The sequence below is a fragment of the Anguilla anguilla genome, chromosome 2 (genome assembly GCF_013347855.1).
Source record: "Anguilla anguilla isolate fAngAng1 chromosome 2, fAngAng1.pri, whole genome shotgun sequence".
In the NCBI taxonomy this organism is placed as follows: Eukaryota; Metazoa; Chordata; class Actinopteri; order Anguilliformes; family Anguillidae; genus Anguilla; species Anguilla anguilla.
Window position 1 is genome coordinate 57,621,502 of NC_049202.1, and position 138,299 is coordinate 57,759,800.

At 43.4% G+C, this 138,299-nt stretch overlaps 11 protein-coding genes across 25 annotated transcripts in view; 5 read left to right on the forward strand and 6 right to left on the reverse strand.

Moving 5' to 3' along the window:
- Positions 1 to 7,873: 7,873 nt before the first annotated feature.
- fdxr (ferredoxin reductase) lies at positions 7,874 to 24,403 on the forward strand. 4 transcript variants are annotated; one of them, XM_035405007.1, is made up of 16 exons: positions 7,874 to 8,084; positions 9,601 to 9,954; positions 10,525 to 10,652; positions 10,904 to 12,009; positions 13,135 to 13,224; positions 13,909 to 14,006; positions 14,686 to 14,781; positions 15,428 to 15,550; positions 15,743 to 15,856; positions 15,995 to 16,096; positions 17,745 to 17,852; positions 18,401 to 18,485; positions 22,059 to 22,243; positions 22,590 to 22,761; positions 23,067 to 23,240; positions 23,503 to 24,403. In XM_035405007.1, the coding sequence occupies exons 4-16, from the start codon at positions 11,961 to 11,963 to the stop codon at positions 23,631 to 23,633; spliced, it is 1,527 nt and encodes a 508-aa protein (XP_035260898.1). In that variant the 5' UTR covers positions 7,874 to 8,084; positions 9,601 to 9,954; positions 10,525 to 10,652; positions 10,904 to 11,960; the 3' UTR covers positions 23,634 to 24,403. The 4 variants fall into 4 exon arrangements, with proteins under 4 accessions (XP_035260898.1, XP_035260900.1, XP_035260899.1 ...); XM_035405009.1 differs by lacking the exons at positions 7,874 to 8,084; positions 9,601 to 9,954; positions 10,525 to 10,652; positions 10,904 to 12,009 and adding an exon at positions 12,076 to 12,377; XM_035405008.1 differs by lacking the exons at positions 7,874 to 8,084; positions 9,601 to 9,954; positions 10,525 to 10,652; positions 10,904 to 12,009 and adding an exon at positions 12,547 to 12,721.
- Positions 24,404 to 25,609: 1,206 nt separating this feature from the next.
- mrpl38 (mitochondrial ribosomal protein L38) lies at positions 25,610 to 34,058 on the reverse strand. The gene is made up of 9 exons (XM_035405012.1): positions 33,937 to 34,058; positions 31,914 to 32,102; positions 31,338 to 31,469; positions 30,336 to 30,538; positions 30,171 to 30,243; positions 28,599 to 28,644; positions 26,880 to 27,038; positions 26,399 to 26,535; positions 25,610 to 25,836 (listed from the first exon to the last, which is right to left on the reverse strand). The coding sequence occupies exons 1-9, from the start codon at positions 34,019 to 34,021 to the stop codon at positions 25,700 to 25,702; spliced, it is 1,161 nt and encodes a 386-aa protein (XP_035260903.1). The 5' UTR covers positions 34,022 to 34,058; the 3' UTR covers positions 25,610 to 25,699.
- Positions 34,059 to 34,084: 26 nt separating this feature from the next.
- trim65 (tripartite motif containing 65) lies at positions 34,085 to 38,682 on the forward strand. 4 transcript variants are annotated; one of them, XM_035405006.1, is made up of 7 exons: positions 34,085 to 34,122; positions 34,801 to 35,259; positions 35,415 to 35,510; positions 36,038 to 36,268; positions 36,361 to 36,529; positions 36,671 to 36,760; positions 37,439 to 38,682. In XM_035405006.1, exons 2-7 carry the CDS (start codon positions 34,834 to 34,836, stop codon positions 37,963 to 37,965), a joined length of 1,539 nt encoding a protein of 512 aa, XP_035260897.1. In that variant the 5' UTR covers positions 34,085 to 34,122; positions 34,801 to 34,833; the 3' UTR covers positions 37,966 to 38,682. The 4 variants fall into 4 exon arrangements, with proteins under 4 accessions (XP_035260897.1, XP_035260896.1, XP_035260895.1 ...); XM_035405005.1 differs by having other exon boundaries at positions 34,096 to 34,199; XM_035405004.1 differs by having other exon boundaries at positions 34,102 to 34,365.
- Positions 38,566 to 46,603, reverse strand: wbp2 (WW domain binding protein 2). Of its 2 annotated transcripts, none has more exons than XM_035405013.1 (8): positions 46,286 to 46,603; positions 44,402 to 44,510; positions 43,755 to 43,890; positions 43,352 to 43,444; positions 42,279 to 42,425; positions 40,991 to 41,113; positions 40,826 to 40,902; positions 38,566 to 39,907 (listed from the first exon to the last, which is right to left on the reverse strand). In XM_035405013.1, the coding sequence occupies exons 1-8, from the start codon at positions 46,342 to 46,344 to the stop codon at positions 39,860 to 39,862; spliced, it is 792 nt and encodes a 263-aa protein (XP_035260904.1). In that variant the 5' UTR covers positions 46,345 to 46,603; the 3' UTR covers positions 38,566 to 39,859. The 2 variants fall into 2 exon arrangements, with proteins under 2 accessions (XP_035260904.1, XP_035260905.1); XM_035405014.1 differs by having other exon boundaries at positions 40,991 to 41,110; positions 46,286 to 46,598.
- Positions 46,604 to 48,161: 1,558 nt separating this feature from the next.
- unc13d (unc-13 homolog D (C. elegans)) lies at positions 48,162 to 61,484 on the forward strand. The gene is made up of 34 exons (XM_035405000.1): positions 48,162 to 48,359; positions 49,007 to 49,051; positions 49,169 to 49,228; positions 49,407 to 49,463; positions 49,571 to 49,678; positions 49,852 to 49,911; positions 50,097 to 50,163; positions 50,271 to 50,451; positions 50,842 to 50,886; positions 51,240 to 51,311; positions 51,485 to 51,554; positions 52,170 to 52,274; positions 52,759 to 52,851; positions 53,015 to 53,118; positions 53,349 to 53,466; positions 54,512 to 54,633; positions 54,973 to 55,063; positions 55,285 to 55,341; positions 55,468 to 55,565; positions 55,670 to 55,721; positions 55,866 to 55,996; positions 56,212 to 56,332; positions 56,463 to 56,615; positions 56,749 to 56,844; positions 57,058 to 57,264; positions 57,485 to 57,559; positions 57,887 to 57,966; positions 58,102 to 58,207; positions 58,573 to 58,644; positions 59,222 to 59,305; positions 59,402 to 59,522; positions 59,830 to 59,953; positions 60,181 to 60,392; positions 60,644 to 61,484. Exons 1-34 carry the CDS (start codon positions 48,294 to 48,296, stop codon positions 60,745 to 60,747), a joined length of 3,357 nt encoding a protein of 1,118 aa, XP_035260891.1. The 5' UTR covers positions 48,162 to 48,293; the 3' UTR covers positions 60,748 to 61,484.
- Positions 61,485 to 61,600: 116 nt separating this feature from the next.
- unk (unk zinc finger) lies at positions 61,601 to 70,511 on the reverse strand. Its single transcript, XM_035405002.1, has 15 exons — positions 70,086 to 70,511; positions 68,708 to 68,917; positions 67,380 to 67,556; positions 67,141 to 67,271; positions 66,821 to 66,956; positions 66,335 to 66,452; positions 66,030 to 66,114; positions 65,514 to 65,794; positions 65,339 to 65,404; positions 64,999 to 65,167; positions 64,692 to 64,793; positions 64,383 to 64,568; positions 63,545 to 63,726; positions 63,150 to 63,410; positions 61,601 to 62,591 (listed from the first exon to the last, which is right to left on the reverse strand). Exons 1-15 carry the CDS (start codon positions 70,232 to 70,234, stop codon positions 62,433 to 62,435), a joined length of 2,412 nt encoding a protein of 803 aa, XP_035260893.1. The 5' UTR covers positions 70,235 to 70,511; the 3' UTR covers positions 61,601 to 62,432.
- A 1,903-nt stretch (positions 70,512 to 72,414) lies between these two features.
- On the forward strand, positions 72,415 to 75,269 carry LOC118219452 (histone H3.3A). The gene is made up of 4 exons (XM_035402618.1): positions 72,415 to 72,565; positions 73,696 to 73,830; positions 74,040 to 74,193; positions 74,366 to 75,269. The coding sequence occupies exons 2-4, from the start codon at positions 73,703 to 73,705 to the stop codon at positions 74,492 to 74,494; spliced, it is 411 nt and encodes a 136-aa protein (XP_035258509.1). The 5' UTR covers positions 72,415 to 72,565; positions 73,696 to 73,702; the 3' UTR covers positions 74,495 to 75,269.
- Positions 74,748 to 82,395, reverse strand: si:ch211-250n8.1. 4 transcript variants are annotated; one of them, XM_035402614.1, is made up of 17 exons: positions 82,302 to 82,395; positions 81,744 to 81,889; positions 81,021 to 81,128; positions 80,483 to 80,558; positions 80,160 to 80,316; positions 80,020 to 80,065; positions 79,823 to 79,881; positions 79,176 to 79,211; positions 78,987 to 79,039; positions 78,756 to 78,888; positions 78,376 to 78,593; positions 78,132 to 78,177; positions 77,648 to 77,713; positions 77,073 to 77,132; positions 76,814 to 76,899; positions 76,269 to 76,363; positions 74,748 to 76,082 (listed from the first exon to the last, which is right to left on the reverse strand). In XM_035402614.1, the coding sequence occupies exons 2-17, from the start codon at positions 81,778 to 81,780 to the stop codon at positions 76,048 to 76,050; spliced, it is 1,311 nt and encodes a 436-aa protein (XP_035258505.1). In that variant the 5' UTR covers positions 81,781 to 81,889; positions 82,302 to 82,395; the 3' UTR covers positions 74,748 to 76,047. The 4 variants fall into 4 exon arrangements, with proteins under 4 accessions (XP_035258505.1, XP_035258504.1, XP_035258503.1 ...); XM_035402613.1 differs by having other exon boundaries at positions 82,258 to 82,350; XM_035402612.1 differs by having other exon boundaries at positions 82,076 to 82,317.
- Positions 81,061 to 88,329, forward strand: LOC118219451 (butyrophilin subfamily 3 member A1-like). 3 transcript variants are annotated; one of them, XM_035402615.1, is made up of 10 exons: positions 81,061 to 81,224; positions 84,932 to 85,004; positions 85,544 to 85,642; positions 85,789 to 85,890; positions 86,151 to 86,300; positions 86,592 to 86,729; positions 86,890 to 86,941; positions 87,183 to 87,209; positions 87,331 to 87,357; positions 87,469 to 88,329. In XM_035402615.1, exons 1-10 carry the CDS (start codon positions 81,208 to 81,210, stop codon positions 88,026 to 88,028), a joined length of 1,245 nt encoding a protein of 414 aa, XP_035258506.1. In that variant the 5' UTR covers positions 81,061 to 81,207; the 3' UTR covers positions 88,029 to 88,329. The 3 variants fall into 3 exon arrangements, with proteins under 3 accessions (XP_035258506.1, XP_035258507.1, XP_035258508.1); XM_035402616.1 differs by lacking the exon at positions 81,061 to 81,224 and adding an exon at positions 82,413 to 82,533; XM_035402617.1 differs by lacking the exon at positions 81,061 to 81,224 and adding an exon at positions 82,877 to 83,075.
- A 118-nt stretch (positions 88,330 to 88,447) lies between these two features.
- On the reverse strand, positions 88,448 to 116,861 carry itgb4 (integrin, beta 4). Of its 3 annotated transcripts, none has more exons than XM_035402608.1 (42): positions 116,643 to 116,861; positions 110,201 to 110,286; positions 109,762 to 109,844; positions 109,426 to 109,521; positions 109,073 to 109,277; positions 108,834 to 108,930; positions 108,508 to 108,679; positions 108,026 to 108,289; positions 106,978 to 107,067; positions 106,692 to 106,814; positions 106,387 to 106,554; positions 106,068 to 106,144; positions 105,356 to 105,555; positions 105,096 to 105,199; positions 104,624 to 104,719; positions 104,328 to 104,457; positions 104,079 to 104,201; positions 103,770 to 103,876; positions 103,333 to 103,366; positions 102,999 to 103,193; positions 102,460 to 102,563; positions 102,305 to 102,363; positions 102,047 to 102,070; positions 101,326 to 101,474; positions 101,027 to 101,206; positions 100,551 to 100,699; positions 100,174 to 100,381; positions 99,547 to 99,864; positions 99,191 to 99,348; positions 98,831 to 99,011; positions 98,425 to 98,562; positions 98,097 to 98,279; positions 97,074 to 97,202; positions 95,195 to 95,380; positions 93,848 to 94,006; positions 92,940 to 93,056; positions 92,129 to 92,278; positions 91,452 to 91,640; positions 91,168 to 91,323; positions 90,623 to 90,787; positions 90,297 to 90,416; positions 88,448 to 90,149 (listed from the first exon to the last, which is right to left on the reverse strand). In XM_035402608.1, the coding sequence occupies exons 2-42, from the start codon at positions 110,277 to 110,279 to the stop codon at positions 90,013 to 90,015; spliced, it is 5,802 nt and encodes a 1,933-aa protein (XP_035258499.1). In that variant the 5' UTR covers positions 110,280 to 110,286; positions 116,643 to 116,861; the 3' UTR covers positions 88,448 to 90,012. The 3 variants fall into 3 exon arrangements, with proteins under 3 accessions (XP_035258499.1, XP_035258498.1, XP_035258501.1); XM_035402607.1 differs by lacking the exon at positions 116,643 to 116,861 and adding an exon at positions 113,437 to 113,820; XM_035402610.1 differs by lacking the exons at positions 92,940 to 93,056; positions 116,643 to 116,861 and adding an exon at positions 113,437 to 113,820.
- A 3,544-nt stretch (positions 116,862 to 120,405) lies between these two features.
- Positions 120,406 to 138,299, reverse strand: part of sap30bp (SAP30 binding protein) — a 21,822-nt gene continuing 3,928 nt past the window's right edge. The window contains exons 3-11 of the mRNA XM_035406078.1: positions 136,995 to 137,042; positions 131,280 to 131,322; positions 127,096 to 127,184; positions 124,103 to 124,194; positions 123,570 to 123,630; positions 122,713 to 122,764; positions 122,550 to 122,608; positions 121,689 to 121,773; positions 120,406 to 121,443 (exon numbers count right to left, since the gene is read on the reverse strand). Coding sequence (XP_035261969.1) covers positions 121,265 to 121,443; positions 121,689 to 121,773; positions 122,550 to 122,608; positions 122,713 to 122,764; positions 123,570 to 123,630; positions 124,103 to 124,194; positions 127,096 to 127,184; positions 131,280 to 131,322; positions 136,995 to 137,042 — 708 coding nt within the window. The 3' untranslated portion in view covers positions 120,406 to 121,264. The remainder of the gene's footprint in view (positions 121,444 to 121,688; positions 121,774 to 122,549; positions 122,609 to 122,712; positions 122,765 to 123,569; positions 123,631 to 124,102; positions 124,195 to 127,095; positions 127,185 to 131,279; positions 131,323 to 136,994; positions 137,043 to 138,299) is intronic.

Genomic DNA, 138,299 nt, shown 5'->3' on the forward strand with positions numbered 1-138,299 from the left:
AAACTGCAAAACCCGGAGTAAAACAAACGATTATCTGCTTAAATTTAAGGCAATTGGACTCGACAGTGATCCTGCACCCACGCGGCGATAAAGGAGTCAGTCTTAATGTAACGCATCGCAAATGTAACACAGTCAATAACTTAATGTACACTGCTGCTACAGTAGCCATGCCAGAAGAACAAATGAATTAATTTCAGATTGTCTTTATTTCATCTTATCACTGTCCTGTCTCTTTTACCTGTTTACAGTTGCAATGTTGCATCACAATTCATCTGTTCAGTTGCAATGGCTGCACCATCTGTGTATGAATGGGCACTCCTCCAACACAGTGAAGGGGCAGGTCAGGCGATGGCTTGCAGTGACTAGCAGTATGCGTTCTAGGAGAGAGCACACTTGCACTCTCCTGGATTATTGGGGGATGCTACAATGACTAGAGAGGCATATGAATACCAATGGATATTCCAACATGGATAAATAATAACACTGCATGTTGTTTACTTCTGTTACTGCTTCTAGGGATTCTCAGCTGAACAGAAACATTTTCTGAAGAGATGGTATCATCACTGTGCCTGTGTGTGGTTGTCTTGAGCCTCAGTGTACTGTCAGTAACTTCGTCTGGTGAGTCTCACAATCTTAAGCATTGAAATTAACACATTTTTCTGAAAATACTTTGGAAGGTATTTTGAGTGTAAAACCTCAATCTGTAACGCTGACTTGTTTTAAGCTTTGCTAACATAACCTTGTTGGTATACTCCCCATAAATTTCACACTTTTACACACAGTTTTCATCAGCATATCACAGAGTAGATATTACTGATTTAAAAATAAAAAGAATACATTTTTGTGAGCAAATATAAATGCAAGTTTACAGTGTAGAAGTTTGTTTTTCTGTTATCAGTTTGGATGGGAACACATGCAGAGATTATTACAAGGAATTCTTGAATGGCATTTTCATGCTATGTCTACTAATATCTTCATGCATTTTGTTTTTCAGGTGGAATTCTTCAGATGAGCTGTGATAACACTAGTGCAGAAGCAGGGAGCAGTGCAATGTTGAACTGTAGCATATTGCTCAATAAAAACTGTACATTTCTGAATTTTCAGTGGATCGAATTCAAAATAGAAGATTATCTTCCCTGTGGTGAAAATAATGCCTCTACTCATCAAAGGCGCTTCACATGTATCGAACAGGAAAAGAACAGCACTTTTCTGAAATTCTCTCTTTTGATAAAGAACACGCAGAAGCAGGATGAAAAGCAGTACCGCTGTTTTGTACGGGCTACATGTGGGATAATATATAAACACGCCAGCCTGTCCATCACAAGTGAAGAAATACAGGAGGAGAGAAGTTTTCACACTACATACAGTGCAGTCCGTAAGTGTTTGGATAGTCACACAATTTTTGTTGTTGTGGCTCTGTACTCCATCACAATGGATTCAAAATGAAACAGTGAATATGAGGTTAAAGTGCAGACTGTCAGCTTTAATTTGAGGGTATGGACATCAATACCGGGTGATCCATGTAGAATTATTACTGTTTTATTCTTGTTTTTTGCTGAAGGCCTGTAGGAGTTGGAACACTCTAGACTGTAAGATATTTGTTTCTGGCTCACACAGTTACTCATCCCCTTTCATAGAGGAGCTACAAGCAATGCTGAATTTTTTTTTTAAAAACTCATAATTTTATATAACCTGAAAAAATAAATATCAGAATAATAAGGATAACAACGTTAACCTTTCAACCCTCAAAATAAAGATGACAGTCTGCACTTCAGCCTGATACACTTTCTTCCATTTCAAATTCAATATGCTGGAGACTACAGAGCCAAAACCACAAAAATTTTGTCACAGTATACAAAATACTTACGGACCAAACTATGAGTCTCACTCATTGCTTTTCTTATTCAAAATAATAAAACATTTCAAAGATTGATTAAAAAATGGCTAAACATTTTGGTATATATTGAACACAAATAGCTGAGAAGTATCTTTAGTGCTAGAAGAGTCAAACTGTGTTCTTATACATATTAAATGTTATTGAAATAAATGACAAATGTCTGGTTATTCTGGAAAAAATATTGGTTGCATATAAACTAATTTTACCATGTTACATCATTGCTATATACATTTCATAACTTTTCAGCTGATTTCTTCCCTTTTTTTTCGTAGATTTCGAAGAAAGCACCCAAGGTTCAAAATCTGCAATCCTGAAAATGATAATCCTGAAAGTGAGCCTGCCACTGATAGTGGTCGCTGCTGTCATTGTGTTTGTTGCTATAAACAGAAAGAGACTAAAAGAGTGGTTCAGTCATTTTGCTCACCTGATCTCCAGAAGTGGCCACACAGACCAGGAGCCAATCGCATACACAGCTGGGAATCAAGTACCGGAGACTGTGTAGCAGATAATGACTGGATATAACACCACTACCAGCAGTTTTGCGATATGTTCTCAGGACTATTCAGTAATATTTACGGTGTTTCATAAGAATGGAGCGTCCGGGCTCATTCAAACATATTTTGCCCTTCCTTGTTTCCTTTCCTTGTCTCCTTTCCTAGCACGGAAGGCCAAATGGGTCAAACATATGAGAAATTGATGTCTGCAATCACGCATGCATTCCAGTCGCTTATTTTTATTTTCTTAGACAGCGAATTTCAGTTTATGATTCATAATTTCATTATTTAATGAAATGTAGATTCCTAAAAACCATACCTTTGTTTGTGGTTTTTGAGAAAGAATTATCATTGTACTTTCAATCATTGATGATATGAAAAATAAGCAAGCAGAAAGATTAAAATGTCTATTAGTCCTCTAAAATTTACCTCTTGCCTATTGAAAATTGTTGGTTAACTTCCGGGACCTATGTGTGATATCTGTTTGTTATTTACTTAAGCTATTGTTTAATGTTTTGTTTCTTCTTATATGTACTTTGCTTGGCTCTATATATGTACATGTTTGATATTTGATTATGCAAAATGCTTATTTTTGTATATATTTTTGAAAGAAAAAACTTTACCTCCTTGCTTCCTTTCCTTGTGTCCTTACTGATCAGCAAATCCCAATTATCCCCAAATTATGCCTTTGCCTGGGTGAAATGATGCTTTACAACAAAAAAGAAGAAAAACAGAGCAAATCGTGAGCGATACCTTTCTTCCTATGGGCGGTGGTCATAGCGGATGTGACACTCAGGATGGATTGCCACCTGACCTCCATCACTAAACCATTCACACACATTCTGATTAGTCTGACCAGCTCCAGCCCCAACAGATCCCATTCATACAACTAGCCTGAAAGTGGACTGTGGGTAGTGCTCAGAACCATTTATTTCCTCTAGTTGTAATGAATTTAGACCCATTCTATGCACCTGGAGCAGTCTGTCATAGTGAGGTACTGATGAGCTTTAGTTCCAACATCTCCAGTGGGTTTGGCTACCATGCTTCAACCAATTCAGTGTCAAATCAGTATGTTTCTTCACAGTAACCAAGATTTCTTTTTATTTTCTGCATTCTGGACTCCTACAGTAAATGAGGAAATTTGTCAAAAGAAAACACATGGGCTGCAATGGCTTGTTGTCACAGAATCGACAGTTTACTTTTTAGTTTGCTGTGCAATGGCTGACCTTCTGCACACATTAAACTGAAGTTAGAAAAGTGTTTGGATAACTCCTCTGGTACTGTGCAGCTGTGACTAAAGATGAACTTTAAGTCCGTTGCTGTAGTCCAAGCAGGCACAAATAATTAATCTCATTAATGACGCCACAACCTCTCCTTCTCTCAAAGCTCTGCAGACATATGAGAGTGATGTTCTGAAATTCTGCAGAGGACTGGAATTACTTAGAGAACATTTCAAACTTACGCCAAAACCTGCTCCCACTGTGCTCCATAAAAATGTTTCTTTTCTGCCTCGTTATTGGTAAGATAAAGCCAAATTTAATTAACAGCAGTTATGTGCATCTCATGGGCTAAACAACTAAACTTCAAATTAATCAAAAATAAGTTTTATTGGATGGATAAGTACGGGACAAAAGACCAACACAGAATACAGTTCTAGATATAGGCGACCACCACCCCACTTCACCCCACCTCGGCCTGCGATTACAAAATGAAGGACAGCTAAAGCACGTGTGATTATCAGACTGTTGAGCTGGCCTTGAGTTTCTTTGCAAATACCTTCAACTTGTAAAGTAAACAAAAAATTGAGAATTAAGGATAGATCCACGCGTATAGATGCATAGCACTTAATAGCTCTTAAAAGGAATGAAAAGAGGTCATTTGATTGCCTAGGAGCCCCCAAATAAATTGTCTGTCGCCGGTAATGATGGGAGAATCAAATAAACAACATTTTGTAGGAAAATATTGAAGAGGCCCATATATAAGCACTCATTCTCATCCCCATACTTACTGACAAAAAGAGTGGTCTTATAAGGACGAAAGCAGGAAACTCAGTTAAGTGAGTGTGTGAGTACAGAGTAAAGAAGTGAATTCATTAGGAGATTCATATTGCCTGTGTACATACGTCCCTGCCGCTTTTGTACTACGTATACCCATGGCAGAAAGTTGGTCAGATTCATCAGGTTCTGGTCTACAGCCAGAGACAAGCAATTAAATAACACCCGAATATTAGAGTCTATGGTGAAGGAGAGGTGTGTGGGCTAAGCATAAATATGATTGCGGGCTGACACAGGACAAGTCTGTTGTTGTTGGCCTTGGCATGCACCACTTATCAAACCACAGCCTTGGGGGCTGTGAAAGAGAGTGCAACAACTGGAGGAGTAGGGGGGCGGTGAAACACTTGCCTCCTGCACCAACTCACCTATTTGACCAGTTCCAGAGCTGAATGGGTCATGGAGATTAACTACTGACTACACAGCTTTAAATAAGGTGGTCAAGAAAATCCATTCAATCGTAGCAAGCCCGCACTATGGTGCAGGCTTGGCCGAGACCAGAGTATGTAGTGTTTTCCGAGCTAGATATGAGTAATGGGTTTTGGACAATACGTGTGAAGGAATAGAGTCAGAATGCCCAACAGCACATCTGGACAGGGCAGGGATTCCATTAGTCCCCTACCATCAATTTCTAGGGCTGTGAGTGATCTAGAACTGACGCTGTACAACTTGGACCTGGGACATGTGATCCAGCAAGGTCATAAAGAAATAAGTCAAAATCAGACAGCTACAACTGCTGATATGCCTAGGCCTACAAATGTGAGGGGGTTTGGCAGCTGCTGAGGCTGATGAATTACTGTTGAAACCTTGTTGCAGACTTCTCTTGCTTATCTGGCCTTACCGTAACTTAGGTGAATAAAGGGGTCTCTCCTTACAGATGGTCGAGTGGGGAGCACAGCAGGAGGAGGCTTTCATTCGGGTGAAGGCTGCACAGGGCAGGGCACCCACCTTGGGAATTCCAGACAGTGGAAAAAAAGACATTTCATGTACACAGCAACATCCAGTCAGGGACACTCACAGCTGCATGGGGGGAAAATGAAGTCTGTGGCCTATTTGTCAACACGGCAGGATTTTGTAGTTGTACTTCTGCCATGCTGCTTTCAGGCTCTTGACTACACGTACTGAGCAGTAGAGGCCACAGAAACCACAGTGCTGAGGGAAGAGATTGTGTATGACACAAAACACACTCTAGTAGAACTGCTAAACACTGGAAGGTTGTCTTCTGTTACAGGACAAAGGTGAGTTAAGTGAGAGGCTAACCACCAGGCTCCATGCGTGAAGCAGAGCAGAAAGAAGATACCAGGATCAACCCAGCGAAGATACTCAGTACAGCAGAAGAACCACATCATTTCGGATGAGATGCCCAGATCTTCTAGGCGGAGCCATTGGTGGACCCAGACCTCAACATTTTTGTTGACGGGTCTCGCATGTACATTAACAAGAATCCATTTACTGCCTTGGCTATGGTAATCAAAGATTCTGTGTACAGTTTCTGTCCACTTTCTGTTGATCACAAACCAGCATCAGAATTTAGCATCACTGACCTTCTTGAATTTAGCATCACTGACCACATTACATTACATTACATTACAGGCATTTAGCAGACGCTCTTATCCAGAGCGACTTACACAACTTTTTACATAGCACTTTACATTGTATCCATTTATACAGCTGGATATATACTGAAGCAATGCAGGTTAAGTACCTTGCTCAAGGGTACAACGGTAGTGTCCTTACCCGGGAATCGAACCTGCGACCTTTCGGTTACAAGCGCAGTTCCTTACCCACTGTGCCACACTCCGTCCTTACACTCCGTACCCACATAGATGGTAATAGTAATTAGGCAGTGTTATAACGATCATGCACCCCTTAGTGCATGGAAATATAGTACGGTAGCCAATCTATAGTGTCGGTGCAACTATTTTGTGCAACGCTTTTATCCAAAGTGCTTTACAATTGATGCCTCTCATTCACCCATTCACAAACACTAACACACCAATGGTGAAGGGCTGTCATGCAAGGTACCAATCAGCTTTTTGGGAGCAATTGGGGGTTAGGTGTCTTGCTCAGGGACATTTCGACACGCCCAGGGCGGAGGATCGAACGGACAACCCTCCGACTGCCGGACAAATGCTCTTACTTGCATTTAGCTGTTCTAGGCCCTGTTTTACGAAGCAGGGTTACTGAGTTAGCTGGATAACTGCACTGAGTAAAACTATATAATTTAGAATAGGGATATAAACACGGAATCGCAAGTGAAATAAGAAACATTAGCAGGCCATAGGCGTTGTTAGTGAAGTTAGTTACACGTAACATTAGCTAGATAGCATGCATGCTGTATCAAATTAATTTCCCCCGATTGCAATAAATGCAGGTAAATTACCAAGCTAGCTAAGTTGTAACTATAAGCAGTAACAGCAATTCCCATAGGGGGGAAGACATCTTGATGGAAGAACAGAACTCGATACAAAAGCTACCCAGCCTCAGGCATCTAGCTGCCTCCGATAGACTCACTAGTTAAAAGTAACGTTACTTAATAGGTCTAACAGAAAACAGGCCAATCCCTGTTGCTTTTCATCCCCTTGGTGAACCGAAGAAAAGTAATTCCAGGGTTGACTCTAGTTTTTGAACAAGCCCTGTCGGCTTGACTTTTTGCTTTGCTGTATCTAGGCTTCTTCATGTCTGTCTTTGTCAGCAGCTGACTAGCAACACTTTATTGGAATATGATTCCAAACCACCAGTTCTGTAGCCACGTCCACCCCTCCCCACACAGAAAAGAGCGCCACGCCCAGAAACGTCACAAACACATTTCAGAATAACAAATACAGGTAAAAGGAGCACAAATTTGCCTAAAGTGTGTAAAGACTGAGATTGCCAATGCATCATAGATATGCCTGAGCATAGTTTTTTTAAAATAATATTTTCAGATCCTGCATAGTATACCTTTAATGTGAGTGTAATATATTTTTTTTTTTTTGGTGGGTGACATAGTTATTGGTGGGTGACATAATTATTGGACTATAATTCTGGCAGAATGAAATGTTGTTTAGGAAAATTTTACTTTTTGCTTAGTGTTCATGCATGTGTGCTCTCAAACACATAATTACCTTTCCCTTTCCTACAGACACACATGCCCAAAAAAATTCATTGTTGGTATATGTTTTGGTTTGATCTTGAACTCTTCCTTGACTGTCAAGGATTTTATGCTGTTAGATTCCTGTTAATACAAGTCTTGTTTGACATACATTGTTATTAATAATCCTTCCTTTTTGAATTACAGTTATGATAAATGGAAGTCTTTATTTTCCTCTAAAATTTTCTCTTGGATATGACTCATTTGGAAAAAGTCTTGACTAAACACACACTGATGTAAACACTAAGCCTATAAGAACACTGAAAACAGGGCAGAGTAGAAAACAGAACAGAAACCACATTTCCTGGGTGCAGCACACATCGAGGAAATGACTATTTATTATTCGCTACCATTTCATCTTGCCAGTAGCCAGTGATGTGAGATAAACATGAGACAGTAAGATTTGTAGCTCTCGACCAGGCACACTTTGACAGGTAACAGAATGGAGGTTCTACGGTGGACTTGTGTGCTGGGACTCCTCTTCACTCTAGCCGGGGCTGCAAGGGCAGGTAAGAGTGGAGTCCAGTGTATCTGTCCCTGTGAGAAATCATGTGTGCAAGCAATTACATTTGCTTTTGCAGAGGCAGCTATATAATATCATTTAAAATTATATTATTAAGTCATTTACCTTGATATATGACAAGATGTGTCACTACTTGCCTTGTGATTTCAACTGGACATCACTGAACAAAAAGCCTGCTTAATCTAATGGTTGAAAACTACAATTTATTATGCAAATTTCTACAACTGCTGTAAGATCATTTGTAATCCGGGTAAGAAAAAGACTTAGTTGGGTGGTCAAGGGTTCAGGTCTCTAAGGTACTTCAGTGAGTGAAGTGGGGGCACTTCAGAGGAAATGAGATGCAAAAAAAAGTTGTGTCTTGCCAAGTGTTTCAGTCATGTAATGAGACTCAAGTAGAAAATATTAACTTAGTTTTGAGTTACTTTCTGCTTGACAAGTGAAATTGTCTTACCCCGTTGACAAATCTTGAACTGAGTAACTGCACCTCCTTGGCATTGGCTCATCTTATTTAGCAAAGAAAGTAATATTTAAAAAAAATTCAATCAAAATATAAGATTAAAATACTTGTTAAGATGGACTATTTTTTGGGTTTTGCAGTGTTATATTCCATTATGCCTATTTGTTCATTAGCACAGCAACATCACACATTCAAAGAGATGCAGAGAAGCAAAGGCTCATATGGGCTCATCATCTGGACACACTGAATTGTCAAAAGATGAACAATCAAACGTGTCTCTCTGTGATGAAAAATAGCATAACTCTGAGGGAAAGTTGACACTATAACATGCTTTTGGCACTGTTAAACGTATAGCAGTTATCACACCGCAGCAGGCGAGCCAGCCCAGCAATTGAATCATAAGCTATGTAGAAACAGTCCTTTGTTTAAAGCGACATCTCTGCATTAAGACAGGGGTATTTTGTCAGACATTGTCATTCATAGTGGAAGCTTTAACAATTGAACCAAGATGGAGTAATGTCCAAAGAAGTCAAGCTCAATGCAGAACTTCTGACTTAAAAGTATATAATCCACAAGAGAGAACTGCATGAAGACGAATGACCACAGATCATGCCAAATATACATTTCTCTCGCATACAAGTATAAATGTGCAAAGTGACAAACTAGAGTGAGAGGAAGTTTGTTTGAAGTCTGTGTCTGACAGAGACAGATCTGAAAATGCATGCCCCGTCGGTGATGACCAAAAACATACATTTTAGGAGTCTTGAAACTATTCCTCTTTAAAATGAACACATTCCACAATACTTAACTTGTTGAGGCAAGTACACTAAAGCCTTTATGTCCTACTTCATAAGGACTACATTTTAATATTTCGATATTTAGAAATTATTTCAAGCAATTCTCTGTCTTAGATATGCAGATAGTTAAGTCAATGCAAAATTAGAAGCGCAAAAGATAATTCTCCAGAGAACACTAAAAGATCTTGAATTTTGTAGATCCAACATATGTATACATGTTTCGTCATCCTCTTCTCTCTTCTCTCCAGAATCCCCTGTGGTTTTCCAAAGCCCAAAAGCCATTTCGCTCATGAAGGTGAACTCAACAGCCAAAATACAATGTAGAACCACTTTGATCAATCCAACGGGGCTCTATTTGAAAAGACGCTTCTCTAAGGAACTGGAGGTGCTGTACTTTTCAGTGGGTACCTCAAAGCGCACTGTAAACCAAGAGTACAAGCACAGGCTGTCCATGATCGGTGAATGCTGTGACTACACATTACAGCTGTCCCTGCTGGGAGTGAAAGACTCAGATGGGTACTACTGCATTTGGAGCAAACTAGACGAACAATCTGGGGGGGTGCAGAGATACGAGAGTACGGACACAATCATCATCATCCGAGGTACACAGGGACAAGCACTTTTACAAGAATGTAGAGAGTTGACCAGTGTTGATTATGATAGTTGAGTTTTAAGCGACTAGGAACTCCTCAAAACCTCTGCTGCATTACAACAGTTGCTCACTCAACAGTTTTGTAGCATGTACACTATCTGTGTGTTTAGCAAGTGCTACAAAACCTTGTCAGTTCTGAACCTGCTTTTCAAATGTGAGGAGGCAGCAGTTAAGGAGTGACCACATCCACAAATCTGTGGTATGGGGCTCTTGAGCTCAGGTTTCGGCTCATTAAATTAGTGTGTTATCCGAGCACTGCGCAAACACACTTTGTCTCACAAGCAGGAATTTCAGAGGGAGAGTCTGGTAAAGTGCAGATGTAGATAATAAGGCAAGGCATGGTGTCACAGTGCAGAGTGTATGATTACACAGGCCTGATCAATATCTGAATTTTCAGCACTGTGACCAAAAAAAGACAATGCACAGCATGCCTTGAAAGTACTGTAATCAGAACCACAAATTAATTACTAAAACTGGGTGCCTTTTGTCAAAGTAATGTTTTGTTTCTTTTCCTGTTTAGAGAGGGACCCAAAAGAGGACTGTAACAGAATTCATAACCTGCAACAAATCTTGTTCCTTCTGAGTGTGACAGCAGGCGCAGTTGTGGTCTGTGTCTTCCTCGGTGTACTGATGTGGCGGTGCACAAGGGTGAGTCAAATGATGTGTTGCCGCTTTTTCTTTTTTTTTTTTTACATGCACTCTTCAGTCCATTCTACTGAAGGAATTACTATTAAATTTATTTTATTTTATTTTTTACTAATAGCATCAATTTAATCATGATCACTGAACATCCCAGCTTTTTAAAATTTTTTGTTGTCTTTCTATCTTGGTCTTTTATATACCCTTTTCATTACGGAGTAGAGGCAGAATTAATCTTTCTGTTTCCTGTCTCCTCACAGACCAAAGAAAGCTACAGGCCTGTTGTGACAAACCAGAGACATCACCAACTCTGTCCCCAACACAGTGACATGCAGTACATTTATCACAATAATTGAGTAACTAGACGGAACTAGAGGACAGCTTTGCGTGTTTCTTTCTCAAAGTGTGGACAAACTGATGTCTTTGTGTGCTCTGATAATCATTCATTATTGATATAATTTTTAGTAACTGTTTATGTAGTGTATGTTTGTTATTATCCCTACAGAGGTCCATTAAGTACCTCATTTAATAGTGTATGTGTTGGGGAGGTCATTATACTTTATTTTTGCGTGTGCATGAGTCACCTCAAATGTGCGACATTCATCAGAATGTAAATGTCAGCACAAGTCTGTCATTTCTAAAAAAAAAAAAACTTACACCACATCCTGGTCCTTCATGTCTGCTTAGTCGCTGATCTGTAGGAAAATACACTTTGGCAAATAACAGGTTAGAACAAACAGGTTAGTATCATGTGATAAGCTACAATAATAGCCGATACGACACAGCGTAATTGGAAAAGGGAGACGATGCATTTGATTCCCCACTGATGCAGTCAATAAAAGTGAAAATGTTTTGCTCAAAAAGTAGTCAAACCATGATCATCCAAACCTCTATTATTTATTTTGAATGTCTACACTCATGCTCAGTTTAATAATCAAGTAAGCAAGCTGAAACATTTTCTTGTGCAAATAAAATGTTACATTTTCCTTAATAAGTTGACGCTTGTGCTATTGACTATTTATTTGACAAATGTGGAAACTTAGTTGCAATTTGTATTTGTGCCATAATGTAAATATTATAAAGTTGATGATAAAAATAAACATCTTATCAACACGTTAGCAAAATCTATAGAAGATAAATACACAAGAAAGCCTGCAGCTAATTTCCGCTGTGATCCTAAATGGATTATTACATTACATTACAGGCATTTAGCAGACGCTCTTATCCACAGCGACGTACAAGTGCATCAGTTCAATTCAAATGCAGAAATAGCAAGACAGGCATGGCTACCATTTCTCTTGTGAGAAAAGGGGGAATATGTGGCTTTGGCAGAGCAGAACGTTGCCATGCCACAATCTAAGGGAAGGTGAGTACTACAAAACAAAATGACGATTATTTATTACTGTTTTAAATATGATATAGATGGAATTGTTTAACAACATAATCGTGGTTAGCATGACTCTAAGAGGAGACCTGGAGGACTTTAAAAGAGTCGTGCTGGTTAGTGCATACAGTATTTGGCAGAAGATTCAGTAACCGAGAAGGCTGAACTTGCTTGTTTTTCAATCGATGTCAAAGGTAACGTGACCATACAACTCGACTTCGACTCCCTTAGTTGAAATCATCGGCAGTGATAGAACAGGTGGAAGCATCTTTTCTACGACAGTGCTGTCACGGCATTAATTTAACTACAAGGCAAAACAGACGAGCAGCTGCAGATCAACTCGATCTTGGGTACAGCAGTTACGATATAAAGGAATTTTTTTCAAAGGTGCACCCAAATTGCTGTGATGATTTTCGAGGAAAAGGTTTAATAACCAGCGATACAAACCTGAACAGGACAAACTATTTCAAGGGGCACTGACTACTACGTAGCAACTACAATAGCACATCACATGTCCTTGATCAGGCAGACATGGTGTTAACTACACTGGTGTTATCTCCGCTGTCAGTCCTGTGGACTAGCCTGGTGTCAGCGTGCAGAGGACAGCACAAAGTCTAACTAAAATTACAAATAAAAGCGGAACTATCATTTTAGCTGCTTGTTTCTGCAGGACTGGGCGCTGCTGCGCGGGACGGTAAAACAATCTAGCTAAAACTTAATAGCTAGCTAATCTGAACGGTTTTATTTTGAGAAATTATCGGACAAGTCTTTAATAAGATAAGACATATCTTAAGGGCTAGTACAGAACATACTCATGTGGTGTTAGGTATCTACTTACATACAATTGTGAACCGTTAATTTGAAATATTACAATGATTTAAAAACATAGTGCTAGCTAGCGGGCTTGTCACACCGAAAGTAGAATTTTTCGCGGTAGGTGGACTACGGTCAGTGTATAGGAATATCTAAATGGCTAGTCGTTCCAGAAGACAAGTCTTGAACTGAAGCATTATATCTGTCTAGAAAAAGGACCTCAAGTGCGTGCAATCGGGTTGGTTATTTGAAGTGAATGCTTAAAAAAATTGAATTTTCTGTCCATTTCATAAGAACACGTCGAGATGAACACGTCCAGAATGTTCGTCTTCAAGCCGATGAAATCACTACTAACAAAGTGTGCCAGGGCTACTGTAACCAGTGGTGAGTACACGAGTACCGATGTGTCACATGACGGATGTGGGTAGCTGTTGAACAGGAAGTTGAATTTACGCAAGGCAATACGTTTCTGATTTACCTGTATGGTATGTGGCTTTCCCCCATTTAACCGGAGTAAACATATTGACAGAGTTGTCTTTTTCTGTGAAAGCAATTCATTATTGAAAATAATTTTACGAGTGATAAGATTAGAACCATGTACATACTGGAGTTCCCAGGTTCATTTCAAAATCCTAAACCAATTATTTGTGATATTGAAGTAAAGAGCTGCCTGGATTGTTAACCTAGGTGGGGTCCTCTAGACAAAGCATAATCATTTCCTCACACATCAAATTTTAAGTGGTGCGTAAATGCAGTGTGGCGACCACTCTACAACAGAGGATGCGTGTTTGCTTTGTCACAACAAGTGGTCTATTTTCCCTTCAAGAAAGCCATCTGTCCATCATTTGATATTGTTTAAGTTTAAGTTTAGGTAGATCAGCTTTGACAAGTTCTTACTCAGCTTTCCACTTTTAGTCTGCCTAGATTCGCTCACCTTGGATACTTGTGTGCTTGGAGTTTGATGGAGACAGTGATGTCATACCTGTCTCTTTGCATGGTCAGCAGGATTCACTGGTTGACCTGTGTCAGGACCTGAATGTATGATTGATTATGCTCTGTTTTGCACAGGATTGCGTAGGCTGGCATGTACACCTAGCTCCTGTCCCAGGGTTTGTATTGTGGGTGGAGGACCAGCAGGCTTCTACACCGCTCAACACCTACTCAAAGTGAGAATTCCTGATATAGCCTCAGTTGGGGCCAAGCACTTCTAATGCATAGTTCTTCTTCACAAGGACAGAGAATAATCTGAGGTACCAGACAATGCTATTAAAGTTACTCAGACCATTTCAACGCTTTAGACACTATTTTAGTTAAAACCTTCAAACTTTACATGGATGGTGCCAGACACCGATCAATCTTCAAGATTTCTGGAAAAAAACAGGAAACCTGATTCAGTCCTTTAATCAGTGGAAAGAGAGAGAGAAAGAAAAGCCATTCATCAGTTAGTTTTGTTGTTTGTTCAGGCTTTGTTTCCTGTTTCCTGTCACAAGTTTGATTGCTCCAGAAGCCAGACCTATCCTGTTCTGGCCCTATTGCTTTTGGTTTTTTAGCTAACTAGCTAGCAGCTGTGATGTTCCATATTTATGTGCAAAATTGTTATAGTGTAACTTTCAATTATATATATTGTACTGGATATTTTATTTTTCAGTACTACACTCATTCTAAAAGTCATGAGGGAAGGTTTTCCAGTACACCCTTTAACATTTATTATGCCGATTTAAACACAAGTCCTAAATGACAATTAGATTAAATGTTCAAAGAATAGAATCAAAGAGATCTCAGTTCACCAACAGCCATTTTCCACGATAAACATACTGATATTTGTGTCCCTTTGCCTTTTTGCAGGCTCATCCGGCCATCCAGGTAGACATATATGAGCGGCTGCCCATACCCTTCGGGCTTGTGCGATTTGGGGTGGCACCTGACCATCCAGAAGTCAAGGTAAAAGCCCTTTGTTCCTCTTTGGAATCCATAATGTTAGTTTAAAGGAAAGGTGAAGTTCACCTGCAACAAATGTTGACAGTGTCACTACTATATGTCCTGTATGTCATTGCAGAGCTGATGCTCGGTTTGGTTTTTTAGTAACTCTAGTAGAGTATACATTTAATCAGTGAAGCTGAAGGCTAATTAAGCCCCGCTCCGCTCACCAGGTCATACTCAGGTGTGCTCTCACTCACACGGCTCATTGCTCTGAGTGCTATTCAACAATCTGAGCTCTGTATACATCTGTGACATACACGGATTCCGCACACGCCCTTATTTACTTTGAGCATTAATGGTACTGCCTTGTGTTTTGCCCTGAGTGTGCTGTCTTGCTTCAGTTAGTGACAGCTTTTATAACGAAAGAAAACCGCATGGAAAAAGGACAACTTTTAAAAAAGACAGAGGTTACATACGGAAGTTACAACCTATTCTTGAGGCTTGGAAACCTCAGCTGTGGACAACAGACAAAGTCTAGATCTGTACTGAACATATACGAGCATACTTATGCTCACCAATAAAGTATTACCCTGGAGTCAAAGGTAACTGTGGACCAACTGTGGTGCTCTTGTTTCTGTCCCCCTGTGTCACATTGTGTTCTCTATAGAATGTCATCAACACTTTTACCCAGACTGCCCAGCATGAACGCTGCAGCTTCCATGGCAACGTGACTGTGGGAAAGGACGTGAGTGTGGAAGAACTGCAACAGGCTTATCATGCTGTCGTGCTGGTGAGTATTCCTTTTGTCACCGTATAAATGAGCTCAAAGGCTTAAACTCTCTCTCCTTTTCATTGTGTCCTTGGAAAGCATTGAGTCTGAGGTTGCACTTGTGCTGTCTTCACAAAGCATTAATACAACAAACAAACCTGCTTTAAGTTCTGGTAGTGTGTCTGTCTGTGTAACATGTTTGCATGTTTGTAGAGCTATGGAGCTGAGGGAAACCGCACTTTGGGAGTTCCGGGGGAAAATCTCTCAGGAGTTTACTCCGCTAAAGACTTTGTGGGATGGTACAATGGGCTCCCCAGCAACAAAGGCGTGAGTTTTCCCCAACTCTCATATCCACACTATTTTAGTGGAATACAGGCCTGTTTTGATATTAAACTTATAGCAGATGTTGAGATTCACATGCTTATGCCGGTGTGTAATGATGTGTTTTTGGGTTTCTGTGTCCAGTTGAATCCCGATCTGAGCAGTGAAACGGCAGTTATTTTGGGCCAGGGGAACGTGGCTCTAGATGTGGCCAGAATATTGCTTTCTCCCCTTGACGTTTTAACGGTGAGAGCTGGAACTTGTACAGTACATTTGTGTGAAGGTCTACAGATGTGATGAAGAAGACTCACCTTTCCTCCCCTTTTCTCTCCTCCCTTATTACAATAGAATGGAAATAAGACCAAATAATAATACACTAGCAATTGAAAGTGAATATCACATTTTGTGATATTTTTCATAGAACATATTTTTCATAATTATTGAATTAAGTTGGTCCAGTGTTTGTCCAATGTTGCCTGATGTATAATTTTTAGCTATCTCCCTCATGGCAGTCAATCATATAGTTTATACTCTAAATGCCCTGTTGATTTAGTTTACTGAGATTTACAGTTACTCAGAGCTAACCGCCACCACAATGGCCTTATACAGGGCGGGACCCTAGTGATATGGATCATTTTGTATCGGTGTAATATGAGCCATGATTATAGAAATTTTTGAATCTTTTAATGAAGCATGTATTTAATTGTTTGTGATGTACTATATGCTGTCATCTGGCAACCTAATATTTTGATCAATTGCTGGATTTAATAACACTGCAATCAGCAGACTGAGGCTTATATTCAATTAACATTGTATCATTTTGTCTGATAAGAAATTTTAAGTGATGTGAAATCACAATTGTAGCATTCAAATCTCAGAATTTCAAAATAAATGTCTAGCATTGTGTGGGAGTAGTTTTCCTGTTTGACAACAACAATTATCTAAAACACGTCCTACAGTAGTCCTCGAAGTGTAGCTGTTCTTCTTTTAAACCCACTTGTTCCGGTTTTTTTTAAACTTAAAAAAAACCGAAAGGGCTGCTTGTAAAACTGAAAGGGCTGCTTGTCATCACAAATCACTTCATGTTATTGTTCAGCAATGTTAAATCACGTAATTGTTGTCTTGGAAACAGGAATCTCCCTGGAGGGGCAGGAATGAGATAATACAAGGCGTAAACGTTTTCTTTTACTCAGCCAGTTTTCTTTTGTAAGAAAAACAAAAACGAAACACATCTGACATCCAGTCAAATTTCAGTGCTGTTATGTTAGGATTCAAAGTACCGCAACTTATTTTATTTTTATTATTTGTCCGTTAATGTTTCCATGCATGGAACATTTCCTCCAAACTGTTTTATTAACCATCTAGCACAGGAGTGTCCAGGCTTACCTGACATGGGTCGGTATGGGTGCAGGTTTTGTTTTAGCCCAGCGCTAAGACACCTGATGATGCACCCACACCGGCCCTTTTCAGATTAGATTGGACCCCCCTGCTGCAGCACATTTGTCCTGCACTCTTGAACAAGCAGGTAATCATTGGTATCGTTCTAGTTTGCAGGACCTTTTTGGTAAGTTACTTGCTCATCAAAAAAAAGAAAAAAATCTTTATACAATCTTTGTATGCCAGCTCTGAGAATTGAGAATTGCAACTTCATCTTGGCCATGATGATGAGTCAACCACAAATGATATTTTATGCATTTGTTGGCTTGTCTGTCTGTTTGAGAGTTTACTAATATTCTTTCATATTAAAAACTGTCATTCTGGCTCTGTTGCAAGTCAAATGAGTAATGAGTGGCAGTTATAAGATACATCCCTGGAAGTGGCAGAATGGCAGTCGTTTGTTGTGCTATAAGAGAGTTGACTCCTTCGTTCTTCGCTGTGCCAATCCGCTTTGCAGAAGACAGACATCACACAGCCCTCCCTGCAGGCCCTGGCTGCCAGCAGGGTGCGCCGGGTTCTGATTGTGGGCCGGCGGGGGCCCCTTCAGGTGGCCTGCACCATCAAGGTAAGCCTGCCTACTGCCAGATGACTGACAACACACTTCAGCCCCAAAACATTGCTGAAGCTGGTACCTGAAGATGGCCAGCTCAGCACCAATATGGTTGATCATAGGCTTTTCAGTGGTTTATATCTGCATCATATGGTTGTCTTTATGAAGACAGACATTTCAGGATAATTTCAGAGTCATTTGCCAGACTCTTAGCCTAAGTGACTTCCAAAAGTGCATTTGACTCTAGAGATCGGCTTCCATCCTTTGTGCTTCGACCACAGGAAACCTTTTTCAATCCAAGCAGCTTGGAAAATCGGATTTTCTCACTCCCTACTCTACAGCTTGCTCTGCCCAAAAATGCTACATGCACTCGTTGTCACAGAAGACATATTTCATATATTGTCATCTGCTCATCAACTAATGGAGGGTGGATTGATAAATTATGTACTAAACTAAAAAGGTCATGCCAGGTTCATCACTCTTAATAAGCTTTCATTTTCACTTTTCTGGGTGATCTTTTGAGTGCTGCTAATAATTGCATATTCATTGCAACCCCCTCCCAGGAGCTCAGAGAGATGGTGAACCTGCCTGGTAACAGACCTGACATGTTGTCTGCAGACTTTCAAGGCATTGCAGAAGTACTGAAAGGTAAGAAGGCAAAGGTGAGGAGCAAGATTAGAGAGACAAGAGGCTGAAAAAATAGATACAGGGAGGCCGTGAGCCATGTGCAGTGTATCTGGTCCCAGAGCCTAGATTCAAATCCTGACTGTGCCAGGGATGGCTGTGCCTGGGTATACAATCAAGTGACACACAGCAGGCAAAGATCAATTTTAAGGGCTGCTTCCCCATTGCAAGCAAAAAACAAAAAAACGAAAAATTCCTTTTATGAAAAGTATAACATTACTTTAACTATACTGCATAAAACATTCCATTCAAGTATGTAATTGTTTTTTTTTTACAACATGCACACTTGCTCTAGATTTACAAAGATAATAGACTGATACATTTAAATAAAATAATAATCACCGTATGTGTGTACTACACAATAACCTTCCCTGAAGCCTGGCATTGATCCTCTGACTCTGACAGCCTTGATTTTATCAGTGTTCCATTCCACTTGCTGATAATGAACAAGGTTTGCGTGCTAGAAAAACACGTTCTTTAAACAGTAAGATCATGCTCACATTCTTCATAATCAGATCTCCATAATTGCAGAACCAAATTGTTTTGACATTTCCCCATGTTGGGCATGCAGTGTGCAGTTGGATATAGAGATAAAAACTGAAGCTAGAAACCAGAAAGTAAACAACCCTGTCTGAGTATGGAGGTACCTGGTGGCTTTGAGATTGTAGGGTAGATTTGTAACCTTAGGTTATACAGGGTTTAGCAGTTGTCATTTAATGACTTGTGACTTTTCTTTTCTTTGGAGAATTATCATTTTTTTTAATCAGCAGTTTTAAAAAGTAAAAAAGTGAAAGTTCTTATTTTATAAACAAATGAACTTGGATGCATTGCAATGCATGTGTGTTTTCTATGTTAAAGTTATTCTAGAGTCAAAACATCTGAAAATGTTTATATTGTCATCTTTATTCAGTGCTGTAGTGAAAACATTGTGACTGGAAAGTTGTTCATCAAGGCATCTGACCTCGTTTTGCCTGCGGCTCCCTTGTCGACAAAAACATTTTATTTATGGTATTAAGGAGGTCTGTATGTGGCATCACTGTGTGCCTGTATTTCCAGTGTCTCTGGTAGGAAAGAGATGATGTAACATAATTGTACCTAGTGCTCTGATTACTCAAGGACTAGATAGTATCGAACACCGTATCAAGCCTGGTCTTGGAAATCCCTGGAGTTTCTGCGTCTACTACGTGTCCTGGCAGGTTATTCCACATCAACTACTCTGACTGAAAAAAAACTTTCTAATATCTGTTTGGAATTGACTTTTTGCTAACATATACATGAGAAGTAGTGAATAACAGCGATAACAGAGATACGGATGTGTCTTGCAGAAAGAGAAAGTAAGAAGGTGAAAGAGTGGTTGGTATTTGCACAGCATGAAGCGACAGTGCACTTTTCATAAGGTGAAATAAGCGTGATGCTGAAGGTCATGTGGAATATTAGTCTGTGCTTCATTCACTGTGACATGTAGGCCAGTTTGCAGCAAACACGATCTCCAAGTGCCTTTATGTCAGTCTGGTAATGCCACAGCTATTGGTTATACATTGGTTACCCAGTCTGCACAAACTCCTCTGTGGTACACTAGAAACTCATGTAGGTACACCATAGGTACAGTAAACCCTTGTCTTTCGCAGTCAGGACACGACTTGTAATTCTGAATCTGCTTTGCAGACACTTGCTTCTGAACAGTCCATATCTAGGACGGAGTAGGACGGAGTGTAGCACAGTGGGTAAGGAACTAGACTTGTAACCGAAAGGTCGCGGGTTCGATTCCCGGGTAAGGACACGGCCGTTGTACCCTTGAGCAAGGTACTTAACCTGCATTGCTTCAGCATATATCCAGCTGTATAAATGGATACAATGTAAAAAATGCTTTGTAAAAAGTTGTGTAAGTCGCTCTGGATAAGAGCGTCTGCTAAATGCCTATAATGTAATGTAATGTAATATCTGACATCTGCCGTATCTGTCTCACGGAAATGTAGTCCTAGACTTGACTTGTAAACATTGTGTTTTTTTAAAATGTTTTGTTGATTAGATCTTTGTTATGCAATTTTAGTCAAAACATCATAAACTTAAAAGGCAGCTGGTCTATTGTTGTCATTCCTGCTCTTTCCAGACCTGCCAACCTTAGGAAAATATTTTGAGTACCACAATAGTCCAATATGTATAATTTGACCTGATTCTAAAATATCACTTGCACTGCACTGAGCTATATTATGATATACTTGCAAGTCAGAAGTTTGAGTACACCTGCTTAAAACAATTTATTTCATGATTAATATTTCATTATATGATATGTGTGCTTCTACAATCAGATAACCATAAAATAATTGCATTCAATTATTTAATAAAAATGGAAATAATTTATTCTGTATATTGTAACATATGTTTTCATTTTCAAGTATTTACAGAAGCTTACGTTGTAATGTAAAAAAAGAAAAACTTATGTTGCGATGTAAAACACTGTCAATTATGAATAAAACCAAGTTTCTGTTCATGATTTCCATTTTTATTTAATAATTAAATACTTGAATTAGCTTATATAGGCACACATCATATAGGCCTAATGAAAAAAAAAGTATTCAATTGAAAAATTATCTAGGAATGTAGGCCTTTGTAACTAGAGGTTTAGCTAAATTATTACCTGAAGCTCCTTGGTGGCTAATGTCAAAATCATAATTGCACAATGTGCAAAATGCATGGTGCGGAAGTTTTGAGGGTCAGAGGCACGGCCATTGCTCCTGATATATTGGGAGGAACATCTGGGGGGCATGGACTCGCTTCTTTTTAGTAGGTCTGCTGCTCTCTCTCTTATGCCATATTATGGAAGGCTCTCCTTGTTAGTATCCTTGTCATCTGACGTCATGATTATTTTCTAACTGCAAGGCTGGTCGGGTGACTGGCTGCAATAATAGGAATTATTTGCTACGTTAGCAGTCTGTAGTCAAACACTTTTGCAATGGTCACTTTGCTCCAACAGAGCGTGAGCGTTCAAAGTTTGAACAGTGAATCTCCGTAGCGTTTGAGTTACTGCACCTAAATTACTCCATCAGTTATTCACACCGTAGCCGTCTCGTAACGAGGCTAAATCGTATGCGAGCTACTACTACGGCTAACTATATACACAAATGTATCTCATTAGGATATACCCCTTGAAATGCATCATCTCATAAAGTTACCAAACATGTTTTAACGTTTTAGATGTTAAGCTGAAGCTATAAAACAGCAGTCTCACTGTGATACTCGACTGCTGGAACAGTGGATTTAAAACTGATTTTTTTTTTCACCTACCATTTTTAACCACCAGTTACACAAACATTTTGATCACAGGTCACAAAGGTGATTGCATGGTAAAATCAAAGGGGCTCATTTCATATTTGTACCTTTAAGACATGGCAAAGTTCTATTTTTACATGCATACAGAAGGTTGAAAGATTAATATCAAATGGCAGAGATGAACCTATTTGGCTAATAATACCTGTAATACGCATGTTGAGTAGGATTGTGCTTTGTGACCTTGTGCGGGTATGCACGTGTACTCAGACCTCCCCAGGCCGAGGAAGAGGCTGACTGAGCTGATGATGAAGGCAGTGCAGGAAAGGCCCGCGGGTGCACCGCTGACCTCCCGCCAGTGGGGGTTCCGCTTCCTGCGCAGCCCGGTGGAGGTTCTGCCCTCCCCGGATCTGACCCAGACCGCCGGGATCCGGCTGGGCATCAACCGGCTGGAGGTACGGAGGGCCGAGCCATCCGAACCGGACACATGCCGATTTATACAGTATTTATACGTTTAAAAAATGCACACAACTCTTAACCAGTCATTTTGGTTTAGTTCCTAGCTTAAACAGACAGATTGCCCTCTTGGCATCGTTTAAAATAAAAATACCAGTAGCACTGTAGCAGAGGGTCACCAATGACATGCAGTACAGTCAGTAACACCACCGCCTGGCTGTGTTTTGTGTATGCATTCAGTGTTTCAGCATCTACCCTGATCTGCATGTGCACGTTTTGTCTGCGTTTGAAGTGCCTTTCCTGTTGCTGATCACCCAGGTATGTTTCTGTATCCGTCGTGCCTAGGGCTCAGGGGAAGGTGCCCGGGCGGTGCCGACTGGTGAAACGGAAGACGTAGAGTGCGGAATGGTTATAAGCAGCATCGGGTACCAGAGCCTGCCAATTGACCCTGCTGTGCCCTTTGACCATCACAAGGCCATCATCCCAAATGCAATGGGCAGAGTCCAGCAAGCCTCAGGTAAGGCTGTTATCGCAGTGGAAAAATTTTCATCCAGCATACCTTATTTGGTTATGGAACTAGGTGGTGTAGAACAAGCTTGTTGACATTGCAGTGTAGTTGATTCTAAAGCAATCAACTGTTAATTTGTTTTCAAAAGGAAATTTTGAAATTTTATTATCTTCTCAGTGGAGGGAATTTCGAGTTAAAATCCTAGGATCAGGCAATGTGGCACGAGAGCACCGGTTGTATGTATAAGTGGATTGATTGGTCTGATATTGACTCATTTAATTTAGCGTTTCTGTGATTTGTCTCAACCCATCGAGGCTTGTACTGCAGTGGATGGGTCAAACGTGGCCCCACAGGCGTGATCGCCACCACCATGAACGACAGCTTTGACACTGCCCGGGTGCTTATCAAGGACATGGAGACGGGCGTCCTGGATGTTTCCACTGTCAAGCCAGGATCACACACTGTCACTCCCCTCCTTCAAAAGCGAGGTACTGCAGTCAGGTTCACTGTACTACAGAAAAATGCATTAGACCGGCACCAAACTGTTCTATGCTCTGCTAATTCAGCAGCCACACACGGCCTGGTGTCTGTTTTTACAAAAGGGAAAGCAAATCGGTTAACTCAAGGATTTGTGCCCCAGTTGTATATAACCTTTCCTCCCTGTACTTGTTCATTCGGTGTTGATGATCCACTTGGTCATGGGAGTGGAGTTTTGGACACACCAACCAAGTCTTTTTTTCGTTTTTGCAGGTGTGAATCCAGTGTCATTCTCAGACTGGGAGAAGATCGATGCAGAGGAGATGAAGAGAGGGACGGCAGTGGGAAAGCCAAGGGAAAAGCTGTTAGATGTGACTGAGATGCTGAAGACAGCCCACTCCTAAGAGCCAGGGACACGCTACAAACACATGCACAGACACAATCATGTGACTAAGCTAACTACTGTAACTGTGTGCCAGTTGCAGAGTATTAATGATTCTTTTTATGAACCGATTCATATTTTTTCAATTTCCTTTCATCACCGCTGGCAGACATTAGTGGTATTACTGGTATTATTAACAAACATGCTCCACTTATATTACTTGTGATTGTGAAGTACATAATTCCACTCATTTGATAATGCTGCTGTTAGAGCATCAGGAAAACTTCCAGGACTTGAACTTTAAGAAAAACTGACCATTTGGAGAGTTCCTTTGAGATGCTCTTGCCTGACTGATATTCCCATTCCCACACAAGGCCGTACACATCTGTATTTGGAAACTGCCTGAAAGCAGTAAACAATTAGGCAGACATTGCCAGTGCTGTCATCAACCAAATGACAGCCAACAGGAACACACGCAGGAATGAAGTACACAGCGTGAACATTCCTGAATACTGACTCCGAAAGTATGGTAGCGGTAGTCCAAAATTTGTTATTTCAGCTGTGTACTTCAGGCACGTGGACGTGAGATCAAAGGATGAATAAGTAGTACATTCAGCTTTTATTTCATTGTATTTACATGCGCATGTGTTTCATTTTACAGAAGCGGCTGTCTTTGTCTCGAGTTCCTTCATTATCAGCTGTGCAAAAGCAAGTTAATGGATGACTGACAGATGCTGCTCAAGTGTTTCTTTTGCATAGATTGTGCTCACATAAAAGAGCAGTGCGTGTCTAGACTTGGTTTTAGCCTTTGTTTTCATCTGCAATAGATTGCATTTGGAGGCATACACCATCATGAAGACCAGAGAGCTAACTGTGGCTGAAAAGCCAACTAATCTGTAAGCTGAGAGACAGAATTCAGAAGGATAGCACAGAAGCTGAGTATATCAAGCACAGCATTTTGCAAAGACAACAACAAACAACTGGTGGGCTCAGAAACAAGGTACAGGTCAGCCAAGACAACTGCAGGGTGGGACCACGCAAATCCCCTAAGTATATAGCAAAAATTTATTTCACTCTACCACTACTTACTACTTTTGGAGGGCAGTGTGAAATATGGCAGTCATATTTCTGTTATGAATGACCTTTACTTAGGCCGATATAAAACCTTACATATGACAAGCATATTGCTTGGCTCCAGTTGGATGCTTCTTGCATTTTAAAATGGTCTGCTCTTGTTGGGGTGAAAGTTAGTAATTAGTAAGTTTATTCCACATTTGCCCCTGAAGTCTGGTACTGGAATGCTATCTCAAAAGGAAGTCCTCGAAAATCACCCAGACAATAGAAATCATTTGATTTTGTGATTTCTCTTCTCAGTGTTTATCTTTTAGGCATGCGTATCATGGACAGTTATTCAGATGCCATTGACTCGGAAGGTAACAATTTCACATTCTGAAGAGGCCTTCATGCATAGAAGAAATTTATAAATAAATGCCATTTTTGATCTAAATTGAATGTGAGCAATAGGGCAGCTCCCAATAGTGCAGTCGAAGCATTGAGCCTGCAGCAGGGAAATTCATAGGTGTGTTTATCGGTTAAAATTTTTCCTATAGCAGGGGAAATTTATAGACGTGTTTATTGGCTGAAATATTATTGAGACTCAGCTCGGAGGGACATGGAAGAACAAAACTGGTTTTAAAACCTGTCAGATGAGAATAAAGCACATAAACATGTGTGGGTGTGCATTTCAGAAGTTATTGGAAAATTGAAACGTATGACTGGAAAAATTAATTTGTCATAAAAAAAATCTAAATATAGGTTATGAGAAAGAAATTTGGCAAGAAACCACTGCTCCAAAGACAAGCTTGACAGCTTTTTAAGAGTCTTAAAATTCACAATAATAATTTAAATAGTGCTCTTGTGAACCTGTGGTGAATCTACTTGCAACTTGATGGCAGAATCAGTAAAATCACCATGTGTGTTTAAAAAAGGTAGAATGAGTCCCTTATATGTTGGTATTTATTTGAAATAAAGCACATGTAAATACTGTACAACACTGCTTGGCGTACAACAAGCTCACGTAAGTGAGGGTCAGTAGATGCCATAGGTGGGCTTGTGCCCATCTCGGTACCGGTCCAGGTATCGCAGGGGCTGTCCGTGGGGGTACTTCTTCTGAGGAGGGTGGTAGACAGGGGGCCATTCAAATTCAAACACCGGCTCTTTCATGTCTGTATGAGCAGAATGGGGGGGGGGGGTGAGACAATAGTTTGTCATTTCCAGATACTGGTCTACCTCTACAGACAGTAACTGCTGTCACAGGTTGTGATGCTCTGTAAGCATTTCAATGTGTCTCACAGCTTTTCATTTTCAGTTTAACTTTATCTGAAGCTTTCCCATCCATTCATCCTACAAGCTATTCTGAAGTTAACAACTCAAATTTTCATTTAAGAGTTTAATATCCATGCTTCCATTTGATTTGCAGGACCCACAAACACTACCGTTTTGATAATGTTCCTTCAGATCAAAGGTAGCTATGTTTCTACCCTACAAAAAGTTGTACTTCAGTAAGTGTCTTATGAATCGATATGGAAACATTCTCAATTAACAATCAGACATAAGACATAAGTTGGCAGTTCATCAGTAACAGTCCATCGAGAGGCTCATAGAGGGATACTATGGTTGGCATTTCCTTTATTCCGGCAGTTATCTGAAATGGCTCCCGTGTTCTTCTCCCAAGCCTTTAACCACTGCCCTGCTGGTGTTAGCCTTATGCTGTGGCGGGAACCTTACTGAGCAGCGTGTGAAAAGTGTTGGTGACGGTGTCGTCCCACTGGCTCTGAAAGAAGGCCAAGCCCGCAGGAGTGATCACGTCCTGATGCCTCCTGTAGAACTCAACGGTCTTGAATGTCCGCTGCTTCAGACTGTGGCTGAATACATGAATCAAAAGGCAGCACATTATGTTAATATGCCTTACAGACAGACCGACATACGGACAGACAGACAGGCACATGCTGTGGGCAGACCAGTTTGCCCCAAGAGGCCTCATTGATAAAAATACACATGTACACTTTCCTCAGAGCTTCTGGCTTGGTTTTACTGACAGCCTACCTAAGACTTCAGAATGAACTCTGCCTCACCCCCAAATTCAGAAGGAGAAAGAGAAGGAAGGAAACCCTCCTCTGGATGTGCAATGTTTCCAAAGTTTTGTAAAATCTAATAGTACTTTATGGTTCAGTGACAGGCAGTCTGATGAGGTCATTTCTAGACTAACCAGGGTGAGGGCCGGCAGTCGTGCTCAAAGTCAACAGGGGCGTCCTGCTTGAAGAGGAGGAACACAAATCTGTGAAACCCAGTGCCCTTGGCTGGGAATGGTGGGAAGTAGTGGCACACCTCCTCTCCTGATTCCACTGCATTGCCTGGAATATTCCCTCTGGAACCAGGGTACATGAATGAGTTAGACAAATGAAAGAAAAATTTAAAAAACAAATGAATGAATGGCTTAACACTAGTGAATAACTGTGAGCATTGTAGTTATAGAAATGATGGGTTTAAACCCCGCAAAGACAGAGCCTCTGACATATTTCCATTTGTTCACTGATATTGAGACTAAGTAAACTGCATTGACTACATGACGACTGCATGAAATGTAATTGATTTGTGTGCAGTCCCTGCTCACACAAAACACCAAAGCTGAGTGTTTTTGTGTAATTGATGAGGAAGAGGATAGACACAGTGCATGTGAAAAAGCACACTCCAAATAGCAAGAGAAGAGAGTTGAATTTGTGATGACTGCGGAAATGACTTGCACTTTCTTTGACTACCTTTTCAATTTTTTGTTTGGTTTCGTTTTGCACAATTTAGCGATTTTGTCAGTGTGCCTGTAATATGCCTTGTGGCATTCGGTCCACCGGACAGCCGGATTGGTCTCGGCAGCGCCGGCTGGTGGAGAACGCACACACACCTGGGTTGCATAGGCTAATCAGCCCAGGTGCTTAAAGGCGTGCTGCTCTCCACAGTTTCGGGCCGAGACCGGGAGCTCACACCGAGAGCGCATTTATTTATTTATTTATTTATTTATTTGTTTGTTTGATTTAAGTTTTGTTTCTTTTAACAAGATGGAGAAAAGTAATCCACCACTGACAAGTGGGAGGAGCTGGTCAGGTGAAAACCTGGCCAACAACATGCGGAGAACTGAAAGGTTGCCGCTCTTTTTTACTTTCTTTTGTCTTTGTTATTTTAGATTGTTGTTTCAGTTAATTGTTTTTGCTTGGAACCTGTGAGAGAGAAGGGTGAGGATGGTGATTATTTTATTTTGTGTGGGTGCGCTCTCTCGCTCTCCATGCGGCAACCAGCAGTGATCCCCGGCATTGCCGCATCTCCCTCCCAGGGGTGTTGTGCTGGCGTGTGCCATGCCTAAATAACGTTTTCCCCTCAGCCTGTAGCCTATAGCAAAACTGCTGTAATTTAGAAATACGAACGCTGGAATTGATTTAAATGTGTCCATTATTTCAAGAAAATAGTTTTGCAATATATGGTGTCGTAATCTTTATGAAAGGAGGTCGCTGTGGGTACAGAAACCGATGCTGTAATGCTGGATCAGCCTGATACCCTAGGAATGCAGCCTTTCTAGTGTTAATCAAACACTGAGTATTATATAACATGTCTTATGGACACATTACATTTTGGTAAATCATAAAAGCAATATCCCAAATCCATTTTTCACCAAGTGGCTGAAATAAGACTTGCATGCTCCCATGAACTCTGCTCTTGTCTCACATGCAACATATTCACAGCAAAGAAGGAGAACAAATACTGTGAGCCCCATGGGTGAAATAGAGCACCAAAATAGGATCTGAATTATGACGCTTTAAGTATCCATCCACAGCAATAACCAGATATTTAATACCAGAGCAATTAAGGGTTTCCAAGACCAATAGTGACCATTGGTCAATAATAAAGCATGTTACTTCCCATCCATCCAAATACTCACACCAGCCAATGTACATACTCTCCTTCACTGTCCAGAAGATGCTCATCTGTCACAAACAATACAAGTACAGAAAGTATTTATAAACATTTTGGAAAAACCACATTAGACACAAAAATAGAAAATTGCATTTATATATGACCAAAGGGGCTATACAAAAGAGTTTTGCCAAGTTTCAGCCATATACTGCAGTTACTTGCTATGGAGGGCCTAAATGTCAAAATTCAATCTATACTTCACAAAATCGTTATATGTAATTGAATAAATGTGGAGCAACTCAGGAGCTATTAAGGTCAGGTTTAGCCAGACAAACTTGAGCATCAAACAATTTCCACCTCTGTCGTTACACTCAGCTATGATGTCAACATGGGTTTAACTAAATCATAACAAACGAATGTGGCAAAACCTGGTTGCAACTGGTCTACCAACTATTAAATTGCCTAGTAGGTGCATTTGTCCCATCCAGTTGACATCCAAATTTTATTGTTTTCAGTTTGCTATGTTAGGGTTTGTTGAATTCATCCCATAATGTATGCATTATGGAGTGTAGCACAGTGGGTAAGGAACTGGACTTGTAACCGGGGAAGGACACTGCCGTTGTACCCTTGAGCAAGGTACCTAACCGAAATTGCTTCAGTATATATCCAGCTGTATAAATGGATACAATGTAAAATGCTATGTAAAAGTTGTGTAAGTCGCTCTGGATAAGAGCGTCTGCTAAATGCCTGTAATGTAATGTAATGCATTACATTACATTTCATATGCTTTAGACCACATGCACAGTGTTGCTTGTACATTCACACTGGATATAAAAATGGATGCCTTTACAGCTTTTCTTTTTTACTTGAAATAGTTAAACCAAGACTAAACAGAAATTATTAATTAGATTAAGACTAATATATTTCACTTGTACACTGTAAACTATGATTAAAGAGAGTTTACTTTTTTTTTTTTATCCTGCCATCGGTGTAATGTGATTGTGTGTGTGTGGGGGGGGGGGGGGGTATGGTGGGGGATTTCCTTTTTCATCCACACAATTATATTTCCAGACCTGCCAACCTTAGGAAAATATTTAGAGTACCACAATAGTCATTGTTACACTTAGTTCACATGCTTTCGCACGTACCACTTCGCTTTGCACGCACATTCAAATTCATTTAAATACCGAATAAATGTACGGTATTGTTTTGTATTAATTGATTGTTTTCCGTAATTCAATTACAATATTTTATTTTATTTTTCCGTAGTTTCAGCTGGCATTTCGTACCTGCGTATTTTAACCAAGAATTGCGTGGTTGGTACACAAAATGCGTGCAGGTTGGCAGGTCTGTATTTCCGTCACATTGACATTTTCCGGTTCCAATATACATTCATTCTGTGTTGCCTGGTTTTTGGTGCGAATACTAAGTGGAGTATTTGACAGCACAAAACCAGTATTTCAAATTTTTGGAAACACAGCGTCCTCTTGTGGAGAGTTATAGGACATGTGCTATGTCAAACCTAAATGACCAAAGACCAAAGAGGACAAAGGATAACTTTCAGTACAAAAAATGTAATGAAAAAGGAGACCATTACCTGGGCTGGTAAGCAGAAGGGTCCAGAGTGAATCTTCCTCTGCTTCAAAGCTCACATGAGGAGCAGCCACAGCCTGAGGACCAGCAGATTAACATAAAATAACCCTCTACATAATCAAAGGGCATCTAAACAAATAGACAGGACTTTTGGCTCTTTTAACCTCACCTGTGCAGGGTTTACATGGTTCCCATAATGCACCTGTGCACTAGCCTCCTCGCCGTATGTGATGCGTAGCATGACCTTTGGAGTGAAGTGGGCTCCGGGGAAGAGATCCCGGTAGACGCCATAGTGATTGGCCAGCCTGTGCAGGTGATAAGGCCCGCAGGTGCGTTCCCACTCAGCCTTCACTCGCTCTAGAGGAATGCGAACTACAAGGTAGAGAACAGCTCCCAATAAGAACACAGAGCTACCACAGCAATGCACAAGGGCTCTGAGACCTATGGGAACATGGCATACTGTGCGTAAAATGGATAAAGGTGCATCTGGAAATTAATAATTATAATAATAACAACAAAATTTTCATTGCAACAGATTGTAACACACTTCAACAAAGCAATTCAAAGTCAAAAAGAGAAACAAACTTCAGCTACTAGCAATTTCTAGCACCCACCTTAGTGATGCCTAGCAACCATTTTCCATCAGAATGCTTCAGCTCAGGTGGAGAGAGAGCAAATCAATGACCCAGTTAAACTGGGCAAATGATTAAAGGTCCAGGAAACTAAAATCAGTGAAATCTTTTCTGACGTGTTGTTTTAATACATTTTCACATTCACAAATGGTTCCGAAATATGTAAACATGATTCTTGCAACGACAAAAAACGAGCACAGGATACACACCCACCCTGTCCTCGTCTGCTGAACAGGTCATGATAATCTAATCATGTTTATTAAAACAGAATACATTGATCAATCAATTGTCACTTCTGGGGAATATAACCACAATATGAATCCAGTTTCCAGGACCTTTAAGTGGTCAGATTGTGTAAGCCACTTATCTCACTGATGCATTGACCAAGCCCACACCTGGCCAGCTTCCACCATTTGGCAAGAGCAGGATATAGGCTATATGATGGTATGGCTGCCAAGGAAATTCAAGTTCACGACTAAAAAATGGCCAACTTTTGTTTCGAAAATGCACTCTTTTTAAATAATTGGCAGGGGACTTACAAGTTTGGTGACGCATGGTCTTCTCCAGCTCGGAGTTGCTTTGATTCTGTTTCATCAGTCTCTTCCTCTCCTTTACCTGTCTGATGCGAGAGGGGCGGCAGTGGGGCAGCCCAATGTCAACCAGCTCAAGATCTTCACCCCAGGGAGAGAGGAAGGACCATAAAGGTTAATTAGTCATTGCAAGCCTGAGACAAACTTACAGTACGCAGTGTAGAATGACAAGGCAGTATTGAATGATGTCACAGTATAGAATGACACCAGAGCAATCTGGGGCCCTAAGGCAAGGGGAAACAGCACTTTCCACCAAGGTAAAAGACAAGCTGAATAAGCAGATCACAGGTATGCTGCCCATGATGATTGTACGACAGTCCTTTATACCCCATTTTATAACTTGATTATGTAAATAAACACACACCTGTTTTGGCTTCATGAACCAGATAATATTCTGCCATACTACCATGGTTAAGGCAGTTGTATGTAAATATTTAAATTAGCCATTTACTCTTTGATTTAGTCTGCCTTATCAAAGCGCACACAGTATTGCGTTATTCACTGCACATTGAATTGGACTGTTACCATTGTCACCCTTTTCTTCCTTGAGGTACTGTCTGTATGTTCTCCACCAGACCGTCTTCTTTTCAGCTTCTTCAGCTGTCTTCAGGTAGCGTCGATAACTGCGATATTTCTCCAGTGATTCCAAATCCTTGTAATGAATGTCTTCATTTGGCAGAGGACCCAACGGAGCAGCCCGGCGGCACAAAGCACCTACAATTTTAAACAGAACCATAGATATGCATATACCATACAGCAAGCCGTCAACCAGGTTGCAAATGATATACAATTCATGAAATTTAAAGGTAGCCTTGTGACTTGAAATATGGTAGCATACACCAAGTGTACTACCAGTAGTGGTTAAGTGTAGAATGATTAATTTATATTGAAATGCTTTTTAATTCAAATCAAACTGACACAGTGAAGTTTTTGATTGAATTTCAATTCCAGTAGTGCTAGCAACTGAAGTTCTACACAATATGGATCAAACACTTCTGAAATCCCATAATGTATTCAGACTACGCAGTGTACTGGAAGCCAACAGGGGTCAATTATTAGTTAACCTGAAATACATATTCAACACTACATTTCCAAAAGTATGTGCACACCATTTCTAATTAGTGGTTTTGACTATTTCAGCCACAGCCATTGCTAACAGATGCATTAAATCAAGTATACAGCAAAGCAATCTCCATTGACAAACACTGGCAGTAGATCGGGTCGTACTGAAGAGCTCAATGACTTTCAACGTGGCACTGTCAAAGGATGCCACCTTTCCAACAAGTCAGTTCATCAGATTTCTGCCCTGCTAGAGCTGCCCCATCCAACTGTAAGTGCTGTTATACTGAAGTGGAAACATATAAGAGCAACAACAGCTCAGCCGTGAAGCAGCCACACAGAATGGGACCACTGAGTTTTGAAGCATGTAGCGTGTAGAAATCATCTGTCCTCGGTTGCAACACTCACTACACAGTTCCAAACTACCTCTGGAAACAATGTCAGCACAAGAACGGTTTATAAAGAGCTTCATGAAATGGGTTTCCAAGGCCGAGCAGCCATACACCAGCCTAAGATCACCATGAGCAATGCCAAGAGTCGGCTGGAGTGGTGTAAAGCACACCGCCATTGGACTCCGGAGCAGTGTAAACACATTCTCTGGAGTAATGAATCACACTTCACTATCTGGCAGTCTGACGGATGAATCTGGATTTGGCAGAATGCTAACTGTAAAGTTTGGTGGAGGAGGAATCTCCTGGGGGGGAAGGGTCTGGGGCTGTTTTTCATGGTTTGGGCTAGGCCCCTTAGTTCCAATGAAGGGAAATCTCCAGCATGCAATGACATTCTAGAGAATTGTTGGTTTTTAACTTTGTGACAACAGTTTGGGGTAGGCCCTTTCCCTTTTCAGCATAACAATGCCCCTGTGCACAAAGCAAGGTCCATAAATAAATGGTTTGCTGAGTTTGGTCTGGAAGAACTTCACTGGTCTGCACAGAGCCCTGACATCTATCCAAATAAACACCTTTGGGATTAATTTTAATGCAGACAGCAATCCAGGCCTTGCACCGAACATCAGTGCCAAGCCTCATTAATGCTCTTGTGGCTGAATGGAAGCAAATCCCCACAGTCATGTTCCAAAATCTACCAGAAAGCCTTCCGAGAAGAGTGGAGGTTGTAACAGCAGCAAAGGGGGTCCAACTTCATATTAACGCCCATGGTTTTGTAATGATCATAGCTTGGAAAATATAGGTACCACATGATGACTATCACGGCATACAGCCTTTTCTACTAATGCATTCAAATTCGCAGCCTGACAGAGAGCCGTGAATATGCTGAGACGCGGCAATATTGATCATTCCAGGCAACGTATTAAAATAGATCGAAATGATAGGTAGCTAGGTACACATTTGTCTTGGAGTTAATTTAGAGCTTGCACAGCTAGCCAGCTAACATTGTTTTCAGTTTGAATTCCCCTTCGTGTAAATACGAAAGGCTTATGAAATGTTAACTATAGCCACATTTCATGCGTAACGACAAAAAAGGTGCAAACCTGCGGTTCCGAATCCTCTGGTCTGACTGACCCCTAAATCCAAACCTGCCCGTAGCACAGCTTCCCACACCATGCGGCACGCCATTTTGAATACGTCTGTGACGAAAAGCGCAGAGCTACCGCTCAATTAATGGGCATTACGTAATACATTTGGGTGCAGTCCGTCATTTCAAACGAGATACTACAGTAGGTACCCTGTCAATATTCGGTTCCGGGGAAGAATAATTCATAAGTCTCATATGGTTCACAACAGATCTCTGTAGGTACAGTGGTGTGCACTATCACTATTAGTTTGATACCCGTTTGAATGTTGGACAATTTGTGACGATTTGTACCAGTCAGGCATGGAGAGACATCTCTTAGTAGTATTGTAAGGTTAGCTAACTAGCTAGATAGCTATCGATGTCGTTTCCGAATGCAAGTTCTAAGGTCAGTTGCTTTAAACGAAATGAATTAAACGCGAGCTGTTCTTGGCGTTTTGTTGCTAACACGATATCTTATTTCTTGCTGAACCTGTAGCCGGAATCTAAATTGAATGAAATACTGGAAGATAAATTAACTAGCTAGCTAGCGAACTAGGTTACTTTTGTCATTCTGATCGATTGGAGAGACGATAAACCATTCATTATTAATGTGCACTAGTCTAATAGACGTGACATCTATCTCGCTATATACACAAAATCTTAATATTTATATTGGAACGCCGAAGGCCTTGTGTAGGCTATTTTGTTCAGGGAAGATCGTTTCCAATACAGGTGTCCCTTGAAAATACCTGTCTCTATTAATTATTGTCATTGTTGTGTTTAGATGTATGTTTAACGTTGCTGTAGTTAACTGAAAATTGTGTCGGTTTTTGTCGTTTAGGTCAGGGAAACGTGTAACAAGTTAGACTGAGGTATGGAATCTTCAAACCTCAGCTGTGTCATCTGCTTTGAACGATTCAATGTCCCAGTCACCATCCCTTGCGGTCACACTTTCTGCCTGAACTGCATCACTGTTCACTGGGACACAAAGGCTGAAGGTGGCCTTGACATACAGTGTCCAATATGCAATGAGACGTTCAACCCGAGGCCAATCTTAAAACGAAACGTGTCACTGTCTCTTCTGACGGAGACAGCAGCACATTGTGTTGAGACCAGAGGCGCCATCCCGGTGTCTAGGCAGAGCAACACAGTCCCACCAGAAGCGGTTTGTGACCGACACACGAAGCCCCTTGTTATCTACTGCACAAACGACAACAAGTGTGTGTGCTATGAATGCGCAATCAGGGAGTGCGACAAGCACGATAAAGTTCTGGTGGAGGTTGAAAGGGAAAAACGAGAGGCAAGTACCTCATTGCTATTCACTGTTTTGTAATTTGCGCTGTATTGTTGATCTTTGAAGCAGTGTGATACACTAAGAAATGCAGACAGTAGTAAAGAGGTAAATGCAATCTGATTAAACGTGACTGATCACAGTTGTGATCTGTTGTTTGGCAGGAAGGTCTAAGGAGAAAGAGTGGAGAGGTGGAGAAGCACATGGAGGACACAGAGAAAAGCATCACAGAGCTGACAGAGAACATTGCCAAATCTAAGGTAAACAGGCTATTTCACCTCATCCACCGCTCATCACAGTTGCTTAAGAAAATAATGAGAACCGAGCCTTCGTGCATAGCTTGGAGTCTTGAATGTAGAGTAGAAAACCATGACTGGAAGCCAACTCCACATGCACAATCATACTGCAAGCTGACTGACCAGGGTGAGGGCTCCACATAGCTGCCTTGTAACATTCAAGAGTGCAGAGTGATTTGGAAGGCCTACACGTAGGTATTCTGCCTGCCTGCCTGCCATTTTAACCTTCTGTTTTAATGTGTTGTGTGCAAACATTTAAAAAAATGTTAAGATACTCTACTGGTTGTGTCTGCCCTGGGCCTCTGCCCTTTCCGTCCATCAATGTTCCAGCAAGAAAGAACAACAGTATAATGACAGGGAGATGGAAAGTGTGAAGCATGAAGGAAAGTATCAGGAAGAGAGTGTTCACTGCAGAAGAAAGCAGTCTACCTCCGATTACCCATGACCCTCTGACGTGACGTGCCTCTCCTTCATTTCGTCACTCCCACCAGGTGTCCCTGCAGCAGACCTCCCTGTGGATGAACGCAAAATTCGCACAACTTGTGAAGGTGCTAGCAGAGAAACAGGAGTGTATGATGAACTTCATTGAGCAGGAGAGACAGACTGCTCTCACCCAAGCAGAGGCCCAGCTTGCCACACTAGAGGACAGGGCTCAGCGACTGAGGGAGACCCAGGGGCAAATAGCTGCCCTGAATGCCATGCCTGACATCCAATTTATTCAGGTTAGCAGAGATGATGGAGAAAGAAAATATCCTGAGAAGCAGAGATGGAGATGTACCAGAACGGTGTCATAATGTCTCTTCCATCTATGCAGGAATCGAGGTTTGTTGAGGTCCCACAGATGAAAGAAACCTCTGTGAATGTCAACACGAACCTGCAGGACAAACTCAGTGCAGTCACAGAGGTGCTGTCTCGAATTTCCAAGCTGGTGTTGGAGGACTTGGAGAAAGCAATAAATGCAACTGTTGGGCAGGACAAACAAGGTTGGGTGAATGGATTGTGTCGTGGTGTGTTACATGCTTCTGTAGATCTGCGATTTGTGCATTGGATAACTATCTCTCTGTGCCCAGTTTTCCACTCTAATTGTTTGTTTCTGCCACTCTCATTCGGGCTCGCTGTCCTAGGTTCTCCCCAGGACAAGCGTCCTGTGTTGGCAGTAGTCCCAAGCCCTGCCACCCCTTGTTACCCAGCTGCCAAAGAGGGCCTCAGTGCATGTAGGTGTTATTTTACTACTATTGCAGATCATGGGTTTGGTGCATTGCAGTATAACACATTGGTTGGGAAGTATTATCGACTGCATAATCATTCCTTCCGTATTCATTTTCTAAAATGTGGTAAATGCATTTAACAAACTGGTGAATTTTATCCAAAATGCTTTAGAACAAAGTGCATAACCTCATGTGAAGGGGTAAACCTCACTTACTGTTCTCACTACTGACGATTCACTACAGCGTTATTTTTGTTCATCCATGACTTATTTGTTACAATGATATGGCCATTTTTAAGCACTTCTAAATCAGGCATTTTTAATTGTATGATGTGAAAAATGGAGGACATTAATATGTGGGGAACACTATTTAGGTCACTTAAGCCATGGTAAGGGGCCAACCACATTGCAAAAGGTTAATTCTGGTTCCAAACACCCAGCTGGCATCAGTTGGCATCAATTGTAAAGCGCTTTGGATAAAAGCGCTATATAAATGCAGTCCATTTACCATTTACCAGCTCACAAGTGCATGGTCTGTGTTTTTGGGAAGGAAGATTTGCAAAAACATAAGCCTTCCTTGGGTCCACCACTAAGGAAAATTAGCATTTCTGCAACAGGCACCAGCTATGCTCAGAATGTTAATTTAATGTCATCATTGAAAACAATGCGTCCTCTCTTTTTACAGTTCACTGTGCGCTGACCTTTGACCCTCGCACAGCCAACGCTAACCTGCAGCTGTCTCAGGGAAACCGGCGAGCAGAGCACCTCACCTCGGCCCCCCGCCCTGTCCACGCCCACGAGGCAAGGTTCGACACCACCTGGCAGGTGCTGTGCTTCCAGGGCTTCACCCACGGGCAACACTACTGGGAGGTGGAGGTGTCCAAGCCTTGGGCCTACCTGGGGGTGACCTACCAGGGCATCCCCCGCAAAGAGAAGGGCAAGCGCTGCATGGTGGGCATGAACGAGCTGTCCTGGAGCCTGCAGCTGGATGAGAGGCAGCTGAGCGCCTGGCACAACGGCAGGAAGGAGGCGGTGGCCGGGCAGCCCCAGCAGCACCGCATCGGCATGCTGCTGGACTACGAGGCCGGGACGCTCACCTACTACGGCGACGGCCAGGCCCGCCTGCACGCCTTCCACTGCGCCTTCTCCCAGGAGCTCTTCCCTGCCTGCTGGATCGGAGAGGGAGTAAGCGTGACCCTCTGCCCTCCGTGACAAAACCCAGAGCAGCCGGCCTCAGCACCCGCGTTTGAAATTCTCCCCCGTGGTCTTCTCTCCCTTTCTTATAGCGTGAAGGTTGTGGCATAAATAGAACTCGGTACATACCTAAGAGAAACTTATCCTTCTTAAGTATAAAAGAACCAGTGGTGCAAAGATGTCACTGCTCTTTAGTGCCGAAGGCATACCTTCCATGTTAGAGACCCCTCCTTTCTTGTCTGTAGTGCCGAGATCGTTGGATTTTCACAACTTAAGGTACAGATATCAGCATGGTCATCTTGCATGATGCTTTGACTGAGCCAAGAGGAAATGTAAAAGCACACTATGGACCCTGTGGAAACTGCTGACTGGACCTGGGACAGGAGCGTTTTGGACATTGTACATGAATTTGCACAAGCCCTTCTTCAGCATGAGCTGCAGACCATTCAACTTGCTAGAACTGTTCTGATGAACCACATCATTGAGGCGATTTACTTGACAATATCCTGTTCAAATCCAATCTGATTAGGTCGTCTGATTGAAGCAATCAGACTAACTATTGGAATATTCTGGGATAATATTGCCAGGGCTGGAGAGAGAAATAAATAAGTACATGAAAACAATGCACACAAATTCAGTTTATTAAAATCCAATTATATGCACAGTACAAGTTTCACAATTTAAACCATGCTTCTCATCTCGTCATTTTCCGTTTAAGTTAAAGCATAAATTAGTGAAATTTAAATAAATAGCATACTTTTTTTACACACAGTTAAGAAAAGACAAGAAGGGAATGGTGCATAGCAATTTTGAAAGTGCAGGACTAGCCAACTGCAAGGAACAGCCAACTGCTTTTTGCCAGTTAGAGGGGAAACAGGCTACAGACTCAATAAGGTGCTCAGCTGAGAAGATATACAAAGTGCCTTCAAACAAGTCAGTTCACACTGCAGTAAAAGAAAAGTTAGTGGCAGGCAAAGGGGACTGACTGGCGAGTGTGCGAGCAGGGATGCGTTTAACACACTTATGTAGTGAAATGGATGAAGTCTAGGGTGGGGGAAACAAAAAATGGGGAGTGATTATGTGGGTTTGATCTACGTAGTCATCACAAAGGCGATACATTCACACACATACACATTCCTAAAAGTGTGCCATTCATTTCAATTCAGTTCCCATCTGGGAGAGCATCTGAGGACAGAGGAGGTGATCCCTTGAGATGTCTATTCATCTCTGGTCCCTTTCCAAACCTAAGGTACCAACATACTGCCCAACTGGTCCCTTTCCATACCTGATGCACCAACATACTGCCTTTACAGCTTACACTCTCTCCCTTTCCTGACCCCTTTTCCTTTTTTTTCAAGATGAGAAGAGCTAATCTTTCCAAACAATAAAACAGTCTCAAAATGCCCTGAACACTGCAAAAAAAGTAAGGGAAAATAATTATTTTTAATACATCCATTTAAGTCAGGGATCATCATAAAGCCTAGCAGTCTCATGCATCCATAAACTGCAGTATCCGTCCAGGAAATGCATCCCTGCACAATACTTTTATATACAAATTCAGACCTTGCCAGAAATGGCAGGATCGTTCCCAGGTTCTACCTACCGTCTCTCACACCAAACCACCCACATCAAATCCAAAATCCAAAACACAAATGATTTTCTCTAACGAGACGCTGAAAAGTAACACTGTCAACTCAAACCTATGCTGATCAGTATCCTATACCTCCTGTGCCAGCTGTGGCCAGTAGATGAGAGAGGTGAATGTAGCAATAATGCGACCCAAGATGAGGAGGGATGGTACGAGACTGCTGAGGACAGGGGACGGTACAGAACACCCGACAGCCAAGTTAAAGGAGGAGAAAAAGACCGTGAGGTACAGGCCGTGGCAGGTGAAAGCTGCAATCCAGAACCTCTACTGGGTCTTCTTGTCATCCGGGGGGGAATAGGGAGGCGGTTTGTCCTACAGATAAATAAACATAAACATCCACTTTATTGTCTTTGGCAAAACATTTATTTGCACCTGCAATCTATGAAATAGTGCTGCATATTCAGTGCTGAATATTCAGTTACTGTATTCAGAGTAGGAACACTACTATAGGCATTAGCAACATATATAATTAGTTATATTGGTAAGGTGCAATTCATAATGAAAAGGAGTAGCATTCATTTCATTCCAAATACAGCCACTACAGCTACTGAGATAGTACCAGTACATATTCTGTATTACTTCTAACATTTGGCTTTCAAAAGGCAAATATCAGTAAAAGCACCGGTACAAGACTTCTTACTGAAAGTCTTTTAGTTCTCATCCTAAACTCAAGTAGTCTCCTTGAACATTTCCTGGAAAGCACATTTTGCTTCAGGCCATCAAATGCAAAGTAATTGTATACTTGAGTAATTTTATGTCTTAGAGATATGATGCACCTGAGCTGAGTACTGTCTCCATATGGAGCTGGATTGCACCTGCACAGTTATGGCCTACGGAGTTCGGCCTGGCCCTGTCTCACAGTCTGAGCTGTGCTCACTGTCACTGCCTGTACTGACCACCTCTGGTCCTGCCACTTCTCGCTGCTACCAAACAACAAAGCAAACTCAGTACAAACACAGTGAGGAACACATATATGCTCCTAAAGAATCCACACATGCAGTAACTCAAAGCTATGAATAGCCACTAAGTCAATAATTTTATTTTTATTTATTTATTGTAAAGCAAAAAGGATGGATGAACCTGAGAATCCCATCAGTTTACAAGGCAGTTGTGGTCTAGTGTACTTTTCAAAGAGAAAGACTGGAAGTAACAGGTTCATTAGAACAGAGACTGGGAGTACAGTGCATAGGAGTGAGAAGTGGTTTATTGGGCTTTGGGCAGAATGCTCACCTGTGGCAGATACACATGAGTGGGAGGGGCTGCAGCACAGCTTGCACTGGCTGCTGCCTCAGCAGCTTTTGCCTCCGCTGGGAGAGAGAGAAAGAGAGTTCAGCACAGGCAAAAACCACAAAACCTTCTCACAGGTTTGCATCAATACGTCTTCGTTTCCCATACCTGCAGCAGACCTAGGCAGGTCAGGGTCCTGGGGGGCCTGCCCCAGTGGTGCAGAGTAGGGTGGTGGGGGCATGTAGGCCGCTGGGCTGTCAAAGGTGGGAGGGGCAGGGTAGAACCCATCTGCTGATGACAGGTAGCATTCCATTAACAAGTGAAATGGGTGGCAGAAGTGGTTCTTAACAGAGTAGTACACAAAGACATCCAAACATTACATTTTACTCTGAAAATTACACATGATGTCACGAGCAGATAAACAGGACATACATGTACAATATAGTGCCAAGCAAGTCAAACTTTTATATAAATAAACCAGGGTTGAAAACGAAATCTTTTTCTACCCGTTCACTCCAAGCAGAATTTGAATTTTAATGTTTCTGTTCTTTTGTTCCTCCTGCAACATAACATTTCTGAACTGGTAAGAATATTGAATGTTGCTTTGATATTGGGAAATGAATGGGGAAATCCCATTGGAGGAGACGAAAATCTCAAATCACTCACAGCTGCACAAGCAAATAATCTAATCAACTCCAGACATTAAAAAGGTGTAGGGTAGCAACAGCTACAAGGGTCACTGAAATACAGGGTTTATAGCATCCAACAATTGACTTGAACATAAGTGAACGGTAACATCAACATTATCCATGTTGAGAGATAATAATCAACATCATTTGCACTAATAATTCCACTGAGATAACTTACACAGTAGCACAACATTAAAAATGAAATGATACCACTCAGCTGGTGCCTGAACGTGTTGCAGTAACATGCACTGACTGGCCTACTCAGTAAGAAAACAAAAGGCACAGAAAACGCATAATTTTAGGCTACGCAAAATACCACCACAGTATAAATAAAATGAGTCAGCCTCAAACATCTTCCTCGACTTCCACCTACCAAAAGCAGTCACAATAGGCTGTCCCAGAATCCCAGCTTCCAGACAAGGTCCTACTCGGCCATCAATAAACTAAAAGCGCTGCTGTCCCACTGTGGCGTGAGTAGCCAACTAGCTGGCAAGCTACTAGCAGAATTGGTGTCACGGGTAGTATCATCAGCAGTCAGCAGCAATAACAAAAAATAAATAAAAACAGCTGATGCAGGTTTTTGTTTTCAAGCCCTGATATAAACTGATGAAAACCAGAAATGTATACATATTTGTCTACCACATTCTGCTGGGCTTTTAACCAGATATTTGGATATCTGAGCAAAAAATGTTAATCATGTAAGTACTATACGTGGGATCCATTCCTCAATGATGTCATGCCACACTCAAATTGAATAACAAGCAGACCTGTAGGTTGAGGTGCAGGGTAGGAATACCCAGGTGGAGGTCCAGCAGGGTACATGCCATTAGCAGGGGGTGGAGGGGGGTAAGCATACGCTCCATTGGCCATGTAGGGGCAACCAAAACCTGCAGTCACCGGCTGCCCTCTGGAAGCTACAGAGGAGGAGACATTGAAAGAATATCAGCACATTAAACACACCATCAATACATATCCAACTGATAATAAAATCCTTCAGCACAACACACCATGGCTACATCAACACTAAACACAAATTCTGAAACAAAACAAACTGAAACATCAGCTCTACTCTCCCAACACAAACCCAGACAAACACACCACCCATCAAATAGCCAACATACTGTACCATCTAAAGATCACCACAGCATACGACTGATGCATCATTACTTCAATATTTAACCACACCATCAAAACAATATGTACTAACATAGCACCAACAAATTCATACAGTGTGAATTATTGATATTCTTTCACAATTCTGAAGAGACAATGAACCCAAAGAAGTGCTTTTCCTAACAACTCTGAACTTTGAGTTTTGACTTCATTAGAAATAAAAATGCATTTTACATACTGGCACAAGGTGACACCATGGGTGCTCAAATTAGCAACTGTGTTATCTGAGATATAGCGCAATGACAATATTGACACAGAACATGTATAAATTATTCATATAGACTAAGACTGCAGCTGTGACATTTTATTCAAGCCTAGCAGCCAGAAGCAAAGATCCTTTTATCCTGAAATTTGTAGCAGAATTTTTGACACTCTTTGTTTTATGGCAAAGGAGCAACTAAATATAACACTAGCTGCAGCTACATTTTGCTTGAAAAAGGAACATAAAAAAGAAGCTACTGGATAACGAACTTGAAAAAGGAACTACCGACTGCAGAAACATGCATAGCTATTAATGGCAGAACCACTACAAGGTGTTGTCTGCTATGGGGATCATTCATTCACTGCCCCTGAGGAAGACAGGGAGGTGTGAACACATCCATATTAACAATAGTGTCAAGGTCTCTTATCTTCAGATGCCCACAAGACACTGCCCTAGAGTTCCTACCTTGAGCAGCAACCTGCAGCATGCACTGACCAAACTCAATGGCACCCCCAGATATGAAGACCAACTTGAAGGCAGCAGAGCCCTCCCAGCCACCTGAGAAAGATAACAACCATGAATATAATAACAGTAGCTTGTGACAAACATAAGACATGAGCACAAGAGAGAAAAATTCCTCGTAGATTAGGAATGTTTTGGAGCCTTTTTCTGGGTGTATGTGTGGGGAAACAGGGAAAGGGAGGCATCCAACATCCATCTCTGCCCCACATTCCCTCGCACCAGGTCACTTCCCTCATAAGATGACTGAGCTGCAGCTCAAAACTGATTTTGATTAAGTTTTCACATTAAATTGTGCCACTTATTGTGTGTGTTAATTAAGTCTACCCCTCTATAATGCACAACATACCCCCAGGCTCCGCGCTCACTGTGCCCTTGATGTAGTTGGCTCCCAGCACTGGCTGCTTCACCTCACAATTCTTCATCAAATAGAAAGGCATCATGAAGGACTGCAGTGGTTCCCGTCCCTTGGCCAGAAAGATAAGCTGCAGAAACATGATATCACGTTGGCTCAGAGCAGGGCCCACAGCAGCCCCAGTTTCACGGCAGCGCACAGCTTGCCAGTCTCGTGCGTTGCTGAGGCTGCCGTAGTTTAAAAACATAAGATATCAGCCGTATAAGTGTGTATGAAGTTTCATAATTTACCGGGAGGGGAAATTACATCAGACCAAGTAAGAATAAAAAACATGAGCAACCCAATAAACTGTAATACAAGGAAAAACTTAGATGAGAACACATCATACATGTTGCGTTAAAAAGTACAGATATATCTACACAAGGCCCCTGACTTTACCTGGTATGACTCGTGTAGAAAAGCATTAATAGACCAAACTTGGAGCGTGAAGAGGACGGCTATTTTCCCAGTTATCTTCTCTTAATGGAAATCTCTAAGCCACAGCCATAAAACAGTGGAACCTTCTTACTTCACAAACCACACTTATTTTGTACCATGTCTGTTCATATACACAGCACGATCCCCTCATCCCTGCTCCTTACCCGGTATGGGGTCAGGTAGACACTTCCCTTCTTACTCTTTCTGAATGTCTCTGGAAGGCCATCTGCCTCACAGAAGACTAGCTCCACATTTTCATATGTCATCAGCACACTGAGGGAACAGATACATGGGTCATTAGGAAGGCTGTGGACTACACTTGTAAGCTAATGATAAACTGAAAGGCACTGCTAATATTTCTCAACAAAAAAAACATCATTAAGCAGGAAACAAGGCAATTATAATGATATCCATATAAGGTGGAAGCAAGGTCAGCAGAGCATTAGATTACGCAATATTCTGAAGCAGTGAATGGACTTGCAAATCAGTAAGTATTACTAAATCTAAGGTACAAACATGCAGTCTAAAGCATTGCTTTAAACTTTATGACATGAGTGTTTGTTAATAAACTGACCGTATCACCTATAAATTCAGTAATTCCACCATAGTAATACTATAATATTTATTCAAATTTATTAAGTAACTATAATTGTTCAAACATTAGACTACTTACATTAACCAGCACTCTAGACTACTGAAAATCCCTGTTTAAACCAGCCTAAAATGGTCAAGCTGGTTTAAGATGTGTTTTTGACACTTCTAGCTGGTGTTAGTTGGTCCAGAACCTGTAACATTTACTTAAATTTATCAAGTAACTGTAATTGTTCCAGCATTAGACGATATATATTAACCAGTACTATAGTCAAGCTGGTGTAAGCTGTGTTTTCCACACTTCAAGCTAGTTTAGCTGGTCGACCACCTGTTCAGCTAGTCCACCAATTTCGCAACCAGCTTACTCTACCAGCTCAACCAGATCTGACCAGCCACAGGCCAGCTAAAACCAGCCTGGAATCCCAGCTAGTCATAGCTGGAATTTTGACCAGAGTTGATCAGCCTACATCACTCAATACATATGGCCTTGTGTTCGTGTGGTCAGCTAAAAGATGTCACTTTAGCTATGATAGCTTACTTTTGTTCTCTCTCCTTTTGCTCGACTAGTACCAACAATTCAGGTGGAATCTATACTTCTGTTCTGAGAAATAAACAAACCGCTCCGGTCACTTCCAATATTTATTTTGCACACCAGACACAGTGTTTGCTTAACATAGTTAGATTAGCGAGTTAGCAAGTAACCCTGTGTATAACCTGCCTAAAAAGACAGCTAATGCTGGCTTCGTGCTTCTGTTGCGTCTTTTAGCTAACGACATTGGGTTCATGGGAAACGGATTTGAAAAGAACTAATCCACCTCAACACCAGAATGTTCGGGAAAGTTACAAAACCTGCAAAGCATACAGCGCCTAGTATACAATTCATTATATACTGCGGAGGCCCACTTTCTGATGAAATTTACAACGTTAGCTACTACTAGTCGTTGTCAAAAGGGATTCTCGCTGGCTTGTTAGCCAACATTTGATGCTACACACAACACACCTGGTGCACAATTACAACGCCTGGCTTGCTAACGTTGGCTACGACGAGCTAATTAGGCCGAATATGCTCTACGTAAAGCTAAGCAAAAAGCGACGTAACTAGTTTTTTTTTACGTTGCTGCAGATCCCAAGCATCTAGCAATATTTAGTAACCTAGCTAGTCAGCGTTACCAAGGTTTGTAGCTAGACAAACGTTAACGTAACGGCATCAGTAGTCTGCAGCATGTTCATGAACGTAACTTTGCAGTGAGAATGGGCACACTGCCGTGATGTGATACATACAACTATATATTTATCAAATATATCAGTCAGTCCAAGTTAACATTAGATAGACAAGATATTTACTGGTTGAATATGCAAGGAATCTACTTTCATCCGATGCATGTGAATACCAGTACATTCTCACCTATGATAGCTAACGCGTTAGCTAGCACCAGCTAGGTAGCGAACTAACTTACCTTTCGCTATTGTTAATGATGACCCCTCCCGATGGTGTATTATTCTTGTTGAGCGCCATGGCGGCTTGCGCTTAGATATTATAGACACAATAACTCTCAATATTTCAGATGCCACTGATCTCCGAGTCTGGTTTCACAACTTGTCACTCTCCCTGTTGCTAAATGCACCTGCGCTTCCCGGATGACGCGTCACCATTCCTGACGTCAGTTTGGACCAAATCGAATTTTCTCACAAGAACCTACTTGATTGTTATTAGACAGTCATCGTTTTCACCTTATTATTTATGTAACGTTAGTCGTTTGCTTTAACACATACGCACTTGTTATTATAGTAATGAGAATTGTTATGTTTGTACCTATCGTTTTGGAGGCCCAATACACAGGGTGGCGCCAGATGCCTAACTTTACAAATAACAATTGGTAACCAATGGAGTGAGCTGAGGATAGGCACAATGTGAACGTACTTTGGCCATGACAAGAAGGGGGCCGATCAGGGCCAATAGTACATGCAGGGACCAGCCAGCATCCAAGGAGTTGTAGTCATGGACATATATACGCGTATTGCACAGAAATAACCAACAGCTCCAGGTAACTTGCCATGTTTCCATTGAAGACAACTATTATTAACCAGAACTATACCTGGACTCTGGTCAGGTATGTGTATTCTAATGCCAACTGATCGGTGTTATTGTAAGCCAAAATGACAAGGAATCGCACATGTATCCATGATGCAGGTACTTGCTCAAGTGCCTTGACTGGCGTTCAAGCCCCTGGAGACTCTGTAAAGGCAAGCAAAGATAAGAAAGTCACTGTTAATTAAACTTTTGAGAATGGCTGAATCACTGTTAATTAAACCTTTATATGAAGATGAAATATTAGGAAATAGCATTCCATTTGAACGATCACTGGCACAAGGGTGTCACACACCCTTGTTTGGCTGCTATGTAAGTCTATAAAGTGAATATTACCACACAGTGATCATGTGTCATGTTCCTCAATTTTATATTGAGTCATATTTTCTGTACTCACATTTAGCCTGTTTATTAAGGAAAACGTGAGTAACTGTACTAAATAACATTTTCTCTAGACTGTAGCAATAATATCAGCAAATATGTGTATTTTCATGTGACTATATTTTGATTGAAATCAGTGAGAAACAATAAGGATTTGAAGCTGAATTTCTTATGAAACCACTGCTAAGTATTTCTCCTTGTTCACAAGAACAATGAATGTTATTGGCATTGTTTAAATAACAATCAGGAATAAAGGCAATTAGACAAGTGAATGGAAAGCCTTTTATTTTTAAAGTTTGCAGTAGTGAAATTCTCTCTCAGTCTGAGCATTCTGGTGAATGAACTTGATTTTCTCACAAATGTATACGGAGGTGAACACTAGTACGCAAGAGTAATTCGACAGATTCCAATTCTTACCAGATTAATGATTTTCCTGGATCTCTTCAACCCTGCAACCTCTGATTCTGTTTACCCTAGCTACACTTCTTTCTCTCATATTTACCACAATGGTAATATGCACACTCACAGTATGGTCCAGTTTCCCTGTTAAAATACTGCAGAGTTAACAAGATAAAGGATACATGGTGCTTTGTGGTGCTGAAACAATTCAGTGATTAATCTGAAAGCACAGGGGACTGAGAATAAAATATTTTGACACAGCAGACAGGCAAGGAAGGCCGATGATTAAAGGTGACCGAGAAAGAAATGGCACGAGTAAGGTGCATTGAATTTGGATGGAAATATAGTAATACTGAGGCCTGAGACAAGCATAAACATGAGAGACGGATTGACCAAGAAGGTTGACGCTATGAGCAAATGAGAGAGTTGGGCTGTTGGTAGAAACCGTCACAGTTACTGCCTCTCTGTAACAGGAAACTGTTACTTCCTGCTCCTGCTCAATAGTGCTAAGTATCTGACTGTGCTCAGGGGTGTTTAAACTATAAGATTTTTTACAAATAGCATTCGACATAGAAACCTGGTTTACACACAGAACCATGGTGCCAGTTCAGGATGGGTTCCCCACATCAGAGGATACTTTGGCTCCTCTTCCACAGGACCAGGCAAGTGTGCATATGCGTATGTACTGTATATGAACATGGCTGTCACCACCCTGGTCTTAAAATTTTTTTTAGAAAGTTATCTGCATAATATGAAATGAAAACTTAACAGCCATTCCAGAATTATTTTTACGGAGTTCCTGACCATAACAAATGAAGATCGTCCTGTGTTCTCTGCCATTTTAATTCCAGTCATATGCACATCGATGTCTTGGTTTATTGTTTAGGTGGCAGTGCTCAAGGGTTTCAAGACACTATTGTTTCTGATGAGGTCCCGAAAGGGAGGTTTATCGTACTGTGAGATAATCAGATGTCTTGGGGGACCTTCCTGAGGTGTGGAGTGTGCGAGGATACTGTGTCTCATCTCTTAATTTTTAAGAAGGTCAGGGGTGGAACTGGACTTGTGATCGTCTGTCCCCACTTTCTCCAGTTGACAATGAGGAAGTAATTTACAGAAGCTTGGTTCTGTAGCCCATCTGAGTGCCTGTGCATATGTGTGTGTATGCATGTCTTTGTCTGTGTGTGCATGCGTGTGCATGTGTGTTTGAGTGACGGATATCTCAGATAGACGAATGTACTGTTAGTAATATAATAAACGGACTTTTGGAGTGAATAATTTATGATTATGACACCCACTGCATCCCACGCAGGCTCAGTCTTCAGATTGGGGACATTCAAAGCGCAATCTGAGACAGGTACATTTAGCAGTCATCTTCATATTGTGTTCAACCTCCACAATCTTTGGAAATACAATTCATTATTTTGTGAAAGAGAACTGCAAGGCTTCTTTCTCTCCCTTCCCTCCACTTCAGCAAGGCTCTCCAGGTCATACTCGTAAACTGGGGAAGACGAGGAGGCAAAAGGACAAGAGGGTAAGTTGATCTCATCATTAAGATGGATGAAATGTTGAGGAAGCAAAACATCTACATTGTGTTTTCAGGGTAAAGAGCACTCATTCTCTTTCTGAAAATTTTTGGTTTCTCTTCAGTAGGGATATAGTTTTTAAAGTCATTTTTTCAGCTCATCTGTCTTGGTATGTCTGTCACACAGGGCTTCAAAGATGATGAGAATCCAGAGGAAAGAGAGAAAAGGCATAAAGAGCAGGAGGTAAAACACTTAACAACCCCCAACTTTGGCTTGTCTTTTCATGATTGTTTTGTTTCTTTTTTTCCTTATTGGGGTTGGATACTGCAGTCTTATTGTCTCCCTTCCAGTTAATGCCTCTGTATAAAGAATTGCTGTATACGATTGCACACAAACTGGGCAAACCAGTTGCTGAGGAGGTGTTTGACGAGAGTCAGCTCCATCAGTACATTAGGGAGGTAAGCATTGAAGCAGCCTCATCTACTCTACATAAACAATGTACATAGAAACAAGTTTCCTCCTCATGTTGTTCATTGAAAGAGTATGCAAACCACCTATACTCATTTCACCACATTTCCACACGCTGTCCTCTTATGCTGCTCATTGCAGACTCCTTTCTCTCCAATGGTAGGCTTTCTCCCTGACAGAGACAGAACACTTAAACTTGTTGGACAAAGTGCAGGACACGGAGGTGAGAAGAAAAAAAATAAACTAACTAACAAAAATGCTGAAAAAAATTGACAAACTGTGTTTCTCAAGAGCAAAACTGAAAGTATTATTTACTTTAAAAACACAAATTGACTAAATCCACACCATAGTCAGCATGTATTAGTCCTCTGTACGAGTTTCCTGATTGTTCTATTGTCCTTCTTTCAGGCTCCAGTGTACTGTCTGATGGTCACTGTGAAGGAGGCTAGGGGCATTCTGGGAAAAGATGTTAGTGGTACGTTTCTAGTCGTCTGTATATCTCACTTGACAGTTTTGATAATTCCATTTGACCAATTCACCAGAGGAAGAGAACATCCTAATTCTCCTTAATGTCTGCGTCAGGCTTCAGTGACCCTTACTGCCTGCTAACCATTGTGCATGAGAAGAAGGGGGGCAAAAGAAGCAGCTCACAGCCGAAGCCCAGGAAAGCAGTGATTACAGGTGTGGTGCCAGCCGAGGAGATCTATCAAACGGATATCAAGAAGCAGACCATCAACCCCGTTTGGAACCAGACTTTCATAATGTGAGTCTGCCTGCTCTTCACTTTGTGGCTTTCAGCTTGTGACTTATTTTCTTGTTAAGACAGAGTAGTTATCTGTGGATGATCACACGTTATAAACTGGTGAATGATCACACGTTATAGCCGTATTTGGTGTTGTGCAGCATCTTAAAGTAATTTTGCTAATTTAATGTGACTGGTCCATGTTTGTTTTTGTGATGTGAGGGTATTTTCTTCCTCTGTATGGGTGCAGTCTGTTTCATCCACTGGAAAAATGCACTTTTTCCGCTGCTTGCTTCATTTTTATACCTCCAGTAAACATATGTGCTTGATGATATTTTTTTGTGTTTTTTATGTATCATGGCAGTATGTATAATTGCATTTACGTTTTATTTTCAATGTTTTATTTTACAGGGAATTCAAAGACTGTGAAAGTGGAACCTTCAATATGGAAATGTGGTGAGCTACTGCTGACCAAATGTGACCATTTCCTCTTACAGGTTTTTTCCCCTCTTTCCCACTTGACATTGCGCTGTCATATTCTTGATTTGTCATCCTATCTCCTTTAGCTTCTCTCCTCCACTTATAACCTTTCCTTTTATCTCTTTCTGTCCTCCCCACTCCATCCTGCTCAATGTGTCCACTGCTTAGTTCCTCAGTCATTCTTATCATTTGTGGTTTTTGTTTTTTCAGTTTCTGTATGCAGGGGAATTCTGACTGCCTATTTACGCCAGACACTGATAATATGTGAATATGCATTTGATTGCATATGTAATAGTACAATGTTGTTATTCACATGCCCGGTCCTCTAGGGATAAGGATGAGGAGTTGTCCTTAGGCCAGAAGCTGGAAGAGATGAAGACCAACTTCCAGGGATTTAAGAGGTGCACTGTTTCTCTCCCTCATTCTCTTTTAGTGTCTCATTATGTCTCTGACCTTCAACCTTTACCTCCCTTTCTCTAAATGCTTTTCTGTAATTAGATATGAGTGTTAAGAGATGCAGTACTATTTTATAAAGTGTAATGCTTCCACTTTACAATGTCTGTCTGTGCTGTAGGATGATCAAAGAGGCAAAGAAGGACAGGGGCCAGGATGATTTCCTGGGAAATGTTGTGCTCAACCTGAAGGTACTGCAAGAGAATCAGTCGTGCATCACATAAAATCAACATAGCACATTTTTTGTATAACAAATGTATTATGTAAATGTTCTGTTGCTGTCAGTCAGCTTATGGTCCAAGATCAAAACATAGCATGTAGAATAAGCAAAATAATGTATGGCCTCTGTGTGAGCTTGTCAGGTCTTCTCCTTTTATTGTAATTAAAATGGAAAATGCATCTGTCTTCAAAATATGTTATCCTAGTACTGACATTATGTTTTCTGTTTATGAACATTTCTCCTCTGTACTGAGAGCCTAATTCTTCTACATCATATTTTTTACAATAGTAATATCTGATTAATATAATAATATATATAATATAATATATATAATAATAAACTAATATAATAATATATAATATTTTATTTCTGTGCGTGTGTGTGTGAGCACGTGCACGTGCAAGAAAGTTAGCTTGTTCTCTGTGATAATTTGAAGCATGTCCATATGAAAAAAAAGTGCTTTTTGTGTCAGAAGTATAGACTAATATAGCAGCTCCTTAGTTATATATATATACATTTGCTAAGAAGCATAAGGTCCCAGAATCTGCATCCTATGCATGTTTGTATAATGTTCTTCTCTGCCCAGGATCTGCATTGTACAGAGGACTGCTGGTACATACTGGAGCCACGGACAGAAACGTACCCTGACAGAGGAAAATGTCACTTACAGTTCAAGTTCATCCACAAAGAGGTCAGAAACTCCAGTGATTGCATATATAACCAAGGGTCCACGCACATTCTCTTTGACAGACTGTGTTGATGTGAGTGCACAAGCCTTTATCAATGGGGATTAGGAGATTAACCTTTTATTGGAGGTTATAGTGCTATGGATGGGAGTGGGGTTGTTCCATCAAGTTATTATGGAACAAGGGGGCAGTTCAACACACTTAACTTGCCAACATGAGCTTTTGTATCACTGTAGTTATCCTTTTTACAATATACAATCAAAGCTTGATTTTGGGTCCAGATGCATTTGAGTCTAAGCACTGGTTGCATTGAGTGATGATCGACATGTCTCACAACAAGCACGTGTTCTGAGAATTACAGAAAGCTGTAACGATGCCATATGAACCGAGCAAACTTCCCTTTTGCACACATTTCACACTTTTTCTGTTTCACCATGGCTCTTCCTGTATATTGAATGTCTCGTGGAACAGAATGTTTCTTTGTGACAGAGAGACGAGACCCTGAGTGCCGGTCGCTCCTCCTATATTAACTACTGTGGCATCCTGCTGCAGTTTGTCCAGGCACACATCTCCAAGCAGCAGGTAGGCTTCAGCCCAAGCCTTCCCATAAAGATTACAGCAGTCAGGTCTGCTGTATCCTCTCAAGACCAGCGTGGTAATATCTGTCATTTTCAGAGGACTGTAAACCAGTGCAGTCAATGCAGTGGAACTTAAAAAATAAATATATTTTCTCTCTGTCCTTCAGCAGGGTAGTGGCACCTGGAAGGGAGAACTGTGTCGGGAGGGTCAGACCCTGCTGGAGCTGTATGCTACACAGAATGACCTCTCACCTTTCCTGCAAGACTTGTCGTAAGTCTCCTTCACACTCACAAAAAACCACGTTGAAAACATTCGGATCAGTAATGGGGATACTTAATAAATGTGTCTGTTGATAAAAATGTGTCTGATGATGTTGATAATTATTGCACATTGTAATACTGCTATGCTTTGTGAATGTCTTTTTTAATTTGCTTGTCCGTATTCAGCTATTACCCTTACGTTTCTGAGGCTTGTGTGTGTTTGGGTGTGTGTCTGTGCAGGAAGTGGGTGGTGTACAGTAAACTGTACCAGAGTTTAGAGCTGGACTCTACAGTACTGTTTCAGCAGCTCACAAGTATAGAGTACCATTGGGGCCAACAGGAACTCCCTTATCAGCAGGTAATTTTTTGATGTTGGTCTGACTAATACTGGACTGGTCATCAGTTGCTTCTATTTAACCAGAACCTGTATTTATAATTATTACAGTTTTGATTATCATGGCCTTCTGGGTGGGATGTCTAACAAATACATTTGTGCACTGATGCTTTTTGCCCCATGGACTGGAATCTAATCCTTAGTAGTGTTAAATGTGGCTAGAGGTTCTATGCCTACAACTATGACTGGGTGATTCAAATTTAGAGAAAATATCAAAACAGAGGATAAATGTTGGTTGTAAAAATATAGAGAACATGCCAAAAGTATTAGACCACCTGTAGTTTTTGTTTATTTTTTAACTTTAGGTAGAGAAGAATTCAGTTTACATATGCACATTTATTGGATAACAAACCACATACAAATTACATACATTTTTATTTTATTTCTACCTACAATAACACAAAATGATAAGTTTTATATAAAAGTAATCTTAGACATTACTTTCCTTGAAATAGCCACCTTTGGCTTTTATTACAATTAAATTAATTATTTTGCAAAATGGGAGGCGGAGGGGTGGGAGGGAGGTTGAGAGATAATTAAATTGCTACCTTAAGTTTTTTTAAAACCCCAGGTACCCTAATAACTTTAGCCTGTAGCGCAAGTAAAATAGGCACTAAAGTTGTAAGAAATATAGCAAAGAAGGAGTTATTTGCAGGTTCAGTGTTCAGTACACACTCAGAAAGTTCTGGCCGATCAGCAGAACTTTAACAGAAGATCGGAAAGACAAATATCTTGTGTTGTCTATCAAGAGAAACCAGCATAAAGCTGCACCACAAATACAGGAAGGGTTTGGGTTAGGGTTAGCTCTAGTTCTTTTCTACCTAAAGTAAAAAAAAAAACAACAAGAAAAAAACACAGGCGGCCTAATACATTTGAAATACATGTACTATATATGTAGTTATTGTAATTGGGGCCATGTAAACATGAACTATTTCGTTTTTTCTTGTTTAATAAGCGTGTGGCAGTGTACAGCATAACCGTCTGGGTTTGTGTGTTCTTATGTGTGCAGAAACAGGAACTGGGGGACTCTCTGCATGACTTCCTGCAGTACGGCCTGTGTCTGGTGTCCAAGTACAGAGACATCTTCCCCCCAACCCCCAGCGCTACCCCACGTCTTCACACTCTCCTCAGGTGAAAATGTGCAAAAGCGTCTCCCGGCACGCATATATGCTGTCATGTATAGCTCAGTCCATAAGTATTTGGACAGTGACATAATTGTTGTTTTGGTTCTGTACTACAGAGGATAGGTGTAGCCTTCGATTTATGGTAGTCCCTAAAATGTGGGGACTATGTATAAAAAGGGCTGTAATTCAAATCCAATGTGATGGAGTACAGAGAACAACAAAAATTATGTCACTGTCCAAATACTCATAACTTTGTGTTTGTGTATATGTGATGATGTCATACCTTCCTATGAAGAATAAACTAATAATTGGCTGATGTTCCATTACTTTTTCTTTCTGTGATAAGGGTTCTGGTCCAGATCTGCAAGACACGGGCCTTTCAGAACCTGAATCCAGCCCAATTTGACCTACATCAAGAGGTTACTGATGCTGTGCTGGTCAGTGATATGTACTTCTTGAAGACTGTCGTTGCTGTTTTTGATTTCATACCCTTTCAGGGTGATGAGAGAGACAAAGGTAGAAAAAAACAAGCTAGAGAGAGAGAGCACATTCAGTAAGATTAGATAGATCATAGAAAAGGCCCAATTCTGTATGCATGTACAGTTTAGAGAGGGAGGGAATACTGAAGGCATGTGTGCTGTGTGTTGTTTTACTGTAGGGGGGCACACGAGAGTGGTTCAGCCTCAAAAAGGGTCTCCACCAGCCCATGAAGAAGGTAAAGAGAGCGGCTGATCGTACACAAGCCATGTTTCCACATGCTTTTAGCATTCCATTCTGACTTCTTACTGCTCTCCTTATACCTGCATTTTCTCTCTCTGGACCCTCGGCCCTCCCTCCTAAGAATGTGTCAGAGACAGTGGGCGCCCTCTGCAGGCTAATAGGAGAGGTGCAAGATGATGTCAGGCTCAGTAAGGACGTATGGAACAAGGTTTTTGTCAGGTGAGAATCACACATTTCAACCCATCTGTCTTGTCAGCAGTATTACTGTGGGAGTTTTCCCTGCCTCGTCACCATGAGCGTCTGTCTCCTGTTTCTTCCTCCAGCGCTGTGCAAGTGGATGTGTTCACCATAGTCTACCATGAGCTGGACTCTTTGGTGAGTGGCACAGATGCATACATTGTCAAAAACAGCTCTGTGACTATTTACCTGATAAGCTACATTTAAATGGCTGAGATAAAGATGGCTCCAGCTCTTTCTGTCTGCCACTGTGTTTTGTTCCCTCTTTCTTCCCGTGTACAGGTGGCTGTTGAGGTGAAGGACACTCTGGGCAGAGTCGAGAGCCAGATGGAGCAGGAGACAGCCAACAGCCTGTTCAAGCTGTACCTCAGCTTGCAGGCCATTCACAAGCAAAAAGCTTTCCTGCAGAAAAGGTTAGTCACAGTTCACGGTGACATTTATCACAGCAATCAGTCTTCGGTTCAGTAAATGTGAAAACAGCAATTTGCCTTTGAATGCTGATAGTAGTCGAGGTGAAAATGGAAATGTAATAAAATCCCATGGCAGCTTTGAACACAGAATGATTTTATCGCTGTTTTGACGGAGGCGATAAAGGGGCTGCTTTTGTTGTTGCGGTTGTTATTTGCAGGGAAAACGTGCTTAAGCTGGCAAACTTCCACGCGTGGTTCCGTGAGTCCCTGCCCTTCTGGTTGAGCAAGGCCTACAACACCACCCTGGAGAGAGTCCAGAGGGCTGTGCAGGTGGACCAGGTCTGCCCCTTCACTCTAACCTGCATCACCTCGGTTCTTCTCTGCCTTGTATCTTCCACTTTGTTATACTGTGTATCCTCTTCATCGCTTTCTCCATCTCTGCACTCCCTCCTTTCGGTCTCCCGTGTAGCTGAAGCCCCTGCTGGATGGCACAGTTCCCGTCAAGCACAGCACTTCTGCGGTGGACCTGGCTGCCTGTCTGCACCCCATCTGTCAGCTGTGGGAGCAGCTTAGCTGGCCAGACCCAGAGGAAGGCTTCATGCTCATGGTCAAACTCACTGAGGTACCCTGGGACTCGGGTTTCATGGCTATCATGGCTTCAATATGGCTGTTACTGCTAATGCTGCACTGTACTGTTAGTCCAGGAGTACCTGAATCAGAGGCTAACACCCGGCACTCTGCTTGCACCTTTTCAGGACATCTGTAAGATTGCAGTGACATATTGTCACATGCTAAAGCAACGGGTGCAGGCCCTGTCCGAAAACTCAGACCATGGCAGCTCTGTCAACAAGGTGAGCAGGATGAATGGGGCAAGTGGGACATTTCCATTTCCGATGTTATTCCAAGCTGTTCTGGACCCATATTATTAGCACAGCTACAAAAACGCTCTCAGAAATATCAGCGTGCTGTGTCAGCAGCATGAAACTGTAAAGTGCATCAAGGGATTTAATTATATCCAGTTTCAGGAGAGGTTTTTTATAAGCTGTCTCACCCTCTTTTTCTAGCTGTGCGTGGTGGTGAATGATCTGGAACACCTCCGCACTGTGCTGAACAGACTTCCTCAGCAGCTCAACTGGGCAGAGCTACGCAGTCGCACGAGCAGCGTGATTGGAGAGGGCCAGTTCCACAACACTTTGCCTTCCCAGCTGCAGCACACACAGGGGGTTTTAACCCGAGAGATCCGTTCTGCCTTGGAGACGCTGGGGAAGAAGGTACAATTCAGGGACTGCAGAAAGCAATAACCCCCCTTAACCAGAAAGTCCACAAATTTGAGTTGACCTCCTAAACCTAGCATATGAATTTAATGCATTTTTTGAAATCCATTAAAAAGTTGTTTTTTTTACAATTCACAACCTTTGAGGAAATGCCTCTTGGGCCCCTTAATGTCTTTCCTGAAGGGACTGGTATGTTTGTGTCCCCTTTCTCCCTCAGATGCGAGCAGACATTGAGAAGCATGTGCTCAACATGGCCAGTCAGCAGAGGTCCGCCAGCCGGTCCACTGAAGATGTAAGAAATCGTGTGGTAGCCACTGTCAGTGCACTATTGTAGACTGTGCTGCAGATTCTGTGGGAAATGTATAAGCTACACACCCTGTATAAACCTTATTCCTGCAGAACTGACAGCAGCATTCAGACAATTAATTGCATTGCATGTCATGCATTTTTTTTTTCTCAAGTATCCTTGTGATGTAGCCGCACGCACCATCAATACCACAATATGGCTCAGAATTAGAATGATTGCATGCACCGCAAGATATTAAACAAGGTGAAGATGTCTAAGTGTGAATGTTAATGGCTGCTCTCTTTCACCCTTACTCTGATTGTTGTGTGCCAGGCGGTGGTTCCTTTAATGCGCTATCTGGAGAAAGAGCTGCAGTATATGAACGAGAACCTGGTCCAGGAAAATTTCAACAGGTACAGGTGCACCAGTGCGTGTCATTGTCTATTGGCTGGTCAGTCAGTGTCCTCTGGCATCTGACAAGTAGGTGTGTATGGTAGGCAGTGTGCCAATGCCTCTTCCCTCATTTGTTCCCTGCCTGTTCTGTCCAGCATGTTGGCCGTGCTGTGGACCAGCTCTGTTCAGGTCCTGGACCAAGTATCTCGCCAGCAGAGTGGGGTGATGCAGTTCTATCAGAAACTGCACTACACACTGCAGGTTAGTGCTTCCATTATTACAGGAAGCAATTCAGTCTCCCTTCTCTCTTTCTCGGCCTCCCCTTATCTTTCCCACTGTTCTCCTTTCTCTCTTTCTCCCTCCTCCTTGTGGCCTTGCTCTACTTTGTTCCTTCTGTATCTCTCTTCCTTTCTCCCCTTCCTACTCCCTCTTTTCCCTCTCTCTATTTACCTCCCACACTGGCTGATGCTCCCAAAAGAAAAACAGCCCAAGCAGTAGCGGTCTTTCATTTTTGTTTTCTTCTTTTGTTTGCATTGGATACGAGGCTGTTTTCGTTGTGGCTGTGTAAGTATGTGACTGTGTGTGGATGGATGGAGCGCTGATGTTCTGTTGTATGCTGATTATAGTGTTTGGAGCAAAGCTTCCACGCCGAGGGGAACGGCTTGCCGCTGGACACACTTCACACCGATGAGTACAAGGTGAGGTGGCGGTGCCCCACAGCTCATAGGTCCCCACTTGTGACCTTTCAGAATGGGAAGTGGAGAGCGCATAAGAAGAGAAGAAGTGAAAAGGATGTTTTTGATGGTAGAATGGCGAACATTACACTAAACATTACAGAAGCTCAGTCACTGGCTATAACACAGGACCTGCTTTATCCTGGATCCTGTGTCTGCTTTCACCTGATTCTGCTATTAATACCTGCTCTTATTCCAGAATGTTACATTTTCTCTGCAGTTGGTTTAATTTTGTGGAACAGTTCCATAAAGAGATTAGGCAGTTTTTAACTTTGGTTGCCAAGACTGAACCGAAAGCGCATTTTATGCATTCGGTTTTTTATACATTTATGTTTCTGCATTTCTCTCATCCTGTCAGGAGCAATTAATTAATATGGCTTATATAAAGATCTGTGAAGCTCTGTGTGACAGTTCTTTTAAGGATATTTAAGAATAAGAGTATATCTTGGACATTCTTCACCAGGCATTTGAAAATGCAGTACATATGTGAATAACTGAGTGTTCCTTCACTTTCCTCATCCCACTCCTCCCTGCTTCTCAGAGGCTAAATGCTCACTTGGTGCAGAACTCTCTAAACAGCAAGCAGCTGATTGAGAAGTTTCTGGAAGGAAAGGTGTTGGAACAGGTAAGAGGGAGACAATGGGAGACGTCTCATCAAACCACAAAAGGGTGCCGTTGCCTGACAGAATACTGTGAGGCCGACTCTGCTGTTCTTTTACAGAAGGTGTATAGTGGAGAGAAGTATGGAGCAGTCACTTTGATTGGCTCCTATAGCAGGTCAGACCAGCGGCTCCACATAGAGGTCCTCAATGCTGTCAACCTCCTCCCCATGGACTCCAATGGTGAGAAGGGAGGAAAAGCATATTTATAGCTATTCCTGCTGTTGCTGTTGTTGTTGTGGTATCTAAATACATGATACTCATGTACAGCACCTGAGGTTAATGTGTGTCTTATGATTCTTCTGGAGATCCTTTGGAGACTTTTGTGAATTGCATGCATTGGGTGCGTTACCATATTTTCTTTGTGTGTTTAGTGTGTTGTTAGGCAATATATTTTATCTCCATGGTGTGAACTATAACTAAGCCGGGCAGTAGAGGGCAGTCAGGAGCAGTCAGTATTTACTGATTTGATTTCATCTGTATCCATCAGGCTCCAGTGACCCGTTTGTTCAGCTCTCCCTGGAACCGAGATACCTGTTCCCTGAGGTGGAGACCCGCTGCACACAGATCAAGAAGCGTGAACTCAACCCGCTCTTTGAGGAGGCCTTTGACTTGTACGTCAGTCCACCAGCCCGGCACAAGGACACCCCTTCCAGCCTTTCACAGCAACTCCACTCCAACACCATTACTGGCTTACAGCTTGCAGCTTTTCATGAGAATATACAAAAAATATAAATACCTCTTAACAAAATGTGACTGGAATGTTAGAGCACAGAGAATGTCATTGCTAATCCTGAAGGATGTTAATGACGGCACCTGCTTTTAACTTCCTCCCTGACAGCCTGGTGTCAGCAGAGCAGTGCAATGCGGCAGGGGCGTCCCTGGTGGTGACGGTGCTGGACCATGACACCCTCCGCAGCGACGACTTTGAGGGCGAGGCCTTCCTGTCCCTGCGGGCCGTGCCAGGGGTGGGTGGCGGGGGACCCCAAGACCAGCAGAATCGTACCTCCTCCGCTCAGATCCGACTGCCCCTCATGCACCCTAAACCCAATGGTACGCCACTCCTCTCCTCTTACCCCTTGGACACAGCAGTAGTCTCCACTTTTCTACAGGCTGAACAAGTCAGTTCATCATAAGTAATGTAATTATGACTTCCCCTTACACTGGAGTACCAATAAACACATCTGCCTGTGTTAGTGCTGAACCAGAATAAATCACTTGAACCCAAACACAAAGCATATATGTGAATATATTCAGATGTGTCTGAATAACAGAGAGTGTAACAGAGATCTGTCTGTTCCCAGCGGACGCTATCCTGAAACTGCTGGAGACCAGGAAGGACGACCGCGAGGCGCAAGCTTTTGTTAAGCTGCGCAGACAGAGAGAGAAGATGTCTCAGGAGGTGTGAATGAGGAAAAGGAGAGAGGGAAAACAACGGGAAGACACACCATAGACTTCTTTACACAGCATTCTTAATTGTCTCTAATGTGTCTTTTCAATGCTTTTTAAGAACATTTCTAGCAGTGCACCGTTCTTACATTGCAGATTGCCATGGTGACAGACGGTATTCGTCTGCCCATGTGACCTGTCTGGCTGGTGAGAGCAAAGCGATGTGCTGCACAGCCAGCCTGTATGGCTGCTCTGGTCATGTGACCCACAAACCAGCCACTGCTGCCTTTGTGCCATGGGACAAGGACAAAGCCCTATTCTTTTTAATGCAGTCCTTAACAGCCTATATTTTGATTGTGAAGCCTGAAGATATTTTAATTTAATGAATTACTTCCAGTACCCCCCCAAACTAGCATTATTTTTTGTAAATCGTAATAAGACCACGCTGCAGCGGTTCTTCGGTATGGAGAACGGCTTTCTAACGAACACGGGGGAGTTCCAGCTTCCCCACAGGAGCCCTTGTTGACACAGCAGACTCTGAGCCCAGCGCACCATAAGTATATATAACAGAAGCCAATCAGGGACCACTTTATATGTTCCTTTAGGATGTAGATTATGAAGTGTCTTATGTCTTTTTTCATTATTGATAGGTGAATATATATATACTAGCGTATTCCTCAAACTATATACTACTGGAACTACATCAGTGTTAAAACTTTCAATTGTGTGTACAATAAAAAATTTCATTGACATTGACTGTAAACATCATTGTAAACAGGTGTTCTTCCAGACTTGGTCTCACAGAACACAGTGTAAAGCATGCCACTAAGAAGCAGCTCTCACCTTAAAATAAAACCACACGGATTGCTTAATCCAAAAATATACATTTGTTTATTTTCCAATACAAAAACAAAAAAAGAAATGCTTTTTGTTCAATAATTCCAGAGCAGGTGGTGGTGACTGCACCCACAGTGTTGCACCAAGGACCAAGGCAAACCCCCTCCCCCTGCACCCTGGAACCTGCCCGAAAACACTGCAGCTCACACAAGCTAGCCACTGCTTTCTGCAAGAGGCTCTTACCTCTCTGTAGTGGAAAGATATTAAATCATTTAACAATATTCGACAACTGAAGATACTGAATACCAAAATAATTACAATGTTTTATGTCTGCAAGTCCAAAAACATTATTAAAAAACAGAAAATGTCTGTTTGAGAATACAGTTCGGTGTGAATAGTTAAAGAAACCTTCATTTTAAATGAAAAATATACACAATGATTGAATATTCTAGGTCTGCTTTCTTTGTTGCCATGTTCCCATTGTCCTATTGGCATACATAGGTAATGAAACAAACTGATAAACCTGAGATGGTTTAAAACAACCAGTTCTACTGGGAGATCTGTATACTTGCTATCATTGTACTTTTCTTTAGCACTATTACTGATTTTGTCAGTTTCTTTTTACAATCTTGTGCCAGGACCAACAAAAAGTGAAAAATTGAAAGGTAAGTAGAACATAGAAGGAGACAAGGGTATTTTCTGTTAAACATTTCTTTTTTGAGAAATGGGGGAAGGCTGGACTCCACTGGAGGTGAAGTGGGGCAGAGTGCGGTTTTGCTGGCACTGGGGCGGGGCAGGCTTCCTCTAAGGACGGCAGTGGAGGCGGGGCTTGGCTCCAGTGGGACAGGTGGCCCGGCAGGGGCGGAGTCAGGAGGGCAGGCCCAGGGTCTGTTGGTGCTCTGTGCACAGGGGACACTCTGAGGAACCGGCACAGCCCTCACATAGGAGCCCATGTTGACACGGTAGGGACACCGAGCCCTGCTCACCACACACCAGACAGCACAGTCTCTGCTTCCTGAATACTGCCTGAGAGAGGGATGGAGCAGGAGAGAGAGGGTGAGGAGGGAATGTGATTCAGACAGACAGCAGGGAGTCTGCAGTTCTCCCTTAAGGTAACAGTTATGTTAGTCCTCATGAATGGCTTGTGATAAGAAGTCACAACAGCCAGCTAAATCCTCTGGAAGTTTTGGAAGTTCTTCCTCTAGTCTGAAATATGCACTTAACAGCTCTTAAATCAAACCCTAGTGATCATGTTCACAGTGGACAGTGGAACGTCCCAGGATGCAGCTCTTGCTGTGCAGATGTGCTGGTGTGGTGGGCGTTACCTGCTCCACCATGTGCGGGTGTGTCGGTGTGCGGTGTGGTGGGCGTTACCTGCTCCACCGTGTGCAAGTGTGCGGTGCGGGGGGCGTTACCTGCTCCATTGTGTGCAGGTGTGTAGTGTGGTGGGCGTTACCTGCTCCACCGTGTGCAAGTGCGCGGTGCGGGGGGCGTTACCAGCTCCACCGTGCGCAGGTGTGTGGTGTGGTGGGCGTTACCTGCCCCACTGTGTGCAGGTGTGCGGTGCGGTGTGGTGGGCATTACCTGCTCCACCGTGTGCAGGCAGGTGCAGAGCTGGGCCTGCAGACTGCAGATGGCCTCCAGTGGCAGGCGGTGCAGCAGCTGCAGGTGGTGGAGGGAGAGGTGGGGGTTCTCCCCCGACCGTAGACTCTCCAGCGCCTCCTCCAGCAGGGTGGCCTGCCGCTGCGCGTCCTCCTCCGCCTGCCGCGCCCGCTCCGCCTCCACGGCCAACCGGCCCGCCAGCACCCGCGACTCCTCGGCATCGGCCTTCAGCACCGCCCACGACTGCGAGGGAGGCAGGAAGAGCACATCTTACAAAACTCATCTTAGAAAGACAGAGGGCATTCACACTGAATCTGCCCACTGCTACAGCCACAAAGTGACACGCAGACACTCGCACGGCCTCCTCCCTCTCTGACCTGGGCCATCTGCCTCCAGCTGTGGTCCCAGTGCTTCAGCACCCTGTGCGCCTCCTCCACCTCCTGCTTGAGCCGGGCCGTCTCCACGCACAGTCCCGAGGAGAGCAGGGCGGGGGGCGTGCCGGGAGAGCCCTGCCCCGGGGGGAAGTGCTCCCAGATGCTGCTGCTCATCCCGTTCAGGCCTGCGGGACAGAGCAGCACGGTCACACTCCTCACAGACCATGCTGCCGGCGGCTGGCCTGACACCCTGCCGGTACTGGATGACTGACTGCATGTTCTGTGGCAGCTTCCAGCTACCCTTACTCCCACAGGTTCTTTCTGAACAGAACAGTATGAGCTGCTATTGGTTACACACTGCAGAGGCCACAATCTTCACCCAGGTTCACTACATTCAGAGCAACAGGTCTCCTTCATCACTATTTTTTTATCCTTTCCTGCATTGTGGTGAATCAGTCCATCACTCAGCTTACAGAGAACCAAAGACTTGCGTTTCCTCAACAATAAAATGTCAGCTGCAGACCTCAGAATTGAACACAGAAATAGAATGTACCTCTCACCACAATATGTTCTTCATCAGTCATTTTAACATTTATTTTTACCTGGAAATTAGTAGACATTTATTTCAGATTAGTGCTTAAAATCTAAATTATTATCCAGTTATTTGTGACTGAACTGCTGTCTATAAAAAATGAGTTACTATATCATTGCTCTGGGCTTGGGTCTACAAAGCGCTCCTGCTGTGACGGTTGCCTAACTACAGGTTTTGCTAATTTGATTAAAAACCACTGAACAATCTTAATTTAAATTGCACAAGCAATCTCTAAATGATCCAACCGACCCAGTGAGCTGTGTGACGGCCCCAGAAAGCTGCCCTCTGATTGGCTGGACTGTGGCAGGTGAGCAGAGAGGAAGGGGGAAGGAAGAGCTCTGATTGGTGGGGATGGTGAGGGTGAGCGGAATGGCCCGGAACTGCTGAACGAGCCGGGAATGTTGACCGGCGCTGAGCTTTGTAGCTGGCTCCCCCCTATGGGACAAACGATAACACATAATGTCAGGTTCTGATTTGTAATTGCTCAAAAGACACGTAAAATGATCAATTAAGGGAGAGTGTGGGGGAATGTGGACTGAGTGTAAAAATGAGTCTCACCCAACATGACCCCAACACTGGACACTCCAGTGCTGCTGTCAAGGCTCTTCTCCAGAGCAGACACACCAAAGTCATTCAGATCCAAGTCATCCAGGGCAGACTCTGTCAGACACAAGCATAACAGGGAAGACAGTTATAGACTGTAATTTAGTTTCAAGCCTTTGTAGCATCAAGGCCGATGTACATAATATCTCCTGGGATGATGCAATCCGAGATCTGTGTGCACAATACATGTGTTTAAATGAATTACTGTATATCAAATGGCAGTACATTGAGGATGTTCATAATGCGCCCAGGAACAACTCACCCACGACAGACTCCACAGTGTCGCTGGTAGGGTAGAAGGGCAGCGCATTGGCGTTCATGCCTGGGGAGGGGCCAGGAGGGGCGGGGCTAGGAGGCGTGGCAGCCAGGCTGGAGGGCACGCTGGAGGACATGCTGAGGGGACTGCCCACTGGGAGGAAGACCAGCAGATCCTGAACACACAGACAGAGATCAGTAAGGCGCTTCTGGGACCTGTAAACATTGGTTCTGCCGCACTACTGGTGCTGCTCTAGAAGCAGGTATGTCAAACTACAGAGCCGTAATGGCTGCTGACGACTCCTGGGCACAGGTGTAATATAGAAGGCAGCAACGTGAGCATTTACCTGCTTGCTGTGCATCTGAGCCATGTCCCGGCTGCGTTGTTCCATAGACAGCGTCTTCAGTTTTGCCTGTGTAATAGTACAATCAAAAGACCATGCTATTTCCAAGCAGTCCCCAGCACACTCAAAGCACACTTACTCCATAGTCAGCTATCAATTAACCAATAATTTCCCTCACCTGGTCTTCTCTCTCGAACCCTGGAGCACGCCCATAGCCCCCTTCTCCTGCCCAGGGTGACAGGGAGGCATCTAAACTGGAGGACTCCTCACACAGTACCCTTCCCAGCAGTCCTTGCTCTGCTATGCACACACCGCTGGAAGGGGTGAAGGACGCGCCCCCAAAGCGGCCGTGGGGGCTGCTGGGACTTCTCTGCCCTGACTCATCTGCCATGGACCCCGAGGGGAGGGGCGAGCTGGGGTTTGGGAACGGCTGCTGGAGGTCGTCGCTAATGCTAGACTCTGCATGGGACACCACAAGGCAAACACAAAATACTGAGAGACGGCAAAATTTCACAGACAACCAGCATCAAATGGGCAAGAGAAACAGACAGGGACAGAGAGAAATGGGGCTGGGGATGAGATAGAACAAACATGGACAGAAGACAGAGGGAGGGAGGGAGGGAGGGAAGGAGGGAGGGAGGGAGGGAGGGAGGGAGGGAGGGAGGGAAGGAAGGAGGGAGAGGCGAAGGCTTACGGTCCAGATGAGCAAAGGCGCAGAAGGGGCCCCTGGGACAGCTGCCACTCTGCTGCATGTCATTGCACTTTGTGGACTGGTAGATCTGCAGAAGAGGAAGAGGAAGGACGACTGCATCAGCAGGAGCAGCAGGCGGCAGACATCAGCGAAAATGAACACCTATCGTACAGTAACTCTAACTGGTGCAACATAATTCAATCATAATTCCGATCACAGCTCTGGCACTTTCTGCTCTACTGCGAGCTCTAAAAATGGCTGTGACAGTGTGGCGCTGGTGTGTTTAGAGTGGGGGTGGGGGGAAGTACCTCCGGGTGGAACTGCTGCTCAGTGCGGGTGTGGCAGTACTGGCAGCCCTCTCCGCTCTCACACTTGCTGGGGTCACCCCACTCGTCGCTGTGCTTCACCGCAGGACAGGGCAGTGCTCTGCAGGGGACAAGCACAGCTCACCTCAACACCTCACCTCACAACCGTTACAAATCCTGCTCTTCTGTCCTCATGTCAGTATAATTATAATGCTCTTTATACTAAGAGAGCAGAAATGAGCTAACCAGTTAATAATATGATATAACACATGCCACACACACAAAACTGAAACTGGCATACCTCTGGATACTTACTCTTATACATATGTAAAGTATTTTCAATGTTTTTTTTCCACTGTGCTGAAATTAATTTTTCACATGCATTACAATCATACTGATGAAAATGCTTTTCATCAATCATTCTTCATGTTCAAGCAGCAATGTGCTATAAAGCTGACCATCGCTGAGGCAGGTGTTGCTGTGCTTTACCTGTACTTGTGCTTGTGAGGGCTGCGCCGGCGGTCCTTGCTATTGTGGTAATAGGGACAGGCGTAACCTTGACGACAGAGACGTGGCGGCTTTTTGCACAGCTCGGTCTTATAGTGGGACAGCACGTAGCTGTTATCTATGACCAGAAGAACAGAGCTCAGAATGCTCAGAGTATCTTCACACGCCGTTCCCCAGGTTACACAAACACAACACAAACAGTGACCAGCTGAGTATATGTGGGTGTATGTATGTGAGTGTATGTACGTGCCTGCATGCTGTGCTACAACCACTGGACGAATGCGGGTAATGCTACAGCACACCTTGCCAGCGCGGCTCCTCGCTCAGGATCTTCTCGATGAGCGCGGTGCTGGCCGCGAGTCCGGACTGCCCCTCCCCACCGCCGCCCTCCGCAGCCCCCGGGCCAGCCTGGGCCTCCATCACCTGCACCTCCCTGGTGAAGACACATTTCATCACTCACTTTGACCATCTGAATTGAAATGAAGCACCGTGCAGCGCTCCTGTGAAAGCACAGCCGCGGCGGCTGGGCGGCGGGCCGCACCTGATGTCATAGACAGGGCAGCGCAGGTCGTGGGACCCGTGGGCGAAGGCGCAGTGCGGCCCGTTCTTGCTGCAGTGCCCCTTGCCGTCGGTCTCGTGGATGCAGGAGCCCGTTTTGTAGTAGCGGAGGTGATACCGCCGCTCAGTGTCCCCTGCGGTCCGGTGCAAGAAAGGGCATCTGACAACACAAAAAGCAGCAAAGCAAACAGGCTTGAGCTTCAGGAGTTACAAAAGAGGTTTAAATATTCATCTGTATGACCTCTCAAGGTTCAATTACACACAAAGGAAACTTACATCAATATTTCTAAATGTGCAAAGTAAATGTAACAATCGGAATAAAGCTGCTGTTTCTTTGAGGAGGGCTTACAGATCTCACCACGCTGGATATTAAAGCAAGTCATATCACCTCTTCACCCAGGACCCAAAAACTTCTTGTAATAGTGTGATGATTTGCTTAGTGCATTGAGACTCCAGTACATCAAGCCAACTAATGAAAACGTAATGATGTAATGACAAATTACATGAACCCACACAGTCCTGATGGGTCCTCTCTGGAAGTGTGGCAGACGAAAATAATTTGAATAGTATAAGAATGGTTGTTTTCTTATATTTTTGAAGAGAAAACAAAAACTCATGTAACTTCCAATCATGCCAATAAAGAAAATAACGAAAGTGAAGCTAAGAACATTTTTAGGACTGTTGTGTGCTCTGCTGCTATTTCTACTTCCATTTGTCTCACAGGGTGGAATTTAGAATGCATTCAGGATTCTACATGTGGAAAGATGGTTCCATCCAGTGCCATTTGAGTACCATTTTACTGCTATCCATTAGCCTTTTACTGCTAAGGGTCAGGTCACAATGACCTCTGCACCGGTTCAAGTTGGCTTGATGTAAAACATGATAATTGATCTCTTAATCAAATGAACACAGTCTTTTCATCTATACAGCTCAACGGCACTTATAACAGTTCATTATGGTATTCAATACAAATATGTATTTGTATTTAACTTTCTGAAAGGTATCTTACTGAATATTTTGACAGATTACTTTATGGGAAAATAACCTGCAATTGACAGGTAAAACAGGAACAGAGAGAAAAGCATGACATGAGAAACAACAACAGATGGGGAAGTATCCATTCTACATTTTCAGCTCCTTGACCTTTTCTGGAAGGCCTCCTACAAGTTTTTTTTTTTCCATAAAAAAGAGACATGTGTTCAAACCTAAGTCAATAAATACTTATGAACAATTCAGCATCACCCACCTAATCTCACCCTGCCATCCAAAAAATATTTCATGAGGTGCGACCTCATCCCACCCTTGACTCACTCGTCTCCGTCCGGGCAGGTGCCTGTTCCCTCGTCGTATTTGGTGCAGTACACGTCTGGGCTGTAGTTGAAGGTGCCGTCGCGACGCCTGACAGGTCGCCGACGGCGCTGGTTCAGGAAATGCCAGTGGAAACAGGCAAAGGGGCGGTGCTGTGTGCACTTGTGCTGTACAAAAAGAGGACACTGCTCGGTGCGGAACTCCTTCAGGTACCTGACAGAGAGAGAGAAAAAGACAGGGATGAGGAGAAGGAATGAAAGGCCAGGATCAATGTTAACCTCGTATAACCTTCAACCATTCTTTAATGCTTGTGCAATAATCTGTCATTTACAAAGTACATTTATACATTCAATTTTACGTATGTTGGCCCAGACAATTTTTGAGTGTGAAATATTTTTTCGGGTGACCTGCAGTGACAGCTATCAGGCATTTGGGGTTCCCGGTCTAAAGCAAGCAAACACAATTCAAGTCACTCCAAAGCAGCTTGTACAACAACATACCTGCCACTGTAAATCAGACATATCGTCAGACACTTATCTAAAGAGCTTTCATCACACACAAAAACTGTCTGGGGCAACTGAAAACATACAATAAAATTAAAACAGTATCCACAAAATACCAGAAAGTTAACTGTCCCTTTAATTTTCGTATGTGTTCATTTTCATATACCATATGCAATAAATAAATAAAGAATTAAATATTATACAAAGAACTCTGTGAATGTGTCTTAACTTTTAAGGGTAGTCTATCTATAATACAGGGAAAATATAAAAGCATATGACAGACAGCCAAGACATTGTCTGCCCATATGGCCACAATGAGATACTTTTACAGACAGACTTATTTATTAGACTGTGTCCCCTCCCCAATGCGCTCATATTTTAGACTACATGCTCTCAAACCGTTAATTGTTAATAACCCGCGAAAAAGTATGGTAGTCTATATATTTCTCATCTCATCAACATATGCCAGGGAAATACAAAATACCAAAACTCTGAAACTTCAGTCCTGCTGTCTTCTAACCATTATCACAGCCGTCTTGTAGACTGAGAAAGAACTATAAACTTGTAGTCATACAACAATATAAATATTTCCATGCACTAATGATGTCAAGTTCATCACGGAGAACAAACCCACTCCATATCACGGATTCACCCACGACCTACTTTTTGGGCTGAACCAAATGCAAATTCTCATTAGGCCTCAACTACTCTGGGTCGGTGTGGGTTAGTAGGAATCGGAATAGACCTCTTTAAACAACGCGGATCAGGTCCGAACAGTTAGCTATGGACAGCTAACTAACTTCTGCTCACTAGCCACGTCAGGTGTTCTACTATGGCCTATGCGTGTCAGCGCACGTGAGGGTGTGTTAGCTACGTACGTGTAGTGCTGCGGTTTTTCGGGCTGTACGTGCAGTACGTTAGCGGGAGACGTCGAGCCGCCTGCCGACGAGGAAGAGGAAGAAGAAGAAGGTCCAGCGGTGGCTGTAGCCCCCGAGGAGGAATTTGCCTGTATTTGAGCTTTCGACATATTTCCTTTTTAAGGCTTCTCTGCCTGCCTTCTTTATTACTGTTCTGTGAGCTTCGAGGTCCGCATTCCTCTTTGAATTGCGCTTGCGCTTGGTACAAGGAAGGGGAAGCCCCGAGCCGAAGTAATAGTGTAGAGCTATGGGACGTGTAGTTCCCTTAGACGACCCGGTGTTTTTATTATAATAAAAATGCGAAATGCACCAAAAACAACAGTAAATCTACATGTTGTTGGACACATCTTTTTTGAACAGGGGCCGTGTGAGAAAGCTTTCATGAAACACACATTTGCTCCAGGTGAAGCTGATATTATCATTTTGCTAACTAGCGCATAGCCTACCTTGGCTAGCTAACATGTAGGGCATTCGGAAGCCTATTATATAACTCCTGGCGGCTGAAAAAGAAAAAAATTCACATGCGTAAAAAATTACATCATAATTTCCCTGTTCACATACAGTCAGCTGATTCGATACATGTTAGCTAGTCATATCTCCTTCCACTAACCTTTTCTAGCTGCAATCAGTTGACCGGAAAGTAGACAGCAGTACGTCCTTGAATTAGGGTTTTCACATTGTAAAGTTATAATAATGACTGTTTGCACATATACCTAGCTATAAAATGAATGATAAAATCCGCATAACCATGTCAAGTAACCGTGCACATCGGCAAAGACTGAAAACTATAGCAGCAAGCAAGCTCCACTCAACTGTGCGGTCAGAACCCTCTGTCTACCCCTGCAGGTTTCCTCAACCGGCCAAGCGTATTGCTCTTGAGTGTTGTGTTTCGACATAGCTCCATCCATGAACTACTGATGGCTGCAAGTTAATCAGTTGGACGAGTCATTCATTAACGTTTTAACATTTTAAGAATGACATAGTATTCTTTTTCACAAATGCCTATTTTTATTTCAACAAAAGCTTTAGCTCAAAGTCCCGTCAGTATTATTTCATGGATTGCTGTACTGCCACCCTTAAAATGGCAGCATGAATGGATTTCAAACAAAAGGGCTTTTGTTCACTTATTTCGACAGATACAAATCCATAAAATAATATTACTGATCTTCACCGAAAAATAGAGTACCTTGAACACATATTAATTATGAAGCAGTCAAAAGGCTATAAGTAGAATGAGGAAGGCAAACAAATTTGCCCTTCAAAGGTGCTGTGATATTGTAGTTAAACCTTTCGTCAAGCAAACAAAAAATGATGACTGGATTGCTTGTCAAGGCGAACGTGGTATTTACATCGTACCACCAGGGGCTCTTTATGGGTGCTCCTAAAATTGGTTGTTTCTCTGACTTTGCTCGAACTGGCTATATTTCAGATCTGTGTTTTTTGTTTTTTTTTGTTTGTTTTTTAAACAATGCGATTGCCTGGTGGGCTGTTGAAAGATCTCATAACCTCATTTGATGCGGATGCACAGTGCATCAGGGGCATCCTCTTAGCTGCGAAGCCTACCCGAATATGGTTTATTGTGGTAAAAAGATAAGCAAGAGAGTTGGATTGAAACGTAATAATAACAGTTGTGCCTATGTCAGCGATATCAGAATCTTCATCTGACAAACACTACAGTCAGAAACCCTCTTCCATTAGTTGTGCTTGGTGTTTTTGGTTTTGCTAGACTACTGGGAGTTCAGTATTGTGCTGTCCTGTGTTATTATGTATACTGTCTTCGTACAGCAAGCACCAGATGTGTCTAAAACAAATTTCCTTCGGGACAATAAAGTCTATCTTATCTTATGGTTTGATACATGAGATAGATATTATCAAGACTGCTGCAGAAACAATGACTGCGGTGCCATAGCACGTCAGAAAAACATAAATTGATAGACTAGAGACAGTTCGTCCACGGTCTGACTACGGTCCGATCACAATTGGAACAGTATTACTCTCTCAATTTAACGTTAACACAAATGTGGTCGTTTCCATGTATAGGCTTCGCAACAGGAAATAAAATTAAAATTCGACCGTAAACTGCAATGTTTATATCACTTCGCCCACATGGGGCGAACACTGCTTTTAGCCAGCGTTTTGTTCAAGAGTGACAGTAGTCCTCAAATGGTAGTTCACCCTCCGTAACGAACCAATCGAATGGTGATATTGAAAGCCAATGGAATAGCTACATTTTTTAACCAATAGGAATACGACGTCTTTTACGATAATCCAATCATCCACCGACCAGGGACCGAAATTTGAAAAATGAAGTTAAATGACGTCAGGCAAAGCTATAAATTTTCATTCTCTCGCTTGTAAATAGAATTTCGTATAGCAGACGAAGGGTGAGTGGTTGCGGCGCTTGTTGGAACATTGCCTATTGACGATATAATAAAAATAAGGTATGTGACCCACGTTAGCTTTTCTCCTTACATCACGTCTTTCTAAATACTGTTGAATGTGAATTTCAGGGTGATCGAATTAGTTGTAGGTAGTGGTAGTCATGAAATATTGCATTAATCGGCTAATTGCTATTCGCGTAATCAGTCATCGTTTTAGCCATCTAGCATTTCATTGTTCTGATTTTTGTGGCGATTACACCTTGTCTATTAACCTCGTCCTCTTGGATCTGTGGAGTTTTCAGAATGGCTAGCTTACAAGGGACACAGTCGCTGTGCTCGAAGTAGCATAGCCTGTAAGCTAACAAGCTAGCTAGTTGAAGTAGCAACGTTATAAGACTGATAACTTGTGATGCTGTTCAGAAAAATTTAATAACGGTTTGATTATGAAATAATGGATTAAGCGTTTTGCTGGAGAATGTAGAATTGGCAAGCAGTTTGTGAAGCTGTGAGCTATCTGGCGCGTTACAATAGTTAAACATGGCGTTTAAGCGGGACGTCAATGTTTCTGGCTCAACGAAAAAACGAACAAAGACCGCAGGGCAATTTACGTAGGGTAAGATCATCTGGGAACTGGGCCTCTCCGTGAAGGCGGGGAATGTATACCGCGGTGTATTCATAATCAGATAGTTTGCGTCAACGCGCCAGTAACAATCAGAAGCTTCCCAGCAGCACAAGTATTCGAGACTGAGTGACTGGGAGAAGGGGATTTTCGAAATGAAAATAAAGTACTGGTTGCGAAACTCCAAAAAAATAATAATCTGGAGAAATGAATTTAGTCTATGACGTAGTCTTGCATTAATGGTGTTAGACGATTGTAGTACACAGTTGGTGTTGGTCAAACGATTGGCTGCTCATCACATAGGTCAGTTAGCCATGTAGCTAGCATACTATGTGGATGACTGAGCTGATTTAACAGCCGACTGGTGAAAGCCGAGCCGAAAATATTTAAAAAGTACTGGATATTCTCATAAGGCGGGATTTTGTCACTCAAGCCTTTGATGCCACTTGCACAAAACAAATGTAACTACTAACCAAATTTTGGTATTGTGGCCGTTTGAGTAGTAGTATACTAGCTAGCATGTTTTTGATTCATAATAAATTTATAATCAAGACGTTCTGCTTCCTTTCAGGTGAAAAATGGCACGTACTAAGCAGACCGCTCGTAAGTCTACTGGAGGAAAGGCGCCGAGAAAGCAGCTGGCCACCAAGGCTGCTAGGAAGAGCGCACCCTCTACCGGTGGCGTGAAGAAGCCGCATCGTTATCGGTAGGCTACGTCTCCCACCATTGGTAGACTACTTTCGGTGTTTCATTTAGATCAGACTGTCCTGTCGGTAGAAAATGAATAAATAAACGATGTTCATTATAATAAATCTAAACTATTAACATAAGATTTCTGCCACGGCAGGTGGATGTAAACATTCCATTAAATGCCCTGGTACATAGATGGAATCATGTTCTGTCCTTTCTCCCCAGGCCTGGTACTGTGGCCTTGAGAGAGATCAGACGTTATCAGAAGTCAACCGAGCTTCTGATTCGCAAGCTTCCATTCCAGAGGTTGGTGAGGGAAATTGCCCAGGACTTCAAGACTGACCTGCGTTTCCAGAGTGCGGCCATTGGTGCTCTTCAGGTATGTGCAAATGGTGATCATCTTTGAATTGTGGTGCTACAGCTTACTTAATGTGTGTATTTTTGGATTTATATTCATTCTATTTTTCACACTTTTAGCATGCAATGTGTATATTGTCCTGTATTCTCAAGCCATTTCCCTAAGCATACCCTGATGTTTTATTTTTATGTAGGAGGCCAGTGAGGCGTACCTGGTGGGGCTGTTTGAGGACACTAACCTGTGTGCGATCCATGCCAAAAGGGTGACCATAATGCCCAAAGATATCCAGCTGGCTCGCAGAATAAGAGGAGAGAGAGCCTAGATTGCTTTTCAGCTGCTCTGTAATTAAGCTGAAGAGGCAGGAACAGTCTGTCATATTTTACCACATTTGTGGGTGTTTGAGTTTGTTTCCTTCCTGTTTTTGTAATGTGTATTTAAACAAAAAAATCAAATCAAAGTTATAATCATTCCACAAACTTTACTACAGGCTGAGTTGCTTGAATCCAGTCATTGTAGACTGTATGCTGGTGCTCAGTGATATGTTGTGTATTTGGCTTTTTTTTTTTTCTTCTCTCCTTTCTTTCATGTGGAGAAGTGGGTTTATTAACTCTTACAGAGGATAGCTTGATGCTTCTCAAATTACCTTTAATTTAAATGGTTTAATAAAAATGCAGGGAACTTCTTCACATGCAAAGAAAAAACCCATTAGGCTGTATACTGTTAGCATCAGATGCCATGGGTGGGATAGTGGTTATGTTGCAAATGTAATTAGCTTCTTTTTTTTTTCTCCTCCCTTCACTCCTTCCAGCCTCTGAGGGGCTTTGACTTTGCTGTGTCCCTCATGCAATAACCTCACTCTGAGCAGTTAACCAGCCCCCCCCCACACAGTGCAGTATTCTCCATGTGTTGTCTGGGTATGGCTGGATACTCATGTCACTAAATTGTCATTCAGGAGCAGTGTGGACCCCTTGTATATTCTGGGCTGCTTTTTATACATTATTTTTATTTTTTTTCAAATGTAAACCTTGGCAGCTACAATACTATTTATGAAGTTTTGTCACATTGTAGTCTTTCTATTAAAGTACTTTTAAGAGTAACACGAAAGTGTGTGTATCGTTTCAGCATAAGCTCAAGGCAAACTCTAGAATACACTTCCCCATTTTCATGGAAACTAAACTGAGTATAAAATGGTTTGTAAAGTGCACATGCTGCTCCACTAAATGCTCATTTTAAGGACTACCAATGTAGACTGACAAGTGCATTAATTGGTACAAAAATATTTTAATCACATAGCTTACAGAACAATTGACATGTGGTTACAGGTTTTTGGAGCTATTACAATTTTGAACAAATTAAGCTTAATTGTTGATGGGACTTTCATGTAGCAGTGGGACAAGCTTGGATCACATCTTTCATATGGTAACATGGAAAGCCATATGATATGCACCAATGTTCTAATGCACAACAAAACACTGTCCATTAACATTAACACTGATTCACAATGGGGGAAAAAAACTACACAAGGTGAATCCTCTTCACATCATTCCTCAATACAATACTGACTTTGTAAAGAGCCGATGGTGAGCACTATCAATGGTTAGGTCAATTTTGTAAACTGGAATGATTAACATCTGGAATGCCTCCTTTTAAGGTTTCTGTCCAGTAAAATAGAATGGTAACTTGCTGAACACAGTAAATGAACATCCAATGTATGAGTCCAGCAAAACTGCACATGATTTCAAGAGGTGTCTGCTACTACTCAAAATATTTCAAAGATCTTCAATAAAGTGGACCAGATTCCTGAGGGGCCCCAAATGGAATGCATAAGGTCACTGATCATTGGCCGAATCATTGGCAGAATCCTGGAAGGTGGAGTCACACAAACCACTCTGTGTGCTTGAAACCAGTGGCTGTAGATGGAGTAAAATACTGGAGATAAATATTAGACTTTGAATCTTAAATGATGTCATTTGTTAATTAGCATTTATCAGTTTATCCTACTGTTGAGACGGTAATGCATCAATTACCAATGCACATCCAACCAACGATGGTCCATGGCCCTATTCAAATTCAAAATAGGCATCCACTGCACTCACCAATACGGCTGACAATGTCTTCACACTCCCTGGCAGAGCCAGCTTGCAGAACCACACAGCAGAAGCCATTTGATTCAGGGGTCTCCGGGCAGTCTCTAGGAGACAACCAATCATGGATTCAGCTAACATCTGGGTTTGGCCAATCACATTGTAATCTTCCTAGCTGGCAACCACTCAGAATGTTCTACCCCTCCCTTCCCCACACATCTCCCATCTCTGCTTCCAAGAGGTCTCAGGAGAGAGGAAGAGGACTGCAGAGAGGATATGCTTTCTCTACAGCATTTTGCATTGCCTCTGATTTCCCGCCTATCAAGTGGTAACAGCAAGATTTCAAGTGCATGCTTGTAGTTAGTGGCATATTTTTAATGTTTAATGAATTAAAGCAATCCTACTGAAATTTGTTTCTCATTAAACAGTGTATAAAATACATGACACTTTATATATTCATACTTTTCTTAAAATAAAAAAACCACATAGCTGTTCTCATGGAAATTAAAACCAGCCATGCACGTACAAACCTGCCTTTGAACATAGTCAGTACTCACGCCACACAGAAGGCAAAGATGGTGTAGTCTGGCCGACTGTATCTTCCCACACATGAAATCTCTGGGTAGTGATGCTGGAAAAGTTCCTGGACACACACACACACACACACACACGACAAGGGATAGAGAACGATTCCTAGTTTCCTATTATACCTGAAGTTATTAATTGTGAAGTAAATTATATTTAATATGCATTGTTCAGTATTGTATTTTATTTGTGTATGTGTATTCATTCATGTGTATCCATAAGGACACTCACTTGCTTGTTTGATTTTTCAGTGCAGGTCAAGTGAGTTTCTTTCAGATCAAACAGTACTGTCTGCACAAAAGATTAAGAATATATGAATAAATACATTATAAAACAAAATTTTACTATTCGGTCAAGACGTGCAATAAAGTGTAGCTGTGATCCTATTCTAAAGTGGAGCTGTTATTTTCATTGGCATTACTGTTCATTACCCTGTATTTCTCAGATTGATAAGTCTATTCACATCCACCCACCAATTGCATGTATTAACTGACGCACCTCACACAGGGTGTGACTCCATGTTTCGCAAACAATTTATCTGGAAAGGATCCAAAACAAAAAAGGGTGTGGATAACAAAAGAAGGAAGGTTGCTTGTGATCATGCTAAACAGGTGGGATTTTTCCTTTAGGAAGTGGTAGTGAGCTCAGATAGAGAAGCACTGGAGCTGTCTGCAAACTCTCTCCACACCAGGCTGAAAATAAATCCCCTGTGTCCTTGTTTGGAGACTTCACAAGTCTCCATACCTCCCAGCCCCACTCTGCCGCCTGTGCATGGTGCAGACTCCATCCCACCCCTTGTACTGTACCTTACTGGGGTGTTTCTTCTCCAGGACCAGGGGAATACCCTGCTGCAGAACTTCTTTACCCCCATACTGAAACACACAAACAGGGTGCAGGCTCGTTTCAATCACACGCTACAGCATGCAGTCATAATTACACATTCAGCCTGTATGTCAGCATTTTCACAATACAATGCTATTGAAGAATAGGATTTATTGATCCTGGACAACAGACACAAATAGAATTACATATACGTCACTCACACAAAACAAATTTAAACATAACTTTTAGCATTAATAAATAGCCTACTCGCACCTGCAAGGAGCAAGAGGTTAGAAGCCAATTATCCTTATTTAGATTGGACATAGATTCCAATAAAAATGCTGCATAAAAACACATATTAATTGGAAACACACATTTTCAGATTCTGAAACAGCCATTTATAAATGCATTGCCATTGTTACTACACCAATACAATCAAGCTGCTATTTGCTAATGAAATATACTTACCATTCCAATGTTTGCCTTTCCAAGGTATTGCACAATGTACACAATCCTTCAGGAAAGAGGTGAAAGGGAAGAACAGGCATGAAAGCTAACCTTCAAAATCATTCATCAGTAAAATACACGTGTAATTCTAAATACCATTTCAATAAACAGCATGCAGCTCTTATTCAGTGTTTTACAATTGTAAATCAATTGTGATACAATAGGATAAAAAAATGAACTGACGAGGAAAAATCCTGTTTTGTACCTGCCCTCTTTAAGGCACTGTGACTGTCCCTGCTGGTGGCCGTCACAGCCTTGTTGGTGGGGCATTTGGGTTGGGCTCAGTTTCAGGGACGGGTTCTCTTGCTGGAGGGCTTGCAGGAGTTTTACCAAGGGTGTGTACACTGTCCCGTCCTCTTGCCTCCATCGAAGCAAACGCAGAGACAACGGGCGACCCTTCAACCTTGCCAGCACCACACCTGCCTGCAGAAGGCACCGGCAATAATATACCATCTTAAGTTATTATTGGCTGAGTCAGTGTTGTGGCTAACAATGGACCTATTCACAAATATAAGCAAAATGGCAGTAGGATTATGGGTTGTGTGGATGTGATGACTAGAGGTGTTCTCCTGCCCTCTCACTCGCCTGTCCATTGCTGGCGTTTCTTAGGGATATCCCATTGATCTCATCAATGACATCACCTGGTTGAGCACACCTGTCTACCTGGGCTTGGCTGCCCTCTATTAGATCCAACACAAAGACACGACCACCGAGGTACCTGGCCCACAGGTAAGAGACACAAAGAGGAAAACAAAAATGGATGACAGTGTGCAAGAAAAATGGGATCAGGGATTAGAAGCATTGACTGAAACTCACCTAAGCACCATCCCCAATTCCCGACATGGCACTGCCTCGTACACCTCACACACCTGCAACATAAACACACAGATTTGCCTCACCCCTGTAGCCTCCCTATTTGTTGGGATTTTATATTTTTGAATATATATTTTTTGTTAGTAGGGTTTCAACAAACTGGAGAAAGAAACAATCATTCAGAAAACTCACTGGCAAAAGCCAACTCTCATCCAAGAAGCTGCAGTTCTGAAATGACATAAGAATACAGAGAGTGGTGTCATGGTTGGCGGTTGGCGTATGTTCACTTCTTGGTGAAGAATACAATAATATGCAAGCTAGGTTTGACTGAGTCTGAGAGTCTGTGGAGTGATTCAATCCCCCCCCTCCCCTCCAGGGATGGAAAGGGTCCAATAGCTCCCTTTTCCACAATAACACTTCCTGTAGTTGACCGTGTGCATGTGCTCTGCCTGTGCTAGCGTTACAGAATGTGCAGCTGCTTTACAGATGGTGCAAATGACTGTGCAGCTCAGGTGTTGGACGGTAGAGTGCCAGTGGATGGCTGCATGCGCTCTGGAGGACACACATGCTAGTCTGTGTCCTGCTGAATACAGATGATGTTATAGGATGGGTTCATAAATGCAATGGGCGTTCCCATTCAGGGAGAATTGGTATTACATTTTTTGTGCAATACAATATGTTCCATTCCATGTGCCAGGCCAATAAAGAGCAAAATGTGTAAAAATATAAATGTAGTGATATGGTGACACAAACATTCAGATTCCTACTCCTACGTACCTCAGACGCAGTTCAGTGAGGCAAAGTGGAAAAAGACAGAAGAGACTTAATAATATTTTCACCTCAATGTTGAGTTTGAAATCCATCTCTGACAGGACCAGCAATAGAGACAGGAAAGGTTCTGTGGTGGAGATAGAATAAAAACATATACGCTTCCTTCCTGCTTCCCCAACTTAAGTTGTCGTTATTTCAGGGCACATTGCTTTATGATGTTAGATTGCCCTATGGGGATCAGTTCAATAAAGACAAAGAAACTCACCCACAAGCTCCTCATTCCTAAAGATGGAAATGGCAGCACTGTACCACTGGAATATGAGGGGAGCGAACAATTAAACAAATTTCTAATTTTTTAAAACATCAACAGTAATGCAAATGCATATGAATACATGCTTTGCTGACCTCTAACACCTTGGGAGTGTGCAACATGTGCTGGACGACACTTCCCAAAACCCTCCGGCTGAGCGCCAGCCTCAGGAAGAAGCGTCCCCTGCCCTGAGCGGTCAGCAGCTTCCTGCAGCCGGATGTCCGCTCCACTGCCAAAGAGAGAGGACTCAACCTGCAGTGAGGACACAGAGACGAGACGGAGCAGGAAAGGGCTGCCACAGTGCTTAATTTCATTTACCTGCCCATATAGCTTTCTAGTGTTGTGTCCACTCTCCTGCTTGTGTAGTTCACCCTGTGCCACTGAAAACTAAGCAGGGACGAGGGACCCCACTGCTCACCCGCTGCAGGTGTCCTGTTGGAGGAGCTGCTCCACACAATGCCAGTAATCCCTGCGCACAAACCCCAGGACCGGCTCTGAAGGCATGCAACAGCAAATCACCATCGTTATCACTGCATTATCACTGTGGCAGACGTACTACTGCAAAATCACTAAAACAGTTCACAAAACCCATGTAGTCATCAATCCACCAATCTGTCAATTCTGTCGCTATACGGTGTCTCCACAACTTCATAATGACACATCTACTGTCACCGTATCACCCATATGTCAAATAACTCTGATTTGTTGTCAGATTATACAGAGACTCCCAATTCACACGTAATTAATAACAGACATTATTAGCACATTTCACACAAGAAAGAAGCACCACATTCTAACTATAGTTTCAGACGGGGTTCCCCATTCCTTGCATCAATCTGTCTGAATAAACCACCATCTGTGCGCTTCTCCGTCAGTGTCAGTCAGTCTGGGTGTCCAGTCATATGACTCAATATGCTGCCATCAGTGTCTACAGATTGGCATCAATTCATACTCACGCTGCAGCCCTTTACGAAATATGAGCTCCAGCAACTGGCAGCAGGAGGAGAGCTGAGGACTGGCATCGGTGATGGCAGCCGCATCTGACTGGAGGCTCAAGATACACACTAGATAAACAAATAATCACAACTCTCAGACATAATCTTGGATTTAAAAAAATGTGATTAGACAAAGTAGCATGATGTGATGATGGGGGTTTGGAGGTAAGTTGTGTCAAACCTTAAATACTAGACTAATCCTCTCTGTTCAACTGTGACAGTATTGAGAAAACAGTATTGAAAACTGCGACTTGTCTCCTGTTTATGCATGTATGTAGGCCTATGCATGCATAAACGCATGCCAAAAGGAAAGCACCAAATTGGGGAATGGCTTCAAAGGCAGTATCTGTTGTCTACAGTTTGTAGCGTTTCAGTAATCCAGTTTGATGACAGATTGGTGGTATCACGGGCAGGCAAAACGCGTTCCTGAGCCCAACACGTTTAACTTTCAAAGCAAGATAGCTAGTAGGCTAACTGTACAGAAACGTTATGTTACGCCAAACCTAAATATAGGATAACATTTATTTACTGCTTAATACACAGGTTAAGAAATTAAATTAAGAAACAGCTGCCGTTAGGTTAATGAGTGTGTAGTATACACCATATGCAGGGTGAATCCGTTCGGTAGCGACAGCTACACCCCCGCCCCATAACTACACGCAATGGCCCCTACAACCACAATACCTTTCAGCGTGGCAAGCAGCGGGTCTTTGGGAGGCATGATTTTTCCTTGTTGCTGGAAACAGACGTCTATCAAAACGCACCGTATTTCTGGCACACTTCCGCAAACACTAGTTACATGCCAGGACAGCCTATGCACAAGGTTTGATCTGCCGGGAAGGAAATAAAAAAATTCCGAAACGTAAAACCAAGAGACCATCCATGATTATGAGCTAGTTTATTGTTAAGACAACATCTATACTTAAAAAAAATACTAATAATATTTAACATTGCATTAAGAATACGATTTAAAAACTACAGCAATTGTGTATCCAATAATAAAATGTTATGCCAACCAAAAATCAAATGCCCTTGTTGTATCATCCTTAACATCCTGGCGACCCCATGTGGACAAGAGTAGAGACATTAGAGATAGGCTATTTCAAGGAGATGAGACGATAAAAAGGAAAAACAAAACGAAAAAGATGAAGCTAAGCAAAATTATTCCCGCCCAATGTTTCCAGTCATTGATACATACATGTTTTCCTCGTATATAAAAAACCTTCATAAATAATGGCGCACCATAAAATACCGCAAACTGAAAATATTCGCTAGAATAGCCACAGCAAACATGGCCGCTTTTAGATTCCGTTTTCGTGAACTTGTCGGAGATACCCGAATCCTGATCGATCCTCTGCCCGTCTAATAGCAGACGCTCGTTGCAGTACACAACGCCGAGCTGGCTTTTAGTGAGGAGTTCATTTGGTCTGTGCATAGAACACCTGTGGCAAAATACCATTGTATTCCCGCAACGGTAAGTCAAACTTCCTTTGCCGATTTAGTTAAACCTTTGCGTGACTTTGAATTCCCTCTGCTAGGTTTGCAGCCGTGTGTCTGGTGATGAAATTGTATACCCTAGCTAAGGTTCGCTTGCCAACGAACTGCCAGCTGAAATGAAAATAGTGACGTCGCTTGTAAATGCAGAGAAGTTAGTTTTCTTGGTATGTTCCGACGACCAGATTTTTACAGATGTGGCTAGTTTAACAATGCAAGTTTATTCTGTGCATGGGAGTGATTGCGCAGCGCAATGAAACGCTGCAAACCCCCTGTTTCTGCATTTATTGTGTCAGAGTTCATACTTACGACAGTGGTCAGCTTTGGTTCATGGTCGGCGGGACGAAGGTGCGAAGCCGAATGTGAACAGTTTACAACATAGAGGTTTACAATCGTATTTGCTGCATCGTTCAGGAAACGACAGATTCCTCTAGCCTACGTTTGAATTGGACTGGACTATGGTGCGAAATTTTAGAATGGATTGTTTGGGATTCGTTGGGTTAATTTTTCGTCTTCTGGGAGGTAGGCTATACACATTCGAAAACTGTGCTGTTAAATTGAGTAGTATAGCTACTACCTTGACGGTTTGGAAAACATGGTTTCTTTCTTTTTTTTAAGCACACCCCTAACGCATGGTATCTAAGACAGACTTTTTTTGTTGATGTTGTTTCAGAGAGAGGCTACATTTATTTTTGGATTTAATTAGATATATGGTTTTCCTTATCTCCCCGTTATCTCAAATGCATTGCTGAACAGCATAATCTTTATTTCCTTTGTCCGAAGTTATTTATACGCTTCTTTGTAGACTATTTTACCAGATATTCAACATCCCAAATTGGAAAGACTCTCGTAGTGTGTTAATGAATGTACTGCGAGAGCATTAATCCCCCGATTTAACTTTAATCTCACCGTACTGTCGTACGACCCTATTGCCATAGGTAATTAACCAGATGTGCATTCCCCCATTTAATTTCCCACCTGCTTTCTTAATTTCATAATTTTTGTCTCCTTTTATCTTTTCATCCGTATTCTTTATTGGTCTCGTCATTAGGTTCGCTCACTCTCAGTTTTTTTTGAACACGCATTAAAAGGTTACCCAGTGTAATTCGTTAAACGGATAAGTGGCAGGGTTTCAGGGGAAAGTGTGCGTCCCTGTATATGCACACGTGCGTGTGCGTCTGACTGCGACTGGTGACAGCAAAGCCTCAGCAGCTTCATTTTAAGCCTGTTCGAAGGCGGGGTCAATAAATGCAAACGTATTCACAGAAGCTCGCTCTGACACTGGCAGTCACATTTAGGGACGTTTAACGATTCAAACATTGTAATAACGTTCTTTCCACATTTTCTGAGTTCGGCAAGCTTGTCTCGTGCGCTCATCGTTTTTGCTCTGTATTTACAAAACAACATAGTCCTGAAGCTCCCCTCAATCATGAAATGCTGTGAAACTCTGCGACAGAACTAGTTTTTGAACGACGTTTTTTTGTAGATCATGTTTTTCACGTTGTAACGGTGCACTTGGCATTAGTAATGTGGTTGGAAGGAAGGTCTCCTTTTGTACCTTTTTTGTATCAGTGTTTCCATTAGAAACACAAAACTGGGCTCGCACCCCGTTTCCTTCAGATATTTTTAATTAATTGTTTGAGAGTTGCGGTATGTTTGGAAGGTAGGCTATATTGATGTTATGAGGGGAACCTTGGCACCAACAGAGACACAAATTCGATCGGTGCATTAGAAAGGGGATCAAAAAGTGATAGGCGTCACACCCAAGCAATACATGCTGAAGAAAGATGCTGATTCAATACGGTTGGGTGGGGGTCATTGACTCATTTGATGTTGAAAAACTGCTCTTTTGCTGTTTCAGGTCTCCTTGGATTATTCTGCCCTTTTTTGAATGAGTTGATTAATATTCTGTGCCACAGTATTTCAAAATCTTGCCTTGTGGCATTTTTTTTGTTGTCTCTGATTCAAGCAAGTGAAGAGTGTGGGAAAATGTGCCAGTCCCTAGTAAACCACCCTGCTGACTCTGTGGATCCGCTGCGTGACACACAGATCTGCGCAGTGCGGAACCGCACACACCTCTCTTTGTGGACTGACTACGGAACCGCACACACTTTCTCTCTTACTGGACTGACTGTATTCCTGCTATGCCAATGTAACACCTAACAATTATAGCACCCAGCTGAAATAAGGAACCGCAATTTCATGAAGCTGTTTCATGAAGAACTGTCACTTTGGTTGTGGGATTTTAAAAAATGAAGTGAGCATGAACTGCCAGGAGTATTGTTATAGAGAAAAGCAGATTGACAGAGTAATATTTGTACGTGCATTCTGACCAGTGTTTTACCTTTCTGTTTCCACTGTGCTCCTATACGCCACAGACCTGCCAAGATGATGAAGGAGTGCCTGCAGTTCCTCATCGAGCCCGCTAAGAACCTCAAGATACGACTCAAGGTACCGAACGGAAAAACCTCATATCCTGTGTTTGCATACTCAACCACATTTCATAAATCACTGAAGCAATGAACATTCCCTCCCTATGATACACATGTGAAGAGTGCTTCCAGCATCAAGGGCTCACCTGCATAATCACCTCACTGCATAAGTAGCAGTCTGGAGATATTTCTCTCATCTCTGGGTGCAGTCAGTTTGTTTTGCATCATTCATCGACTAGGGAATTTTATCATTTATTAATAAACGATGCAACTGTGCATTGGTGTTATTCATAATTTGGATGAGCAGATACACAAGTAGAGCTCATTAGTGAGTCATGTCATATTTTTAGGCTATCAGATATTAGCTGGGGGGTGGAGGGTGTGGAAAGGAGCCTTCAGTTTTCAAGCTGCTTTCAAAGTTGAACATGTTGATTGTTCAGTTGTAGTATCCTCCCTTTATCTCTCCTCTAATTCTGTCCTTAGTTCCTTAATACTTTTCTTTCTCACACACTCTCTGTCAGTCACTTCTTAATTTTTCTTCTATTGGCCTCCTGGCAGGAGTCTCGTAAGAAGGTCAGGAGCGAAAAGAAGCAGCCTCTTGTGGAGACTCAGTTTTTCATCATGGAGCTGGCCAGGGAACTGAACCGCGTGTGCCAGGTATGCGCTCACATAAGCGCACGCACCGTGTCACCAGCACACACATTCACCCGCGTACACACACTGGGTGCTCGGCTTGGCGACACCCCTGCATACACACGCACGCTCGGCTCTGGTGCTCTTACGCTGTGTGTGCTCTGTTGCAGAAATCAGATGTTCTTAGACGCATATGGACCTGTGAGGACACCTGGCCCCCCCTGCTGTGCCGTGCTTTCATCCTGGAGTGGGGTTCCATGCTGGAGAGCAAGGTAGACCACGGAGAGTGGGAGAATGACAAGCTTTTGGGGGTCAACCTCCAAAAGTGATCGAAGGTCATTGTTCATCTGATATTTGCTTCTCTCTTACTGTGACCTATGGAGCTGAAGGTCTCATTCTTCTATACATCTTTTCTGCCTTAGTACCAAAGTACCATAAGGAAAAGCAGAGGCTCTCTGTTGTGGCTTAGCTTATGTTGTGCATGCCCGCTCTGGAAAAGTGCCTGAGTGGCTCTTGTGCTTCTTGTTTGTAGGACAGACCCATGCAGACGGACGGCTGGCCAGAGAAGCGTGACTGGAAGAGGCAGCTTTTGGATATGCTGGAACAGGGGAGTGAGCAGGACATCGAGACCTCTAAGAGGATCATACTGGACTGGACCAGAGAGCTGAAGACCAAGCCTGATGTAAGAAGGGCAGGGGTTTTGTAGTTTGGGGGCTTATTCCGTACATATACAGAATGTATTTGTCAGGGCTTAGTGCTTCTAGGAAATGTTTTGTCTCTCTCTCTCTCTGTCACACACACACACACACTCACTCTCTCTCCCTCCCTCCCTCTCATGCACAGTAGTCCACTGGCAGACAGGGCCCTGTAGGAGACAGAAGACAAATAGACAGACATGCTGGAAGTCGAGAGAATTTTGTTTAGACATAAAAACAGGATTTTTTTTGTGCTCCTGCCTCCTGTCCCCCTTCAGCGGAGCATTTGGCCTGGGGAGCCCGTGCTGTTGATGCTGGATGACCTGGAGACCCAGTGGCGGAAGGGCCGACTGCCCAACCTGCTGCCTGCTATGGAACTGGTTATATGGGCTGTGCTTAAAGTCGCTGAGGACAAGGTCAGCCCCTTAAAGTAAAGCGCATCAAGCTCATATATGACATGAGGAGCACATTAATGGAAAACATGGGCCCATTAAGACTTCACAAAAATTAAACCCTTTTCATTGTGTGTCCGTACCATAGACAAACACTGTCCAAGTTAAGTCTGTGTTTTTACAGGAAACCATTCCCCAGCAGTGGCTCACCAGGAAGCAGAGGAATCAGAACATTGGTGTGTACAGAGTTTTTACTTCTGGAGTAGTTTTAAACAATCTAATATATTATTTAAATCGCACTTATGCGTCATGGGTAAACTGGAAATTTTAAGCTGGCTTTATTTAGCAAAAAAAAAACAAAGGCATTGTTTTACGACATTGTTTATTTCAACTGAAGGATTCACAATAAGGAGCTGAAGTGGCTGTACACTTACCTGTCACAAGCCCTCCTGAGTCTATCTGTTGCTTTCTTTTCAGATGCAGCCAAGTACATTCCGCATACTGGTAGGTGAAACCCCACACAGATGTGATAACTATGAGGATAAGAATGATGTAAATGCAAGAAAGATAAATGTGGCAACATGAACATTTTTTGTTGTTGTACATTTTTGATTCTATTTTGCAGTATGGAACTGGATCTGTGATGCTGCAGGTAAGTTTACTTAAACTTTAAAAATTTTTAAAAATGTAACTTTATATGGTTATTGCTTCAATGGCAAACCTTGATTATTATGTCTCCTGTCATCTCATCCACCCCCTGCAGTGGAGGTGACCCTTGACCCAGACACAGCCAACCCTGACCTGGTGATCTCGCACGACGACAAGAGGATGCGGTGCGGATTTGAGAGGAAGGACGTACCCAACCACCACCAGCGCTTTGACGGGTGGTGGTGCGCTGTGGGCACAGAGGGCTTCTCCTCTGGCCGGCATTACTGGGAGGTGGAGGTGGGCGAGAGGGACTGGCGTCTGGGTGTGGCCAAGGAGTCGGCACTGAGGAAGGGCTACAAGTCCCTCAACACACAGACCGGGTACCTGACCCTGCGGCTGGAGAGGGGCAGTGAGCTGAAGGCACTGACCGTGCCCTTCACCCCTCTTTCCCCGAACCTCGTCCCCCGCAAGGTGGGCGTGTACCTCGACTACGAGGAGGGCCAGCTGTCCTTCTACGATGTGGAGAAGCGCTCTCACATCTTCACCTACAACGAGACCTTCACTGATAAACTCTACCCACTCTTTGGCACAGTGGAGATCATCAAGGACCTGGTCATCAGGTCTGCAGGAACTAGGGAACAGTGCTTCTGCCCTGGTCCGTGTCTGTGGGGCTGATCTCCTTGATCCCCACGGTCAGATAGATATGAGTGAGAACCAGTATTCAATAAGTAGACGAGAGATCCACTGCTGTAAAGATCAGCATGCTTTCAAATACCTGTGCTTTGAAATAAGCCTGCCATGGCTGCTTTTTACATTGATTCTTTCATTCCAGCTTGCTAGAATCTGTAATGCACTCATACTGTGTATTTGCATATATTTGAAAGAAAATACTGTGGTCATGTTATTGCTGACTTGTACAATTCGAATCTTGTAATAATGAAGTACTTTCTGTGATGAATAAATTTACAAAATTAAAGTGTTAGTTCACTTTTGCTATTTTTTCCCCAGCACACGTATTACACACATTTATTGTGATTGCGTGCATTTAACCAACGGTTCCGCTATAGCAGCTAGTAAAGACAGTAAACAGCAACTCTTGTTAAAAGCACACAATCGTTTTTATTACAAGTGCAATATATTTGACATGCTTAATAAAAACCAAATTCACAGAAGAGAATATGTAGATATTTCAGTGTACAAAATCAATTATAACTGTATTTTATTGCAAATTAAAATAAAATAATACATGTTTTACCCTTGGGTTTTTGGTATTCAAGTGAAATGTTGGTGGGATAGCAAACACAACTTAAGTCAAATGCAGACTGCTGCTAACTTGCCTATATACTTTTACTATATGACATTCAGAAATGGGTCTTCCTCTGTGTTTTTTTAAAATGTTGAGCATACTGAAGGTTTTTGGCAGTTAGTGTCTTTAGCAGAGTAACAGAAAGCAATGTAGCCATATGTGTCATGAAAATACAATCTTTCGTCAGAATATATATGGATATATAGATATTTTTGCTAAAGCAATGATACTTAACCAACATGCTGGTTAAAAGTGTGAATGTGCAATTTTATCTTGTGAATCTGCACTACTGCATTGGCAATTGGCAGAATGCTGTATCAGTTACAACATATTGATTTCAGAACTACTCCACTTAAATATCCCAGGAGAACACTGACAATATAGACAATGTAAAATAGTCAATCAAAGTAAATACAAACAGTATTTCACAAGGATGCATGGCCCCCAAGCTTTACTTAACATAATTAAAAATGTCATACTTATATACAAAAAAAAATTAAGAGCTATAAAATTCCCTTTTCTGAGACGTCATTCAAGAATTTAGAAAAATAAATTTTTTAATTGTATAATGCAACAGTCAGAAACACTGCAATATTCCATTCTAAAAAAGCATCTAGTTATAATTCTAAATAGCCAGCTGAGTTATTTGGTATGAGAATTGGGACTTACGGTGGTAAAGGCAGCTTCGGTTTTAAATGGATCAAAAGGGACTTCTGTCTTTCATTTCAGACGGCTTCAGAGAGACTGAAATCAGGGTACGTTTTAATGGCTATCCTTACAGGATCACTGAGCAGAGACTGCAGCACAGCTAGAAATTAAAACATGAATCACTGTGATGTTGGGAGGTAATAACTCTGAAGAGGCCCTCTCCAGTGTTGTATTTTTGGAACTCCTCCAGCTCAGGACCTCGCTTTCTGCGTCTGCCTGATAGGTCCTCCACCTCCAGGGCTCCGCCACACAGCTAATCTCACAAGGGCAGTGTCAGAGTGACCCGTCTCATAACCTGGACAGGCTAATCCAGTGCCTCAGCGAGACTGAGTAACGGCCCATTACAAATCCAGGGTCAAACATTACCCTTGAAGGAAGCTCTTTTTGAGAGTAATAGAACTCATGCAAATGTTTCCCCCACACCCCCATTAGAGAAGACAGAAATATAAGTAACGGTGAGATATGAAGAGAAATCCCAGAGCAGGGGGGCAATGCCAAGGTTTCCTCTGGGTGTAACAGACAGAGAGGACTGAGGAGGTAAATTTCGGAGATTCCCCCTCCCCCTCCTTCCTCGGGAGAGACGGCTGGTAATGATCTGCTGCAGAGGCCGTAGGTTCGCTCTTCACTCTGGAGGGCTCGGAGTCCTCAGGCCTCGTAGAACTTCTCCACCATTTTGGTCATGCTGGTTCCTGACACAACGCCCCTGCTCACCACCTCTTTGGTGACATGTCGGGTCACTGTGCCCCTGGTCTCTGTGTGCTGCGTGGACATCATCATTCCATCTGGTGAAAGAGCCAAAAGTGTAAGTGAGTCTGTGTGCATGCTGCAGAGGCTGATAAGCTGCTTTACCAGGAGCAGCTGAGGTCATAAGACAGTTAGCACTAGCTGTTTCTCATGTGACAGAGCGGTAAAGATAGAGATCGCTGTACCTGTTAAAAAGGGGTCGTCAAATGTGGTGTGAGTGACATTGGTACGAGTACTGATCTCTCCTGGAAGATGGAACACGTCTCTCCTTGTCATTGCCTGACTGCTGAATTGGGACAAGTTACCTAGGGAGAAGGGAATGAATAGAGTATGTTACCCACCTAATTAAAATTCACTTGGGTTGAAACATCACACAGAAAAAGTAATGGTTTTAGAGGGCTACCCTCATTCACATTTTCTATTAAAGCATTTAACAAGTAACATTCACAAGTTTTGCTAAGTTCAGCTGTGGACAGAGAAATCAGTGCTGAAAACTATGTCATGAGGATACCTCCATCCTGGGACTCGATGGTGATGATGCCCTCTCTCTCAGGACCGAAGCCCTGTGTGGTTCTGGCCTGGACTTTAAACTTATAGGGCACATTCTCAGTCAGGTCAGACACAGTCAGGCTGGTCTCTGCGTTGTCTCCGCTCACCTGGAAGGAGCGGACATCACCTGCAAATGGAGAGCCACCCAAGGGACAATCAGACATCATAGACATGCCCTGTGCATTGTGGCCCAAGGAAGGGTGAGACCTATCAGTGAGTGCAGGAGAAATTACACAGTTTCAAACACAAGTACAAACTCACTTCAACAGATACTGTCTATGTATGAGTCTGATGGGAATATGCTTTGTACTAAGAGGCCTGACAGAGGGAGAGTTTCATAAAATGTTTCACTTGATGATGTAAGAGTTTGTAAGACTGTCCCAGTATTGCTGTGGAAGGCTGCCGCTGAAATGACTGATTTATTTTCCCAAAGAAAAAGTAGAAAAGCTGTTGAACAAAACAACTGACTGATGGAGTGAAACGCTCATTCGGCCCAGCAGGCCTCACCTCCCCCATGCAGTTGTTCGCAGGTGACCATGTAGCCCAGGATGTCCCCGTTGGGCTTGCGTGGTTTGTCCCAGCTGAGCTGCAGAGCCTCGGGGCTGAGGGCAGTGAACACCAGGGGACCGGGGGCACTGGGGGTGCTGAGGGTGAACGGGGATCCTGGACAAGAGGAGGAGTGCCGTGTTATGGAAAACGGTACAGAAGAACTGGGTTGGAAGGGAGGAAAAGGATCACAAAGGAGATGAAAGCGTGTGAGCAAGGGAGAAAGAGGGGAGGGGGGGCGTCACCTGGCACAGGGCTGAGGGGACTCTTGGGATCCACGGCAGATTCAATTGTGATCACGCCCTCTCTTTCGGGACCCCAGCCTTCCTGGCTCTGTGCTTTGACCTTGAAGATGTAGGAGTGATTGGGCAGGAGGTCTTTTACCACCACAGAGTTCCCTGCAGTGCTGGGCACCTCGATACGCTTCACCTCACCTGAAGGAAGGTTAGAAAGTTAGGAAGGTTACAAAAATTCTTTGTGCTTTCTGCCACTACTTGGAAAGTAGGACATACAGTACACCAGTGGTAACCAACCCTGTTCCTGGAGATCTACCATCCTGTAGGTTTTCACTCCAACCCTAACACACATCAATTCAACAGCAATAGATCCTATTGAGATGTTAATTAGGTGAGTCAGGTGTGCCAAATTAGGGTTGGAGTGAAAACATACAGGATGGCAGATCTCCAGGTACAGGGTTGGATACCACTGGAGTGCACTAACAGGGGCAGTTAACTCTAAACCAAGGCATAGTCTTAGGTAGCCTTGCACAATCTTTCTTTTACAAAAATGCCATTTTACAAGCTTTCAGCATAAAAGATAAAGAAAATGTACCATTCAAACAAATAAGGAATTCTAAAGAGCTAAATAAAAACATGGTGAAAGATAGAGGCAATGGGTTCTACCTCAATCCCGCAGCACTAACCTCCACTGAGCAGTTGGTAAAGGACGCAGTAGCCCAGGACATCTCTTTCACAATGAGGCTCCTGCCAACTGACTTTGAGGGCAGTAGGTCCCAGGGCAGAGAACACCAGCCGAGTGGGTGTGTCTGGGACTCCTGGGGTCAGCCTGGGGTCTGAGCAGCAGGGCACAGGCAGGGTTAGAGCAAGAGAGGAGAGGGAAGGACACATTGACTGCGGGGACAGCACACACTCACAATGGCAAGCTTGGGTACTGGTGATACACAGAACAAACTGACACATATGAACACAAAACTCCACGAGACATATACATGTGTTCACAGACCCACAGACAAAGTTGAAAACACATACACACAGGTATGTATACATAAGCACACACACACACACACCCAGCATATTCACAATAAATGGAAACACACAAAAAAAAATATGTGAAAATACACAGACAGGTCCAGCGACACATAGCCCATTACTGACCCTCGCACTCTCTCCAGTTTAAATAAATTACCTATTTTAATAGAAGCCAAAATTTTGCAAGAATAAATGAGTGTAAAAATAAATAAGATTTATTTATGTTTCGGTATGAAAATAACAGAATCACAAAGATTATTTCATCCACTCTTTCACAATGTTTTGTTTTCCAAAATGCTGTTCACCCTGTCCAAAAGTACAACATATAATTAATTTCACCTTCATTTCAAATGTACAGCTCAGTTAGTACTGCTGCTGTGATATCTCCCTGTGTCCCTGAGGCTAACCCTGCTTTGGGCAGGAGTGCATTCTCTGAGAGGGCTGTAATGGGCTGTGTGCACTCACCCTGGAGCACCCTATCCAGGTTCTGCAGTGCGTCGTTGACGTCTTCAGACTGCGTGCGCGCCCTGCCGCTCTGACCCACGCTGTAGTTCACCAGCGTCTTGCTGTAGCCAGACACACCTGAGATAGCAGGGAGCAGGAAGCAGGACAGAGGAGGGAGAGGGGAGGGCAGGGGAGGGCAAGGGGAGGTTAAGGGGGCATGGAGTGAAGAAGGGTTGGTCGTAGGAGAGGAATTAAGAAGAGGTGAAGGGTGGGGAGTGGGTTGGAATTGAAATAAGGGTAGTGTGCAAAAAAAGATGGGAGAGTAGGGGAGGAAATGAGCAGCAGTCAGCAGAGAGGTCTCGCAGGAGCAATGAGCAAAGCACGCATGACTCGAAAAACCAAAAAGCCCCCTATCCATGAGGCCACTTGACCCCCATGCACAAAAAAGAAAAATATCTCTTTCTTTCAAAATTTTATTGCCATAGAGTGAGATAACTGCCTTATCTCACGTCTGGTAGTTTTGAACTTCCTCTCTGCTGTTGTAACTCCCCATAGGAAAATATTTGTTCTGTGAGGCGAGTAATTGTGTTTGCACTTTAACTTTCTGCAAACAGCGGCAGTAAGGGAGGAAGAAAAACTGTCATGGAGTGCAGTACCAAAAATACAGTTAGGAGAAACGTATGTTTTCAATGAATCTAATAAAAAGTACAAGAAAAATGAGGAAGAAAGTCTATCTCACCTCAAACATGCTGTTACAGTGTATAATATGGCTGAGTGTAATGAATTATGAAAGATTCAAAAACTATGGCCAAGATGTTGTAATTTACCCCAAGACTCTTTCAGGATGTTAGTTTGCAGAGGAGAGAAAGAAATAAAGCAAACATGGATCCCCCACCCTTAACCTTTAAGATTTAGGGAGCACATAGTACCTAGACTGTCTGGGAACTCAGGTATGTCCGCCATTACGATGGAGTCTCGCACACCATCACTGTCATAGTAACCCCTCTCAGAGCGTTTCCTCATCACCACTTCCTCCGTGCGCAACCCACCGACTTTCGTCACTCCCTGTTTGCTTGAGATGGGTTTCCCTGATGGAGAGGAGATAGGGAGAGCAGGCGGGTGTTAGCAGGAGAAAATGAATTGTGAATGGTGGTAAAGCTGAGTCAGCTATCACTGCATGAGAGTTTGGCTGACTCTGCTATTTTAGCAGCTTGATGAAGGAGGCTGATTCAAAATTAATATTCCCCGAGAGTCTCTCTCAACACGGCAACCTCAAGTGACCTGCAGAGCCCTAAGATCTGGAATCATGCTCCTTACTGCCTCTGACCTATTATATCGCAAACTATTACAAACACCTAATTATTCACTGGAATGGGTTCAGATTCTGTCCCCAGGTATTCTGGCCATCAGGGCTGATTCTGAACATCGCGGTGAGCAGCTAGGTCTCTGCCTGCTGTTCAAAACCGGTGCTGCTGATTCAATCATCAGCCTGATGTCATTAGAAGGCTGAAGGCACACATTGAGAAAGCAGGCTAATGCACAAGATAAGTGTTTCAAGCATCAATCTCAGCTCTCAGAGTTTACGTTTTTAAGTTAAGTTGCTGGTAACTGAATGGAACTCTGAGTGAGGAAATAGTATAAGCGAACATGGAACATGAAGACACATAGCACACAAGCAGTAGTATACAGCATGGGGTGCTTTCTTGTATTACAGAACTATGTTCTGCCATTAAGTGGCCGACATATTCCCTCCTTCTATCTATCTTGTCAGCATTCTTGAGCAATGAGTTGCAAATAACAGCCCCTGCACACAGAAGGAAATGGCGATGGGTTCAGTTGCAAGTTACTCCAGTTACCTGATAATGTTCAATCAAGGGATTAAAAATTAGCCAGTTAACTTTCACCTGGACGTTTAGCAGGCAAGATCATAGAGGGCAAGGCTAAATAAGTAAACAATTACTTTTCTCTTCTTGGAAAAAGCACACTGAATGCGTTTCCAAAAGATGAAAGACTCAACCCTAGTCAACATCAGGCCATGTTGACAGAATCTTCTACAGACCTGATTTAGGGAACGGAACAATACCAAAGGATACTAAGACAGGAAACGGCAGTGCTGTTGCAGAAATGATCTGATGGGAACCTGCCAGCCAGTTATAAACTATGAATGTAATGAAGCAGAAGGCCTCGTTTATCATAGATCATGAGTTCTCAAATCAAGCTGCTGGGGGTTCCGATTTATAAGGAAAATAACGGTGAATGCCTTTAGGCTAGGTTACCTTGTCCAGATAAGTAAGTGGTGGTGGTATTTATGTTCATGCTGCCCCCTGCTCCGTGATAGCTGGGGCTAAGCTGGGAGAGGGGGGAGACCTGGGTGTGGCTGGAGGATGAAATGTTGCGCGTCATTGAACTTGAGGCTCCGGGGTACAAGAAACTCTGATCCCATCTCCCATTCATGAACTGATCTGTAAAACACAACATCAGTGACAGAATGAACACTCAGGCTGGCGGGTCCGGAAGGGAGGGAAGCAACGCTGCACCAACAAAACAACAAAAGAAAAACCAAAGCAAAAAAACCAACAAGACAACGCACACAATAAGGCCACACAACCTCCTCCGCACGGACGTATCACCAATGCTACAGCAGCGCTAAGCCTTTATATTTGTGGGACAGCAGTGCTAAAACTAGAAGCCTCCTCCTTCCCAGTTCTGCTCCAGCGAGGGGATGGGGGTTGGGGGGAGAGAGGTGCAGCCATCTATGGAGATTCCTCCATCATCAACTGGTCTGGAGCAGTTGATGCCGGCAAGATCCCTGCTTTGACTTGGCAAGTCACGAGGGAGAGGCCGGAAAGAGCAGCAGACTAGCACTGCGATCCGGCAGGCTAGTCTGCAAAGAAAAGAGGCTGGGGGAGCACAAGGGTGCGCGCTGGCATTGAGCTGGAGGCTTGGCAGAGGCTGGCATGCGTCTACCAGGTTGGTCTTCACCTTGAAGCGGGGTCTGGGCACGAGGAGGGTGTGGTGGCTCATCGCTGCCCTCTGTGTCAGTGCTGAGTCGGTGGGGGATGACATCAGCTGGCAGCTTCCAGGAAACCTTGCGAAGGTCCAGGTCCTCACCAACCAGCTGAACATATTTCCAGCGCAAGCCTTTTTCAAGGAAAGCAAGCAAGCATGGTGGGGGGTTGATGGGTTGGGCTGGCTGGGTAGTTGGCTTTTAGCTAAGCAGGGCAGGAGGGCATAATTTGGGGGAATGTGAAATGGAGAGGAGGAGGCTGGTAGGGCCTGAGTGGCAGAATGAAGACCTTCATTCATTACAATCCTGGACTCTGACGGAGGTGTGGCCACATAAAAACCAAGGACATGAGTGTGTAACCGTACAAGGAGCCTGAATTCAACAGCATGTTCAGAAGTTTCCTAATTTATATGAAGGAACTCTTTTGTGGTTGGGTGGCAAAACTCCAGCATGAAGACATTTGAATACTGAAAAGAAGCTGAGAAATCAGGACTGAAATCATGGAAGAAGACAGTGTGAGGCATCATTTCAAACCTGCTGAATCCACGCAAAAAATGACAAAACTTTCAACTTAGAGACTTCAATCTGCTGTTGGGGAATGGAATGTATCTGTAAGTTGCAACAGTGATACAGCTTTTTGTATTTGTGCTCTTCTGTATCTGTCTTCTCAGTCATCTTGTATGCTGTGATTGTGCTTTAGCAAATAATGACTGATGGAGATGGAAAACAGACACTAAGGTTCCAGGCTTGTAGCTGCCAGTCACTTGAAACTTTACTCAGAAACTCACCTGTTCCTCACCACATCGCAGATTTTTTCTACAAAAGTGCTACATTTCCAGACCATTTAGTAGTACTATGCCACACACCCTACCACGTGTATTGGAGGCGCTATGGACACTGCACAGAATGCCAAATGGGTATGTGGTGTGCCTTAATGCAGGAAACATCCATATCCAGTCGGCATATCAGATATTTTATAAAATGTATTCAAATATACTGTAATGCATACTGAAAATAGTATGGTAAATCAGGCCAAAGTGTGGCACAAACTACAGATTAGCAGGCTATAAGATATTATAGTGTTATAATGTGATGTAGTGTTATACTGTAGGTGTATTTGTGGTGTATAAACAGGGAACTATACCAACCTTCATCAGCCACACTGGGCCTCTTGCTGTCACCTGGGGAACGCAAGACCTCATTGCTGTACATCAGGTAGCTTTCATAGTCGTCACCTGCTTCCGCATCAACGATGGGGATGTCAGGAATGATCGGAACTGATCAGAGGTAAGAAAAACACGAAGTGAATAATTATTACCATCCATCACAAACGTGCGACTGAATATTACATTGCGCCATGTGATTAACGATAACATTTCTGCTATTTCCTCGCTGCTCTTTACCCTGCTGTGAAAAAGTATTTGTCCCCTTCGCAATTTCCTCGAGTACTGGATATTTAACACACTCAGTGGTTTCAGACATTTAGACAAGATGTAATATTAGTCAAAGGGAACCTGAGTAAACACAAAGCACATTTTTTAAAAACATTTCCTCTATTTCATGAAAAAAGTTTTCCAAGACCCATATCACCCGTGTGAAACAGTAATTTCTCCCTTAAACCTAATAACTGGTTGCATCACCTAGTAGCAATAACTGCAACCAAATGCTTCCTATAATTTGATATCAGTCTTTCACATTTCTGCAGAGAAATTTTAGCCCACTCATCTTTGCAGTACTGCTTCAATTCAAACAAATTGATAGGTTTTTGCGCATGAAATGCTTGTTTAAGGTCCTGCCCCAGAATCTCTATTTGGTTCAAGTCAGACTTTGACTAAGCCACTCCAAACCTTTTGTTTCTTTTAAGCCATTCAGATCTGGCCTTGTTTCTGTGTTACGAATCATTGTCTTGCTGCATAATCCAATGCATCCACTGCAATAATTAAATCGCATCCTATCATGCTGAGCTCAGTTGCATTTCAGTCTTCACACAGTTCTACAGTTCTCCTCTTCTACACTACTCGCAGCAGCCTTTCCAGTGTTCTGGTGGTCTGCTCTGTCTTCTACATCTACTCTGTTCACTTAAGGAGAAACTAGCCTTCTAATTTCCTTCACACTATTCTGCTGGGGTTTCCTTCTCTCCATAGATTGTTCAATCTTCTCACTGGACTTACTGGACATGGGCCTGTTAGGCTGTGTGGCCAGGTTAATGGTGGCATCTCTGTGCGGCCCCCAGCCAATACTGTTGCAAGCACGGACATTATAGATGTATGTCTGTGAGGGCTGCAGGTTTTCAATCAACAGCATGCGCTTCTTGGGGTTGTCAATCTTCACTTTCTTTGTCTGACCTGTGGGTTCTGCAATGCACAAGAGTGGAGACAAGGTGTCACCAGCTACACAATGCAGTAGGAGGAGATGCAACAATCAGAGTGTTTCTATTAAAAATGCCATGGTTGTGCACATCCATGGAGGGAAGGATGCAGAAAACCAAAAGCCCCTTACTGCCATCCTCATCAATGGGTGTGTAAGTGACTTCATAGGCAGTGATGAGGCCATTGGTCTCAGCTGGCTCGGCCCAACTCAGTTGAGTGACAGTTGGACTGATTACATTGAAGGCCAGACGCCCTGGCTCGCTGGGAACTGAAAGGGAGGGAGGGAGATGAGAAGAGAAAGTCATGGGTGAAAAGTGCAGACAGAAACGATACTTTCAGAGATTGCTGGTGTTACGTAAGTCTTTAATCTATTTTGACATTCTTGCTTGCTTCCACAGAGGAAATATCAAAGATTAACAGGGCCGTAAAGGTTTCACTCAGTTCTTCCTTGACCAGAGAGAAACATCATTAGGCATGGTCAGAAATACATGAGACCCACAACATTGGCTTTACAGCAACAGCGGGGTTTGACATACCGTCCTCTTTTGTCTGACAGTGAACCACATTACTGTAGTGGCCATCGCCCAGTGCATTGTAGGCACACACACGCATCTCATAGTCACAATATGGGTAGAGGTTGGTCAGCTCAGCCTGTGGGTTCTTGCAATCGATCACTTGGGCATCTGCCTCGGGGTCTCCTTGGATCCAGTACTTTACCTGAGAAGAGTGATGGAAGATTCATTAAGGTTAAACAAACAGAAGAGGAAATCCACTCTAGGACGGATTCCAACATTAATAAACAGGAGAGAGAGATACTTAACCTGAATTGCTTCAGTAAATATTCAGCTGTATAACATAATTTTATGTAAAAAGATTGCAAGCTGCATAAGTCTTACTTTGTAGCCAAGGGGGTTGCCAGATGGAACAGCCCAGTTGAGACGGATATTTTTGGGTCCTGTGGCAGTGGCTTTGATGTTACCTGGGGCTAAAAGCCGTCCCCCAGGTGACTGGGCAACTTGGCTGACGAACCCCATCGTCTGCATGGCGTTGTCCCCTGAGGGAGAGGAGGTGAACAGAGCATTCGTGTTAGGGCCTAGGGTGTAGCTTTGTTTATGTCAACAGCTTAAAGAAAGTTGATAGAAAATTCATGTTGATAGAAATAAATCGAAGGAGCACAGGGCCATGTTTTGTTCTGGATGTGCAGGGGTTTTAAGTGACCAAAATACTGTATGTCCAGTTCATGACCACTCACCACGGTCAGTGACATTGATGAGGGTGGTCTTCCTCTCCCCAATGGTGGCATTGCTGCTCGGGTCAAACAGCTCCAGGTGGAAGGTTTCCGGCTTGATAGGGCTGGGATAGGCTTGTGGGTCAATTACCACGTTCTTCTCTGTCTCACCAGGGGCAAACTTGAGAATGCCCGACAGGTCGAAGCGTGAGGACTTGCGGGTACGCCAATGAACGGTGGCTGGGCTTTCCTGGTTGCGCGTCCGCACAACGGGGACGGAGTAGCTGGGGTCAAAGGTTGTGTAGTTCTGCGTGCCCTTCTTAAACATCACCACACTGGGCTCTGCTCTCAACAGAGGAGCAAAGGGGAGAGGGCAGGTGGTTTTACCTACTGCACTGACCACTGTGAAGTGCCTTGATAACCTGATTTTAGTTTTAATTTACATTTGCATGGCCATTACTTTGTTTAACATAACATAACATAACACAATACTTACCATTTCCTGACTAAATTAGTGCCCAGAGTTTCTGCCTCTACGATATGACCTAACAGGCTATTCCACACATTGACTACTGTCAACTATGGGTCTTAGCAATGGGTCTTTGAAGAGTGCATAATCAGCAGTACTGAGATGGCCCTCACTCTGCTCACCTGGCATGTCAGTGATGGTGACTGTGGTGCGGGGGTATTTTCCCAGCTTGGCGCCCTGTCGCGGATTGCTCAGGTCCATCACAAACTGCTTGACCTGCTTTTCGCCCAGGAGGGAGTCATCCTCGCCCAGTTCCAGAAGCTTCACGGGCACGGTCTTCTGGGTCTCCCCTGGCTGATAGGTCAGATCTCCTTCCACTCCAATATAGTCCTGCAGACACAAACATGAGGTGGAAAAAGAGCCAGTCAGATGAGGGAGGGAGAAGGACAGGAAAGTAAAACAGCCTATAGCAATAAGACCAGAGTAAAACAGCCAGTGACAATAAAGCACTGTATTGGAAACAAAAACACAACCAAATTGATGGCATGGAGTGAGTTACCTTATTATCCCTGGCAGTGAGGTCACGGGTACGATACGTGACCTGCGTGCGCCCATCCTCGATGATCTCACGGTTGATGGGGATGTTTGCCACCCCATCCAGCCGGCTATAGGTGTAGGAAGGCTGCAGGAAGGTCAGGACACTCTTTGCTGGAGAGGAGAATGAGCACACTGTGTTAAGGTTCTCAAACACACATAGTGCTGGCACAACATCAGGCACCAGGGGGCACCAGAGGTCACCAGGTGGCACCACCCACTGATAATCATTCATTGTGCACATGCTTCAGCAATTCCAATGGCTTAGAGTAATCCAAATCAGAACCACATGTTACTTCACTTATAATTTTTTTGTCAATAGTACATCAAGTAATGCTTTGTATGAATGTAAGATAAATGTGCAGGGAGCAGAAATGTGCTTTAGCTAGGCCCACAGCCGGGGTCGGCTGAGATGATTAAGAGTTCAGAGACGGCTCTCACCGTGCTCCTTGATTATAGTGATGTCGACAAAGCGGCGGCCGATCTCAGCAATGCCCAGGGGAACGTCCAAGGCCTCCACCTTCAGCTGCTTCTTATCGTCATCTTCATCCTTGACGAAGAGAGGCACGCGTACGTCCACCAACTCTACGCCCTCCTGCATCTCCACGGCTCCTGTTGCCTCTACAGAAGCAGATTCGGGCAGAGACCGTGAGGGGAAAGAGCAAACGCATGGGAGCAGCCTGTTCTCCCTGTTGCCAAGCGCAAGGGAACCGTGTGTGCACCTGGAGATGGGATCTAACCTCTGTCTGTGGCCACAGTGTAGTAGCCGGGAACAACTTTCAGGTCCCCAAAGTTAGCGGCTTGGACCTGCTTCTCAGTCAGTTTGACAATGTCAGGGTACGTGGAGCGGGGTGCTGAAAGAACTGTGTCCACAATGGTGTTGTTCTGCCTAAAGGAGGGAAGTGGAGAGGCAGATATGGGTAAAGACTGTGACTACATTTGACTACATGGTCCTTGTTATAGTCATAGTCAAAATCATATACATAGCCATAGTTACTGTTCATTTGATTATTCTCTTGCCTGTCTGTTCTTAATGGCTCATTTGGCTGATTTGTTTCTCCATTGGTCATTGCCTATGCTTCCATTAAGTTTCAAAGCTTATTTGACATATGGCAAAATTTTGCACAAAATCTAAAATTTGCATTTTTTATAACACAACATAATTTGTCTCCCACATCCTATAAATGAAACAAAAACAAGACTGCACTTTCATGAATTTAGCTTCCAGTCAAAAGTTTATTCTGTTCTGATCTTATGTTTGTTTTTTGTTTTTTTTAGCAAAACCAATAAACTGACTTTTTAAGGCCTATAATGGATTACTCACATTTTGTATACTTTGATTGTATTCTAAATTGTACACAATATTCTCTTCATACTATATATTATCTTTAAGTTTTTAATGTTTTTGTTCAGCGCATTTAGTACACTTTTTGTATTCTTTTACAGTAAATGTACCATTACCTTTTTCCAGCATTGGGCTGGGTCCTAAAAGAGAAGAAAAATTCAGTATGTCAGATAAAACATAGAAAACAAGAATAATCCTTGTTAACTGAATACTGAAAATGGAATAAAAATAAACAGCAAAGTATGAGATGGAACCATCCTCAAAGGTTAGTGTTGGTGAAGGTTTTTCTAACCGGGCTACAAGTCTATCACAGATCACCACACTGTAAGTGTTTATGCATTGTCTCATCCTAAAAAAAGCCACAGTCACTTCACCTGAATTTGGTCTTTTGAACCTTCTGAGCACCAGGGATCTGCTTGTAGATGTCATTAAGCTGCAATATGGAGAAGGCACAGTATAGTCATTCCAGGGAGTCACCAAAGGAGGCGCCCTCCACAAAACTATCGGTACACAGTAAAGTTCCACTCACACTGTCGTCCACCTCCCTGCGGAGCATGTCAGTATCAAGGGTTTCAGGGCGGGACAGGTTTTCGGTGAACGCACGATTCAGTCGCAGAGAGATAGGGTGTGGGACTGTGGAGAGAGAGAGAATGAGAGCGATAGAGAGAGACAGAGAAAGAGAGAGAGAATTAGGAGAACTCTGAAACAAAATTTGTTCAGCAGGACAAAAAAGGGGCAGAAGAATGTTAAGATAGAGAAAAATTTGGTGCTTCTTCTACCCATCTCTTGTTCCTTTCTTTTTAAGTTCCCAGGTTATACACCGCTGATACAGTCAGCTGCTGATATTTTAGCCGAGCATTGCTAATGCACCCAAGTAAAGTTTCTTTGGGCCACTAACTGCAGGTGATTGTACCAAACAAATCCAAACACGAAGTGCTATGAGAAACCCCACAGGAACATGCCATGGCATCTCATACGTAGTGCACAGCGTCTCAGACCTTCTCAGGTGCTGAGGCAGTAAAGCAGTAAGGACTGCTGAGAGGGTGAGGTGCAGTCTGGGGGACTCACGGATTTCCTTGGGGTTGGGCGTGATCTGGGCCAGCGGGTGGTTGGGCGAGCGGTGAACATTGTCAGTGATCTTCCAGCGCACCACGTCAGTGCCCTTGAGGGGGCCAGTGCGCACCAGGGGCGTGTCCAGATCATTGGAAGTCAGGGCAGACTGACGCAGCATGTACTGGTCCTCTTTGAAGCCCACCATACGGCCTGCAAACACAGCGCACCGTCAGCTGTCATATGCACAGCACAAGCACTCGCACAGAGGGAACGCACCAGTGCTCCCAGTGATTACAGATATGTACTCATCTGCAACTTCACTCAGCTAAACAGTGCGGAAACCACCCACCTCGACCACAACACGGCAGCAATGCCAGGCAGGCCTGAGGGGAAAAAAAGCAGTGCTTGGTCATTATGATCTACATTCACACTGAAGACAACATCTTTCAGTTAAACACTAGAGGCAGTTCTATCAAACAGTCCCAGATGGTGGACAGAGGTGATGTATGCAGCATGTGTTCAGACAGGAGTATGGTTGGTTGGTTTAAGGTGAACAACAGAGATGGCAGCTTGTTTCAGGACAGGTGGCTGTGGATGTGGTGGCTGTGGTGGGTATGGGGGCTGTGGATGCGGTGGCTGTGGTGGGTATGGGGACTGTGGATGTGGGGGCTATGGGTGTAGGGACTGTGAATGTGAGGGCTGTGTTGGGTATGGGAGCTGTGGATGTGGGGGCTATGAGTGTGGGGGCTGTGTTGGGTATGGGGACTGTAGATGTGAGAGCTGTACCTTGCAGCAGGCGCAGTACTTCCAGCAGCACAGCAGCAGCAGACCCAGTAGCAGCATGAGGAACATGATGAGGGGGATGAGCCACAGGAAGCCTGCTGGGGGGCAGTCTGGAGCACAGCAACACAGCAGCAGTTACAACAACACAGACACAAACACATGCAAGAGATGCATGCACATGCACACACAAGCACAAACACGTGTACAAACATACACACGTACGCGCGCACACACACATACACGCACACACTTATCCGCACACACGTTAATACGCACTCATATCACAGACACACTGCACACACGACTGCTCACCCTTCTTCTTGAGCACTTGGACATCGTTCACATCATTGGGCTGGACCGCATAGTCCACGGTGTAGTGGTAGGTGCAGTCATCTTCCTCATCTCGGAAAGTGCAGGTCTCGATCACATCCTCCTCTGTGAATACACACAGCAGATGACACTGTCACCGCACCTCAAACAACTCAACTGGAAGTAGAGCAGCAGCTGCTTTCAGTGCGCACTGCAGACGGAGGCCTGAGTTACAGAGCGCTTTTCACTCACTCTTCTGGAGTTCATCCACCATGGTGATGTTGAAGGGGCAGCCCTTACACTCCTCCCCCTTCCTGTCTCCTGTTTTCCAGGCCTTGCACTGGGCACAGCTGCGTGTGCCTTCACATATTCCCAGTTGTGCCTGAGAGAGAAGGGCACACACCGAGTTAACGCATTGTAGTAGATAAAATACGTAACTGTACAGCAGTAGGCATGTCCAGGTAAATCTTTACAAGAATACACACAGACACGAACACACACACATGCACATACACACACAAACTTGCATAGACAGATATTTCACTCACCTCGACATTGGCCTCACAGATGTCGCTCAGAAGCATTGTGGAGTCGTGGCATTCACAACGTCCACACTTGCACTCGCCCCGCCCGTTACAGATCCCCTGTGGCCGGAAACGGAACAGAGACATTCGGTCACGCCCACAACACGTGTTCAAAATGTCGGGAATGGAGAAATTGAAAGAAAAAGAAGTAAAATCCGAGAATTTGACATTGATTTATCAAACAAATCTCAAACTGCATAGCTCCAAATTTCCAAACCATAAAGAATTTTTTTTAATCTAAGAAGTCCCATAAACATGTGCCATACAAAATATGACCCTACAAAAGCAAATGAAATGACCGTTGAGATAATTACTTTTATCTGGTAGCGCCATGAATAGAAGGGGCTCAGTGCAGATTGCAGAAGAGAGGGACACAAAGCCCGAGAGACACACGCGGATGTGAAGGAAGAAAGAACGGGACGGTTGTAGCTCTCACCCCCCTGGAGTCCAGGCAGGTCTGGTTGCTTTTGGGACACTCACAGCCTGACCCCTCCCAGCCCTCCTCGCACACACACTGACCGTGGAAGCAGGTGCCTCGATCTGCAGAGGCAAATTCATAACTGAAACCACTAATGTACACAACAAACAAACAAAAAACACTCGCACACCCAAATAACACAGCAAGACAGAAAAGAGTATGCATGTTCCTGTCTAAAGGACCCTAGGCCATTGCATTGTCTGAGAGGGAAGTGCTACCATTGCAGAGAAATCCCCCGACGCGCTGGCACTGGGTCTTGTCGTACTGGCAGAAGGGGCCCTCATACTGAGTGGAGCCGCAGACGCAGATGCCGCACAGGCAGTCCCCGCGGCCTGAACAGGGCAGCTTCATGTCGGGCCCAATGCAGCCCTGGTTGCCCGTTGTGGCTCCAGTAGAGCAGTTACAGAAACTCCCCAGCCTGCAGACAGAAGGCACCACAGTTACCATGGCAGCTGCTGCATTCGGAATAAGAAATAATACATGTTGAATTTCACATCAAAGAAAAAGATTATAGGGATACCCTGAATCTTTCTTCAACTTTTATTAACTTTATTCAGTTGATTTGTCAGGGACAATGTACAATGTTTAATATAAATCTTCATATAAGGGAAGATGTGCACTTGCCTTTCTTTTCATATTTTACAATTCTGACTAGGGACATATAGTGCTTTCATCTGGTCATTGATAAAATAATATTATTTCCACTATAATCATAGTGATTAGTAAAATATTTTGGCTTAAAAGTTGCCCTCATTTTCAGTGCAATCCTGTTAACCAGTATCACAAAACAGCAAAGCACAAACATCAGTTCAAATGAAATGACAAAACCATTTGCTTATAGAAAAATTATCACTTTGTTGCATGGACATCAAATATGCTCTGCAACGCCTTCTTAAAATTCAATCATATTAGAATCAGTTTATAACTCACCAGCCTGTATAGCAATGGCACTTCCCACAGATCAGATCTCCATTCCCAGTGCATCTCTCAGCTTTCTTTATAGGCGTCTGCATTTTCCAACAGGGAGCACAGAGTTAAGTCTCACCCAATCACACACAGTCCATCACAACTCAACACAAAAACACACCCTACATGTTGCCCATAGAACACAAAGCACACAGTTCTCACACATTCATGTCAAACCATCACAGAACTGCCCTCCACTCTGAGCAAAACCATCTGCATACATGTCCGTTCCTCCTTCTTCTCCTCCTTACTCCACAACTTTCTCTCTCTACGCAGCTCTTACCTTCTCGCAGTCACAGGACTGGCAGAGAACTCCGGCGTCAATTTTGAAGGCGGTGCTGAATGTTGTTGGTTTGATTCTCATTATTCCCTCTTTGTCTTGCTCTGACAGCTGGCAGACGTGCTGGTTGCCGACTTTCTCGAGAGCTTTCACCTTCACCTTGAAGGTGCCCTGAGTGAAAAGAGAAAAAGAAACCCATGTCATACATCGTAAGGAAACAAGGAGTGCATGAGCATGTGGCAGTAAACCCATTTTAATTTTCTGCACTTGTAGAATTGATACTACTGACTGTCAACGATATTACTTACAGTTTTTCCTGGTGTAATCTTAAAGGTGTTATATTCAGCCGAACTGCCAGTAGCAGAAAGGACCTGTGCATCCACAGCTTTGGGTCTGTCCTCAGAACGGATGCTGATCTTGGAACGGATATTCTGTAGAACAAAGTAACACAAAGGAGAGAGCGAGAGAGAGAATGAGAGAGAGACAGAGTACACAGGTAAGCAGGAATACTTTCTTCACATTATAACTGTTCTTTCAGTTTTCCGTTGTTGGGTTTTATTGCTTACTAAACACGAATGCATGAAAATAAGTTACCTCAAAGGCACTTTCCAGGATACTCAAGATGTTGGAGGAGTCTTCTTGTAATTGTCCCAGTTCAGCAATAGGAAAATAGTGATGCAACTTCTATTAATGCAAACAGAGAGGAGGATGTATGTCAGAAGTAGCATCCTGAATAATGGCATTGTAGTATTATCAGTAATAGTATAGAATAAAAAATATGAAGATAGATAGAGGACATTTAGCAGATACCCTTATCCATTATAATTTAAAATAAATAATATTAATTGCATTCAATTATGTATAAAATTGTAATATTACTGAGCCAGATAGGTCAGGTCAGACCAGAGCTAAGGTACAATAAAATTAGCATCATTGTAGGAAACAGTGGGTTTCCTGCAATGATTTCTTAAATGTACAAAATCCTTGTACATTTAAGAAATAAAGGTACAGAAAATGAACAGCAAAAGTGACAAACTACTACAGCACAAATGAAACATTGCCAAATCCTGGGTAACAATGTGTACAGCATAAAACTTAAACCAGGAGTTAGAAACGGATGGATTCTGGATGTTTTACTCGAGTGGGCAAAGCAAGAAAAAATAACAGAAAAGAAGAAATATGTTGAGAGAAGAAGAGGTATTTATTAAGAGTAACTGCCAGGATTTCAGCAGAGGGGGAAAGGAGAGAGATAAGACTCCAGAGAGACGGAGAGGTCTGCAGACAGGGATGTGGAAGCAGAAAGTAACAGGTCGGATTTGGAGTGTTTAGGTTAAAGGGAGTGCATGCAGACTGAGAGGTTAAACAGACACCCTCAAAAATGGCAGAAAACTGAGATCCAGCTTTGGGGTGCCAGTATTAATGAGCAAGACAGAGTGGTCAACAAGCAGGAAGACGTCTGTTACAAGTGCTTCTGGCCACGCAACCCAAAGAACTCTAAGAAGTCTGTGTCAACCCACTTAACAAACTACACGTCAAACTTTGTAAAAGGACAGGTTATCTGTCCCAGCAAAGTAAAACCCAGCCCAATCTCACACAGTCCTGCCAAAGCCAGTATACTGTATATCAGCCCAGCCCCACCTACCTCATAGTACGTGTAGGAGTGGTTGGTGACGGCAAAGATGGGAATGATGTTGTGCTTGCCCAGCAGCCGCACTAGCGTAGGCACAGACGGGTAATCCTGCAAAGTGTCATGCGTGTAGGTGCCATCTTTCGTCAGGTGACAGGCTTCATCATTGCGAGGCAGGATGCCAGCCAGCACGTTGGCACCGTCTGCCTCGTAGTGGAACGCAGACTCTGTTGAGAAGACCAGCAGGTGGGTGCTGTGGGGTCGCCAGCCAATGTTGTCCTTGACACGTTGTAAAAACACAAAAACACCCAGGAAGTTCAGTACTGAGGCAATATTAACAGAGTTTGTTTTTTTCTTAAAATAGCAGAAGACATCATAAAATAATTCCTGATAATTGCAACAGGCAGGTGGACAGCTCTATTCAGTGGCATTGATGCAAATCGGATGACATCACACGGACAATAATAACAATCCTGAGAGTTTCAGAGCTGCAGTACCTGGCACACAGCAGCCTGTAATATGGCATCAAATCCTCCTTCTGGGGCATCCAAGTTGCCAGAGATACGCTCCCCCTGAAGTATGTCACGGAAGAATGTGATGTTGTTGGTGAGCTTAATCACATTCTTGAAGGAGAAGGGGGGATCACTATTTGGCCATGGCTGTGCCAGTCTGCAAGAGTGTAGAGGTGACAATGACAGAAGTGAGAACGGGCTAATCAAAGAACAATCATCTGAAGATACGCACGGAAATGCATGCAGGCATGTGTGTCTGTGCTTAGTGTCAGTGTCTATGTGTTAAAGATGACCCATCTGTGTATTCTTACTTTGAAGGCCTCATATCGGTCTGTGGCTCCGTGACTTTGTCCACAAACTTCCCGAAGCCAATGGTATAATCATCTGACAATTTTCCCACCAGGTCAGCTACAAACGACATGGGAGGAAAGCACTTCAACTTACATTGCAACATCAAGAGGATGATATGTTTGTTTCACCGTAACGTCTGTTGAAAAAATGTGACTTTGATAGAACATCCACCAGCTATCAGATATCCACCGCACCGTACCCAGCTCAGCCCCCATCCTCTTCAGGTTGTCCAAATCGTCAGACATGGAGTTGGAGAAGTCCATCAGAATGTAAAGGTCGAGGGGACCCCTGGCAGGCTCAAAGACATGCATCTCCACTTCCTGTTCCTCTCCTGGAACCAGGCGCATCTTCATTAGCTGAGGAGCCACTTGTGCCTGCTTCAGCTTGGTGTTGATCTGCTTAAACTGCAGGAGCACAGTACAGGCGACAAGCAGGGTCACACCATACTCACATCTGTGCCAGGTAACAACACATACGCTGTCCCCCAGACCGCATGCTCTAGCATGTTTGTTCTGTGACATCGTTGTTGCATGCTGGTGGCACCCCTCTTACCTCCTTCATTTCCCTCTCACTCTGAACGCTCATGATAAGCTTGCAGCCATTATCCATCAGGTTGTCATACAAGTCACAGCGTGGAGCATCAAAGATCTGTATCCAAACAGGACACAGATACAGGCATAAGAAACACAGTGTATAGAACACATGGCCAATTTGGTCATTTATTTAAAGTACTACAGGGGCCAGATAAGATTAGCTAAATATGTGTTATCATGTAAACAACGCTGCAATTGATAAACAATTAAAATGGCTGGTGGAAATGCAGTGTCCAGATAATTGTAATTATATCCACTTTTATTGTCATGTTGTCTAATAATCACACAATCTAACCTCATCAGAACAGTAGGAGCAGCCTTTCCCAGTCTGGATGCATACTGAGCAGTTGGAGTTTTGAGCAGCTTGACAGCGATTGACTGGAGAAAGAGGGGCATAAAGGACTCAACATGAACACACAGTCACAGAAATCCTACAGTATCCAGACCTTACATCCATCCTCTACACCACTTGTTCTTAAACCTTTTAATATCGGAACCCAAATTAGAAATACTTCTGACCCAAATTTGATATGTAGTACCTTTCAGGGACCCTTCCAATTCACATACAAGCATAGCCCAGTGGACTACACACTCATCCCAGGGGCCCACCTCATACACTCCCACGGGCCATTTTGGGTCCCAACCCTTCATTTAGCAAACACTGCTCTATACTGTTTGAGTGAAGAATGGCAGGGCAATCACAGGGGTGGGGGGCAGTGCTACGGTCATTTTACCTTTTTCAGCATGGGCAGTGGTCCAGTAGAGTGTGAGAAACAGCACCCACACAGAGAGACATACAGCCCATCTCCCCATGTCCCTCCTGCCAGAAAAAAGACAGGATACATCAAAGTATAATAATAATATGAACAATGATGCCATTATTACTATTATTATTATTATTATTACTACTACTACTACATTAAGTGTCATGATTCCTTTGACTTGTTTAACAAACCCCTGAAGGACCAAGAGACAGGCACCGAAGTAAATATGACTTTCACGCTTTGAACACAAGCATGTCCAGATCAAACGCTGAGAGGAAGAGCTGCATCGCATTAGAGTGCATGACATCAGCACCTGACTATTCCTCCTAAGACAGAGGTGAAACCCAATCTCCCTGTCCACCCCAGCCAGATCTCCAGTTTGCTGAAAACCAATGATGGCGAGCAACAAACTCAGCAAACAGGGACTCAACTTCAAGGGCTTAAGAGCAATTTCACCCCCCATATATTCCAGGATTGGACTTTGAAAACAGTTGTTCCTCATCTCACACAATAGTAATCAATCTTATATGCTCTACAGTCATTTGAGATAACATGAGAAAGTGAGTTAATGGTTTTACCAGAAGAGACCTTACAAGAGATTTGGCTGGATGATAGTGCAACTAGGTTCTGCAATGTGTTACTTCTGATTGGAAGTTCTCACCAAATGAATTCAATTTGATTAAATCAGGCTAAATTCAAATTTTCCCCAACAGGCTTGGTGTTTTAACTTCACATGTGAGCAATCATTTTGTTACAATTTCTAATTTTTTTTAACAACAAAGCTAAATTTTGACTGATGATTTCACATTTTTTCAAGTATCAAGAATTCAACATTTTTTTCACATTTTTCACACTTTTTAGTCTCCGTTTTCGTGACCTGCGGGGCCTTGCTGGTGTGCAATTAGATGCTGTCATGCCAGCTGACTAAAACCTTCCCATCCCGTGGCAACACCACAGCCAACTGAGCATCATTCTGCAGGGCTGCCGACCACATCTGCCACTGACACAGTCCAGATTAAACGCCAGACCACAGGGCCCATCCGTCCATTAGAGCAGTGACCTACCTAGATGGGTTCTTAGAGCACCCACTTCTGAGTACACGTTGCTACAACTGAGCACTAAGTGTGAGGAAGCGAGGGGGAACTTCAGAGGCTCTCCCAACTACCCCCTGCGCTCCCCACCCTGGGCTTGACTCACACACAGTTCCTGACTGCAGGAATTTCTATAGAGGGCGAGAGTGACCCAGCCAACTTCAAAACAGCATGCCTCTGGGAACATGCGGGAAAACTGTGACTTTGCACCCAAACGTGAACTTGAGCAAGCTTCTGCCCCCACCCCCCCTTCAGCCTGTCACATAAATCACACACGGAGCTAAGAAAAAAAAGAGAGCACCTACTTCTACTCCCTTGAAAATAACACACAACAAAGAGCTCTGTGTCACCGAGCCGAGCCAGGAGAAAAGGAGAGGAGAGTAAAACCCTCTGAGGGGAATGAGAGCCAAACACATGGAAGCTCCACCATGAAGAGCACAAGCTCCCCTGCGGGGCTTCCTTTGTCCCGAGAGCTGCAGTGACTCATGTGGATAAAAGTGTGTTATTCCAGATTCTGCCTCAGCGTGAACGAAAGCCCACAAGGTGAGCATTCCAGAGCTGGGCAGGGCCGTTCTTCCCAACGCGACACCAGGAAGGTGTGGATAACGGGGGGAGGTGGGGGGGGTACAGCAGATGACAGCCTGAAATCAATCCAATCCACGGCACACCTGGACCACTTCACCTTACCACCCACCCCCACATCAGTGTAAGTGAACAGTATTGACGAAATCAAGGAGAGAAATAATAACATCATTCCTTTGTAAATTATGAGTGCACATCATTCCGTAGATTTTTTTACAGTCTGTACTGTCACAGTTCACAAACAGCTTCAGCATCTTGACAATGACACAAATGGTTTTAGGAGGAGTGCTCAGCAGTACCCTTGGCAGGATATCTCTACTTAGTGGGGACCACACTGTCACTCACAAGGGAGACTGTAGTCACCCTCTAAAAGAACCATATCCTGGGCTTGGATAAAGACTACTTTTATGCAGGTAGATGCCACTGAACTGTACACTGAAGCTATCACCTGGTATTTCAATCTGTCACAGGTAGCAGTCTGAAAATCTTTCCATCATTACACACATGCTACCAACACCAAAATCCCGCTCCTCCCAGTTCACATTCCGTTCTCTGAACCCATCGCACAAAAGTTAGAAGAAAAATACCAGTATTATTCTGTACCCTGCAAAAGCGTGTGATATATAGCATGGAATTCCCCAATAATTGCTCAGACTCTGGTCTGTGCCATATCAGTTTACCCTAGGCTTTCAACTGGCATAAACTTTCAAACTCATTAGGAGTGCAACATCAGCGAATACCACATATACAGGCAACTGGAACTTGTCAAGAGAAAAACTTAATCTTGCTCATGATAACTTTTTTATTTTATTTATTTATTTATTTATTTTAACAAAAGTCCAGTGGATATGCTAAAACACTTGGCCCCTCAAATGTTTATACATATATTCACTACCTTTAGACTATGTTCGACTGTTGAACTTCCGAGGTTATCTGTTAATTTAGCATTGGTGATTTCTGCAGACGTGCACAACTAAACAGAATTACCCAACAGACAAGCTGCTTCAGCACTGGGCTTTTTCACATTCAAAAATGTTCCATAACTCTTCTCCAGCCATTGAGGAGAAATCCAGCACAGCACATTAACCACTGATTTCATGCAGCACACCTACATTAACTATCAGCAACAATGATCGGGGGCAGAGGAGGAAGAATAAAACAAAACAGTACACAATGAGACATGGGAACAGCTTATCTGACACACTTAAACACAGGTAGACAAAGCAGGTCCTCTGAGAGAAGCAGCTTAGGAACTGTACTCTGATTTTTTATTTTTTTTTCCCCGGGACATTTGTACAGTGCAGCAAATCTGTCATGTTTCCCTGTCTTTGTATATTGTATACCTGTAAGGCCTCTCCTAACTCTATCCATGCAAACACAAACATACACAAACAATCATACATACACAGATAGAGTGAGAGAGAAAGAGAGAGAGAGAGACAAACAGGCCAAGTCTAAAGAACCACAGAGTGTGAAAAGAAAGTATAAGCTAAAGATTTTTCCCAGAGTTTATAGATTAAAGAGCTCACAAACCTCTTAATGCTCAGGTTCCCAATCCTGATCCCAAAGTCCAAGCAAAAACCAGGGAAAATAAGTAAATCCCTTATCTCTTCCGAAACTTCTGACAACTCAAGGGCGGCGTATCCAATAGCCACCTGCTTCAAACAAAGTTTCTTTCACCTAGTCGTCAAAACAAAACCTGATTTTTTTTTTCTGCACAGCAACGTTAAACAAAAAGGAAAACACACTCCTTGTTTTTCTTCTTTCTTTCTTTTTCCTTTCTTACTCGCCTTTCTGCACTGATCAAATATTGACTTTTATCCCCTTCTGCCTCAGAGTGGATTGGAGTGCCTTTGCGTGCATGCGTGTGTCTTGAAGAGTGAGAGGCACAGAGAGCAGTGTAAGCTGGGAAGCAGGGAGCGTGAGTGTGGTGTTATTTGACCCCTCCTACACTTACACTCACGTGCTCCTTTAACACAGGTGAGCAGACCTCCTCTCTCTCTCTCCCTCCCTCCCTCTCTTTCTCTCTCTCTCTCTCTCTCTCTCACTCCATGTTTTCATTAAAAATTTCATTAAAAAAGTTTAACTGGGAGAAAAGCTTCCTGTTAATTTCTCCCTCCTCCATTCCTTTCACTGTGGCTCACCTGTGTGGGCTTGAGACAAGCAGGCCTAAACTTTACCCCTTTAACCCGAACTCTGCTTTTATGGAACAAATAGGCACTGGTCTAGTCAGGAATACACAAATATATGTTTTATGTCTGTGTCTGTCTCTTTCACACACATACCAACACACAGACACAAACAAACACACACATGCAAGTTTTTACATACCTGAACACATGGAATCATTCTCACATGCACAGACATACACATAAATACAAATATCTTCACTCTATTTCCTAATAATTTTAAGCTGCAGATATTTACATAGAACTAGACATAGACACAGACACACACACAAACACAGCTCATGAACATCAGCAATCGCTATCCTCCCATCCCAACACCCCCAACCCTCAGTCTGCTTTCTCATGGGCCACAGCCGTGCCTGAAAACAGGAGAGTACAGAGCAGTGCATTCCTAGGCAGTGCGGACCCAGTCATGCCAGCCCTAATACCCTCCCCTTGGAGAGTGCCCTCTTTCCTGCCAGTCACGTTCTGTCTCCCAGTAGGAGGGAGCCAAGCTGATCCAGCACACTGGCTTTCAGAAATGATCCAAAAGCTAAAAATGCAACTTCACAAGTCTCATATATTATTTTCATGTTCTACAGCTGATGCAGAACAACCATTCTGTGGTTACGGTCACAGTACTAAGTGGACATGTTATAGCGACGCAGAACCCACAATAAGAAACACCAGCGCAAGAAATTAGCATTAGCATTTTCAAAACGTCTGATTCTGTCATAAACATATAAGTTGTTTATGCGAGTACCTGGACTGAACCATTCGCTTGAAGGGCTCTACATGCCTTGTCATGCTGTTAACCCTGAGAAATCCTTGTACTCCAGGTATGTAACCTCCAAAACACTGACCAGGTGTCTCACTTTCCCTGTGGAATGAGAAGGGGGTGAGTGGGGATGGGGGGGGGGAGGGCAGGCTTGGTGCTCTCCAGTGAGGAGAACAACACACAGTGCTGACGTCTGAACGCCAGACATGCACCAATAGAGGAGTATCAAAGATCAGAGGAACTGTACCTCCCTGAGATCGTCTGAATTGCCAGCCACACAATGAGAATGTATGAGTCATGATCATTTCCTTCAAAAAACCTGGATCCAACTTGGCAAATTAAAAATAAAAAAACACTCAACAAGGAAGGCAAGAATCTGGACCAGGGATTTATTTTCCAAACAAGAACAATAGTCACACCGTCACCCCGCTCCTCTCCAGCCATTCTCCCTCAGTAGAGCAATCACGTAAACCCCCTATGTGTGGCCTTTAATTCAATCTTCAGTCTCACTATTCATGAAAAAAGACAAGGTGAAAACGAGAAAGTTGATGTTTTGTTCTTTCCCATACATGCGACCACCTCCCTGATGTGCAGGGTACATGCAAGTGAGTGGCCCTAGTTGCTCCTGAAGTTTTTTTCACAAAAGTGGACAGAGGCGTGGCATCAAAGTCCAGAGCCTCCCATTCTGTGCAAGCTGACAGCAACATTAACCCAGAGTATTGCAGCAGAATTTTGTTGCCAGTACATTGACTGAGATCACAAAAAATTAACCAGAAATTCTTATTGAGAGAACCAGAATAAGACTAAATCATTAAGTGCAGTGCATATTTGGGGTATTGTGTAAAACTTTCTAAGCACACCCCCAGTGGTTGTTGGACCCTGTGCTGGTGAGGGTGAAATATGAACATATGTCATACCCAGGAACAAACAGACATGGCAGATGTACTCCCAGGGACTGAAGTCTGCAGGAAATCCTGAAATCCCTTTTTTATCTCAATGTATTCATCACAGATCATGCTCTCCAAATGCCCTCAAACACTTTAAAACTAATAAACAAAACCAGGACACTGTTATCTGGCATCCCCTTCCCTTACAAAAAGGAACCCCTTCTACTGTGTGGAGTTCTGTCTCTTGTATATGTCCCTCATGCAGCCAGCATAGAATACAAAGTAACACATGACAACCCACAGCACCCCTACCACACCCCAGCCCCACCCCATCCCATCCTGGAGTAGCTTGGCAGCACAAATAACATATTTACATGTCCAACAGTTAAACTACGAGGTACTGTGTGAATACAAATCAATATTTTAAATGACTGGCTACTATGTCCGTCATAAACAGAAAAAGGGGGAAAAAACGGCCACTAAGTTTAAATCAAACATAACTGATGTAGCAGGTGCACGCTAATAATTTCTCTCCATTTTTCTTATTCAATGCACAATGACACAACTCAAGGCAAATACGGAAATTTCACTTGAACTCTATGTCTGAGTGGTAAACGTATAGGCCTACATGCACCTGTTAGTATCCGTTAAATTAAGTTTTTTTTATTTTTTTATTTGAAATTAAAGGTGGATATAATCTAAATCCAAAGCCGTTCGAATCATCTCAATGGTGAAATTAAACGAAGTGATTTCAACAAAACGTTACCAAAGAGGTTTGTAAAAAATATATTAAACATACCTTTACTGCAGAATATACATTGTCAAATAGTGGTCTACATATTTTCTTGCACAATTATATAGGACAGAAGCACGCAAAATTCAAACAGATGCGCGTAAATGACTTACTTTATTTGCAAGACGAATGAGTCCCGTTATTCGTTTATCTTTGATTAATTGTTGAAAATACATGCGCCTTTTGGAAACGCATTGCTGTTGACGAAAGGTTTATCCAAATGTAATTTCAGGCATGGATATGACGAGGAAAGTTCATAAACTGTTCGAATTTTTCAAGCATGCACTTTCTCTCTCCCTCCCAACTTCACTCTATATCGCGCTCTCTGCGGCCCCTGCTCTTGAGCCCCGCTCCCGAGAATTTCCATGACAATCGCTCACGTTCTTAGATCACTGAACCTATTCAGACGTCTTTGTGTGGACAAATTTCGATGGGCTGAAAGAAACAGCTTCCAAACAGTTTTCATGAGATAACGATAAGCGTTTTCAATGACACAATACATCGGATAAAAAAATTAAAACATAAAAAGAAAAAGAAAAGACGGGATACACTTTACGAGATGAAATGGTGATTTAGCGCGATAGTGGAGAAAAATGCATGTTTTTGGTGGGGCAGTTGAACCCTGTCTCTGATTCCAAGACAAACCTCGCTGTCCCGTACTATTATTTGTATGGTCTTGAGGTGTTTCTTAAGAATAAGAATAATTAATTATATTTTTTATAAAGGACTTTCAATTTTGCGGCACGATCAAAAAATTTCTGTACAATGGAGTGTATTAAATAGCCTACTGAAGCACATAGAGCAAAGAAAACAAATCCATGATTACCACACCAATATTGGCTGAGCCTGAAGAAACTCGTGTATGTCAAGAACTCACCAATAGCATTTTTACATAAGAGAACAGTAGTGCGACATTTTGTAATTGGTGCAGAGGCAGAACATAGCGACTAAACCCAACATAGAATGAAACTTAATTCCTTTGAAATGAACATTATGTTTTTGAAACCTCAGCCAAAATGGAAATTAGTTTTGCGAAGCAAAAATCTGTTTTTGGACAGACTCAAAGGGTTTATTGTTGATGATATTAAGAACTAAGCAGTTTTAAAGAGCTGTTAAAAGCCAAGTGATTATCTCTATGACCAACACAATGCATTGTAGCTGAATAAGAGGTAATGTACATCTGTTCACAATCACTTGCCGTGAGTAAGGCTTGCGTCATGAGTGTTCAGGATGAATATGGCGGAGGGGTGCGGCCAGGGCCTGTTCAGCACACTCAGTGGGTTGTGATTCACCTGGAGCTCCTTTAAAGCTGTCATAAAGGTAGGACAGGACAGGACAGGGCAGGGCAGGGCAGGGCAGGGCAGAGCTACCGTGTATGTACATAGAAATACATTTTAAAATTATGGCCTGCAGGCTCCGAAGTCATTAAGCCCAGGATAGTTAGCAAAGATCTGATTGGGGCACTGACAGACATAGGGAAAAAAGGCAAAAATCGTCCAAACTGATCGCACCTGCCATCACGCCCGTGGACAAAGCACTTTATGACGATATCGTCCTCTGGCGTCTACAGCCGGAGCCTACAGACAAGAGTAGCTTAGTGAGAAAACAGAGGGTGAGAGCAGAGCATCGAGACAAGCAAGACACAACAAGTATGCACTGAGATCAGGAGAGCACCGGTGAGACTGTTCACCCTGAAGCAATGGCAGTTCACCTCATAGCTTTATTAGAAATGAATATGTATATAAATGAATAACATGATGTGCGATGGTTTAACTTCTAGATAATAATAATAATAATAATAATAATAATAATAATAATAATAATAAAATTAAATACTGGCTGAAATTAGCTGGTGTGATTTGCAAAACAGGGGTGAGCAGAAGAGAAATGCAAGACAGAAAAGAGAGAAAGACAGAGAAAGAGGTCAGAGCTGTTCACCTTCAAGCTGATAAATTGTACTGTACAGCACGCATTCTTCTTTTCTGTCCCTTTAACCTGCATGTGCCCAAAGGCAGCACAATGGAAAGCTTTTCTTTTAAACATCTTCAAGAAAACAAACTCCAGTCAGTGTGAGTTGAGGTCCTTCCCAAACTGACTGATTGTATTCAGACAGGAGTAAAGGATCATGACATCAGGTCAGGTGAACACAAGGAATGCTGTTCTGTGCCCATTTTCCCTTCTCGTTTGGACACAAGGGGATAGAGCTGAAACAGGGAATGACCACATCTGTTCTCAAAAGCCTAGAATTTTTTTGTTGCCATGTCTACACATATGGAGACATTGTAACAGAAAACTCCACCCTGAAACTAACTGGAGCATCCCCCCAGCAAGAGTTCTTAAAACTGGAATATCACCCCAGGTCCTTGTTACAGTTGTAAACTTTGATATTGGGGGACCAAGCTCTACATGAAAGGGTACAGGTTTGTACTGTTTGCGTTTGGACATTCAAGAACATGTATGCATATTATAACAACTTCCTGTCTGGATGATGCCAAACGTCTATCGGTAGCTATAATCCCATAGCTCACCATTCTATGGACAATAAACTTAACCTGGCCCTGCTGATGCAGCACTCAAACTGAAGATTACAACAGCAAGTCGGCATCAACAAATCACCAGCAGATTCACAGCGCATTTGGATCACTCACTGTGGTCAAAACCACTCACAGATGCTGGTCTGAGCAATGCAGGGCACACCTTCACCAATGAGTGCTCATGGCAAGCACAAGCACAGCCATGTCAACCTTTGCTTGGGTCTATGAACAGGGCCATGACTGACAGTCCTGACAAAGACCCTTAAGTTCTTAGTCCACAGTTCTCATTGTCGAGTGAAAAGATTGTAACTTAAACAAAAAAGACAGACGTTTCACCAAACTAGTACTGGGGAGTTCTCAGCACTTCAAATTAAATTCCCTTTATCTAAATTCATGACATGTGTCTGAGCTATCCCCTCACTCACCTTGGGTCCCTGCGGCACTTCAGAGGTCAGCTCGCATCTCATCACTGTGGTTATATTGAAAGCAGCTGTGCAGATAGCAGCAATGGGGAGAGAGTAAATTAAATGCCCACCTGGGCAACACATGCATTTTCAAATGGCAGGAGACCAAGGTGCCAAGCATTCTTCTGTATTGATCCCTCATAAATCATGCAGGCCCGAACACCAAAAGCACGCAAAAGCAAGGCTGGAAACGCTTCTTTCATCCACTCTTCACACAAACCGTACAAAGAAACATCAAAAATATGATTCAATTAAATCAATTTGATGTCATTATGTGCTTAATAAACAGATTTCAGTGTTCACGTTTACCTTTTTTATTTAATAAAATGCTATAAACCTGACATCAATGTCAAACCTAAATAGACTCCAAGGATACGGCTTTACAAAGTAAAACATTCTAACGTTCTTTCGGATACAGTGCTATAAACCTCTGGGTCAGAAATCAACGTAAATGTTAAGCAGCAAACTCAGTCTTAAAATGTCCCAAATAGCTTCGCTCTCTGAAGCAGGGATTTAGAATAAATGCAATTTAAACTATAAGGATACCATTGGGTTTTGTACTTGGGATTTGCTTGGTGTTGGTCGACACATGTAATGGACAAACTTCCCTGGGAGACGGCTTTCTCTCACCGGGTGCAAAGAGGGCCTTTGCTGAAGATGTGGTCCAAATACAGCAGCCTGCTGTGTTTAGGGGAATAATGGTCATCATATAAATATTCCCTGGAAAAAGACATTTTCTCTGGAGAATGCAGGATTACCACACGAGACCCCGGGAACAGAATGTCCAGCACAGCCAGTGAGAAGCTGGCACAGCGGTCGAGAGGAAGGAGGAAGTAAAGAAAAAGATAACCCTGGAAGCCGAACAAAAGGACGGTCAGTTGTAAAGAAGGTATGGAGTTTTTTTTATTTCCCTTACTGACAGTAAGCAGTATATACATGTGTAAAAATACTACCAGGGCGTAGAATCCCAGTAACAATTAAAATGAGACAAAAATACTAACACACTTGATTCCAACATTTTCAAAAGGTGTCTTTTAACAGCAGTGATTTCCCCCCCAAGCACCCTCTCTCCAATTGTGTCAGACACCTTGTCAGACGCTCTGTTTCACTGCCAGGACAAAAAAATTATAAAAAGAAAAAAATAAGAGTGGGGGGTCCAAGACTGATGTACAAGCCAACAGATCAGGAGGCAGATGGACCGGTTCAAACAGGAACCCAATCTCTTAACAGCAGATTCATCCCAGAACTGAGCTGAAACCTGTAATGTCTATAAAAATACAGATGATGTGACCCCACCGCCATCGGCCAATATAACTACATAAATATACACAACAGTGAGAAGATTTTAACGGTAAGATGGATCGACTTCCCATTTCTAGGTTCCTGAGCAGAGACAAATGAAACCAGGCGCTTCCGATGACGCTCCTGTCTGCTTTCCAGGGCTTGTAACTGGCAAACCTGACAGAGGGCTATTCAGTACTCAGCGAGAAGCGAAAGGGGCTGTTAGAGACAAATTAGATGACGTGGGAGAAAGAGTGGAGCTGGGCGGGGGGGGGAGTGTTCAGACAGAAGTGTTCCGTGATCAGCGTCGTGCTCGGGCAGATCGGGCCAGCAGGGGTGGCGTGGCGATGGCGCCTCCAGAGTCTCCCCTCCACTTCCAAAACAGCGGCTGCCCCACACAGGCCTTTACACAGACTCGCTGCCCCGCCCCACACCACCATGCCCCGCCACGCCGTCTCACTGCTTGGCCTTCTTGAGGATGGTGCCGACCGCAGAGATGACCGTGGTCTTGGTGCCGCTGGCGGTGGTGGTGACCGAGACGACGCCGGGGAGAGTGGCAGTGGTGGTGAGCAGCGCTGGCTGCGCCAGTGTCACCGGGACGGCCGAGTCCCACTTGCTCTTCCTCTTCTGGGCCTCTGCAGGGCGAGAAGCAGGACGAGGAGGGAAAGAGGCTTTAGACAGCGGCATCTCTGCACAGCACCAAGTTATAGCATCCAGAGAAATATCTGAGCATGAAAAGATCACGAAAAAGACCAAGAATTTGAACTTTAAGGCTAAGAACGGGGGCTCTGTTCAACGGGAGTATCATCTTTAAGCAAAGCAGAATTAAAGGACAGTCAAGCTGTGACAAGGCACAAGTCCACACAGGACAGGCTCACACCTGTTGCCGTGGTGCTGGCTGTGTTGGTAGTGGGGGCCGCAGCATTGGTGGTTGTGCCCTTCTTAGTGCCCGTCACAAACTCGATCTGAAACAAACATGTCAGCGGTTGCCATAGCAGTTCAAACATGACTCAAAACCTCCAATTCATCCCTCCCAGTACATGTCCTCGTCAATCCAGAGAGCCAAAACTCTCAATAGCAGCCTGTGAAAACACGCACTTCTCCACTTCTTCCTGGCTTGCTGCGATGTACACTTTGTACTAGGCAGCTTCCTATGCATGCAGGTAATGACTTTTCATAGCCTCTGGAATTAGCTTTTTGGACAACTTCGCACACCTACAGAACGTTCCCCACCCTTTTTCTACATCCTTTGACTCTGTAAAAATCTTGATGATGGTAAACAGCAGCGAAGAGGCTTGAGCTGTTAAAACTTGCCCCCAGATGTACGCACAAGCACACGCATTTCTGTATTTCAGTGGTGACAGGAGTAAATATTAAGAAAACAGAGCTTGTTACAACTTGTACTTTCTCATCATCCTTGGTGATGAGAGAGAAACAGGAGGAGACATAACAGAGAAAAACCACATAGAGTGGAATACAAAAAAGTATGCAGGAATACAACAAAGTCAATTCCTATGACAATCATTGTGCCTGATGGAAATATTCAGGGGGTGAATCATAGGCCTAAGCGCTCTATGTGATTACTGGGAAAGCAAAGGCATACAAAAAATGTGCAAATACATACATGGCGTGTAACATTTGTGCAGTACACAGCTCAGCTAATTTCAGTGTGTTAATAATGAGATGTTACAGCTCAGTGTTCTTTGTACGAGTGAACAGGGAAGTGCCTCAGGGCACTCACCTTGGTCCGCTCCTTTTTAGCCTTCTCAAGCTTGTCCATCTCCACTTTCTGAGCTTTGGCTATAAGGAGAAACAGATGCACACTGAACAAAGACCACAGGGGGCAAACAGCAGCCAAGAAAGATCCTGAAAAAGGAAAATATGCAGGGACCTGCTTACTCTACCTAGAGCTTCATAATAAGAGTCCTCAGACCAGCCATGCGGATCAAACATGTCCTGAGGGGAAAGGAAGAGAAACAGGATTCACATTCCTTCCTGCAGATTTCACCTCTCCAGTATCACTGAAAGTCATCTTACAACTTCAATATCATCTTGTTATACCACAATCCACAAAAAATGATGCCTTAGACGCTCTCTTACAGACATCAAATTAAAATAAAATTAAAATGGGAATATGTATTCAGTTACCCGAGTAATTTATGATCAGATTGCAGAAACATAATTGTGTCAGGGTGCTATAATTATTTTAATACTTATATAAAAACTCTCCTACTCCCATTCTGTGATAGCTGCACTTTTACTTTCAAAAACATAAATAGCCAATATGGGCATGGAGTTTTCTGTCCCAATGGTCAACAATGAGAGTGTGCCTTTGAAAGTTTATTATGACAACTCAGGGAAAACAGAGGTCACTTTAAGAGACAACTATGCAATACAATACATGACAACAATACTACAGACCACACCCCTCGCCAAAAGCTTTTCTGAATTAAAAGAGCATGCTGGAAACTGAAATGTATTCATAGCCATATTGAACTGAAAGTGAAAGCAAGTTACAGAAAATTCTACATTCTACTTAGGATAACCACAATCGTAGCAGCAACCCAAGACAGCTTTTGGTAAAGCACCAGAAGACCTCATGAACGGCACCTTACAGAACTTTCTCTTACAGAAAGTTTGCTAGCAATTATGCTGCTTTAGTAGGCCATATGTGCAAGGATATTCACTTCAAATTTAAAATAGGACGTTTTCTCTCTTCAATGAGACTGTTCAGATGAATGTAAACAATATAAACCTTTACCTTTGGATAGTTGGTTCCAAGCTCATCAATGCCACAGTACTGAATAAGTTTCTCGTAAATGCTGAAAAACACACAGGGTTACTCACAGATATGGAAGATCACACAAACACACAGCCTGGGAAACTGCCATTGCTGCTAAATAATGAACAGTACTACAAGAGAGCTACTTGCACAGAGGACTCACAACTACTTCAGGTTATCAGTATAAATATGCATTGCTGACAGAAGTACCCTACCAACATCACTGCCTTACAATCACACAAAATTGAGTCAACTGGGCTTTTTGGCTTAGTTGTATGTAACCTCATGTAAGAATTTATTGGTGATTTTTTCAGTTGGTGATTTCTTGGCACAAAAAAAGGTTTTAGTGTGAACCAATTGGTTCAAGCGGCCCATTATTAGTTTTGAAAATGATAGCTACAGTCATTGAAATTCATGTGTCACGCCAATATCAACATTACTTCATAAACCTTTATCTATTGCATATGACCGATGGAAATAAGACTGCCACCAACAGAAATCGGGTGACACACCTGGGATTGCGAAACTCCTTCTTCTTCTGGATGTGGCTGTTTGTGTCAAAGTCACCGTGTAATTTACGTTCATAAAGTTTATGGATCTTCTCCTGTCAAGAAAACCAACAATAAATTTCTGTCCCAACAGTAGTTTACGACCAGCGGTCTGAAGCTTCTGAGGCTTCTTTCGGTGGGACTTTCCCTTCCAACAGTGCATGGCTGGTAGTCTCGCATTTCTAAGCATGTCTCTCTGTCCACCGGTCTGCATGTCAGTGTGCTGTCTGTCTGTCTGCTCATGAAAGAGAAGGGCTTGTGGTCAGGACGTAAACACGAAGCTCGCCCAAGCAGCACTGTATACAGCCAGCAGAGCGCTCTGAATGGGGTCATTGTGCGATCACCATTTCTGATACCTGGGGGCTATATTTGACGAGCAGGCTCAAGCGAGACCCCAGAAACTGGCGCAGGCCTAGGCCTAATCCGTCTTTCCGCTCGCCGCGTTGCCCTCGGCGATAAATCATCAGAGCAGATGGACAGGTGACGGCAATTCCAGATGTACATCTACTCTAAAAAGGGGCTGCGATATGAAGACGTGAGAAGAAAAATTTGTGAAAGAGGAGCGAAAGGGCCGGGCGGGCAAATAACAGGAAACCCGACGGGCCAAATTTGTGCGCTGCCCGTGCCCTAACAACGAAACATTTTTATTTGGAAAAGCACGGCCCAACCCTTCCTCTGCAGTGGGGCAGTCATTGGGCTTGAGGGGCAGGATGTTAGTCATGAGGACACAGACAAAAGAGCGGAGCCGAGGGCAGGGCCCTGCAGCACCGCGGGGAAGGGGGGTGGGGTGGGGGGGCGTGCGTTTCTGCCACGCCCGGCCGCGGCCACTTCAAGCGGCATCTCTGCCACGGAGCGCGGATGCAGGGCCCTGCTCCTCTACACCCGTGAGCAGCAATGGGCCGTTATGATGAGCACAGCAAACCTAGAATCAAACACTCACTGGTTCAGACTACGTGGGGTGAAAAGCTTCACAAGAAATACCCAGAGGTGTGAATGAAAAATAATAAAAATATCAGTGTGTAAATGATCAGTATTTAAATCAATTAGCACAACGGTACCTGCTAATTAATAAATAATGCCAAAAAAGAAAAGGCTGCTTTATAACAAAGTGGTGGAGTACTGAGGGAAGCTGAAGGAGTCAACAGAATAGCATGCGTAGGCCCACCCAAAGCAATGACAAGGACAGACTATGATTCACTCTGATTCATAAAGGTCTAACATTACCTGAGCGTTATATTCAACTGATATGCTTTATTTAGTCTGGGCCACCACTTCAAATTCATATGAGGTCAACAAAAAAAATAAAGCACCAGCAAACAAAATTCAATACAGCTGTTGACCTTGGCCCACGTTCGGCAGTATATGACAATGAGCTGGAAATTAATATTCAGAAGCAAACAGCCCCAGCAGGAGATACCGGGGAGTGCAGAACACAGAGGAACACAAAATAGTATCATGCTATTGTATCGTATGTTATCATATTCTGAGTCCTGCAGTCCATGTCATTGCTACAATAGCATTACTATCAAAGTAAAATGAAAACAGTGGTTTGCAAGAAATACTGGAAAAACTATTTGGTCTACATTATTCCCTTCTTTTGGATAAACACAGCGTGAAGTATGGCAAAACAACCTACTGTTTTAATGTAAATTCCATATATATAATGGTATATAAAGGTATCATTTTTGACCAGCAACAATGATGTCAATCTTTTTATTCCGTCATTTCTTTTTATTCCTGTCAGTTCATTAGGTTTCATGCATCAAGTCTTTCCAAATTTTAGGCAATAAGTCTTTCCAAATGAGTTTGTGGACTTTAGGCATACTGGTATAAATCCATGAAAAGCCGTAAATGAAAAGTTCAACCTTCGTGAACACAAAAAATGAATAAATAAAAATGAAAATACATTTCTATAATAATGCTAAAAATGGACAATCATTTGTCTGACTTTGTTATTTCAATAAGGAATAGAAGAGTATTGAAACCTTCACAGTAACATTTTGCTTAACTGACTGCATTTGACTGTGACATCATTACCCTGGGACTCTGGTGTGAAGCACAGGTCACAAGGACAAATAAACAGCAGGGGATTGGCTAAAAGTTCACAGAACCTGACCATATGCGTCAAACTCTTGGAGAACTTAAAGAAACCAACACGCCAGGTGCTGATTACAGCATTTTCTCATTAAAAAAATATCTGCCAGGAGAGGCAGATTTACTATAGGTTGTTCAATAATTCTACAGGAAGTTTTCCAAGGGCTCTTTGTTCTGCTTATCTGACAATACAGAGACTTGGCTCAGCTCTCAAGTTTGTCAGAGGGCTGAGAGTGCCCCTTTACTACCTGGAGGCCATTGTGTTTCCAGCCTCCCAGGGATACGTTAGAGCCAGGCCACGCTGCCAAATCAGCCTCCAGCTAAAATACCCGCACAGATGCAGACACACACGCCCAAACAACAGCCTCTTTCCTTCCTAAGCTGGAATGGTTATTCGAGAATTTGTTTAATTTCAACTGTTCTAATATGAGGCAACTGGGTAGGTGGGACAGAAATTTTAAAATAATTCAATCACTTTTGGAGTTTTACCCAAAACAGGAAGACAGATTCCTCCACGTGAACAACAAAATTACTCTCAAATATACGAACAACTTCTCTGACTCTGGCTCTCCACATTGTGTGTGGCAGCGTTCATCTTGCTGCTAACCTGAATCAATGCACAACTCAGGAACCAATGGAATGTGCCAGGAATCGGACAGCTCAGTGACTAACGTCTGAGAACATCAATAAAACAGACAAGGGCTTGATTGCACCTGCATACCAGAAGAAAAAAAAAAAAACGAAATTATTGAATGATGACCAGTTTCCTGTTTCCTGGCTCCAGCCAACCAGAGTGGCCCGAGCTGCATTTGGGGCATTCTCCAGGTCTGCCCCAGCTCAGCGTGTGGGCGGGCAGCACTCACCTGTAGGTGGTTGGAACAGCGTCCTGGCGGCTCGGGTGGGATCCGGATATCATCCGGTGACATGTTCCTCACCGTTTCTGAAAACTGGGCTGGAAGCAGCAGAAGTAGGAAACGCTCAGTCTTGCGCAATGACCGGCTTTATTCATACATACAGAATTAAAAGCACAACCCAGACTAGGAATACATGTGAAGACTCTACAAGGGTAAACGTTAGCATTTTGACAAATAAGGAGGAGTGAGCAGAGTATTGTTAAAACAGAAGTTATGATAAATTTTTCAATATGAAGCTATTCCAGATGGGGCAGTGCAAGGGGTTTTGCCAGGCTCTTTTGCAACCACCATCATGACGAGAGGAGAAAGGTCTGGAATGAGGAGGCCTCGGCCCCACCCAGTCTGGGTGTGTCAGGGCTTGTGCTGGGAGGGCGCTGCGCTGCCCTGTTCTGCTCCTAACTGCAGCTCTGCCATTAACGCGTGTCAGTCCGCGTTCCCATCTGTCCAGCCAGCCTGGACCCTGAACACTTTCTCCCCCCTCTCCACAGCACGCAAAGAACTCCTACAAACGGGCTAATGTCAAATCCTCCCCAACCTCACCCACTCCCCCTTTCTGCTGAAACTAAGGTAACAGGGTCCTTCATTCGCTAAGACGTGCATTTTGTGCTGAGACAAACCATGTCTGCATGGCATTCCTGGGTATGTTCCAGGTTCATCAGGTGTAAGACAAAAGGTTTAGAAGGGCAACCCCACTGGTAAAAGTTACCTAGATGGTAGAAATAAATACACATCTATATAGCTCAGACGGACTTCCGACTAACCTGCATCAGCTCTAGACAGCGGCGAGTAAAGCACTATTCACCGGTTTAAATGGACCGGAGTTTCTCAGTCATTGCTTATCTTATCTTACCATTCATTCCTTTATGTGAAAGACGAGCAGTAAGAATGCTTTTCTTTACCAAAGGTTTCTATGTTTTTAGTTCAATTTCATATGGAATTTGCCAGAAGGATAGGATGTTAAGATATTTCGGCTTTATTAAAAAAAAAAAAAAAAAAATTTTTAAATGGAATTTGTTTCTAATAGACCAATGCAATATCCTGCTCCATGCACACAAAACATTCCAGTCCAGACAGGTAGGTGCTGACCTCAGCTTCCCCTCCTCCCCTCCCCCTAGGCTGAAAAAGTGCCTCTAACTCAGGTAGTCACTCCCAAAATCCTTAGACTTGGCCTATGCCTCCTCAGCCTCGCCCTCCCCTGGCTCCCAGCCCACAGGCACTCCCTTGACCGGGCTTCACACTGCAGAACAGGAGAAATAACACTGCCTGCAGGATATGAAATACCCCTGCCTTTCCCTCTCCCTCTCCAGACCTGACCAGGCAAGTCCGACGACTTCTGCTGAATATAACAGCACATTCCCCGCCTGAAACACGCCGCCCAAGGCGCGATCTCTGCCTGCCCGAGTGTGTGTGTGTGGAAAATTATCTGATAGACGCACTGGATTGTTTTCCTTGTGAAACAGCTCTCACAAATCACATCCACTCCTTGCTATTCCGGCATCCAGAGTTCAAATGAGTTGATCACAAACACAAGTAAAAATTCTCTCGCGCACCTACGAGCAGCTGACTAGAACGCGTGTGACTCGGTGAAATCTCCAAAGCAAAGGAAACCCCGCAGCTCCTGACACAATGTCTCAGGTGTGAGCCGTTTGTGCACCCAGCGAGCCGGGCAGAACCGCGCTCCACACCAAAGCCTCCAGTGAATGCTGCTTATTCATGCATTTTGGCCGACGCTAAGCACAAGCTGCACGTTCCTCTATCAACGGTGGAAACAGGACATTAACACACCGAGGACTATTAAGAAGAACGGTAAAGCAGGACCCAGCTGTAAGCTTCTTAAAAGTTACATAAACTCTGAAAACTTCCAGCGGGTTGTTGAAAGTAAAGGAAGAGCTGGGAGGAAATGGCCTCTAGCACGACACACTGAAAGGAGGACATCGGCGAGACGTGGAGAAGCACTTCCCCGCCTCACAGACAGTAACGGGCACAGCGCTGTGCGCTGTAATACGAGTCTGTCAGAAAACAGGAAAATGAGTTCAACAATTCCTCACATTTCACGCCAAATTGCCTCACTCCCCTCCTGACAACCAGAGAGCCACTCACTGAGCCTGACCCCACAAATAGTGTGAAGATTTCATCTCCTCGCAGATTCTAGGTGACCCAGGTGAATTAATTCATATTTCTGGGAAGACAGAGAAATTGAACAAATGTATGTGCATTTATGCATGTCTGTAAATATACATAAACAACGGACAAAGGCAGACACAACACAGAAGATATGGATCTATATTGGCTTGTGTGTACTACACTATGCAAGCATGCATGTAATCCACTGTGAATATGGTGAATAAAATAAATATAATAAATGCACTGTTGACTAAAAGCCAATTATTAAAATTCACAAATGTCACCGTCCCGTACTTGTGTTGTACATTTTCCACACAAGTCCAGAACCTGAAATGCACACACCCAAGGTTCATTTTTAGTTACACTTTGCTCCTTGAAATTGTTTCTTCTTGCCTAAGCAGCACCTGACACACTCTGTATAGAGCTTCTCTTTTCTTACTGATTTTTTTCTAAGCCCCACTTTACATCTGCAATTACGACAGAACATTCTAAAACATTCTAGAACATTCTAGAACATTCTGTTACCAAAAGAAAAAAAATAAATGCAGCACGGCCAGTGCTGATCTGTGCACATTTATCCGAGTCATAAAACCGCAGAGAAGATCTCAGTGAAAGGACAGTGTGGCACAGAAGGAAGTAGACTATGCCCTGGGTGCACATGTTGGCCTTCCGCAGGGTCCTGCCTCCAGTTGAGTGTAGGGCGAGTGACATATGAGGGCACAGGCCTGGACGGCGCGGCGTGTTTTCACACTGCCCAGCGCTCAGTGACAGTGTCCCCACGCACGCACGCACGCACGCACGCGTGTGCAGCCGAGCCAGACGGACTGACCGCAGGCGCTAGCGGACCAATGAAAAGGCTGAAGGGAATGCCCAAATCAGTGCCGCCTTTGTGTGCCCCGAACAAAGCCGATCTTCAAAATCCTCTCCCCAGACCTTTACAAGAAAATTCCAGCATTTTGCTCCCTCTTTGTGTTTGGTACATCAAATTACTGAAATTCAGCCCCCCCCACCCCCCCACCCCCCCCTCCCCTCCCCAACCCGCCAGTCCACATTCCAACTCTTTGACTGTCATAAAAGCCAAGCGGTGCACGAGACAAAACTGCTTCCCCTTTTTTTGTTTTCCAATTCAATTCGATTTTTGCAAACTTTGGTTGGAATTAACACCAACCAATCTCAAAACACACTGGCCTAATTGGGATTTCATAAGGAGCTTAACAGCCCAGCCAGTAAGAAAGTGAGCAAACAAGGAGTGCCTGAGTTATAAATTAATCCAACTGTCAAATCCAACTGTGGTGCGCAGGAGTGAAATTTAAAACCACGTGACGCGCGTGAAAGGACAGGCATGGGCTGGAAAAGCAGCGAGCGAGGCCCAGACGGCAGGGTGGAGCTCTGGCGGGAGCACGCCTGCGGCGGCTGTGGGTTTGACTGACTGGCGCTCCGTACCAGGTGACACGCGCACACACCTGCTTCCTGCGCCCGGCAGAAGGGCGGGATGCGCAGGAGACCCGGACGCAGCCGCGGTGATTCACAGCGGGTGGACCTCTCACACCCGTCTGCGGAAGGACAGCGTGATGCATAACGCCACGCCACGCCTCGCCTCACTCTGCGGCCGGTCCGCCGCCTAACAGGGAGTACCCCGAGGACTGCCCCCCACCTTCCAAACTTACACCACCGCGCCGGCGTCCTGCTCAGCGGCCTCGGGACAGACCCGCGCGCGCCACCGCTGAGCGGGCCCAGTAGCTAATCATTCACAAACTCAAACAGCACTCGCCACCCGCATGTGACGCGGAACCAGGAGAAGTCTGCACCTTCGTAACCTGCGTCCCCTGAGGAAGACTCAACCTCAGGCAACGACTTCACCGTCTGACAACCAAGCCTACTCTGGTCGCAAAACGAACTGCGGCCACACAGACAGACGCACAGACAACGTGGGCCTGACGCACGTGCCAGCAGCTAAGGGCACGCGCAATGCACGGCGCCTGGGGTTGATGTAAACGCAGCCTACTCACCGACCAGTTCGTTGGGGTCTCTCTTCTCACTTTCCGAAATTTCCTAGAACAAAGCACAGTTAAGAGCAGGCTTTCAGTCATTAGGGCAAGAAACGTGACAACGGTCGGGCAGTCTAAGACTCAATGCATCCCAGCCAAAACTCCTGCTATGAAGAATCTGCCGGGGGAACAAGTCAATGGTAGTAATATCAGACAGGACTGAGGATGCGCAGTCATGTTTTATTGTACGGCTGGGGATACCTACAAAATGGATGGTTACACGGTTAAGCATGGAATCCACAGCAAATGGCAATGGCATCAGCAGTCATGAATGTCTTTACCAACGTTGTAAGGAGACTAATGTTGACTCGAGAGATGGAAATAACGCTGCCAATACAGCAGCAGTTAAAGTCAATCCGGGTCCTATCAGAAGCAGGTCAGCAGACAGGAAAAGCAGGAGGTGTGTGAACTGAGTGCAGACTGACTGTTGGGGCCATCAGATCCCACTCAGGGTCGGTGGGCTTCTGCAAAAACATTTAACTTACCGTTATCTTTCAGCTGAAGATACATATCTATCTTTATCACATGATTACAGTACATAAATAAGACGGTCTGTGTTCAGTCATTGCAAGGACTAGCTACATGTCACAAGAGCGACAAGTGGCCCTCAGGACACTGTGACGGTATGATCTATACATCAATCTTATGTTGGGAAATTATTGTGCAGTGCTCACTTTTGTGACCAACTACCGGGTCCAGGGGTGGCATTTATTAGAACTCTGATCTATCTGGGCCCACGCATCTTTACCTGTCACTCACAGTGTGTGGGCACGGCAGAGTCCTAATATCAGAGACTGAGGAAATCTTGCTTCTTGGACACATTATAACCCTTGAGATATGGTGACTGCCCTTACCTTCATTTGTAAATGATGATACACTACCATTGAAATTTAAAAATGTGTTCAGAGTTCCTCCCACAGTCCAAAGGCATGCAGGTAGGCTAATTGGAGACTCTAAATTGCCCACAGGTATGAGTGTGTGAGTAAATGGTGAGTGGATGGTGTGTGTGCCCTGCAACAGATCGTCAGCCTGTCCAGGGTGTATTCCTGCCTCTCGCCCAATGCATGCTGAGATAGGCTCCAGCATCCCCATGACCCTGCCCAGGATAAGTGGGTATAGATAATGGATGGATGGATGTTCACAGAGGTGTATTTGTTGTATTTGTCTTTGGCAAGCAACTGCAACATGCCATTTACATTAGGGGAATAAATCCCACAATGCAAAGCCACATAAGCTAGTTGCTTAATGTTACTAACAGTAAGTGTGCCAGTTATACTAATAAAATAATCCACTTGACCGTCAACTCAGCCACTAAACTTCTGGAAAAAGTAGACAAGACATTGTGCATGTTGTGTGAAATAAGAATGTGAAATTAGTCAAACACCTCTCACCTGGGACAGGTTGTATATTCCAGTCTACAGTATATTTCTTAAAGCATGCGGTTCCTCTAACCAGTGAACGGCCCCTGTGGCTGGCACCGGGCACCCACAGCTCAGGGCCAGGCATGCTGTGTAACAGGGCGGGGTCACCGCTTAGGTGTGACTCATGCTTATCTAAGCCCTGAGCACAAATCGCTCTGCGGCGGAACAAGCTGTGACTCGGCACAGCAACAGCGCGCCAGCAACCAACGCACAGCCGGAACACTAAACGACAGCTCATGGCTACGTGTTGATAAAGCCACATGATGCCAGCGATTATAAAATATTTTATTCTACCTGAGATTATATTAGGGGGCGGAAAACGGAAATGATTTAATAACGCAATAAATGCACAAATGGGTGGCTAATGGAAATCTGAATGTTACCAGTGTGGGGGCCGGTTCGACATCTTGTGTTGACGCAGCCTGCTAAATAACAGAAACAGGCGAATGCTAGGGCTAGTTTCCGTCCTACGCTATTTTTGTGGACATTAGTTGATGCAGCCAGCAACTGAACGCTACCCATCGTTGTCTCTGCCAATAAATTTTCTGTTCATTTAGCTAACTGTGCCAATATTTCAGGGCACAGCTATATAGCAAATCAGCAAGTTGGCAGGTTGGCAGGCTAAACTGCATGAGAGAAAAACACCACCTCAACAGTGGATTTTATTTAGACATACAAAAAGCAGAACAATTAGGCTAAAAGGCATAATTACGGTGATGACAGAAATATTTCACAAAGATTCAAATACAGGAACAGGTAACATATTACTGGCAAACCAGTGCTCTGAGCCCACTCCACCTCTCTGAGGGCAGGCCGTCAGATAAGCTCTCAGCCTCATGGGTCTGAAAAAGCCACTCAAAAGGTTTTTACATTAAATGAGTTTATTTCAACCAGACCCTTATTTTCTTAGTATTTTCCATCATTCCTATCGGTTCTGACAGTATTTCACACAGCTGCTTCACTGTTCATTAACGATAGGAATGATGGGAAATACTACGAAAATAAGACCCAGGTTGGGTCTTATTATCTTTTAACGGCCTTAATATATTCACTTTCTAGTGAGGTTTCCAGTGCTGTTATCCAGCATGTAAGTTCTCAGAGTATAACAGAGAGACTGGATCCTTCTAAGACAACAAACTATGCAAGGGTGGGGGTGGGGTGGGGTAATCAGTGCTGATTCTGAAAGGTTGCCTTTCCATGCCAAGACTCTGGGCATCACAAGGGTTCAGCAGAGGGGAACAGTGCTCCCATTCACTCAGCGACTCATTCTCTCTCACACACATACCTCAGTATGCCACACAATACTGCCACCCTGTTACCTAGCAACTGCGGGGGCACATCCAAGCATTGCCCTGGAGGGGAGGGAGAAGGGGAAGTACCAAGTGACTGGGGATAAAGGGGAGTCGCAGTAAGGGGGGGGGGGGTAATTTTAAGGGGTCTGGCGGGGAGCAGGAGCAGGTGTACAGTAAATCAAGAAACAAACATATTTTTTTGAATCACACTGCCACTGCCCACAATAGCGCTATGCCCATGAAATCCAACAGCATCGATTCAACTCGCAATTCCGTGAAACTGCCTCCATTCCCTGGTATTGCTTTGTGGCTTTTTAAGGGGGCGGGGGGGGGGGGTGGTTGGGGGTCATCTTTTCTCCCCTACCCCGATGTGAGACAGTGAACTGAAAAATGTGGAAATGAGCCTCTCTCTCTCCCTGCTGTTGCTCTTTGTTCCTCAGGCTGCTCTCCACAAGGAGAGGAAATGCATCACTCTGCCAGCCAAGGAAAACTGGAGCTGGTAGAGACCAGTTTGCTTAGGCCAATTTTGAATAGCACGGCTTGTTCAAAGCACCAAGGGGAGGGCAGCCATTTTGAGGGCTGAATGAGGAGTTGACAAAACAGACTCCAGAACGCACCGGAATCAGCGAGAAGAGCTTCTGATGCAGTAGGCTCCATTTTGACAGAGAGCACCATCAACATTGGCGTCTATACACACACAAAGCAGAATGAGGACACGCGCGCTAACCGGCTCCTAAAAAACAAAATGTGTACAGAAAATATTTTAAACCCGACATCGCGTTCGTACTACCTTTCCCATCCTTTGACTACACAGGGCTTTTTAACTGACAATTTTTATCAACAGCAGACATGTTTTGTGCATTTGTGCGATCCAGCAGCAGAACAGAGAGGCTGCAGATTACCACTGCAGCCCTTCTGTTTGTTTACCAGCGCTCCGGGCCCCGGAGAGGACACAGCCTGCAGAGGACGCTGGGAACTCTCAAATGCAACAGGGCGCTAGAAGCTGCTGCAGAAGCGCTGGCAGGTGCTTTTACTGGGCAGCCTGCAGATACCGAGCTGTTCACACCGACTCTCCAGCAGGCGCCAAACGGCTGCAGAAGCACGAGCACGTCTGACACATTTAAACGATTTATCTGGCGTGTGAATAACATGCGTGAGGAGCTGTAATGTGCAGAGGCGACGCACAGCGCTGAAACGCTGCAGAGCGGGGAAAGGGCTCCACTTCCTGCCTCCGAGAGCAAGGCGGCAGAGCCACGTACATCAAGCGGAGTTGCGCAACCGCTCGACCCATTTCCTAATCGCTCGCAGCAATAAACCTGCGTGGGTGTGTTTCAGAAGCTCAGCAGCACGAGCGCTTCGCCGCACTTGGATCCTTTGTTGCTTTAACCCCTGAGGTTTCTTTCATTTGTCTTAAATAAACTTGAACCAGTTCTAAAGGGGGGGGGGGGGGGGGGGGGGGGGGGGGGGGGTAAAAAACAAAAAAAAAAGTACAGCAATTGTCCTCCCTTGCTTTTCCCCGTCCCGTGTTCATTTGTGATGAGAACGAGCTCATAAAATAAGAGTTGCATGCTGTTATGCTAGAATGTAGGCTTAGCAGCCTCATGTCTGGTGCCCATACTTATCAGAGCTGGGGAAGGTGGGCTACTAGGACCCCCGATGCCTGGATCTGCTCAGCTTTTGGCTTTGCCCAGAACTATTTCAGCAACAAAGCCAGAGCGCTGAGCCCCCCAGCTTCCAGAGTGCAGCCAGCTCCACGGGCGGCCCGTGCAATCAGCAGTGCCTCTGTCCAACACAAACAGGCTGAGGGCAGGAAGGCTGCAGACAAACCCAAACTCCTACCAGCAAAGCGGCCCCAGTGAGCCCGGCCTGTGAAAATAAAATCCCTCCCTGATAAAGATGCAGCGGGCTATCAGAGTCAGGCAGGTGCCAGTTCCAACAGCACCGCTGCCCCTCCCGCACCTCTGAGGCCCTGTCCCCCTCCCCTGCTCTCCCGGCAGCTCCACAGGGAGAGCGCAGACACACAGCCACGCCTCTCTGCGTCACACCCAGCCACCTCCACCACAAAGACAGGGCAGGAAACAGCCTCAGTCAAAACGGGATTTCACAGAAAGTACTACTTTTTATATATATACAAATAACAACAACAACAATAACAATAATAATAATAATAATAATAATAATAATAATAATAATAATAATAATAAAAGGCAGCCAAGAGAAAACACCAATACTAAAGCCCACCACCATGACATTCTCCTTCAAATAGCTGCTTCTATAAATGACTGATAAAGAAAACAATATTTTTAGCTCATCAGTAGCCAGTGAGCTCAAAATAAAAAATAAAATAAAAATGCATATAGCATATCCCTGCATCTTTACATTCCCCAAATGAAAATAATAGGGAAACATGTACAGTCCATATGGTCTGTGTAGAACTATATATTTATCTGTCATGGCTAATGTGGAAAAACGCAGGTATGCTCACAACAAAAAATCATACCTATAAAAAGGCTTTTATATTTACATACAAATACAGATATGTACGTTAGTGCATATAGGCATACATACATTCACACTCAAACTTATATTATAGTTTTGGCACATCAATTTCTTTTACACTTAGTCAACAAAAACAGTCACATTTCCCTCTCATTAACCTCTCACTATAATGTAATGGTACAATCCTGCTTCCACACACCTAAAACTGGGCAAGATTAAATGTGAAGCTTGGAGACATAGGTCCTCTGAATACCTCTGTATACAGCCATAAATATGCCCGGAAATGGCCTCCAGAAAAGGCTTCAAATCTAAATCAAGTGCTCCACCTAGTGGACTTTTTTTCTGTAATAAAATAACTGCAGGCTTCTTTTCAGTGCTCTCCAAATGTGGCTACTTCCCACACATCTACACCCCCTTCCTTTTTTCAGGTCACTAGGAGCCTCAAACAAGGGGGTTTCAAATACCTTAAAATCATCTTGGTCTCCCCCCTCAAGGTCTGATTCGTCCTCTTCCTACAAAGACAAGAATGCAAAGGGTTAAAACCACAGGTGGTGGGGGGGGCGGGGGTGTTGGGGAATCAGAATCAGAATCAGAATCAGAATCAGAATCGGGTTTATTGCCAAGTAGGTTTACACATACAAGGAATTTGTTTTGGTCAGGTGGTGCGTAACAGTGAACATAAAATAAGATAAATAGAGTAAGAATGTCACTGAACACAGGGCAGAGGCAAATTTCCCCAACCAACACTGATCTTTCTATGCGCAATAACACTTAACAGTGCAAAGGAGCCCACTGCAAATCATTCTGCATACAACTTAAGTTTTAAAAAAAAAAACATTGAATAAGTTGATGAAAAAAAGACCGAGTGATCTTTCGTCTGTTCCTTGTACAATAATTAACACGTTTTCCCTTATTTCCTACAGACAGGTTATATAACCTCTCACTAATGCTTCCTTATACACTTTATCTGGTTGCTGCATTAAGGGCCTGAAACTGAACCAATCTGCGATATGAATGTAGACAGCAAAACACACAAAACACGAAGCAAAACAGACAGCAAAACGGGGTGACATAGCTCAGGAGGTAAGACCGATTGTCTGGCAGTCGGAGGGTTGCCGGTTCAAACCCCGCCCTGGGTGTGTCGAAGTGTCCTTGAGCAAGACACCTAACCCCTAACTGCTCTGGCAAATGAGAGGCATCAATTGTAAAGCGCTTTGGATAAAAGCGCAATATAAATGCAGTCCATTTACACACATACACACACGCAAGCACATGTGCGTGCACACGCTCGCAACACAAGCACCGCACACACGCACACACACATACGCACGCGTTCACACGCGCACACACACATGCACGCACGCACACACACACACACACACTGAACATGTACACAAAAGAGCATTACACTCAAACACTTAAAACTGGGTGCTGCTGGACAGCTCATCCTTAAATGCCGCTCTATAACTATACACTCATTTACCCCTAATTATGCAGAATTTAATGACACCTGCATCCTTACACATACACATCCTGATCACATACATGCACGCAGACACGCACGTGCGCACACACACGCAACAAAAGCCTCCCTCACAAACAGCCATTTAAAAAGTGGATTACAGGCTCTAAAAAGCACAGCCCGGATTAGCTACTTGTATGACGCAGTGCTCAACTGTACTCCAAAAGTTATCCAGAAATGAATTTAAATGGCCTACACTGCACAATCCAGAGTACAGAAACAAGCTCTTCGCCCATGTTTTTTTTTT

What these genes read in the sequence shown, in the direction of transcription:
- fdxr (XM_035405007.1), top strand. Translation starts at nt 11,961, where the DNA reads ATGTGGCTTTGGCAGAGCAGAACGTTGCCATGCCACAATCTAAGGGAA. An exon ending in CTTATCATGCTGTCGTGCTG is followed by an intron (nt 15,551 to 15,742) that starts GTGAGTATTCCT and finishes GCATGTTTGTAG; the next exon opens with AGCTATGGAGCTGAGGGAAA. An exon ending in TCCCCTCCTTCAAAAGCGAG is followed by an intron (nt 23,241 to 23,502) that starts GTACTGCAGTCA and finishes TCGTTTTTGCAG; the next exon opens with GTGTGAATCCAGTGTCATTC.
- mrpl38 (XM_035405012.1), bottom strand. Translation starts at nt 34,021, where the DNA reads ATGGCGTGCCGCATGGTGTGGGAAGCTGTGCTACGGGCAGGTTTGGAT. An exon ending in GGAAGAAAAGGGTGACAATG is followed by an intron (nt 31,470 to 31,913) that starts GTAACAGTCCAA and finishes CCTGGGGTGAAG; the next exon opens with ATCTTGAGCTGGTTGACATT. An exon ending in CACTTTTCACACGCTGCTCA is followed by an intron (nt 25,837 to 26,398) that starts GTAAGGTTCCCG and finishes CTGCTCATACAG; the next exon opens with ACATGAAAGAGCCGGTGTTT.
- trim65 (XM_035405006.1), top strand. Translation starts at nt 34,834, where the DNA reads ATGGAATCTTCAAACCTCAGCTGTGTCATCTGCTTTGAACGATTCAAT. An exon ending in CTGACATCCAATTTATTCAG is followed by an intron (nt 36,269 to 36,360) that starts GTTAGCAGAGAT and finishes CCATCTATGCAG; the next exon opens with GAATCGAGGTTTGTTGAGGT. An exon ending in TGTTGGGCAGGACAAACAAG is followed by an intron (nt 36,530 to 36,670) that starts GTTGGGTGAATG and finishes TCGCTGTCCTAG; the next exon opens with GTTCTCCCCAGGACAAGCGT.
- wbp2 (XM_035405013.1), bottom strand. Translation starts at nt 46,344, where the DNA reads ATGGCGCTCAACAAGAATAATACACCATCGGGAGGGGTCATCATTAAC. An exon ending in TCTACCTGACCCCATACCGG is followed by an intron (nt 43,891 to 44,401) that starts GTAAGGAGCAGG and finishes ATGTTTCTGCAG; the next exon opens with CTTATCTTTCTGGCCAAGGG. An exon ending in AGTGAGCGCGGAGCCTGGGG is followed by an intron (nt 43,445 to 43,754) that starts GTATGTTGTGCA and finishes TATCTTTCTCAG; the next exon opens with GTGGCTGGGAGGGCTCTGCT.
- unc13d (XM_035405000.1), top strand. Translation starts at nt 48,294, where the DNA reads ATGGTGCCAGTTCAGGATGGGTTCCCCACATCAGAGGATACTTTGGCT. An exon ending in CAAAGCGCAATCTGAGACAG is followed by an intron (nt 49,052 to 49,168) that starts GTACATTTAGCA and finishes CCTCCACTTCAG; the next exon opens with CAAGGCTCTCCAGGTCATAC. An exon ending in CACACATCTCCAAGCAGCAG is followed by an intron (nt 52,852 to 53,014) that starts GTAGGCTTCAGC and finishes TCTGTCCTTCAG; the next exon opens with CAGGGTAGTGGCACCTGGAA.
- unk (XM_035405002.1), bottom strand. Translation starts at nt 70,234, where the DNA reads ATGTCGAAAGCTCAAATACAGGCAAATTCCTCCTCGGGGGCTACAGCC. An exon ending in GAAAAACCGCAGCACTACAC is followed by an intron (nt 68,918 to 70,085) that starts GTACGTAGCTAA and finishes TCTCTCTGTCAG; the next exon opens with GTACCTGAAGGAGTTCCGCA. An exon ending in CAGTGTTGGGGTCATGTTGG is followed by an intron (nt 64,569 to 64,691) that starts GTGAGACTCATT and finishes TTTGTCCCATAG; the next exon opens with GGGGGAGCCAGCTACAAAGC.
- LOC118219452 (XM_035402618.1), top strand. Translation starts at nt 73,703, where the DNA reads ATGGCACGTACTAAGCAGACCGCTCGTAAGTCTACTGGAGGAAAGGCG. An exon ending in AAGAAGCCGCATCGTTATCG is followed by an intron (nt 73,831 to 74,039) that starts GTAGGCTACGTC and finishes CTTTCTCCCCAG; the next exon opens with GCCTGGTACTGTGGCCTTGA. An exon ending in CGGCCATTGGTGCTCTTCAG is followed by an intron (nt 74,194 to 74,365) that starts GTATGTGCAAAT and finishes ATTTTTATGTAG; the next exon opens with GAGGCCAGTGAGGCGTACCT.
- LOC118219451 (XM_035402615.1), top strand. An exon ending in AGCTGAAGACCAAGCCTGAT is followed by an intron (nt 86,301 to 86,591) that starts GTAAGAAGGGCA and finishes GTCCCCCTTCAG; the next exon opens with CGGAGCATTTGGCCTGGGGA. An exon ending in CAAGTACATTCCGCATACTG is followed by an intron (nt 87,210 to 87,330) that starts GTAGGTGAAACC and finishes TCTATTTTGCAG; the next exon opens with TATGGAACTGGATCTGTGAT.
- si:ch211-250n8.1 (XM_035402611.1), bottom strand. Translation starts at nt 81,939, where the DNA reads ATGGTCTCTTGGTTTTACGTTTCGGAATTTTTTTATTTCCTTCCCGGC. An exon ending in ATTTCGTAAAGGGCTGCAGC is followed by an intron (nt 80,559 to 81,020) that starts GTGAGTATGAAT and finishes GCATGCCTTCAG; the next exon opens with AGCCGGTCCTGGGGTTTGTG. An exon ending in AGAAGAAACACCCCAGTAAG is followed by an intron (nt 77,133 to 77,647) that starts GTACAGTACAAG and finishes TCTTTTGTGCAG; the next exon opens with ACAGTACTGTTTGATCTGAA.
- itgb4 (XM_035402608.1), bottom strand. Translation starts at nt 110,279, where the DNA reads ATGGGGAGATGGGCTGTATGTCTCTCTGTGTGGGTGCTGTTTCTCACA. An exon ending in TGCCATTGCTATACAGGCTG is followed by an intron (nt 105,556 to 106,067) that starts GTGAGTTATAAA and finishes TTCTGTCTGCAG; the next exon opens with GCTGGGGAGTTTCTGTAACT. An exon ending in CCTGCCTGGACTCCAGGGGG is followed by an intron (nt 104,720 to 105,095) that starts GTGAGAGCTACA and finishes TTCCGGCCACAG; the next exon opens with GGGATCTGTAACGGGCGGGG.